This window comes from Trifolium pratense, linkage group LG6 (genome assembly GCF_020283565.1).
Source record: "Trifolium pratense cultivar HEN17-A07 linkage group LG6, ARS_RC_1.1, whole genome shotgun sequence".
NCBI classification, from domain to species: Eukaryota; Viridiplantae; Streptophyta; class Magnoliopsida; order Fabales; family Fabaceae; genus Trifolium; species Trifolium pratense.
Genome location: NC_060064.1, coordinates 39,929,828 through 40,054,467, shown reverse-complemented (window position 1 = coordinate 40,054,467; position 124,640 = coordinate 39,929,828). Strand labels below are relative to the sequence as shown.

General features: G+C 34.9%; 7 protein-coding genes, 1 long non-coding RNA gene and 1 pseudogene across 12 annotated transcripts; 5 read left to right on the top strand and 4 right to left on the bottom strand.

The window, feature by feature from the left end:
• Positions 1 to 7,987: 7,987 nt before the first annotated feature.
• On the bottom strand, positions 7,988 to 18,456 carry LOC123889274 (ALBINO3-like protein 2, chloroplastic). Its single transcript, XM_045938537.1, has 14 exons — positions 18,019 to 18,456; positions 17,804 to 17,910; positions 16,088 to 16,215; positions 14,294 to 14,365; positions 13,664 to 13,765; positions 12,924 to 12,983; positions 12,623 to 12,688; positions 11,086 to 11,133; positions 10,766 to 11,005; positions 10,607 to 10,662; positions 9,582 to 9,699; positions 9,294 to 9,383; positions 8,456 to 8,565; positions 7,988 to 8,363 (listed from the first exon to the last, which is right to left on the bottom strand). Exons 1-14 carry the CDS (start codon positions 18,369 to 18,371, stop codon positions 8,213 to 8,215), a joined length of 1,701 nt encoding a protein of 566 aa, XP_045794493.1. The 5' UTR covers positions 18,372 to 18,456; the 3' UTR covers positions 7,988 to 8,212.
• Positions 18,457 to 21,803: 3,347 nt separating this feature from the next.
• LOC123889364 (probable UDP-arabinopyranose mutase 5) lies at positions 21,804 to 26,054 on the top strand. 2 transcript variants are annotated; one of them, XM_045938666.1, is made up of 3 exons: positions 21,804 to 22,255; positions 23,997 to 24,126; positions 24,762 to 26,054. In XM_045938666.1, the coding sequence occupies exons 1-3, from the start codon at positions 22,142 to 22,144 to the stop codon at positions 25,793 to 25,795; spliced, it is 1,278 nt and encodes a 425-aa protein (XP_045794622.1). In that variant the 5' UTR covers positions 21,804 to 22,141; the 3' UTR covers positions 25,796 to 26,054. The 2 variants fall into 2 exon arrangements, with proteins under 2 accessions (XP_045794622.1, XP_045794621.1); XM_045938665.1 differs by having other exon boundaries at positions 24,617 to 26,054.
• Positions 26,055 to 53,029: 26,975 nt separating this feature from the next.
• LOC123893055 lies at positions 53,030 to 55,110 on the top strand. Its single transcript, XM_045942975.1, has 3 exons — positions 53,030 to 53,216; positions 53,637 to 53,771; positions 54,618 to 55,110. The coding sequence occupies exons 1-3, from the start codon at positions 53,094 to 53,096 to the stop codon at positions 54,909 to 54,911; spliced, it is 552 nt and encodes a 183-aa protein (XP_045798931.1). The 5' UTR covers positions 53,030 to 53,093; the 3' UTR covers positions 54,912 to 55,110.
• Positions 55,111 to 56,491: 1,381 nt separating this feature from the next.
• Positions 56,492 to 63,979, top strand: LOC123888748 (protein LUTEIN DEFICIENT 5, chloroplastic). The gene is made up of 15 exons (XM_045937904.1): positions 56,492 to 57,032; positions 57,192 to 57,390; positions 57,637 to 57,708; positions 57,795 to 57,905; positions 58,304 to 58,495; positions 60,057 to 60,218; positions 60,602 to 60,697; positions 60,782 to 60,883; positions 60,998 to 61,030; positions 61,126 to 61,206; positions 61,314 to 61,396; positions 62,080 to 62,211; positions 62,301 to 62,361; positions 62,516 to 62,581; positions 63,487 to 63,979. The coding sequence occupies exons 1-15, from the start codon at positions 56,518 to 56,520 to the stop codon at positions 63,673 to 63,675; spliced, it is 2,094 nt and encodes a 697-aa protein (XP_045793860.1). The 5' UTR covers positions 56,492 to 56,517; the 3' UTR covers positions 63,676 to 63,979.
• A 4,935-nt stretch (positions 63,980 to 68,914) lies between these two features.
• Positions 68,915 to 73,196, bottom strand: LOC123890167. 2 transcript variants are annotated; one of them, XR_006802740.1, is made up of 5 exons: positions 72,902 to 73,172; positions 71,397 to 71,474; positions 70,801 to 71,232; positions 69,646 to 70,678; positions 68,915 to 69,352 (listed from the first exon to the last, which is right to left on the bottom strand). It is a non-coding gene; the product is annotated as an uncharacterized LOC123890167 (long non-coding RNA). The 2 variants fall into 2 exon arrangements; XR_006802741.1 differs by having other exon boundaries at positions 68,915 to 70,678; positions 72,902 to 73,196.
• A 1,739-nt stretch (positions 73,197 to 74,935) lies between these two features.
• On the bottom strand, positions 74,936 to 84,666 carry LOC123888195 (sterol 3-beta-glucosyltransferase UGT80A2-like). Of its 2 annotated transcripts, XM_045937167.1 has the most exons (14): positions 84,234 to 84,666; positions 83,826 to 84,007; positions 82,937 to 83,179; positions 81,165 to 81,276; positions 80,548 to 80,718; positions 79,160 to 79,223; positions 77,938 to 77,995; positions 77,659 to 77,836; positions 77,269 to 77,399; positions 76,534 to 76,636; positions 76,358 to 76,440; positions 76,221 to 76,268; positions 75,982 to 76,131; positions 74,936 to 75,462 (listed from the first exon to the last, which is right to left on the bottom strand). In XM_045937167.1, exons 1-14 carry the CDS (start codon positions 84,337 to 84,339, stop codon positions 75,286 to 75,288), a joined length of 1,806 nt encoding a protein of 601 aa, XP_045793123.1. In that variant the 5' UTR covers positions 84,340 to 84,666; the 3' UTR covers positions 74,936 to 75,285. The 2 variants fall into 2 exon arrangements, with proteins under 2 accessions (XP_045793123.1, XP_045793124.1); XM_045937168.1 differs by lacking the exons at positions 83,826 to 84,007; positions 84,234 to 84,666 and having other exon boundaries at positions 81,165 to 81,272; positions 82,937 to 83,032.
• Positions 84,667 to 95,814: 11,148 nt separating this feature from the next.
• LOC123888194 lies at positions 95,815 to 102,670 on the top strand. 2 transcript variants are annotated; one of them, XM_045937166.1, is made up of 7 exons: positions 95,815 to 96,429; positions 97,537 to 97,861; positions 98,291 to 99,193; positions 99,856 to 99,905; positions 100,016 to 100,329; positions 100,753 to 100,910; positions 101,246 to 102,670. In XM_045937166.1, exons 2-7 carry the CDS (start codon positions 97,673 to 97,675, stop codon positions 102,497 to 102,499), a joined length of 2,868 nt encoding a protein of 955 aa, XP_045793122.1. In that variant the 5' UTR covers positions 95,815 to 96,429; positions 97,537 to 97,672; the 3' UTR covers positions 102,500 to 102,670. The 2 variants fall into 2 exon arrangements, with proteins under 2 accessions (XP_045793122.1, XP_045793120.1); XM_045937164.1 differs by having other exon boundaries at positions 96,258 to 96,898.
• Positions 102,671 to 105,074: 2,404 nt separating this feature from the next.
• Positions 105,075 to 106,580, bottom strand: LOC123892264 (annotated as a pseudogene).
• A 5,369-nt stretch (positions 106,581 to 111,949) lies between these two features.
• LOC123892263 lies at positions 111,950 to 113,962 on the top strand. The gene has a single exon (XM_045942067.1). It carries the CDS (start codon positions 111,950 to 111,952, stop codon positions 113,960 to 113,962), a length of 2,013 nt encoding a protein of 670 aa, XP_045798023.1.
• Positions 113,963 to 124,640: the final 10,678 nt, after the last annotated feature.

The following is a 124,640-nucleotide window of genomic DNA, read 5'->3' as shown; positions in this document are numbered from 1 at the left end:
AGTCTATGAGACTCACCCCTATTTCCTTTATTTTTTTTCAGATCCGCGAGTGGCAGGATAGACCGTTCTTGATATTTGTAGATTCCAGCAAGTACCCTCTTTTTGGTAGGCCCCTATCTTTAATAGAGGCCGATATTTTGCGACTTCAGTATGATGCAGCTATATTTTGGGTAGAACTTGTTTAGAGGTCTTTAGGTGTATGTAGTACTACAAGTTTGTAACGCTGCTATATGTATAGTCACTATCATGGTGGATATGTTAAATTTAGAATAATTAAGGACCTGCTGTTGGAACATGTTTTGATGTAAATAGATAATGCAGGGATAAAAATGAATATTTTAGGATTGTAAGAAAAACAAAGGAGACTTTGCCAAATTTTTGGTAAATTCTAGAGATGTGAATATATGTGTATTTTTATATTAGGCTTGCCAGACTTAGTTATTTTTCTGTAGCTACGGTTAGTCTGCGCGCCGGTCATGATCTTGAAAGAGGGTCATGACAAAGTTGGTATCAGAGCTCGGTTAGTAGGTCCTATAGCTGCATCATTGGGATTCGCTATAACATTTTATTTGTAAATTGTGAACCCGGACACAAATTACAAACAAGAAGTTATGACTACTCAATAACACACTGAAGTCATATTTTGTTCCTAGTAATTATGTTTTGTGTCTAAGCGCTATTTTTCTTCAGGTTGGAATGCCACCTCGAAGAAGTACAAGAGTTCTTTCTAGGGAGGCAGTTTCTAATGAGGCATCCTCTCAGCCTCGAGAAGAAGCCCCAAGAGGCCGCGGTCGTGTCCGACGCCGTGGACGAGCCGGTGTTATGCCTGAGGTTGAGGTCCCTAGAGCTAGGCGGGGAAACCCGGTTTGCAAAATGTTCAACAAGTGATACAACAAATAGCAAACAGATTTGGTGATCAAGGACAACCACAAGTTGAACAAAATCAAGTGGATTCTGAGCATAGTCAGGAGGTTCTGCAAGACGAGCAGCATCCTGTTCACCCTAGGGTAACTGAAGTTTCGTTAACAAGTTTTGTGAAGATGGACCCTCCAATGTTTAGTGGTTCAGATGTTCATGAGGATCCACAAGTCTTCGTGATGGTGTAAAGGCTTGGGTTGTTCTTCAACTAGGATGGTGGAATTGGCTGCATTTCGTCTTCGTGATGTAGCTAGAGGATGGTATGAAACAATGTTGTTGGCTAGATCAGTCGGATCACCTCCATTGGAGTGGGATGAATATGCTCAGCGGTTCTTGGCTCAATTTCTCCCTCAGAGTGTTTGGGACAGCAGGGCACAAGAGTTTGAGAATCTCGTACAACTTGATCAAATGACAGTAATGGAGTACAATATACAATTTATGCGACTTTCTAGATATGCACCGCATCTCGTTGCTACTGAGCAGTTGCGAGTTCAAAGATTTGTAGATGGTCTGAAAAGTTATTTGTTCAGGGCCATTGCAGGACATGGAGATATGACATATGATCAAGCTTTGAATAGAGCTTTGGCTATTGAGCGGGGTAATAGAGACAGAGGTGGAGCTTCTCGTGATACACGCAAAAGGTCTCATTCTGAAGCATCTCGTAGTGGTCGTGGTGGTTTTTTTGGCGAAAGTTCTAGGAATGATGTTGGTTAGGGTCGTCGGGGCCAACAAGGAGGACGTCAACCACAAACTACTCAAGGTAGCCAAACAGGTAGTTCAACTCACAGGTGGGGCACCACACAACATCAAGTGCCCTTTGTTACGACTCCTAGTGCTTGTGTCACATGCGGGAAGGCTCATATCGGCCCTTGTAGACATGGGTTAGCAGGGTGTTATCGATGTGGTCAGATTGGACAATATGCTAGAGTTTGTCCTACATTATCTACTCAACCTTCAACTAACCAAAGTACTGAAAGACAACCTGGTGGTTCTGGAATGCAAGGACATAACAACTTTCAACGTGGGGGCAGAGGCTCAAGGGGAAGAGGACAAAGTCAGGTTGGTGGAGGACAAGCTCGTGTGTTTGCTTTGACTCGTCAGGATGCTCAGGCATCTAATGTTGTTGTCACGGGTATGCTTTCTATATGTTCTCATGATGCATGTGTTTTGTTTGACCCTGGAGCTACACATTCTTTTGTTTCTCGCCCATTTGCTGCTTGTTTAGGGATTGATCCATCATTGCTAGAAGTGCCTCTGATGGTGGCCACTCCTATTGGTGATTATTTGCTAGCTAAAACAATATATAGATCGTGTAAAGTACTGATAGAAGGTCATTCTTTGCTAGCAGATTTAGTTGAACTTAATATGGTAGATTTCGATGTGATATTAGGCATGGATTGACTATCTTCTAGTCATGCTAATTTGGATTGCTACAACAAGGTGGTAACGTTCAAAATACCCGAGTTACCAACATTTACGTTTCAAGGTGATCAGAACCTATCTTCATGCAACTTAATTTCTGCTATGGTAGCTCAACGGTTGTTGAAAAAGGGTTGTTGTTCATACTTAGCAATGATAAGAGTTGTCAATGACACACCTGTGAAGCTTGAGCATGTTCCCATAGTATGTGAATACCCTGATGTATTTCCTAAAGATTTATCGGGTTTACCACCTGATAGAGAAATAGAGTTCAGCATTGACTTGCTCCCTAACACTCAACCAATATCTATACCCCCGTATAGGATGGCTCCAGCTGAACTTAAGGAGTTGAAAGAGCAATTACAAGACCTTCTTAACAAAGGTTTTATTCGACCCAGTTGTTCTCCTTGGGGTGCACCCGTGTTGTTTGTTAAGAAGAAAGATGGTTCACTCCGATTATGTGTTGATTATCGACAATTAAATAAAGTGACAGTGAAAAATAAATATCATTTACCTCGCATAGATGATTTATTTGATCAGCTCCAAGGATCTCAATGCTTCTCGAAGATAGACTTGCGATCGGGGTACCACCAATTGAAGATCAAAGGTGAAGATATTTCTAAGACAACCTTTCGCACTCGATATGGTCATTATGAGTTTTTGGTCATGTCCTTTGGACTCACTAATGCTCATGCGGCTTTCATGGATATGATGAACCGAATTTTCAAACCGTTCTTGGATCAATTTGTTGTGGTCTTCATTGATGACATCCTAGTGTATTCCAAAAGTAAGGAGGAACATGAGCAACACTTAAGGTTAACTTTGCAAACCCTGAGAGAACATAAACTATATGCAAAGTTTTCAAAATGTGAATTTTGGATAGACAGTGTGGCTTTCTTGGGTCACGTTGTGTCTAAGGATGGGGTAAGTGTGGATCCACAGAAAGTGGAAGCAATTCAGAATTGGCCTAGACCTACATCTGTAACAGAGATTCGTAGTTTTCTTGGTCTTGCGGGATATTATCGTCGGTTCATCAAAGATTTCTCTAAGAATGCAGCTCCTTTAACAAGATTGACACAAAAGCATGTTGTGTTTAAGTGGGATGAATTGTGTGAAAATAGTTTCCAACAGCTAAAGGATCGTTTGACATCTGCGCCAGTTTTATCTTTGCCCTCAAGCGGTGGCGGTTATGTAGTTTATTGTGATGCTTCCAGAATTGGTCTCGGTTGTGTATTGATGCAACATGGAAAGGTGATTGCATATGCTTCAAGACAACTTAAGAGGCATGAACAAAATTATCCTACACATGATCTAGAAATGGCAGCCGTGATCTTTGCTCTTAAAATTTGGAGACAATATTTATATGGCGAGACTTGTGAGATTTACACTGATCATAAAAGCCTTAAGTATATTTTTCAACAGAAGGATTTAAATTTAAGACAGAGGAGGTGGATGGAGCTTTTGAAGGACTATGATTGTACAATTTTGTATCATCCGGGGAAAGCAAATGTGGTTGTTGATGCCTTAAGTAGAAAATCTATGGGAAGCTTTGCACACATAGTTGGAGTTAGAAGGCCAATAGTGAAAGAATTTCATAATCTTGTATCTAGTGGAGTCAAGTTTGAAACCACAAATGCAAAGTCACTTTTAGCACATGTTGAAGTTCGTTCTTCTTTGGTAGACAACATTAAGGAAACTCAGGATAAAGATCCGTATTTGAAAAAGGTTATGGAGAATATCAAATTAGACAAATTTTCTGAATTTAAAATTGACTCTGACGAAATTTTACGTTTGGACACTCGCTTGTGCGTACCTAATATTGAGAATTTAAGGAAGAAAATTTTGGAGGAAGCCCATCATTCTTCTTATACTGTACAGCCAGGTTCTAATAAGATGTATAAAGACCTAAAAGAAATTTATTGGTGGGAAGGAATGAAGAGAGATGTAGCGGAGTTTGTATCTAAATGTTTGATATGCCAACAAGTTAAGGCTGAGCATCAGAAACCTACAGGTTTATTTCAAAAGATTGAGATACCAGAGTGGAAATGGGAAAGGATCACTATGGATTTTGTGACGGGGTTACCTAGAACCTTAAGAGGTTTTGACTCGGCTTGGGTGATTGTGGATCGTTTAACAAAGTCTGCACACTTCTTACCCGTTAAGACTACCTATTCCGCATCTCAATATGCTAAACTTTATGTCGAAAGAATAGTTTCTTTACATGGTGTACCATTGTCTATAATATCTGATCGTGGACCCCAATTCACCGCCCATTTTTGGAGGTCATTTCAGACAGCTTTAGGAACTCGATTGGATTTGAGCACTGCTTTCCACCCTCAGACAGATGGTCAGTCCGAGAGGACAATACAAATTTTGGAAGATATGCTTCGTGCTTGTGTGTTAGACTTGGGAGGAAGTTGGGATCAATACCTTCCTTTGATGGAGTTTGCTTATAATAACAGTTTCCAATCTAGTATTCAGATGGCACCATTTGAAGCCTTATATGGACGACGTTGCAGATCACCTATTGGTTGGTTTGAAGTTGGAGAGTCTAAACTTGAAGGTCCAGATATGGTTCAAGAAGCGATTGAAAAAGTTAAAGTAATACAAGATCGTTTAGTTACGGCTCAAAGTAGACAAAAATCTTATGCGGATAAAAGACGTCGGCCTTTAGAGTTTAGTGTTGGAGAGCATGTGTTCTTACGTGTTTCTCCGATGAAGGGTGTTCTAAGATTTGGCAGGAAGGGAAAGTTAAGCCCCCGATTCATTGGGCCGTTTGAAATTCTCGATAAAGTAGGGAAAGTGGCATACCGTTTAGCCCTTCCACCAGACCTCTCAAGTGTTCATCCTGTTTTTCATGTATCCATGCTTCGGAAGTATGTCCACGACCCTTCTCATGTTATTCAGCATCAAACAGTGCAACTGGATGAAAACCTTAGCTATACCGAACAACCAATAGTTATAGTAGATAGACGTGTGAAACGATTACGTTCTAAGGATGTTGCTTCGGTGAAGGTGGTTTGGTCAGGACCATGTGGTAAAGAGATGACTTGGGAGCCAGAATCAATTATGCGCGAAAAGTATCCCCATTTGTTTGAAGCGCAAGGTTAATACGGTCATAATAATTCGAGGACGAATTATATTAAAGGGGGGAAGATTGAAATGGCTGGTATTATATTTTTTCTAATAATTATTATTATTATAATGATAATGATAAAATAATAGTGGGAAAAAATAAATAAATAAAGAATAGGTGGGCAGATTTTTTACAGGACAATATATATCCTCCTTCATCTTTATCTTATATTTTTTTACCAAAAAGACAATCACAACACACACAAGTCTAGAGCTTTCCTTATTTCTCCTCTCTGTTCCTATCCTCGTCTCCCTCACCTCTCATCTATTCATTCTATCTTTCTTCATTTTCTTACAACCTTTCCCCTAAATTCTATCATATGTTCTACTTGTTATGAACTCAAGCTTGGAAAGAATATTGAGTGAGAAGTGAAAATACCCATTCATGGAGAGTTTGATATTTGGTGTTCCTTGAGGTAAAAATCTATGATTTATGAAATTTAGAGATGATATTTAGCTGGGCTAAGTAGTGAAAAGTAGTATAGATAGTTTAAATCTTAAATTTTCATGGACCCTTTTAAACCCTAAGTCTAACAAATTGGGGGTTTTGTCCAATTCTTGTATTTACCATTATTGTGGTCTCAAATAAGTTTCTTTAAGTGCTGAAATTCTTGTTTGATATTCAGATTCGGTGGAAGTTGCTCCGGTGGCCGTTCCGGAAGGCGTTGCTAGGAACGGAGTTGCCTCTTCATAGTTGTGAGTAGATAATTTACCTTGTGACTAGTTTTCTAAGTTATTTTTATGGGAGAAACAACTTTTTAAGAAGAAAAGCTCATTTCAATCAAGAGTAATTTCACAAATGTATTTATTTTAAAGATTTGGTTTTAGTTTTGTAAAAATAGCAAAAGTTAGTGGCTTTAAGCAAGTTGTTATAATACTGTAAATTTATTTTTAGTACGGAAATAATTTTAAAGTTTATTTGAAAGCTTTATATGTGATACAAAGTTTGTTGTTCGCTGCAACGAAGAGAGAATGCAGCCTATGAACGAAGTGTTCATAGTATATTTTAAGTGTGTATCTGTTCGCCACAACGAAGAGATAATGTGGTATATATGTTTATGAGCGAGAAAGAAAAATATAATTTGATCTTTAAAATGTTTTTAAGTTGCATTATTAGCTAAGAAAGGAATTTTCATTATGTTATAAAAACTGGTTTTGTGCAACGTGAACTATTTCCTTTTTAAAATATTCGTGCGGTTATTGTTTCTCCTTCCTGTTCACTTGGTATCTTATGCTCTCACTGAGCCTATGTGACTCACCCCTATTTCCTTTATTTTTTTTCAGATCCGCGAGTGGCAGGATAGACCGTTCTTGATATTTGTAGATTCCAGCAAGTACCCTCTTTTTGGTAGGCCCCTATCTTTAATAGAGGCCGATATTTTGCGACTTCAGTATGATGCAGCTATATTTTGGGTAGACTTGTTTAGAGGTCTTTAGGTGTATGTAGTACTACAAGTTTGTAACGCTGCTATATGTATAGTCACTATCATGATGGATATGTTAAATTTAGTATAATTAAGGACCTGCTGTTGGAACATGTTTTGATGTAAATAGATAATGCAGGGATAAAAATGAATATTTTAGGATTGTAAGAAAAACAAAGGAGACTTTGCCAAATTTTTGGTAAATTCTAGAGATGTGAATATATGTGTATTTTTATATTAGGCTTGCCAGACTTAGTTATTTTTCTGTAGCTACGGTTAGTATGCGCGCCGGTCATGATCTTGAAAGAGGGTCATGACAACTATGTATGTATGTTCACCTTACACACTCACATGGTACCTATTCACAAGTTAACGACTTTTTCTACAAAACTAACGTAAGGGCCCAAAATGACTTACAGAGATGTCTTTAAAGGACCAATTAAAACTTTTTTTTCTTCTTTAAGAGACTATTGTGAAACCTAAAATGTCTTTAATAACCATTGGATTAATTAAGCCAAAATAAGAACTACCATTTGGCCCATGACACAAGGAGCAACTCACTTGTCTTCTTTGGAGACATACTCTAGTTCAGCTTGTTACCTTATTGTTTTTAACGCTTTGGCTGGTATGGAAGACTTCACCAAGTCTTCCATAGTGCACAAGTTATCGATATTATTATAACGAATACGAATTTTATAAAATCGACTGTTGGATTGAAAGTTTATATCGTTTAGATCATCCATAATTTTTTTAAAAAAAATCGGGAATCATTTGATAGGTTATTGGGACCAATCAAGATTAACAGTATTAAATAAAAATCAATAAACCGTTAATTTTGATGGGTCTCAATAACATCAAATGATTTTCGATTTTTTTTTTAAGAAAAATATGGATGATCTATACGATATAAACTTTCAATCCAACGGTTAGTTTTATAAAATTCGTATTCGTTACAATAATATCAATAACTTGTACACCATGAAAGACTTAAGTAACTTGTGCATAATAACACTCGCCTGTTTTTAAAAGATATCAAAATCGAAATTCATTTTTTCCTTATTTCGAAACCATTCACACTTCACACATTGGGATTTCCCAGAAAAGACGTTAGTTATTTTTAATTGGGGGAGAATCAAATACAAATGATGCCATCACTTCAATATTTAAACAAATAATTGCGTAATGTAGCTGACATCTAAGCTCATTATTCGTCAAAATATAAATTAAATATTGTAAAACAAACATGAAATAAATGAGAAAACTATGTTTAGATATAGAATACAACAAATATATGAACATCGTTGAAATATCTAAAATCAGAGTTCTCTCCTACTACGGGAAAGATCACTAGTCAAATCTTCATCTTGCTCACATTGTTCCAAGAATTTCTTATAACCAGGATTATAAGCAACAACAAGACGCAGATACTTTGCAGCTTCAGCCTTTTGACCACCATCATATAAAGTGCTGTAAACCCAAGAAATCCAATCCCATGAGCAAATTAAAATGAGAAATGGAAAGTTTGAACACTAAATTAAGGTATTTAACTTAAGTTCTACCTAGCAAGTAGCAACAAGCCATCAAAATAATAGCCTTTGCTAGTAGGATCTTCGGGCTCCTCCATATTTGCAACTCTTTCAAAGTAAGCACGTGCTTCGTCATTCTTTCCCTGCCATACAGAAAATTGAAGAAAATAAAAATCAAAGCCAATCCTAAGAAAGAACTAGAAGCCTAATGTTTTGTTAATTGCTCATTAATGCATAACTTTATCAGTAGTCAATATACGATAATCACAATTTTAATTAGAAAATACTTGTGATCATAACAAGTAGGCGTAGTTACATATCTTCCCCCCTAATATTCTTTCTAGGTTTAAATATGCTTTTAGTCCGTGCAAATATGCAGTTTTATTGTTTTACTCCTTGTAAAAATATTTTTTTGTTTTAGTCCTCGGTGTTTTGTTTTAATCCCTGCAAAATGTGTTCCTGTTGAAATTGGTCCCTGTAATCTATCTAGATCAGATACATATTTTGCCATATTGGTATCAAATACGTATCGGACACTAATACTTCTTCATTTCTGAAGCATCTCAACTTCACAGGTCAAAAAGTTAGGCAAGAAGACTTCAATTTTGCTTATTGATGTTAAACTGAAAGTCAGACAACAACTGTTACTTAAACCCAAACCAAGTTCCAAAATCTGTTTTTAAGAGGAATAGAGGTGCAATTTTCATCCAGGCAGGCAACAAGATAATTAGTATTAGGCATTTATGACACATTCGATGAACAAATTGTCTTCTTATCCCCTCCGTCAGATGCATATTCAAGCGTTTTATGGTCATATATCAAAAAACTTGTTCAGACAGAAGTTTGATAAAAATTGAAGTGTGCATTTCACCTGTCGTGCATAGGCAATTCCAGCCCATTGGGATGAAAGAATCAAAAAATCAACCTCTTCTGGATCAGTTGGGTGGCCAGCAAGTAAAAGCTAATGAAAAATCAGTAAACAATTAAAATTAATAGTGCAAACAAAGTGAAATGAGACAATGAATGTCTAGTATAAGTAAAAATGAAAAATAGCAATTCAAAACCATAGCTCACAGAGGAACAAATACCAGACACCACATTACAGATAAAACCAGAATAGCAAATTAAAAACAAAACAGAGGCAGATATAAATTCACACCTTTGATATTGCGCGCTCAAAGTATTCAATAGCTTCATCATTTATTTGCTTCAGCAATAGAACCCGTCCCATCAAAACCAAAGCTCGCAAGTATTCAGGCTCCTTATCCAGTGCTAGTCTGTATATGGGAATTAATAAAGATTTTGCACCATCAATTAGAGATAAAGCTTAAAATTACAATAACACATGGAGTTTCCTTTTCTATTAAAACTAGTTTAAAGACCCGTGCATTCGCACGGGTCATTGACTTTTATTCGATGTTTAAGTTTGTCATTATATTATAGTAGAAAATTTATTTAGAATAAAATATTTAAAAATTTGTTATACAATATTGTTAAAATATAAGTGAAACTATTGTGCTATTTTTTGTAAAACTTATTAAATGGATAAATTTGATTATAATTATCAATGATAAATTATCCAATTTTCTATGTATTTGTAACAAATAATAGTCCCGTGTATATTTTTTAATAAAAATTAGAAATTTGATTAAGGAATATTTAGGATAATTTAGTAAATTTGATAGTAATTAGCTTTATAGTATTATTATTATTAATTGTATATTGTCTATTTTTTTTATGAAAAATATTGTTTATATTTCTATTTCTATATTCCTAATTTTATGCATATTCATCCTATTTTTTCTATAATTTTTTTTATTGACTATTTTATTCTCTTTTTTCTTTTAATAGATTATGGAGTTGATCGTATTAATATTTTTTGTTGCTATTTTTATTAGTATAGATTGTTCTATTTTGTTCCAATCTATAATCTGTTTTGTTTCTATTTTTAAACATATCATCTTTTTTTTTTTTTATGTATTTATCTTATATTCTTTCTATATTTTTTTTATTATTTTTTTTAGTGAAATTACAATGAACGATATAAAACTTGCAACGTGGTTAAAAGTAATAAGGATAAATTTGTAACTTTGATGGTAACCGATTTTAATATATTAGTAGTAGAGTAGTAGATGTAAGCTTAAAAAGGATAATTTACTTTACTAACTAGATAGGATTGCTTACTTTAGTAAAGGTATTGCACTTTCTTTATCATTACTGTTTAGAAATGGGACTGCAAGCTGTAAACAAAATCAAACCATTAATCGGTGATAAATTCTTAGAGCCGATAAGGTTTTAATGACATATCATACATGATGCATGCTCGTGTTCTTATTCACTCACAGTGGTCAGTTCTACAGAGGACATGTTCTCTGTAGGTAATTTATGCCACTTTTCAGGTGAATCCAGAGGGTTCTTTTCAGGAGAAACAGTTGCCTTGGTAGCTACTGTTGTACTATTGTCTTGTATTCCAAGTAAATGGGGTGTTTTAGAAGCACTGATTTCCTCAGAAGCTGCTCTTTGATGATTTTTGTCAAGTAACCCCAACTTTGCAAGGGTAGCAGGATTTCTAAGGGCAAAGTGCTGCAAAGTTTATTGAAGATTTATTATACATAGTAGTTCAAATTTAAAACACTTAATTTGCAAAAAAATTTCTTACTAACCTGAACGAGCGTTAATGTACTATTTGTAATCCAATAAATTTGGCTTCCCTGCAAGAATAAATACAGTAACATAACACACTACAACCTTCAGATTATGGCAATAAGAGATGAAATGGGTTTACCATAAAATAAAGCCTAGACCTAGTTAGTTAGTTGGCACATGCACAAAAGAATGTTGCAGTAAAGTGATCGCTAACTAATCTTCCATTAAAATTATGAGAAACCTATAAGGCTTCAAGTTCCTCATTTTATTTGTCATAGGTATTGATAAGTAATCCTAGACCTAGTTAGTTAGTTAGTAGAAATATGGTTAGGCAAAATAATAAGGCATGTTCCTTATAAATAAGAGGAAAGAGACAAAGAAGGTAGCCTATCAATTTGATAGAGTTGGGACCTTTTGCCATTGGGAACTGAACTCTCTGAACCTGTGCAACACTCTAATTTGTAATATAGGGCCCCTTTTACTTTGTGATTGTGAAAATGTTATCTATTTTCATTTCCTACAATTAGTGTTAATTTTACTTGCTAACAAAGATATACTAAATTTTTTTAAAAAAAAACAAAGATATACTAGACTTGAAGTGAACAATGGTGTGCATTTTTAGGACACAATGAAAATGCCAAAATATTGTTTTCATTATTTTTAAAAATGCATCATATCTAACTAGCCTTTCGTCTTCTTTCCATCACAAATTTTCATTCTATGAGTCTCGCATCTTCTTATTAATAAGTTAAAATGAATACATATGTTAGAAAATAAATTCAGAAAATGTTTTCATAAAGTATGCTCCCCTAGGGAACTTGACCAGGCAAACCTACCCATGCAAGTTCAGAAACTGTGATCACAAACCTCTACCTTTGGTTTCAAGATAGGAGAATGTGCCACGAGACTGAATTGTTGCAGAAATTTTAACTCTATCTAGTATCTATCAACTACTACAATCAAGGTAGATCAAGGTACCTTATTAATCAGATTAGGTGACAAAAGAAGATAGGGTGGGATGGGTAGCTCAACTGGTTGAGCTAAGGGTTAAAGGAGTTGGAGGTTCAGGGTTCGAGTCCTGGCAAGGTGTAAAAAAACTAACATAACAATATACATACTAACAATTTGCCATTTTTAGTCACAAAAAAAAAAAAAATTTGCCATTCAAAACAAAAAAAAAAGTTAGTGACAAAAGAAGATAATCTCTGATGGATTATAAGAAAATTGTAGCTTATATTCAAAAGTAAATTATAGGTTTCCTTAATCTTCTAAACCATGCATCTTCATTCCCCAGTGCAGCAGTGTCTACAGATACCTTACATACCAGCATAATAGGATAGCTCCAAATGTAGTTCTATTCGTAAAATGTGTAGTCAGTTCTGGTTTTTTATTTTTATCTAAGCCGTACGGTTTTCAGAAATCCAGTAGGACTCATCTGAGTATCTGACCATCTCTCATATAGTCTACTACCATAAATTCTCAGAATGCATCGTAAAAATGTCATTTATCCAACTAACATCCTAACAACACAAAATATGTAAGGATAAAAATTACCTGGGGAATACAAAAGCCGATGAAAACTATAGGCAGCGTTAGAAAGTCCAAGTATCGCTTGTAGTACTGCAGTAACAGAAATATTTGTCATTTAATTGTTGAATTACTGCTTTTCAATTACAGAAGCATATACAAGTTGTAATACAACATTCTTAAACACTATTTGTAACTTGTAAACTGAAATAAAGATATTCATATCAAATCAAAGGAAATACAAAATTAAGAAACCGGATCAACTTTGTTTTTGTCCAGGAAAATGAATTCAAAGTAACACATTAGAACTGCAACATGTCATACTCACCACGGATAATAAGTCAAAAAGGTCCTGCGTTCCTTCAATCAAAGGTTTCTTAAAGGTTACCTGATAAATCAAGAACATAAATTAGTACACAACTGACCCATCTATGCCCTTAGCAAAACCAATGAGACAATTAACTTAAAGTACAACTGCACACACCAAACACATCTCAGACAGAAAACAATAAATCCACTCTATTATGCATTATGCATTAAACTAGAATCTGACTATAGCACGTAGAAATCGAATATTATTATACTATATTTGTATATTATTTTATTGTCGGGCTGACCTACTAGGGAGACCACAGACGAGCAATGTAGATTGTTTTATAAATGAGTTAAAAATCAACAAAGTTTGATTTCATCATTATAAGCAGTATAACAGAGGCTGTAAGCAAACAACAGGCATTGGATTGTCTTATACTCTTATTCGAGTAATTACTGGTAATTGATCAATTGCCTTTAGATCCATCAAGTTTGTCAGCTATTTTGGCTCAGTAATCATATTTCTATTATATCAGCTTGCCCCAGATATCTTGTTAAGTTCTTGACTCTCAACTACATCCCAACTTTATCATGGGGGTTAACACAAAGACACAATAATAAATTATGATTCTCCTTTTTTAATAGAATTAAATTGCTTCATATTAAATGAATCCCATTAATTAACGCACATGGGTGTGGGTAAAGAAACAAAAGGTAAATACAGATAATTTAAAGACCTCTCATGTACTCCATTACCTGAACAATAGTGTAGTGCAAACCGGCCATCAGAAAAGGAAAGGTGAACCCTGAATAACCGTGAGAGAAATCTGTTAAATTCTGGAACCATAAAGCACCACCCTGCAATAAATAGCATGTTAGTTAAATCATTCAGCAACAATGGGCATCTGTGTGAATATGGTGCAAGTATATGTTGTTAATACATGACACTCAACAGACAATACTGACACAGCTTCTCCACAGCAATAAAGTTCCCAAATGCTGAATATTCATAGCTTCCATGCTATCTTTTAAGTTTATCGTTCTAATCCAACTAATCAAATTGAGTTAGATCTTCATGTTGGATATCTTATGAAGTGGTTTATTCATTTCATGGAACTACAACCTTGTAAATTATGTTTGCACAATAGGAAGTTAAGAAAAGCACTGACCAGTGTTATTGATTGTGGATGGCGCACCATGGTGGAAAGCAAAAAATATGTCATTTTAAACCTCCATAAAATGCCATGGCGCCGCCATACTTCACAAATTGGCCACGGTGGTTGTAAAAAAATCCGCCACCGCAATCTGCCATGGTGCCGCCATGACAGAAATTTGCCAGCATTGCACAGACATAATAAGAAAAGAGCATTTTAGTTAGAGCCTTACACAATCAAAACCAGGGTGGCCATTTAGTGACATCCTCCGTATGCTAAACATCCACATGAAAAAGCAGGGAACCTGGATTAAAATTAAAAACTCAACCATGATGAAATTTTTCTTAAGTGACTATATGAGTGCGTAGCTTCATTTTTCCATATTTTTGTTTCTCCAGAATGATAAAATCACATTATTGTACAATTTTTTAATATCCATTTCTCAATCACAAATTTTCTACTAGTACGAAGTGTGCTAGAATTCAGTCACAGTGTGTAGTTTATGCAATTATTTGGTGCCCTTGGCTGGCAGAGCACACTTTTTATGTTGTGTTTTTATCTATCCTCTGATGTTCAGCTTATTTTAAAGGTGTTTCCATCTCAGGCATGCAGACAATGGGCAGCTCTGCTGCTGCATTGTCAGTTTTTTTCTATTTGACAGTTCCCATAGCCTTTAGTTTCCCATAGCCTTTTAGTTAGGTATACTTTTAGAGGGATTCACATACTTATCTCTGGCTCACTTTATAAATAACTTTATTTCTATTCCCTATCGTCTCAAATAAAGCCTAACTGAGTAAGATGAATGGAAAATGATTTCTATAGATGCTAAAATTCAACTAATGTTGCAACTCAACTGGTAGAAACAAAATGCATCTACTAAAATGTCTTGAGTTTATGGTGGTAGTTTTTTGGTAGGCAATATGTAAGTGAGTTCTCCCTGAGGTTTACAGCACCGCCTAACCTTGGAATGAGGCCTTTTCCCCTCCACCTAAACTTTCTTTTTACCACAACAAAAACTAATATTCAAACAACGGGGGTTATTGCATTAATTGCAAAAGATGCTCTGTTTAGATCAAATGGACATCTTTGACAGAGGTTTCAGCTTCTAACCAGAATATGGATGCTTCCTTTGATATGCATGGGAGTAAGGAATAGGTTCAAATTTGAAGAGATAACCATCAAAAGCTTGTTGGAAATCTTGAATTCAATGATGGGAGAATTCTTCCAGTTTAAGCTGTCAAGGTATGCTGTAATGTAAGGTAATATATGGTCTCTAGATATGATAAGCAATAATCTAACAACAACGTAACACTAAATTTTTTATAGGCAAAGACAATGCAGCAATGTAAGTTCTGTCAAAGTTGCAAAGGAAGAAATTTTCTACTGAACACTTAAGCTTTATTCAAAAACATATTTTAATCTGGACAAGAGGCTGTTGTCATCTATGACACATGGGCATCTCTATGATTAGGTGTGTTACAATGTTGATCAATGATGTATTAAAGACATTACATTTTAATTACAATATTTTTAGCTTTTTCGATAGTAGATGGATAAATACAGGTCAAATACTATTGTATGTTGTTTTAAAACTTTTTTAATGAAATAACTTGCTCAACTTGATGCACATGTATATATTTTGATTCTCAATTTAGATCTTTTATAAATATGTAGCGGTGTCGGTGTCCTATGTTTTTCACATTAGCAATGTCGACGTGTCCGTGTCCGTGTCAGAGTTTGTTTCATAGGCTGTCATTCCCTTTTCAGATTTTAAACATTATTTAATTTCTATTTGCAAGTACTACAATCTAAGACCATTCATGCTTTTCCTTTTCCTCTTTATTTATATACTACATAACGTGAGACTAGAAAAAATTTTCCTGCTCGTCACAACTGCAGTATACAGGTCTTTCTTGCTGGTTGCTTTTGGCTGTAATGTTAGCTAAGGTGACTAGGGAGGAGAAAAAGGCAAATTCATTGCTCTAGGGTTCATCAGAAATGCTTCCCATGAAGTTAGATATATCACCTGAACCATAAATGGTACCAGCGGCCATGCATATGAAGGGCATCCAACTGCTTTTCTCTTCTCCTCGAAGAATGAAATCTGACGAAAATAACTCTTTCCTGAGAAAGGTGGTGGGAATGGAGGGGGCACTTTGAGAAGTGAAGAAATCAAACAAAAATTAATAATAATTTAAGTATATGAACTAAATATGGAAAAGGAAAGAAAAAACCTTGTACAGAGTACTATAAGAAAGGGGATAACTAATAAGCAAGTATTCACTTTCATTTTCTAACCATAAAAAGGGGGGAAAAATACACTTCAAAGGCAAAGAACAGTCAGATAAAACTCAAAATAAACCAAAACCAAAATCACGAGGCTTGTGTATAGAATGAAACAAAAACAAAATCTACAATGACTGATAGCATAACCGTCACACATAATGGAAGCGAAAGTTAGGATGAATAGAGTGACAAATGACAATGCAACATGAGTGATGAAAACAAAACTGAATAACTGCAATAAGAGCGGAATTAGAAAACTTGGATATAACATAATCAAGCAAATCAATGAAAAACCATATGTATTGAGAACAATCAGGAATATTAAGCTAAAGTAATAATAACATCATTATTATTATAAACAAACAAAAAAAACCCTAATCAGCATTGTGCAATGAAAAAGATATTTATCTATACACTAATCCCTCTGTTTCAAAATGTGTCACTTTAGCCAAAAAAAAAATAAATTGTGTCAAAATAAATGTCTTTTACACTTTTCAAAGTAGAACTATTATCAGTGCTTCTCGGGGCTCCCACCCGGTAAAGCCCAGTTAGGTTGGGCGAGGGGATAGAGAATAAGGATGGAAGCCCCCTTCACTCTACCAGGGACTGGACAAGGTTTAGCTCTGTAAATGTGTAGAGCCGAGTGTAGTGTGGTGTAGTAGTTGACACTTCTAGGCCCCTTCCCGGCTACTGGACCACTCCGGTTCTTCCAATTGTACCCTCTAATTAATTGAGTTGAGTGTACACTAATTTCAAAGCATTACACCAGTACAATAATCAGGAAAATGCTAACTAGTGCCATGTATTTTGACAGCATCATTGCATTTCTTAACCCTAATAAATAGTTAGCTTGACCCTAATAAATAAGGTTAGTTTGGTAAAGTTGTCATGTACTTTGACAGCATCATTGCATTTCTTAACCTAGGTGCAAAAACCTTACACGACACTCATTTTGAAACGAAGAGAGTACATCACGAATTTGAAGAGCCGTATTTATTTTAGCTTCTAATTAAATTTAATAACTCTTAGGCTATGTTTGGTAAAAAATAGCTGATAAGCTTAGTTTATAGAGGATGAGCTTATAGCGAATAAGCTAGCTGATTGAATTTGTAGTGTTTGGTAAAATTAGCGGTTGAATTAGCTTATAAGTATGAAATGACATAAAAAAAATGTTTAATTAATATTTAATTTTTTCAAGTAAGATGATAGGGGTAAAATTGGAAGAAAATATGATAAGCTATAGCTCGTAAGGTGATTGAAATAGCATTTGAAAAATAAACTATAAGCTAGTAAAATAAGCTATAAGCTTACCAAACAGAGCTTTTAGCTTATAAGCTATAACTAGCTTATTGGCCTTCCTAAAGAGAGCCTTAATGTAGTCTAAAAGCTAAATTGATCATGTTACCAAGTGAAAGAAGCAATGAACTAATTCATGTTGAGAACATGATACACTCACATTTAGGTGCAAACTCTGAAATCCTTTTAAGCTTGTGAAGAGTAAAAACAAGAGGAAAAAGAAGAACAATTCTGAGAGCCAAAGTAGACGAAACTATAGTTAACCACCTGAAAATTCAAATATTGAATTAACACCAACATTTAATTCAGAATCGAACAATGATACAAGTGAATAAAGTAGCGTTATCAATAAGAATAAGAGATATTGAAGCTTACCATGGAAATCCAGTAAGATCGTGGAATGAATCGAGCATTGAAATCACCACACGAACGGGGAAAGCAGGGATATCTTCGCCGGCACTGGCGCTGTCAGCGACTGCTTTCAGAATCTCGGAATTATCCGGAGAATCGAGACTGAACGAGTCGGTATCGAAATCGCCATCATTGGAAGAGCTGCTGGAGAAAGCGCGCGTGCGGAACGCGTCGAGAATGGTGGAGGATGGAGAGTGACGTGTGAAAGGAGAGGGAAGTGGGGGAGGGGAATGAGAAGTTAGGGCACGGGGAAGATAGAGGAGTGATGAAGGACGTGAACGGCGGATAAGGGAACGTAGCGCCGCCGAGGTTGCCATCGACGGCGGGAGAAAGCCCAGTCTAAGTTCGGGCGTGTTTTTTTATTAAGTTTTCCTCTTTTCCATATACGTTTTTATCATACATATTATATTATCACATTCACTAGCATTTTATTCTTCTCCTTTTCTAATCCTAGTCGTCGCCACTTTTTCACTTCTTGATTTAGCATCAATTTAGACTTAAAATCATCCCTCCAAATCATTTTTTGGGTGTGGTTTTTTTTTTTGTTTGTTTTTGTGATTTTATCACGTTTGTTTTGATTTTCCCGTCTTAGTGTGAAGTATTGTTGTCTCGTCTTGTGCGGTGTTGATTTGTTTCATATTGAAGGATTCCTATAATGTAATAAACAAGATAGCGGAAAAAAATTTAAAATTTTGAACGATATACACGAGTTGACTGAAAAGTAAAGACCAAATATTGTGATTGAAAATATTTGAGAACCAAAACTTGCCGAAATCTTTTATAAGGATTAAAATGATATTTAACCCTAATTTTTTTAAGAAAATTGTTTGTAAAAAGTCGCTAGATTTTGTCTAATATAGAGAAATTTGGGTAGTATGCATGAGATCCTAAATTCAATCATATTTTTCACTATAAATAACAAAAATATGTTAGATGCACTTTTGGCACCCTATTTTTAAAAAATGAAGTTTTTTCTCGTATTTTATTTTTTTTAAAAAAAAAATCCAACTATTTTGTCACCCAATTTAAAAAATTTATGAGTTTTGGTCACTCATCCCTCTTTAAAATCAATTTTGCTGACACAGTCTTTCATTAAAGACGTGGCATAATGTATGTGGACGAATTTGATATATATGTCGTTATTAATTTATTTTATTCAATAATTATTATTTTATAAAGTCATTTAATTATTAAAATAATCCCACCGTTCTTTTTTATTTCTCGTTTTAGGAAAAAAAATAATTAAGAAAATGTGTTTTTGCACCGTATATTCATATTATATCCTAATTTTAGTCCACAATAATTTTTTCCCACAAACTTTCTCTTTCCAATAAATTTAATACCTACTACTAATATATTAAAATCGATTACAATCAAAACTTTAGGAATCAACACCGTCACAAATCATTTCTCAAATCATTTCTCTTATTCCAAAGCTTGACAACAACTATGGGGTATATGGATTGGACAAATCCAATCGATCCGGCCAAATCCACCAAATCTAATCTAAAACGTAGGTTGGTTTGGGTCATCGAGCGGATATGAATTTCAAAATGAAAAATCCATAAAAAAAATAAAATTGGGTTTCGGGAAAAACCAGACTCGTACCCAAAGAACTCACTGACCCACTATTCTCTCAACTACTCCCCCACTATTTGATACATTATTCCTATGACATAACTATATATAAGACATCATAACATCGGGGAGAGATATGTTTTATATTCATCAACTATGATGCATTGGTAGTCCATTTGAGGGAGAGTACTGGTATCGGGTACGTACCCGTATCAGTATCGGGTAAATACCTGTACCTTAATTTTTGCCCATAAGTGTATGTTAGTTTTTCTAAAAATATCGTCCCCAGTATCAGTACCTGTATCGGGTACCAGTATCGTACTCGCACCTAGGCAACATAGTTCATCAAATACACATATTTCATAAAACAACACCGAAACGAACATTTGGTGTCTACCTCGGAGCTCGAACCCATAACCACAATGTTAAGAACTTTTAAAATAGTGAAAATAAGTTTTTTTTTTTAAGAAAAAAAATATATGATGATGATATTATCATTTTATGATACTAAAAAATAGTGAAAATAGGTTACACTATTTTTTAAGAAAAAAATAATGTTGAGTTATTTTTATGAAAAATTATAATGATTCATCATTTAGTCATTTAATTGTAAAAAAATAAATTGGATAACTCACTCATCAATGCTCCTAACAACAAAAGAAGATAGATAGGAATGCTTTAGATATTTTAAAAAGGATGATGTTAAATGTCACGACATAATATTCCACGAAATTATTTTAAAAAAGTTGAGAGGCGAAATTGTTTTTTTTTTTTTTTTTACGCGGATGAAATTTATTGATGAGTACAAATTTAAAGATAAATTTATTTATTTACTTCGACTAAATGTCTTATGCCAACCATTTTTACAGTGGATTACCTTCATAAACGGTCCACCTTAAATCGGTGCTTAAAATGATAAGAAGTCTTAAAAATTGTCGCCAATATTTTTTTAAAATAAAAAATTACAATTCTCCTAATTTTTACGACTAAAACTATTACATAATTGACAAAAAAAAAAGACAAAACTTAGAAACAGTTCTATACGTACTGTTCTTACTGTTTACCAATTAAAACCCTACACTTGGCTTAATTTATTCCACATCAGATTTTAATTTCAACAAAAATCACGTCGTCACCGTTACCGAAATTTTCAAAACAATCGGCGAGCAAAGCAACAAAGGCGGTGGTGACCTTTGTTCATGTCTATGAGTCTTGACACAACAGTAAAAGATGGAAACAATCGGCGAGTAAAAGATGAATTACACGATGGAAATATGGAAGAATAGTGGAACAGTGGGTTCGCTGGAAAAGTGAGGATAAGGGACTTCAATTTGACTGAGATCTGGGGAATTCCATGCCATTTGGGGATTTTGTTTAAATTCAATTTTGAAGTCAAGAAAAGATAATTGATTAGAAGGATGAGTATTATAATCAAGTTAGCCTGTTATCTTGATTATTTATTTCCTTGATTAATTTTATGTTAATAGTATTTGAGATTGAGTTTTTCTTTATTAATGTGATGATTATTAGCCTTTGTTTTTTATGAGTACCACTACCTGCAACCGAGAGAGAAAGACCAAGCTAATTAACGGAAAATAAGGGTTAAGAGAAAACGTGTGACGTGGAATATATGTTACAGGTGTTGTATTGTAATTGGGTAACAATAAAACAGGATATATGGTACGGCATATAAGTTTTGTCCAAAAAAAAATATAGGTTACATTTTTTCCCCTTGTTTTAATCAAACCAATTACAATTAAGTTATTATTTTAAATTTAACTATTAACGTATGGATTTCGTAAAAAAAGAAAAAACTGTTTTTTTTTACCAAAAAAAAAAATGTTAAGATATAAATGACCATTAATTTAATAAATTATACTTTCAAATAATTATAAAGTACTCATCCACGTGGTTATAGAGTCGATCCATTTTAGAATTATCCTAGATTTTAGATGGTAATTTGATAATTTATGCTCCACTTAGTTGAATGGAAAGAAAGATGAAGAAAAGAAAATTACGAATTTTAACGGTCCAAATTCATCAATTAAAATTCATAATTTTCTTCCAAGTTCATTTATTAAATTCATAATTTTTTTTCCTTATTTCTTCTTTCCGCTCAACCAATCAGTGGAACAAAATATTAAGCCGGTCATGGCACATGCGGGTTAAGCGTGTGAAGAGAAAAAGTGGAACAACATATTATCGGTTTATTCTTTTTGACTGAATTATCGGTTTATTCTTGTCTCCTTACGTATTTCGTAAAAATAAAATCAATTAATACTAGTAACTTTTTGCTTTACTCAAATTGATTAAGTTTTGACAGAACAAGGAGAGGACGGAAACAACACAGAGATTCAAGGATCTTGTTCCCCCTTTTTTCTTCAAGACTAATTCTTTAATCACCATTTTCTGTGTGACAGAGAGAAAATAGCTACCAATTTATTATTTTTTGTTTTGTTTTTTACTTTTTATACAAGCGAGTTTAGTTTTTTAATTAATTAATGAATGAATGAAAACACCGCCATCACTTGTTTCTCTTACCATTGACTCAGCCGTCCTTAATCTCTCCGACATCTCCGATCTCTCTCCCATCCCTGATCACATCCTCCTTGATCTCTTCTTGGTATTCTTTTTATCTCTCCCCTCTCTCTCTCTCTCTTTCTCAAATTTCATAGATACACTTAGTTGCTACTAAGGTTACCCTTTCTCAAATTTATAATTTTTTTTTAATGTAATTTATTGATACCCTTATGCTTCATATCTAGATCTATGATTACTGTTACTGCATCCATATTAGGGTTAATAATCTACTATTTCAATTACTCTTTTAGAATGGTTTTAAGTACTTTATATTGATTCTTCTTGTGATTAATTTGTTGGTAGTGTACAATGTTTCTATTTTTTTATGTTACCAAAATTGTTGCCCCAAATGTGGCTGATGTGACCTCAATTGCGTTAGCAATGCATCTGCAGAAACCATGATCTTGGTGTTAAGAGTCTCACGGTTGCAAGATGACCTGAATATATGTTTATAAAGTGTCTCACCTTACAAGCCGTTTTTGTAAGGTCGAGTTAAGCCCAAATCTCAATTCTAAGATAGTATAAGAGCATCTATATGTTTATAAGTGAGGACAATCCTCACCTTATGCCGGTTTTGTAAGGTTTAGTTAGACCCAACACTCAGGAAAGGGGTGTTTGTTTCAAGTCTAGAAATAATATACCTGGGAATATATGTGTAGATAGATATACCCATGTTTGGTACAAAGTTGGCATAAAATTATTCCTGGGTATGAAGGTTCCTTGGAATAAAATAACTTCCAATAACTTCTCTTATTCCCATGATTTTATTCCCAAGGAAATGGGTGGGAAAGAAAAGTTCCCATGAAAATGGGAATACATTTTAAATAATTGCTTGTAACTTCTCTTTTTCCCATGTTTATCAATAATAATTCCTAGGAATGTAGTTAACATAAGCCAAAACATAATTTTTTTAAAATACCTGGGAATTTTATTCCTATTATTATTTCCTGGGAATATTATTCCTGGGAATAAAATTAACAACCTTGAAACAAACACCCGGTAAGAGTTGGGTCGCAGATCACGGCCGTAGAAAAACATGATGTTGCAGTCTTAGATAGTAGTTGGATTTTTTTTATTTTTTTTTTAATTTTTAAAACCGGGTTGTGTAGCTGCGAGCTCTTTGTTTCTATAGTTTATTTCTTTTGGTATATTGATAGGAATCCGAACTCAAAATAAACAGAAATTTTATTATTAATGGAACAAACAAGAAATATTTTCTGTAAGGCCAGAGTGAAGCTCCTTAGAGATGAGATAATTCTCGTTCTGCCCAACCCAAAATGTTCCTAACCGAAACGATATACTCTTTCTATTTGTATCCTTCATGTAATTGTCGTTCCCCTCTAACAAACTAGCAACATCAGGAAATGTAACCAACTCCCCCCTATTCAGCACATTCCCTGCGCTTAGGTCCAATAGCCGGACCCTAACATATATTGTATTTGAAAATAACCAAGACTTGTGTCAAATAAAATATCAAACAATACTCGTTTATTTTTTTTATGGGTTTCAATCGATAGTTATGTGGTGCCATCTTTTGTGCTTTTTCTCTTGGGCCATCAAATTTTCAATTTTGCTTTTTGCTTTTTGCTTTTCCCTTGTTGCTGTAAACATTTATTTGACCCTATCTGATCACATAAGTAAGGCCTGTTGACAACTTTTCAGCAGCCATAGAATTTGGCCTTGTCATGATTCATAATTTGGAGTTGATATATTGTAGATCTTGTTTCAATCCTTTTTTCTTTTTGTGGTGGTCATTTCATAATTTTTTATTTTTACATGTGCAGAGAATATTGAAAGCCGGAAAGCTGAACGAAAAAGTTCTGAAACTGTTTATTGCAACTGGTAAGGAGGAAGTCATCTCACTTGTTCAGGCACTGAATATCCGACATATTGTGACCCCTGTGCTTCCTACCAGTGAGTTATTTTAAAATTTTATTTTGTATTTATGGAGTAAATAGTCATTTTATTCCTTGAAATTATATGAGTCAGTCAACTTGTCCCTCAAATTTGTGAAATCCCAATTTTTAGTCCCTTAAGTTAAAAAATATCTATTAATTTAGTCTCTGTCAAAATACTTCTTTTGTAAACATTCATCAAAACAAAATAAAATACATACATATTTACTTAAATAGTCTTTTGCTGCATCATAACAAGCATACATGATACATGTATAGAACCTTTAAAATTGTAGGGCAAAATTTGAGATTAAGTTCAAATTTGAGAAAATGACTAAATTGATCGATATTTTTCAATTAAAGGGACTTGCTATTTTGCAAATTTGAGGGTCTATATTGACCAACCTTTACAATTTGTATGACTAAAATACCTATTTACTTTGTGACAATGGTATTTATTCCTGTTGTGACAAACATCTCTTTTCTGACCTTTCTAAATCATCAATCAGGATGTTCTGAGAAATTCTAAGATTGAAACTATTGTCAAAAGTTTGAATCCAGCTCATCAGTTTTAAGTTAAGGAGACCTATCTAGTCTTTCAGTTTGTGAAATATTCTGTATTATATTATATTATACCTCAGAAGATGTCTCAAGTAATTATCAACGACAATGAAGTTGACATTGTGATCGGTGCCCTGCACTCTGACCTCACAAATTTTATGACTGAATGGAAGCCGGTGTTCTCCCGTTTCCACCTGATAATAGTCAAAGATCCTGACCTCAAGGAAGATCTCAAAATTCCTGAAGGATTTAGCGCAGATGTCTATACAAAGTCTGAAATTGAGCGGGTGGTGGGTTCCTCCACTGCCATTCGCTTCTCTGGCTACGCTTGTAGATATTTTGGCTTTCTAGTTTCAAAGAAGAAGTATGTTGTCTGTATTGATGATGATTGTGTTCCAGCAAAAGATGACGCGGGGATTTTAGTGGATGCCGTGGCTCAGCATATTGTGAACCTCAAGACTCCTGCCACCCCTTTCTTCTTTAACACACTATATGATCCATTCCGTAAGGGTGCAGATTTTGTTCGCGGCTACCCATTTAGCCTTCGAAATGGAGTTGATTGTGCTCTGTCGTGTGGACTATGGCTCAATCTGGCAGACCTTGATGCACCAACCCAGGCTCTCAAGCCGTCACAAAGGAATTCCCGATATGTGGATGCAGTTCTGACTGTTCCTGTGAGAGCCATGTTGCCAGTGAGTGGAATCAACATTGCCTTTAACCGAGAATTAGTTGGCCCGGCATTGGTCCCAGCTTTGGTGTTGGCAGGAGAAGGAAAACTCAGGTGGGAAACTGTGGAAGATATATGGTGTGGATTGTGTGTGAAAGCTATATGTGACCACCTATCCCTTGGTGTGAAAAGTGGGTTGCCATATGTTTCCAGAGCCGAAAGAGGCAATGCCATAGAAAGCTTGAAGAAAGAATGGAAAGGGGTGAAATTAATGGAGGAAGTTGTTCCTTTCTTTCAGTCTGTAAGGTTGCCACAATCAGCTACCACAACAGAGGACTGCGTGATCGAGATGGCCAAAGCAGTGAAGGAACAACTCGGGAAGGTTGATCCTATGTTTTCGCAAGCCGCTGCTGCTATGGAAGAGTGGGTCAAGCTCTGGAAGTCAGTTGGATCTGCTTGAAGCTCTTGAACTATTGGTTGCATGGTGCGGATTTCTTTATTTTATTTTAATTAAACTAAGTAACATATGCTTTATATGTAGTCTACTAAGATTACTTTTTACCTACCTGGCTGAGTTAGATTGAAGGAAGAATAAAATAGTACTTATGTGGTTTTGTGATAATTGAATAAATGTTATCTTGACTTACCAATTGGTATTTGAACAAAATTCCACAGTCTGCTAATTTTAGCTCAGCTTCATATGCTAATTTTAGCTCAGCTTCATATGCTAATTTTAGCTCTGCCAATTGCATGTAATTTTCGACCTGTTTTCATCCTTTTGATCTCTTCTTTTGTTTTACATGATGAGGTGAATGATGATTCCGTCTCTTTTGTTTCCATTCAATAAATATCTCGGGTTAAAAAAAAAGGAAATAAATGCTTACCACCAATGACAAGGGAACACTTTTAAGAACATGAAGTGCTTATGCAAACTAGATTCACAATTGTTCTCTATAGCTGCCATTGTTTTAATGTTTATTATTTGTGATTTTGTTTAGAATATCACTATATAAATATAATGCAAATGACATCTTTGGTTTTGATTACATGATGTTCCTTTGTAGCAAGTAGTGGTGGGATGGCATGGAGGTTTGAATCCTTGCCATCTTGTTCGTGTATTTGATATAGGAAGTTTCTAGTGATTGTACTTAAGTTGGTTCCTTCTTATACTCTTCATGCTCTTCGGTTTTACAATATACTTTTTCATCATGGTATTACAAGCTGCAAATACAATTAGAGGAGGCTAACAATGTGGGATTTAGGAGTTGCTTAGAATAGCTTATTTAAAACTTTTATGGCATAAGCATTTTTTTTATTTTTTATTTTTTACATAATGACAGCATGTTTCCCACAGGAAAATATCTAATCCCGAGTCCCACCGGTGGGAAAACTCCAGTCAGATCCACACAAGCATGTTTCCCACCTACCCATCCATACACCAAAACATTTGCTAGACGAAGTGTCGATTTTCCTTCTTGTAGGTCAGTCAAGAAATTCACTGGTGCCTCTTTGTTCACGGAAATTCCGGCACGCCTAAAAATATCAAAAAACACATCTCTGACTAAGTCATGTCTGTGTTTGAAGCTTGGGAGCTCCCTACAATGAACTGCATGTTTACCAAAAGTGTCAAGACACACTTTATGACAAATCGAACAAACTTCATACTTAGAAAATAATAGAATCATTAGGCGGTAAACTTAACTTAAAGCCAAGTTTAAGTCAGACACCTTAAAAATTGTGAAAAGTGCCACGAGTCTACACTAGGGGTGCAAAAATTAAACCAAACCAAATCAATGATCCTACCAATTTAAAATTCAATCTACATTAATTAAATTGGTTCCATTTTTTCTATGTTCAGGTCTAAACCAAATTAAATCAACCAAATTTTTGTACCAAAGAAAAAAAAAATCAACCAAATTCGACGTACAAGTTTAATGCCACTCATAATCAATCGTCCCATACACTACCAGATTATGGAGAAACTCTTCTCTAGGCACATACACAACACATCAAACTTGGGCACAACAAATAACAATAGAACGCATGTCATTTAAATTAAAATATATAAAAAACAAATGAATTATGAGCCCTTTTCTCTCTCCTTCGATTTTTCCTTTTTTTTTTAAATGGCTTTTTCTCTCCTTCGATTGACTCTCTCTCTTCAAACTCACTTCTTCCATTGCCATGCTTCATTGCCTGAATCTCAACAATTTACAATGAATGTTAAAAAATATAGACATTAAGTTCTAAGCAATTATTCACTATATTCCAAAGGTTGGTTGGTTTTATTTAAATTATGAAACTAAAGCTTTAGAGACCCGTAACTCTTGCATCACTACTTACCCATGCTTGAAGACCGTTGCAACTCAGCAAGGATCACAACGTAAACCCATAGTGCCTCCTACCAAGTCCCAAAAATGGATGTATATGAAGGTTTGGGTATGGGTGAATAGTCATGACAACAAGTCCCAGATGAGATCGATCCGCCTCCACAAGTCCGATTAATATTTTTCGGGGGATAAACAACACCAAATTCAACCATCTGCCACAAAGCACGAGCTTTTTGCAGCAGCAGCAACTCCGATGAAATTGCGGCAAAGTAGGGAGGAGGATTTGCGGAAACGATTGACAGAGAAAGAGGCTCATAATCGATATTTTATTTATTTTTTATCTAATTTAATTCAAATGACACGTGTCATATTTTTATTTGTTGTGCCCAAATTTGATGTGTTGTGTACGTGCCTAAAGAAGAGTTTCTCTACTCCTATGTTCCTTTGTAAGTGTCTTTTAACGTCGGATTCAATGTTTCTATTTAACAGTTGGTTTGACATTTTAAGAGTACGATTTGTCACTTATACCCTTTGTCAATTACTCTTATTTTTTTCAATAAAACTAATTATCTTAAAAAGACTCTTCTAAACATACAAAGTGTTGTATTCGTAATATATTTTATTATCTTTTTCATTTATTTCACTTTATATTAGTAATATCTATTTACAAATATATTAAAATCGATTACCAGCAAAGTTACTAATTTATCTTTATTATTTTTAACCACGTTGCAAGTTTTATATCATTCACTGTAATTTCACTAAAAATAATATATATATATATATATATATATATATATATATATATATATATATATATATATATATATATATATATATATATATATATATATAGGGGTTTTCTAACTTAGACCCTAGTTAGGTCTAAGTTAGCAAGGTGCACCTTTTCAATTGGACCAAAATACCCATTCTTTTAATTTTTGAAAGAATAGAGCAACAGGGGCATTTCTGTAATTTTCTGCAATTTTGCCAACCATATACACGCGCCCCACCTTCTTAAACCATTAATAGACGCGGATCCAGTGTCGCGCGCGTACCGAAGGACCATGGTTACAGACCGTTGATTTCCATCAGACAGCCAAGATCTGATCTCATCAAGACTGTCTGATCAATCAGACAGCCCAGATCATCCTGATCCATCAGATTCAAGCGCCTGCGTCACACTGGATTACAACCTGGAGAGAGAAAAATTTGCTTTTTAAAAGTAGGACACGTGTCACACAATGGTTGGCTGGGCGTGATTTTTGTTCATTTTTTACTTTGAACTCAACTATTTCGTTGTAAATTAATTTTTTATTTTTATACCAAAATTCATAATTTTTTTTTCTACAAATAGAGACTTGGTTCGTTTGATTTGGACACCGAAAAAAAAACGCAATTTTTCACTACCTTAATCTCATTTATTGTTTACTAAATACGTTACTTGTGTGTTGTAATTTAACACGCACCACTCAACCAACTCACTGAAACCATTATACCAGGAAAATAGTAGATAATATTCTGGAACTTTTGGTATATTTTATGAAATTTTTGGAGACCTGAAACTATTTTTAGTTAATTAAATGAGATAAAACGGTAATAAAAAACTAATGTTTGCTTCTGAAACCATTTTACTGGTAGAATGGTTGCACATAGTTGTATTCTGAAACCATTTTACTGGTAGAATGGTTTCAATGAGTAATTTATTAATTGTGTTTGCTTCTGAAACCATTTATCTGGTACAATGGTTTCAGAGAGTTGTAATCTGAAACCATTTTGCTGGTAGAATGGTTTCAGTAAGTTGATTATTAGTTATTTGCTTCTGAAACCATTTAGCTTGTAGAATGGTTGCACATAGTTGCATTCTGAAACCATTTTACTGGTAGAATGGTTTCAGTGAGTAATTTATTAATTGTGTTTGCTTCTGAAACCATTTATCTGGTACAATGGTTTCAGAGAGTTGTAATCTGAAACCATTTTGCTGGTAGAATGGTTTCAGTAAGTTGATTATTAGTTATTTGCTTCTGAAACCATTTAGCTTGTAGAATGGTTGCACATAGTTGCATTCTGAAACCATTTTACTGGTAGAATGGTTTCAGTGAGTAATTTATTAATTGTGTTTGCTTCTGAAACCATTTATCTGGTACAATGGTTTCAGAGAGTTGTAATCTGAAACCATTTTGCTGGTAGAATGGTTTCAGTAAGTTGATTATTAGTTATTTGCTTCTGAAACCATTTAGCTTGTAGAATGGTTGCACATAGTTGCATTCTGAAACCATTTTACTGGTAGAATGGTTTCAGTGAGTAATTTATTAATTGTGTTTGCTTCTGAAACCATTTATCTGGTACAATGGTTTCAGAGAGTTGTAATCTGAAACCATTTTGCTGGTAGAATGGTTTCAGTAAGTTGATTATTAGTTATTTGCTTCTGAAACCATTTAGCTTGTAGAATGGTTTCGGAGATTTGCACTCTGAAACCATTTTCCTGGTAGAATGGTTTCAGTGAGTTGATTTAAGGTAGTGAAAAATGAGATTAAGGTAGTGAAAAATTGGGTTTTTTTTTCTGTGTCCAAATCAAACGAACCAAGTCTCTATTTGTAGAGAAAAAAAAATTATGAATTTTGGTATAAAAAATAAAAAATAAAAAATTAATTTACGATGAAATAATCGAGTTTAAAGTATTAAATGAAAAAAATTAACGCAGCCAACCATTGTGTGACACGTGGCCTTATCTTTTCAAAAAGTTTTCTCTCTCCGCCCATCCTTCCACCCACGCGCGCCTGTCGGCGCGTGTGATGCACGCGCGTGATTTTTGTCCACTAACACGCTGCCACGTGTCCTGGGGGGGAAAAAAGAAGTGGGGGGCGCGTGTACTGTTGGGTAAAATTACAGAAATGCCCCTATTGCTCTATTCTTTCAAAAATTAAAAAAATGGTTATTTTTGTCCAACTCAAAAGGTGCACCTTGCTAACTTAGACCCAACTGGGTCTAAGTTAGCAGCCCCCATATATATATATATATATTATAGTTATTTTACACTAGAAAATCGAGGGTTAGTTAGGTAATTTTTATTAAATGTTGTACACTCATTTGCTAATTTACACCCACATAATTATAAATCTATATAACACAAATAAACATATGACAATCTAGGAACAAAAAATAGACAACTTGAGAAACAAACTCAATGCCGTGAGAAAAAAAAAATTTGAACCATCATAATGAAGTAGAATTAGAAACGTGAGCAATCAATGAAGTTGAATTTTTTTAAAAAAATCATTAATTAGTGAGTACTAATATTCCAGGAAGGAAGAAACGTCATTAAACTTAAACATACATACTGGTGATTAAGCAAACAGAAGCAATAACATGTCCAATAGAAACAACGCTATAGCTAGTAATACCAATGGGAAAAAAAACTATGTTACCCACCAACATTGTTATATATATATATATATATATATATATATATATATATATATATATATATATATATATGATGTATCATATGAGAATGACATTCGCCATCAGATTAAAATGGAAAGCTGAGATTAAAACATTTTTGTAAGTATGTCCCGTACACTATCACAAACCCTCAACTTCTTTCTCTTTCTTCTATTCCTTTGTCAAATCTCTCTCTACGCATTGCCGCTGTTGACCTCACAGTCTATGGCCGCCATCTGTTCCGATCATCACTCTTCACTCCCTCTGCCACCCCTTCTGTCTGCTTATCCGTCACTATTCTTCCTGTTTGTGAAATGCATTGGATTTCTTGTACCTCTTATCTCAATTCATTGGATTAAATTCAATTTTATGAAATGAGAATTTATAATATTTGTGCAGGTTTCGAGTTCAATAAGCAAATAAACCATTCCTTTATTCTACAGGTTCCAATTTCATATTTGAAACAAATATTGATGGGAGTGGGAGATGTTAATATCATTATATGTTTAAGATTTGGGATTATTTGGATTTTTGTCATAGCAACAAGATGCAATTTTTTCATAGCCCAAAATTGTGAATCTGAAATGAGAAGGGAGCGATGGTCGGAACGAGATGAAGAACGCAACAGCAGAGGCGGCGAGGCGTTGGGAGAGAGATAGAGATTTGAAAGAGAGAAGTTGAGGGTTTGTGATATTCTACGGGACATACTTACAAAAATATTTTAATCTCAGCTCTCCATTTTAATCTGATGGCTATTAATCATTCTCATACAAGAATGTCATTCTCATATATATATATATATATATATATATATATATATATATATATATATATATATATATGATAAATACAAAAAAAATGATATGCTTAAAAATAAAAACAAAATAGATTATAGATTGGAACAAAACAGAACAACCTATACTCATAAAAATAGCAACAAAACATATTAATACGATTAATTCAATAATCTATTAAAAGAAAAAGAGAATAAAATCTATATTGTTATGAAATATAAGTAATAGTAATAATATATAAGTATAGAGGAGAGAAGAAGAGAAGAGAGAAAAGATAGAGATTGTATTATTCTCATCAAGATGTGTGTTTACATGACAATACAAGTCCTATTTATAGGACAATATAATGGGTCAGTGAAATGAGTCAATGCTTAATGGACATCCACCAAATTATTCATAACACTCCCCCTTGGATGTCCATCGAGGATATGCCTCGTTAAAACCTTACTAGAGAAATCCCATTGGGAAAAAATCCTAGTGAAGGAAAAAGAGTACATCATCCTTTGTGTGTGAACTGCCTCATTAAAAACCTTACCAGGAAAAACCCAGTGGGACAAAACCATGGTTAAGGGAAAAAGAGTGCAGAACATATTTATATCTCCCCCTCATAAAGACAATTATATATGAGACGAAGAAAATCAAATAATCTTATGTAGTTGTAGTAGTTGCTCAAAAGTTTTACTTGAAGTTGACTTTGTAGAGAGACTTGTCTTATCTTCTTTATCATATACTCTTCTCCAAATATGTAGTTTGTGCGACATTATCTTCATGTTGAATCGTTGCAAGAACCCTTTAGAAGAAAACTCACAAATTCTTGTATCTGATGAATCATATACTTCAACCAAATCACATTCTTGATTTATCTTCTATAGTGCTCAACTTTCCTCGTCATTTTGTTTCATGATATTGTTATTGTTGTTTGTTTCATAGATCTCCATGAGTAATTGTACTTCTTCATGTGAACATATAGTTTGTTTGTGATCTATACTTTTACGAGGATTAAACAAATTATCTGCATATCTAAAATAACAATATATATACTTGATGATATATTGACAACAAATAATAGGTCCATAATGTATTTGACCCAAATTGAACTAAAATGTGGTACTTCATGACCAATTAGTTCTTCATCATTTACTTGAACTCTAAAATATTCTTCAAATACTTATTTTGTAAGAAATGACAATATCTCAAGCTTTTAAAAAATTCATTGCCAAATATTTTCTTAAAATGAACAAATTGTCATTTTCATATTTCTCACTTGGAAATATTCAAGCATATATATTGCTCGAGTATATAAGGAGACTTAATCATGTTTATTAAGTCACCTTTCCAATAGTTTGATATATGTGTCTCACGAAAATTAAATCCTTTTGGGATTTTCATATAATTATCAAGTGAGATGATTTTCATGTAATCATCATTATTAAGTGAGCCATTCAAATACATATACTAAACTTAATCAATTATAAAGAAGTTCTGAATTCACTTCAGGTGAATACGCCTCTTGAAAATTAATGATAGACGTTTATCATTATTCTTTAATAATGAGTCAAACTTAAATATTTGTATATTTTATTTTCATCTTCAAGTGTATGGACTGCTGGTCCAACAACCTTTTGCTTTGCAAAGCTGGTTTAATATTGTATCAATTGCGTCTATCTATTTAGTCAATAATTTCATTGTCTATAATCCTTAATAGACTTTGATCTATGATCCTCATTGTCATTTATCACATATATAACGCTTTACTATGTGCAAAAAATATTGTCAACGTTGACTTCATCTTGGTTCCATCATATTTCATCCATGACATAATTTATTGAGATTTCTTTATTTTCATATCTTTCAGGTACCTGATAAGTTCTTCTGGAACTCGAAAAATCAATTATTCATATCCTCTCTTGGTCATCTTTCTTTTTAGCTCATTTTCTTATTTGAGGATTTTCATCTTTGGAACCGATTCGCTTACCACGCTTCAGGGTAGTTAAATTTCATTTGCTTGCCCATCAAGGACATCCATTTTGATTGGAGCATTAGCAGCTGTTTATTAATTTCATAGACTATGCAAATGAATTATCTTTAAAACTTTTGGTTCATACTAATTTGTAAGAGGATCAAGACGAGATAAAAATAATAATAATTTATTTCAAGTGATTCAATTGAACTTTTGGTTCACAATTTCAGCTGCTTATTCTCTCCCCCTAATATTGAGAAAACAAATTCATCATTTGAGAACCAGCCTACAGAGCTAAAAATAAGTCCAATTTTTTTTTTTTGCTCAAGATACTTTATAATATATGAAGATTCATATCAAATACATTTTCCCAATATTCTTTAAGAACCGTTTAAATGCATTATATTGGAGCAATTGCACATACACAACACATCCAAAAATGCTGATATGGGAATCATGTTTATAAACCAAGTTCAAATTGTAAATTATGGGAGAACTTATAATAACTTGTTGGCTTGATGTGAATCAATATCTCACGTACATGTTTGAATGTTCCCAAAATATAAATTAGAAGTTATGATCTCATAAGTATCAGTCATGTGATTACTTTAGACGTCTAAAGAATGGATCTTCTAGTCCATTTTTTGTATGATCATATTCTATTTGATATCGATTTCAATTGACATACGATACTTATCAAATATTTTCTAAGAATTTAGAAAATGAGATCTTAGCAAAACTATTTGAGAAAACAAACTCACAAACTTCTGGTTGTGAGTAAACATACATGTGACCAATTTAGTTGATGCATCAATTCAAGTCACAAAATATCTAAATGGTCCAAAATCTCAAATTATCAATTTCTTTTGGGAATTAGTAACCGATAAAAATTATTAGAATGAAGGAACTTCGGGCCCTTCAATATATATTTATAGTTTTTTTTTTTCGCATCATAATAAATCCGGGATGACCCAACCAGCATTGCCAACAATAAATTTAATATGATTTGTAAACTTCTGGTTTACAATAATTTGTGCTTCAATTGCATTATTATATATAAAAGTGTAGTATAAACTTCTGGTTTATAACTTTTTCATTACACTTAATTTATCCAAAATATGTGTAGTAATATATAGAGATATTCAGCATCTCCCTTATTATTGGGAGAAATTGTTACTATTGTCATTTATGTCCGTTTAAAAATGTTTCATCATATTAGCGAGTGAGTGCCCTTACCGATCATTGGTACATTTATATAAATGAGCTCCAAGCAAACTTCAGGTTGCCACTCGAATTCTTCCTTGCAAATGGAGCCAATAAATTTTGATGACTTTACAAGTCATCTCAAATAGCCACAAATCAACGGCAAACCAATATATAATAATAAAAAAACTCTAATAATAAATCAATGCAAGGATAATTTAATACCCAATTGTCTTAATAATTCCTCAAAATAATAATTTCAATAACAATTTGCAAGTGAGCATTCAAATAACAACTGGACAATATAAAATTTACAAAATATTTACAAATATTTATATAAATAACAGTTGGTGTAATAATTATCGTAAAAAAAACATTTGGTGTAATAATTAACAAAATTGAGCCTAAAATAAATTTCCAAATAGAACACTTTAACAAAATAATTAACATTAGTGTTACAACTTTTAAAGTAAAAGAGAGTTTCTCATATAATATTTTAGGTTCAAATCGTGAGATTATATAGTTTAAAATTATATATGATTCTCAGTTCTCACATTCAATCAACATCAAATATTTAAAAAAATTTCACAAAATAAATTCAAATCCCATAAACCAAGGATATGATATTAATATCTAACAAGTATTCTTGAATTGAATATAAAAAAATATTCTGGGTATAAATTATAATTAAATTAAGGTATAAATTATAATTTTATTTCCAAAAGAAAAAAATATCAATTAAATTGATTTATGAATGAAGAAAAATATTTCCTTAATAAGACACAATTCATACCTTAAGCATTGTAGTAGCTAAATTAATTCATAATAATATGAGGACAAAATTATCGTATAAAATAAAATGAATAAAGTATTAACTCATGCACACCTTTTATTTTAGTAACATTCAAACTTAGTATATGAAAGTAACATGAAACATCACAATTGCCAAATATAATGTAAATAAATAATCCCTTAATTCATGATTTAAAAGGTCAAGTTGATTTCATCTTGCAAAAATCCCAGAAGTAATAGGTAGTATCACAATTACAAAAATTTTGCTAATAGAAATCACAAAAGAAATTAAACGATATGATATTTCAATTGATATTTGAAAATCTGTCAAATCAACTAGTTTTATTTTCAATGCAAATCATTTAATTTCAAATGAATCAATCATAATACTTCCTTAATCGATAATGTAATAAATTGAAAACAATAAAAGAAAGAAATAAAAGGCATTCAATTGTTTTCAATGAGATTGATTGACCAAATTAACATATGAATGACATTTTTTTTTTTTATTAACGGTACATATGAATGTATTAGTAGTGTACTAAATTATTGAATTCACACGGAATAATCTTGAGTTCTTCATGAACTACTCTTTTGAATTCTTCAGGAATTCATAGAGAATAAATTGCCTTAATAGTATGTAAGTTAATTAGTTTCTATCTTTTTTGTTAAAAGTATGACAATTGGTATATGGAAACAAAATCAATTATAAAAATAAAAAAACGATCCATAAGGAATATATTTTTATTTTTTTTTAAAAAAATAAATAAAACATTGATAGTTATATTTGGAAATAGTATTAAATATGAAGATTTGTCATAATTTAGAATTTTTAACGGAAAAATCAATACGGCCATTGACCTTTGTTTTTAAAGTTATATTACTGCAGGTCGTAAAAACAAACGGTGCGATTCATGCTACATGCTTTATGTGAAATTTACTTAGCAATTGAATTTGACAATTTTATCCATTGAGTTCTTCAGGAACTATATAATAAATCACTATCAATTTACAATCCTTCAAGGATGTAGGAATATTGTATTCATCTAGAATTCATTGAAGAGAAAAAAAAGAAGTTGTTTTATTAGTTCTTCAGGAACTATATAACACATAAAAGTATTTTGATGTGCAATCCATTATGGATGCATGGTGATAAATGGTGATATTTCGTAAGTTCTTCAGGAACAAAATTAATTTTTTTCTAAGTTCTTCGGGAACTAAGATTATGAATTCTTCGGGAATTCATGTATTAAATGTCTAAGTTCTTCAGGAACTAAGAATAGGTTCTTTAGGAACCAAGATTATGAATTCTTCGGGAATTCGTGTATTAACTTTCTAGGTTCTTCAGGAACCAAGATTATAAATTCTTAAACATGTTTATGTTCTTTTGGATGATCGAAGTGTCGATGTTTCACCATACAAGTGTCGGTCACGAAACTCAAACAATATCAAACATCCAAAATACATATTATAAATAAATAAATAATTGATCAACAATTTATGTAATATTAATGATCAAAGTGTTATGCTTCACCATACAAATGTCGGATATCATGAAGCGTAAACAACATTGAATCAATTAAATACATAAAGAAATGATGCTTATTTATTTATTTAATTTTAATTATTATTATTTAATCTTTATAAGTATACAAGGTTCAAACGATTCATAATCATATAATAATCAAAAATAAAAACTACTTGTCATTTCATACAAATAGAATAAGAATTGCGTACCTCAGTTGGTAAGCTCGTGCTAATAACGTGTTATGAAATATAAGTAATAGTAGTAATAATATATAAGTATAGAGGAGAGAAGAAGAGAAGAGAGAAAGGATAGAGATTGTATTATTCTCATCAAGGTGTGTGTTTACATGACAATACAAGTCCTATTTATAGGACAATATAATGGGCCAGTGGAATGGGTCAATGCTTAATGGACATCCACCAAATTATTCATAATAGAGAATAAAATCTATATCTATATATAAAGAGGATACAAAAAATTCTGCGTGGACTTTTCATAATATCAACAATACTCTCAGTTAACAAACATGTTTTTTTTAGCAACAAATTTTTTTTTAATTAACAAACTCACTATAATATAAGGTTTTTTTTATACATAAGTTTGCATAACAGACACAGACGCAGACGCTAGTAGTTAATAAAAAAATTATACAAAAAATAAGATGAATATGCATAAAATTAAGAAAAAGAAACCTAACAATATTTTTCATCAACAAAAAACAATATACTATTAACTATTTATAATAATAATAATACAATAAATGTAATTACTAACAAATTTACTAAATTGCGTAAAAAAAAAACTAAATTATCCTAAATATTTATAATCAAATTTCTAATTTTTTTAATTAAAAAATATACACGGGACTATTATTTATGGCGGATACATAATTTATCATTAATAATTAGAATCAAATTTATTCATTTAATAAGTTTTACAAAAAATAGCACAATAATTTCACTTATATTTTAACAATATTATATAACAAATTTTATCCCAAGGGGAACAACGCTTGGCCAGTGCGCATGCCTCTACGCACGAGCTGGATTAGTCGTCCACCTTTGGTGGGTCGGAACCAGTGCGAAAGCCAAAAAAAAAAAAAAAAAAAAAAATATTATATAACAAATTTTTAAATATTTTATCCTAAATAATATAAGAACAAACTTAAATATTGAATAAAAGTCGATGACCCGTATGAATGCAAGAATCTTTAAACTAGTTATTTTAAAAAAAGTGTTGTATTCGTTTAAGTTTTTAATCGTTAAATATTTTTTTCTACTTATTTTAGCTTATGTACTACTTGTATGACAAATTTAGCGTATAGAAAAAAAATTATATATTTTTAAATACGTTTATTAAAATTTTAAAATATCAAATCTTATTGAACCGAACCAACTCAATGAATGAAGTTCTTTGTTTGTTTCATTTAATTTGAATTTTGGAAGAAAATATTATAAAATTGAACTAAACTAACTATTTTTACTTGTTCGGGTATTTCTACACCTAAAATTAAACCAAACCTAGCCTCTATACTCTTGACCAACAATAAATTGATCCAAATAGTAAAAGTCACGAGCAGTGACGGATCCAAAACCCTAGGTTAGGGGGTGCAAATTTTTTAACTTTTACTAATATTTTTAATAAAACATAAATTAAAACATAATCTTGTAATAAAAATGTCGATATTCAAATTATAGTGAGGTCATATGTACAATCATTTACATTAGGGTGAGTTTATCTTTATAAATATCAAGTTTGTACTAAAAAAACTCATCAATCACCATTAGCTTATTGGCAATGTCATTGCATATTAACCCATGAGCATGAGTTCGATTCCACTTGTCGCAACTTTTTCGATTTAAATCAGAATTCTTTAAATAACAACAAGAAAATGATAAATAAAGTCAAGATGAGAGTAATCCAATGAGGGAGGGTGCATTGCAGGGTGCAAGTTGATTTATTTAGGGGGTGCAAAAATAAATAAATCAGAAAAACTAGTTACATTATTAACATTTGAGGGTGTGCAGTAGCCCACCCTGGACTTAACATAGATCCGCCCCTGGTCACGAGTCTCTTAAGAATGTTGTCAGGGCTCCAGTTTTTGTCTAGTCCACATGTGTGGAAAAAGGTCGATCAGAAGAGAAACCACACACCTAACTACCACGGCATGCTTTTGCTTCCCCGTATCATACATAATCCTATCAAAGTTTGTGTAGTAGCTAAGTTATATGTGATTTATCGTAAGTTTTCCAACGTGTGTGTGTGTCTATATATATATATATATATATATATATATATATATATATATATATATAGAGAGAGAGAGAGAGAGAGAGAGAGAGAGAGAGAGAGAGGATCAAATTACACCGGTGTAACATTTGAGTAATGTTACACCGCTCAATAATGCTTCAACGAATACAAATTTTACAAAATCCACCGTTGGATTGAAAGTTTATATCATTTAGATCATCCATGTTCAATTTTACAAAAATATAAAATCGTTTGATATATTATTGAGACCGATCAAGATTAACGCTTTATGTGTTTTTATTGAATACCGTTAAGCTTGATCAATCTCAATAACATATTAAATGATTTTAGATTTTTATAGAATTGAACATAAATGATCTATATGATATAAACTTTCAATCCAACAGTGGATTTTTTAAAATTTGTATTCGTTGAAGCGTTATTGAGCGGTGTAACATTACTCAAATGTTACACCGGTATAATTTGATCCCTTGCCATATATATATTGTTTATTTTTTTGGTATAACTATTATCGTTGAATTTTACATTGAAAATTTTATCAAAACATAATTTAATAATTTTATACGATTGGTTAAATAAAGCTCTAATATAAATTTAATGATAAAAATGAAAATTATAATATAAAAATTGTCGAACAATTTTAAAACAAATTTAATAATTACTCCCTTTTTTGGATTAATAATATAATTTTTTTTGGGTAATCATATAAATACGAAGTATACATGGACTGGGCAATGGGCCTAAAGGCAAAATCAAATTAGCCCAATTAATATAAGAAAGGAAACAGGCCCAAAACAATTAAATTCCAAACGCCCATTTGGCGATACAAGGCCTTGGCGAGGTGGGTAATGACGGATAACGCCCATAAGACGGATTTGCATATGACAATAAAATATCTTCATCCTTCCCTGTCTTAGCGATTAACTTGGGAACGAAGAAACCAACTCCTTGAAACCGCCATGGCTTGGAGATCAAGGTTTTATTCCTACTTTCACGCTGCATCACCGGAAAAGACGCTGAAGACCGGATTTGTAGGAACCCTAGCTTGGAGAAGAAGGCTTTAATGGTCTATAAATAGTTTGATATTTTCATCTGTAAAGGAGATCGAATTCTGACTTATTAAACTCCCAGGGTTGTTGGGATTGAACTGAGTGTAACCACACCATTTGATCAATAATACAAACCCCCTCGTTTTTTACCAGAACATTTTGGCGCCCACCGTGGGGCTGCGGTAAAATCATTTGATCCCAGCCTATCACAGCAACTAGACGAAAAATCAAACATCTTCACATGGCTGGAGAACACGAAAACCACGACAACTCTAACGTTAACACCCTGCAAGCCGCCGTCGTAGAGATTCGGCGCTTACAAACTCAGATTGCGGCCATAGAAGCCGAAAGAACTAATGAGAAAGAGAAAGCGAAGTTGATTTTGGAGGAGGAGGAGGGAGCGGGCGTCATGGACGTACAACCCTTAGCACAGCACCTGTGGGATGCCCAAGTGGTGGAAACAATCAAGGTTCCTCACCTTCCTACCTTCGACGGAAAGACGGATCCAAGGGAGCACCTGATGGCAATTGGGACACAAACTGCCATAATCAATGCTCCGGAACATCTAAAGTGTAAATTACTAGCCGGCACCTTCAAGGATGTCGCCCTGCGTTGGTACATGAACCTTCCAAGAAACTCAATTGAAAGTTATGCTGACTTTCATAAAAAATTTATTCACCAGTTCGCTGGATCGAAACACGTGAAAGTCACATCAACCAGTCTTTTCTCTATCCGCCAAAACCCTGGCGAGTCATTGCGTAATTTCCTCGCCAGATTTAGCGAAGCCACCATCAAAGTCTCAAATCCAAATCAGGAGATGTTTGTGGCAGCCTTCCACAATGGGCTAAGAGCGGGACATTTCAATGAGTCCTTAGCCCAAAAGCCAGCCTCGTCGATGCAAGAGGTAAACAAGAGGGCGGAGTGTTATATTAGGGGCGAAGAAAGTAACGCCGAGAAAAGGCAAAGAGACGTTAAGGAGAAGGAATACGTGGGCCGTGCCACTAGAGCGCCCGAACACCCACGACCGAAATCGGGGGGCCACCAAGGAGACCCATGGCAGAGGCACCATGGGAAGCCCTACCGCCAACCGCCCAGAAGAGAATTCAGGAATCATCCCGCCAATGAAGACTTCACGCCATTAAACGCCTCAAAGGTTTACGTCTTAAATGAGATTCTGGCCACTGGTTTGGCAAACCTTCCCCCAAGAAGAAGCAGTAACATCCCCATGGGGCTGGACGATAACGCCTGGTGCGCATATCACAGGTGTAGAGGTCACTCCACGGAGAAATGCTTCCGCTTAAGAGATTTAATCGAAGAACTAATCAAAAGCGGACACCTTCGCAAATTTATTGACGACGCCGCCCAAGGGCGGGTTGTCGTGCCAAAAGTTCCCCGGCAGGAGCCACGAGACCCTCCTGGGCCAAACAGAGAGCCTCCCAAGGGGAGGATCTCCGTAAATACAATAGCGGGGGGATTCTCAGGCGGGGGCGAATCAAGCTCAGCAAGGAAAAGGTATGTACGCCGAGCCATCTCGGAGATATACCTCGTAAGTCAACCTCAGCCATTAGACGTACCGGATTTGGCATTCACGGCAAAGGATGGTTTGGAGGTAGCACCCCACGACGATGATCCCTTAGTGATACAAGTCCAAATTTTGAACTGTGATGTGAAAAGAGTACTGATAGATTCGGGAAGTTCAGCGGACATTATGTACTGGGAAGCTTTCAAGGCCATGCAATTAGCAGAAGAGCAATTGCAACCATACTCCGGAACCCTGGTTGGGTTCTCTGGCGAACAAGTGGATGTAATGGGTTACGCCTCCCTTCTTACCACGTTTGGAGAAGACAGCAACGCCAAAACTATCAAAGTGCGATATCTGGTAGTTAAAACTCCTTTTACCTCCTATAACATTATTATAGGAAGACCCGCCTTTAACGCATTAGGGGCGGCCATGTCCACTTTATACCTAGCAATAAAATACCCCCTCGAGAATGGGGGAGTAGGAACAGTAAGGGGCGATCAGATTCTCGCCAAGAAGTGCTACGAGTCTAGCTTAAAGATACGACACCGAACTTCCAGCGCAAGCGGAAAATTCAAAAGAAGACAAGCCGCAACTCCAGGCGGCATAAACATGATAGAGAGCGCAGATATGGATCCAAGGGAGGAATTCCAAGATCGAAGGGTAAGCCCTATAGAAGACCTGGAGCAGGTTCAAATTGGCGATTACCCTCACCAGACAACTAGCTTGGGAACAGCGTTGCCCAGCGAGGAGAGGAGACGAATCATCAAAATCCTGAAGGATAACGCTGACCTATTCGCATGGAAACCTTCAGATATGCCAGGGATTGACGAAGGGGTGATAACACATAAACTCTCAATATCACCCAGCACAAAACCAGTTTCCCAAAGAAAAAGGAAGGTGGGAGAAGAAAGACGAGTCGCTATTGCAGAAGAAGTAGAGAAACTAAAGGAAGCAGGATTCATCGAAGAAATAAAATACCCCTCATGGTTGGCAAATGTCGTCATGGTGAAAAAGGCCAACGGGAAGTGGAGAATGTGCGTGGACTTCACAGACTTAAACAAGGCGTGTCCCAAAGATCCATATCCCCTACCTAACATAGACAGGTTAATTGATGGCGCCTCGGGGTGTAAGATGCTGAGTTTTATGGACGCCTACTCCGGATACAATCAAATAAAGATGAACCCCTCCGACGCCCGCCATACAGCCTTTATGTCGAATACCTGCAACTACTTTTACAACGTCATGCCTTTTGGACTGAAGAATGCGGGAGCAACATACCAAAGGTTGATGGACAGGGTTTTCGCTGAGCAAATAGGGAAGAATTTAGAGGTATATATCGACGACATGGTAGTAAAAACTTCCGAGGGAAGTCGCCATGATGATGATCTGTTGGACATCATGGGATCAGTAAGAAAGTACAACATGAGACTAAACCCAGCAAAGTGTTCCTTTGGGGTACAAGCCGGAAAATTCTTAGGGTTTATGCTCACCAGCAGAGGAATAGAGGCTAACCCCGAAAAATGCCAAGCCATCATAGACATGAGGAGCCCTACATCCGTGAAAGAAGTACAAACCTTGACAGGCAGAATAGCCGCACTATCCAGATTCCTATCATGTGCGGGCGAAAAGGGTTTCCACTTCTTCGCATCTCTTAGGAAAAATGAGAGATTTTCTTGGACGCCAGAATGCGAAGAAGCCTTCAAACAACTAAAAGAGTTCCTGGCATCACCGCCCATCTTGACACGCCCATTACCAGGTAACACCCTTTACCTATATCTCGCAGTCTCGGATAGAGCTTTGAGTTCAGCTCTAGTTCAAGAAATAGAGGGCGAAGAAAAACCCATATATTTTGTAAGTAGAACCTTAAGGGGAGCAGAAACAAGGTATCAAAGAATAGAGAGGTTATCTCTCGCGGTAGTTGTCACAGCAAGAAAGTTAAGGCAGTATTTTCAAAGCCACCAGGTAGTTGTTAAAACAGATTACCCTATCAAGAACGTCCTCCGAAAGCCAGACTTGGCAGGAAGGATGGTGGCGTGGTCCGTGGAATTATCGGAATTTGACATCACCTTCTCACCTAGAGGGGCCATTAAGTCACAAAGACTAGCTGATTTTGTATTGGAGATGTCTACTCCGCCAACAACAGAGAAAACGGCGTTTTGGACACTCTCAGTTGACGGGGCCTCCAATGTGCGAGGAAGTGGAGCCGGAATAGTACTGGAAGGACCGGATGGCGTGATGATAGAACAATCACTACGTTTCGCCTTCAAAGCTAGCAACAACCAAGCGGAATACGAGGCTTTGATAGCAGGAATGAAGTTGGCAAGCGATATGGAGGTAAAAGAGCTAAAGGCCATGAGTGATTCCCAGCTGGTAACCAACCAAGTATCAGGGAAGTTTCAAACGAAAGAGCCGCAGTTAATCAAATACGTGGAGAAGGTGCAAAACCTAGCTAAGCATTTCGATTCGTTCGAATTAGTTTACGTTCCCCGCGAACAAAACATGAGAGCAGATCTATTGTCAAAGTTGGCGAGCACCAAAAAACCAGGAAGCCATAGAACTGTTATCCAAGAAACCATAAAAACTCCCAGCATCAACGGGGAAGAGATAATGATGGTAATAGAAGAAGAAGACTGGAGATCGCCCATTATCCGGTACCTCCAAAAGGATGAGCTCCCGAAAGAAAGGGAAAAGGCTTTTAAATTGAGGAAAATGGCGGCATGGTATTCAATGGTAGGGGATAAGCTATATAAGAGAGGATTCGCGTCCCCCCTCCTTTTATGCGTCAGTACTGAAGAAGCCAAGCGCATCATGAATGAAGTACACGAAGGATCATGTGGTAGTCATATCGGTTCAAGAGCATTAGCAGGAAAGATATTGAGAGCAGGATTTTATTGGCCAGATATACATGATGATACCGCCATGTATGTAAGAAACTGTGACAAATGCCAAAGACACGCCAACCTGCATCATGTTCCGGGGGAGCCACTGAAGTCAGTGTTATCCCCTTGGCCCTTTTTCATGTGGGGTGTAGATATCGTTGGCCCATTTCCGGTTGGCTATAAACAAGCGCGATGGATCATCGTCGCCGTAGACTACTTTACAAAATGGATTGAAGCAGAGCCGGTATCCAGCATTTCGGCGGAACAGGTAAAAATCTTTTATTGGAAGAAAATCATCTGCAGATTTGGATTGCCCAAATACATCGTATCCGACAACGGTACACAATTCGCTAGCGAAAAGGTCGTTGAATTCTGTCGAAGCAAGGGAATCAAAAACACCTTTATATCAGTGGAGCATCCACAAGCTAACGGACAAGCAGAGTCAGCAAATAAGGTGATACTAAGAGCCTTAAAAAGAAGGCTAGATAGTAAAGGCGAAGCTTGGGTAGCCCACATCTCACCCATCCTCTGGTCGTATCACACCACTCCCCAATCCTCGACAGGTGAAGCGCCATTTACAATGGTCTATGGTTCGGACGCGATGATCCCGGTGGAAATAAATCCTCCTAGTTGGCGCAGAGAAACCACGACGCAGGAAGAGAACGACAGAGCTCTGGAAGAGAACCTAGACATGATCGAGGAAAGAAGAGAAAGAGCGCATTTCAGGGAATTCGCCATAAAGCAAAGAGCCGCTAGGCGTTATAATACGAGAGTCAAACGAAGGAGTTTTCAAGAAGGCGACCTGGTGCTGAAAAGACCTATGGGAAAGGATAAAGGAGGAAAGTTCGCAGCAAACTGGGAAGGCCCCTTTCGGGTGCAAGAAGCTTTCGAAGGAGGAGCATATCGCCTAGAGACCATGGAAGGAAAAATCCTCCCAAGGACGTGGAACGTAGCAAACCTAAAGTTCTACTATAGCTAATCACGGAGCATCACTTTATCGGTAGAAGAATAAGTAAAACCATTCTCTTCTTTTAGCAATATTTTTAAATGATGTATGAGAACCGTTTTCATAAATAAATAAAAAACAATGAGACACTCTTTTCCCCTGTTTTAACGGGGGTTTTTATCGAGGCTCATTGAATTTCAAAATTCTAGTAGTTTATATCTTCCAGCATATCCCAAATAAAGGTCAACCTGATTAAGTTACGGGCTCTGAACCAACAAAAATGGTTATCTCAAACTTGAGCTCTGAATCTTTACTTAAAGATCAACTCAGATGTGAGCGCTGAACCAAAAACAAGGGTTACAGTGCCTTGGCGTCACCTACGAGTTGGGTACGTCAGAAAAAAAATATTATTAAACAAGGGTTACAGTGCCTTGGCGTCACCTACGAGTTGGGTACGTCAGAAAAAAAATATTATTAAACAAGGGTTACAGTGCCTTGGCGTCACCTACGAGTTGGGTACGTCAGAAAAAAAAAAAAATATTATTAAACAAGGGTTACAGTGCCTTGGCGTCACCTACGAGTTGGGTACGTCAGAAAAAAAAAAAAATATTATTAAACAAGGGTTACAGTGCCTTGGCGTCACCTACGAGTCGGGTACGTCAGAAAAAAAAAAAATATTAGTAAACAAGGGTTACAGTGCCTTGGCGTCACCTACGAGTTGGGTACGTCAGAAAAAAAAAAAATATTATTAAACAAGGGTTACAGTGCCTTGGCGTCACCTACGAGTCGGGTACGTCAGAAAAAAAAAAAAATATTATTAAACAAGGGTTACAGTGCCTTGGCGTCACCTACGAGTCGGGTACGTCAGAAAAAAAAAAAAATATTAGTAAACAAGGGTTACAGTGCCTTGGCGTCACCTACGAGTTGGGTACGTCAGAAAAAAAAAAAAATATTATTAAACAAGGGTTACAGTGCCTTGGCGTCACCTACGAGTCGGGTACGTCAGAAAAAAAAAAAAATATTAGTAAACAAGGGTTACAGTGCCTTGGCGTCACCTACGAGTTGGGTACGTCAGAAAAAAAAAAAATATTATTAAACAAGGGTTACAGTGCCTTGGCGTCACCTACGAGTCGGGTACGTCAGAAAAAAAAAATATATTATTAAACAAGGGTTACAGTGCCTTGGCGTTACCTGTAAGTCTTACGAGTTGGGTACGCCAGAAAAAGATACAGCAAAGAAAGGCGAGATTATCAATACCGCCAGAAGAAGCTTATACACAACCAAAGCAAGGCGATTCATTATAACGCCAAAAGACAACAGGTATAAAGTTATTTTTATTGATTTACAATTATTATAGAAAGTAGAAGATGTCACAGGTGCAAGGACGAAGTTTCCTAGACAAAGACGACAGAAGGCGTTACCTCACAACGTAATGCAAAAAAAAAAAAAAAAAAAAAAATAATTCGTAAAGTTATGAAAAGAAGAAATCAGGCAAATAAAGAACTTTATAAAGGACCCAGCCAAGGGGCAAAATTGTTCAAAGCCACAAAAGGGCATACAAAATAATTACAAAAAGCCACAGAAGGGCAGAAACAAGATCATTACAAAGAGATCATTCATTGAGGAGGAACATAGGGAACGAGCTTGCCGTCAACAATTTGATTCATTGCATCAGCTTCGCCAAGGCGCTTAGCATCGAGATCCGGGAAAAGAAGCTTGACCTGTTCTATAGCAAAAGAAAAGCCCTCGTCATATTGGTTGGCGGCATAGAGCTGAAGCTCTGTGACATCACTCTCCAATCTAACTTTCTCATCAGCTAAGGTCCCAATAGACTGTACCGCTTCATCCTTCTCCTTGGATAGTTTAGAGAGTTTCTCAGCCTGGGCAGCAGCATTCTCCTTGAGCTTAGCCTCCGAAGCGGCATAGCTTTCTTTAACTTTAGACAGCTTTTCTTCATACTCTTTCTTCAGTCTCTCTGTCTCGCCCTCCCTTTCTTCCTTCAACTTTTTAATGTCATCCTCCAGCTTCGCCTTGGTTTCAGAATACCTCTTCTCAATATCAGCGAGGTTATCATCAACCATCTTCACCTTCTGCCTCGCCTCCATAACCTCTTGCTCCTGGCGGTTTGTCAACAGATAATTGAGAAGAGTACCCTTGACTTCATACTCTAAGGCTTTCTTCCTCAGGTCTTCCGTCGAAGTGTTGGTGAAGCGAGTCATGTCACCCACCATGGTTACTCCTCTCTCAATGAACTCCAGAGGATCGAAGGAGCTCCAGGAAAGGGGCGCAGCGGTTTCAGCATCTTGAGAAGGAGGCTGAGAAGAACTGGAAGCCGCACCTTTGCCCTTGTCGGCACCCCCAGCATTTTGAATAGTTTTCTCTATCTTTTGTTTTTTGGGAGGAGGAGGAGCAGCACCCCCGTTTCCCTCCGCTTCAGCAGCTGTCTTTCCAGGGATCTCAACACGGATCCGCCCTTCATGCTTCTTCTTGCTCCGCCCTTCCTTCATTGCAGCTTCCTCCACTTGCAGCTTTTTCAGGGGATCAGTCACCTCGACAACAGGATTGGCTCTTTGCTGGCGAGCTTTAGCCAAGAATGCCAGTCTCTCCTCATTAGAAATAGTCCTCATTCTCTCTGCAAAAGTAAAAAGAGGCAAAGAAATACAAGTTAGTAACGAGGCGAGATCAGCATTAAACAAATAAAAGATACAAATTTATCACTTACGCAAATATTCTTCCAAGGCGCCACTATTACCCTCACATCTAAGAACGTCAGAGGTATCCATAAGGGCATAGGAATCAAGGAAGTTGACGGTCTCTTGCTCAAAGTCGCTCAGAGCCTCAAAGACGGCTCCTTTGATAAGCCTAGGGTTTTTGGTCCAATAGAAAGGAAATAAAGGATCCTCAACCTCATCATACATCAGGTCAGGAAATTTCTCATCATGGCGAACCCGAAGGAAAGAATCTTTGAAGTTTTTGAAATTGGAGGCATATAAGCTTAGGAGACGACGGTTGGGTTGACTACTAAGGGAAACTAGAGATTGAGGTTTTAGGTTCTTTATTTGGTAAAAAGAGAAGAAAACACCAACAGAAGGGTCTAGGTTAAAACCTGAACACATTACCTCGAAAGCTTTTATAAAGGCCCAACTATTAGGATGAAGTTGGGTGGGGGCGACATTAAGAACCCTCAACATCTCAGCCTCGAAAGAGGTGAAAGGCAACCAAATATTGAGGGGCTGGATCACGCCAGTATAAAGATAGAAATAATCTGGCGGGGTAACATTCTGGAGAAACACGAACTCGCCCTCCCTGACGGGCTCGGTTATAATCAAATCTTCACGAAGAAGGGAATCAGAGAGTTTGACAGCTTTCCTAAAGCTCCTCACCATCTCCACACTAGTATACTTTGAAGAAACTTCCATGGTGACTGGAGCGTAGTCGGCAACCACCAGGTCTCGGCAGGGGTTCTTCCGCTTTCCTGTGAAAGAGGAAGGGGAGATTATGACGCAATCACTGTCATTACTACTATCACTACTATCACTATCACTACTACTACTCCCAACATCAAAACCCCATAATTCCGAATAAAACCCCCGGCTATTAAGAACGCCGTTAGCCCTAGTATAGTGGGCTTGAACTTGTTGCGCCCACTCGAGATAACTAGGAGAAGAAATAGGAACTCTCCCACCATCATCCTCATCTAACTCCCTCAAAATGACCATTTGTTCTAAACCTAATTAAAAAATTAGGGTTCCTACTCAAGACAGACCAAATCGGCAAAAAGGAGTAAGGTATGAAAGAAAGAATACCTCAAAGGAATTGACAAAGCTTGGAGAAATAAACTGGAAGCGTCCTAATCGTTGAACAAAGGCTTGCTGGATCGAAGAAGGATATGCGAAAGAGAATGCTGATTTGCGAGAAGAAATAAGTAAAGGGAAAGAAGAAACGGAGATACTACTTATAAAGAGGGAAATCTTTTCGTTTTGGTTGAAGTCCAGAGGTCGAAGTAAGAAGTACCAAGTGCGCCGTCGGATTAAATACGCGTCAAAAAGCGTGTATCCCGAGAATAAGTTTTGGAAGATTTATCGTCAAATAGTTATCACCCTAAAAGGCGAACATGAAGTCGCCTCGAAACACAATGCGCCTCTGGAATGACCACGCCAAAAGTACAAACCTCGCCTTTTTTGAGCATAATATAAGTTAACAGGAAAAACGCTCAAAAAGAGAAAAAATTCAAGATTAAGAAGAAAGCAAAACACAAGAGCAATAAATCCAGCCCTAGACCAAAAATCTTTATTAATTTTGAAAAATAAAGGTACAACGACAGAAAGCAAAATTACAAAGAAAAACTAATCTTAAAAGTCCTATCACTCGGACTCGGAATCTTTTGGCGCAGGCTCAGGGAAAGTCATCTTGGATTCCACGGTGACCCGAGACCCCTCTTCTTCACTAGACGAAGAAGCACGAAGCTCAGGAGGAACGTAGGTCTCCAGAAACGAAACGTAATCCTCATCGCCACTACCAGAATCGGAGGTATCCGAGGAAAGGACGATAACCTCCACCTTTTTGACATCCTTAGACCTTCGGGAGCGAGTGAAGTTGGAAGTAGACACCTCTACCCTTTTCTTCCTTCGCTGAGGCGGGGTGCTTCTGGCAACAGGTTTTTTCGCATTGTTATTTTCCATCTTAAAGATTCAAAACAAGAGGATGAAAATTCGAGTTTTAAGCAGGTGATATTTATAGTCAATATTTAACCTTAACATCGTTATTAACGGTAGTAATAAATGCTTGAGCGGTTGCAACCACCGAGCTTTGACCATCTCGAAAAATGTCACTTTTACGTTTCCAAGGAGTCAAAATTTGACCCATTTTAGTTATTAAAGACTGCAAAGGAAGGCGGTACCAGAAAGGACAGAAGAGCAACACATAAGTAAAGGAAACTGCTTAAGCATTCAAATTCGTACAAAAGAAATACAACGGAAGCAAAGAAACAGAATAAAAATAACAAAGATCCCAAAATCCAGAAGCAAATTACAAATACTAGAAAGAAAAGCACAAAACGGAAAGATGAGCAAACAAAAGACTTCACGGCATGGTGGAACTCCCCAATTCACCAGCATCGGCAACGGCGATACGGTGCATTTCCTCCAATGCCCGTTTCACCCTCTTCGCCTTCACCATATTCTCGTCAATGGGCTTCAGATCCTCTCTCAGCTCGTTCTGCTTGTCTAAAAGGTCCATCAAAGAATGGCGCCTTGAAATCAGCTTAGCAACATCGTCCCTAATCTCGCCTTGGAGAGCCCTCTTCCTCTTCACAAGCGGCTTCATCTCCTTGTTCAGCAGCACCAAACGATCGTCCACTCTCCGCTCCTCGTTGAAGCATATCCCTAAGATTTCCTCCTGCACACCCATGGTCTCTTTCGTGATCTCTATCTGGCTGTCGACAGCTTCGGTAACTTCGGCATGGCATTCTTTGACATTCTCCACAGCAATCACAAAGGATGCACTATCCTTCAACTCTTTCTCTAGACGCAGCACACTGTCAAGAAAATGCTTCTCTTCCTTGGTCAGCCTCCAGCAATAATCGTTCAGCTCTTTGACGAACTCTGAGAATTCGCCAAAATCATCCATCAAGTCCTCCGTGCTTAAGGCCAACATACGCCGGAGCCGCTTAATGACAGGGGAAGCCGGGGATTGACCACATTCGAAAGAAGGATTTTTGGGAGACATAACTCTGAAAGGAAGGCTTAGAGTTCTGCAGGTAAGAAGGGATGAACTGATTATTTCATCAAAGTACCACTTTTATAGACGGAGAGTCTCATCGTGGCAGCAGCAAGAGGGGAAACGGTTAATGAGAGTTGCTCATGAATGTAAGAACGTGCACCAAAGAGTGGGAGAGAAACGCGGTAGATCGCGCGCCAAGAATTTTGGAGGGAAATTCGAATTGTACTTAAGCATTTCATTCCTACGGATTTCATGCTTGGGGGGCTGTGGACTGGGCAATGGGCCTAAAGGCAAAATCAAATTAGCCCAATTAATATAAGAAAGGAAACAGGCCCAAAACAATTAAATTCCAAACGCCCATTTGGCGATACAAGGCCTTGGCGAGGTGGGTAATGACGGATAACGCCCATAAGACGGATTTGCATATGACAATAAAATATCTTCATCCTTCCCTGTCTTAGCGATTAACTTGGGAACGAAGAAACCAACTCCTTGAAACCGCCATGGCTTGGAGATCAAGGTTTTATTCCTACTTTCACGCTGCATCACCGGAAAAGACGCTGAAGACCGGATTTGTAGGAACCCTAGCTTGGAGAAGAAGGCTTTAATGGTCTATAAATAGTTTGATATTTTCATCTGTAAAGGAGATCGAATTCTGACTTATTAAACTCCCAGGGTTGTTGGGATTGAACTGAGTGTAACCACACCATTTGATCAATAATACAAACCCCCTCGTTTTTTACCAGAACAATACACAATTATTTATTAGTGACTAATCTTTTTTTTGAAAAGCATTAGTGACTAATCTCAATTTATAAACTTGTTGATCGTACAAGATGATTTTTTTTTTTTCCTTCTCTCATCAACTAAAATGTTCTCTATCATTTGAAGAAACAAACATATTGGTAATTCCCGTTAAAAAGAAAAGAAAAAACATATTGCTAATTCACTCCTCCTTTAAAATTTAAATCTATATTTGTGCATAGACACACGCCATCAAGAAAAAGATAATGACCGTTTATCATCATTTTTCCAAAAAAGAAAAAGCCGTGAAATTTTAGAGTTTACTTGTGGCATTACCTTAACAAACAACTTACAACTAACTTGTCCTATGATAATGGGTCATAATCACCATTGAGTACGTTGACACTATTATATCTCTTCTTTTCTACCACTTGTGAGCGTGAATTACTCTTTGCACCCGAACAAATCGTGAAGGAGCTCCATATATAAACACACAAAGTGATGAACAATTAATGCAAGAAAAATCATATACAATTTCCCAACAGAGAATTAAAGAAAACTAAATATAAAGCACAATGGCATCATTTATCTCCCTTGTTACCTCCCTCCCAAAATTTGGCCCTGCTGGTGCATCTATTGCAAGGGCTCGTCCTTGGAATTCTAGGGTCTTTGCAGCAGCTACCCCAAGACCCATTCAAGTAAATTATTATTCAAATTTGGGTTTGTGTGTGTGATTATAATTTGAGAAAATTGGAAGAAAAATATTGAATAAAATGCATAAATGTATAAATGTTTGGAATTCAAATTTCCGCATTCAGTAGTTAACACATCTATAACGCACCTTTGTTAGTATATTGAAAAATTATACCCCTATGGTCATTTTTATAAGAAATCGTTAACTTTTTAACTTCATTGGATAATTAATGTATTTGATAGATCGGATACATAGTTATTCAATAAATTTAAAAAATAAATTGTTTCTTATATAAAAAAAATAGGAGAAAATATCTATCAGTAAAATCCATATTATTATGTGCATATATAATTTATATATATATTTTTTTTGATAATTATATAATTTATATTTTCATATAATGTAGTGTGATGAATATATGTAGGTTCCAAAGTCGCATAATGAAGAAGGTTCAATAACTACAGATGGAATCAAACAAGGAGGAGGAGCCACTGACACAGTGAACAACAATTTGAACGAATCAACACATGATAAGGCTTATTCTTCCACTACAGAACATGTAATATAACTTGTGTCAGTATTAATATTACTATATCATCACACACCTGGGTAACAAATACTCTATTCGATATTTCTTATAATAGATACTTCACTTTTTAAATTTATTGAATAATTAATTTATTTAATCTATATTATAGCCAAATACATTAATTATTAAATAAATATTAAGTTCAACTGTATTTTATAAAACATACCAAAGAGAATAAAAAAATTAATATAATTGCCACTTGCTGCCTAATCAGGGGCAGACCCACACACAAGTGAGGGTATGCGGTTGCACCTCCTGAAATTTAAATATTTGCACTAAATATCCTATTTTTTAATATTGTTTTTTTGACTTAATTTCATTCTTTTATTATTATTAATTGAACATAGATCTAAAAATGGAGATTAGAGAGCTCGAACCCATGAGTTTTACCTGCAGGTCCGTGGACTAAAACATAAAACCACCAGGCAAATGTTGTATATATTCTGTTATAAAAATTATACTCCCTTTAATCTTAATTTTAATATAAGAGAAAACTTATTTTTTAATACATTATTAGATTTTACATTAGTTATTCAGTATTGGATTTTATTATTTGTCTCAAAATTTGTGAAAGTTTTACAAATTTTAGTTCTTTTATTGGTAAAAAATAAAAAAAATTATAAACTTAGTGGTTTAAATAAACTAAAAAGTTATTTCACAAAAATATTATATTTATATATTATTATTAATAAAATTAAAAAATTTGCACCCGTGAGCTAGGGTCCCGGATCCGCCACTGCACCTACTTTTACGTAATTGGTATTCTGTCTTTAATTATAAGCAAGAAAAGGTTAAAAAAAGTTGATATTTTTATAGGTGGCGAACAAAACCAAAGAAGCTGCTAATAAGGCATCATCAAAAACACAAAACATAGCAGAGAAAGCAAAACAGACAATGCAAGAGGCATGGGATTCAACTAAGAACAAAGCTAATAGGGCTGCAGACACTGTGCAACAAACTTGGTCAGAGGCAAAATCAGAGGCTGATAATCAATTGTCTGGCCATGGTAGTAAGACTGCTGACACTGTGGTGGAAAAAACTAAAGAATCCGCTGAATATGTCAAAGATAATGCAGAGGCAGTGAAGAAGAACATGAACAAAAAGAACTGATTTATACTATATATATGATAATTTCATATTTACCATTTTAATTAGCCACCCTCCTGTTTTTGTATTTCATTTTGTGATTAATACGGCACCAATTGTATATGGAGAAGATGGATGTTTCTTCCCAGTGCCATAGATGTGAAACAATGTCATTTTGTTTCATTTGTCAATAAACATATGAGTATTTATTTTCTTTTTGCAATGTTTAGTTTTAATACAGGGCAATGCAAATATGCTCAGAGAGAATGTAGAAAGATATTATGGTAGGTGGTAATGACAAATTTGGCCTAAAAAATAAACTAAACATAGGTGACATGACAGTAGGATTTTTGAACCTACAGAAGAATCTAAATTCTTCTTAGGTGGAGGTTATATTTTTGGCTGCACCACTATCAATCAATAGGGGGGCGCCGTGTGGCATTTTTGTCTTTTATTGGGAGGAAACTTTTTAAAACCTACGTGTGGACTCTACCATATGTCTTTTTACAAAAACACTACTGTATTAATATTTAAATTTTAAAACTTCGAATAGTATAAAAATTAACCCAAATCAAAACGACCCTGATTAACCACCATCCTTAGTACTCCCTTCCCTTCGATTCTATATATAAGAAAAAAATTTAATTTCTAGATTCATTATAAAGTTGTTGATGTATCTAGACTATATATAATGTTGTTTAGATATATCAACTTTACAATGAATCTAAAAATTAAATTTTTACTTATATATAGGACCGGAGAGAATAATTACTAATTAATCATCATCTAACTAACCCCACAATAAATTTCTTTATACAATTTTCTATCACTCAACAGATCTTTTCACCATCTTCAACATTGTGTCAAACTCTAAACCCGATAAGTATCTTCTATAAATGACTATGTACTATTCATTACCATTTCTCCACATCTTTCACTTATCGTACATCTTCACACGTGTTTCATTCTTCTTCCAACATGTTTCAATATTCTTTCAGACAAATAGATCTGTTGTTAGGTTATTCCGTCCAATTTTAGATTTTTCGAGTTCCATTTACTTTTCTTGAGGTATTTTATTACAAGTTTATGTTTTATTCAATCGCGTGCGTTATGTCATGTTTCCTTATGTTTTGCAAATCTATTCTTTTTAAACGAGTTGTGGCACAATGTAGATTATGAGAATATTTGTTGGAGTCTGCTGCAAATGGCTTGAACAAGAATAAGATGATGCTAGCACGAGGCTTCTCTTCCATTACCAACAAAATCAATACCATTTGCATGTATAAATGATAACATGTCATGCTAAACTTAAAATTCTTCATTTAATATATTTTGCTTAAAATTCTTTATAAATGATAACATGTCATGCTTAATAAAAGAATAAACCAAAATTTGCTAACATTGTCATAAAAGTACAAGAAAAATATTACAAATAAACTAAAATTTAAAAAAAAAAAAAACTTACCAAACCACACTCTTTCAAATCCCATTTAATCCTTAAAAAAATGTTATTACACCCAAAATAATAAAAAAAAAAAACTTACCAAACCACACTCTTCCAAATCCCATTTAATTATCCTTAAAAAATGTTTTCACAATGCTTGAATGTCCTACTTGCTGGCTTGATTCAATGAACGTGGCTGATTCTCATATGACCAAAACTTTGAAAATGGTATCTATCCAAAAGATTCCAACTCAGAAGCTGACACAAACTCACTTCTATTTATCTCTTTCTCTCTCTCAATTGGATGTTACTTTTGTAATACCAATTTTTGTGCGTTATCTAATAATTTCAATGGCTTCTCATCTTACTCTTCTTCTTCTTCTTCATGCTCCTCCTCCTCCTCCTCCTCTTTCAATTCCCACAAAAACCTTTCATTCCAAATATATTACCATAAAACCACTCAAACCCACTTCAACTTTTCCTTCATCTTCTCCTTTCTTTCAATGTTCCTCAAAAACAACACATAGAGGATCTTGTTCATCATTCATTGCTTATTCATCATCAAATGGTAGAAGCTCTAATGATTCAGTGGATGATGATGCTGGTGCTAAGAGCGTGGAGCAACTTGTTGAACAGAAAAGACGAGCTGAATTGTCTGCTAGAATTGCCTCAGGTGAATTCACTGTCAAACAGGAATCTGGGTATGTATCAATAACATTAAAGTTTGCAAATTTTCATTCTTTCATGGATTTCTTTTCTCTTAATCCAATATTGGTTTAGTATTAGTAATTATTAATTAACATTCCCATTAAAGAAGAGTGATTTTGATTTATTTATATTTGTTTGTGGGTTTGATATAGTTTACCTTCAATATTAAAGAAGAGCTTGTCAAATTTGGGAGTGCCCAATGAGATTCTGGAATTTTTATTTGGCTTGTATCCCAAAATTCCTGAGGCAAAAGGGTCAATTAGTGCCATTCGAAGTGAGGCCTTTTTTATTCCATTGTATGAACTTTACATCACATATGGTGGCATTTTCAGATTGAATTTTGGACCAAAGGTTAGTTAAGTCTTCTTTCTAGGTGAATTTTAGTTAATTTCTCTATGAAAACAAAGACACTCTGCATAAGGTAACTTAAGGGCCCGTTTGGATTGACTTATTTTTGAGCTTATGCAAATAAATAAGTTTTTATGTATTATTCATATGCTATAAAGTATACTTCCCCTGAACTTGAACTTTACTCTGTCAATAATAAAAGGCGCCTTATATGGGATAACTGAGTTTCTTTATTGGTTATATTTGCAGTCGTTTTTGATAGTATCGGATCCGGCTATTGCAAAACACATATTGAAAGACAATGCAAAGGGTTATTCTAAGGTACACAAATCAACAGTCATTGGCACTGTAAATGGTTTTTCTGCTCTGGCACTTATTTCTTATTTTTGTTACTTCTCAATGCGCAGGGCATCTTGGCTGAGATCCTTGATTTTGTAATGGGGAAAGGACTTATCCCAGCTGATGGGGAAATATGGAAAGTTAGACGGCGTACTATAGTCCCAGCATTGCATCTGAAGGTTTCCTACTGTTCTTGGACTGATTTATTTAATGTCACTGTTGAATTGTATCCTAGACAGATTTTTGAGCTGCTAATGTTATGAATTAAAGGGTACCTTTCTAAGGTTAGAAGAATTGTTGCTAATTTATGTAGGTGAGAATGGCTATCCTTACACAAGGAAGAACATACTGAACTGGATTTAATCGAGTTATTTGAGAAATACTTGAAACTTTTAAAAGCTAGGTAGCATTGTTACCTAATGAAGGAACATAGATTCACCAATCAATATTGTTACAATATTTGGATTTATTCATTTTATGGTGTTGAGAGATGCTTGCAACTACTTCACTTATTTTATTAAATCACTCCTGCATCTTTTCTATTGTACTCTTGATTTTTTCTTGATTGTGTTTATAGTTTGTAGCAGCTATGATTGGCCTTTTTGGACAAGCTACAGATAAGCTCTGCAAGAAGCTAGACGCAGCTGCATCTGACGGAGAAGATGTTGAGATGGAGTCACTTTTCTCTCGATTGACGTTGGATATCATTGGCAAAGCAGTGTTCAATTATGATTTTGATAGTTTATCAAATGACACTGGTATAATTGAGGTAAATTTTTTGGAATATTCCTTTACCTAGGCGTATGTAGGTATATAGATATGGAGGCAATCATCAGAAGAACTTTGTTTATTTAAAAATACTTAATACATTTTTTGTCCTTATAGCGAAATAGATGTTGTCCCCATGCACAGCCAATTTCCCGTGGTTCCACTTTCAGTTTTCAAAATATTAAAATATATGAGACCGATTATAATTTGTAGAAGCTTAGGCCCATTTACTTTGTGAAAACATTTTCTAATTTTAACTTGCGATGGCATTTTCATTGTTTCCAAAAAAAGCACACAATCGTTCACTTCAAGAGTTTTTCCACTCCTTGTTAGCAAGTAAAATTAACATAAATTTCAAACAGTGAAAATAGAAAATGCTTTCCCAAAGTAAATAGAACCTTAGGTATTTTGAGTTTCTTTTTGTCATATAAAAAGTCGTTTTTTGTCATGAAATTAAGTATTTTGTGTCTTCCGTGTTGTTGAGATCTATCAAGTGTGAGTAAAAAGTCTCACATTGGTTGGAAGATTTGAGGTTGAACACTTAATAAGTGAGAGGATCCATAAACCTATTGCCTCAAGGTTTTGGGTGAAAGCAGGCCCGGCCATGTGCAGGTGCAAAGTGTGCTGCATCACAGGGCCTCAGGATTGTAGGGGCCTCATATAAATAATAATATATGAGATGAGATACTATAAATGCATGCACAAACCACTTTATTTACGCCTATCATCCACTTCTTGTTAAACAATAAACAACTACATTTGTTTTTATATAGGCTTTAGCATCATCTGATTTCTCATACAGGCGATGTGGGAATAATTAGTATACATGATTTGGAAACTTTAGTCACCACTTGCTCACTGTTTTGCCTTCAACAAATTTCCATTATTCCTCGGTCAACAATCAACTTATTCATAAATTTAAACATAAATTTGTACATTACATATGTCTTAGTTCAGCTAGCTATTTGCATTCCATATGAATAGCAACAACAACATGTAAGTTCCAGCTGGAGTCATACACTTCCCTTTCCTAAGATTATGATATGCTTCATACTATAACACTTCCTTAGAATTTTGATCTGCAACAAGTAACTATAAATACTCTTTTATTTCTAAGTTATTAATAAGATTTGAAACTTTTACAGATTTTTTATGTTATTTACAATTGAATTAAAGAAGGACTTTTTCAAGTTATTGATTAGAATATGGACTTTTTTTTAAAAAAAAATCGTGTCTTTTTTAGTCGGGGTCCATTTTTAATATTAGAGCAGGGTCTCCGATTTGATTGGACCGGCCCTGGGTGAAAGTGTGGTGTCAAAGTCACTTGTACGGTTGCTCAATGCCCAATGTGTTGATCCAACCCAGTGAGATTCCCCCCTCATGACCCAACACGTGTTAATATTATAGACTATTTTCTTGATAAGTTAATGAAAAATTCTGGATTTGCCAGTTAATGACCCAACACACTTTATCGTTGTTCTGGTTTACAATTTATTTTGCTTATTCCAAGTGAAGTTACTATGTACAAGTTTCAAACTGTTGCACTTTATCTAATTAGTCAGGCTGTTTATACCGTACTGAGAGAAGCAGAAGATCGAAGTGTTTCTCCAATTCCAGTCTGGGATCTCCCAATATGGAAAGACATATCCCCGCGTCAAAGGAAGGTTACTGCAGCTCTGAAACTTGTCAACGATACACTTAACAATCTCATAGCAATATGCAAGGTAATTTGCCATTACGGTGACACGAGACTAGCTTATGTTTTTAAAATAGGTTCAAGTAAGATATCTGATACCAGTGCAGCAAGGAACTTCTAAATATCGATATGGTGCTTACATATTTTAACCTGCTACGATTATAAGTTTATATTCGTCATCATGAACTTACAATTTTTGTGCTTTCTCTGACGTCGTCTTCTAAACTTTAATACAGACTCTGATATAAATACTGATTCTACTGATAAATTTAATGCTGTCATTAGCCATCTCTTCATTAAAACACACTTCAGGGATTCATCTTATAACTATTGTGGACCTTCAATACTGCAGTTCTATAAACTTTAAATTGTTAATTCATGTATTTTTTTTTTTCCAATTATCATTTACAGAGAATGGTGGATGAAGAAGAGTTACAGTTTCATGAGGAGTACATGAATGAACAAGATCCAAGTATTCTGCACTTCTTGTTGGCGTCAGGAGATGATGTATGTTAGCTATTTCTCAAATTATTTTAGTTAATATAGAAACTTTTTATAAGTGGAAACTATGAAAGTAATGACTCCTTGTAGGTTACAAGTAAACAACTTCGTGATGACTTAATGACAATGCTAATTGCTGGACATGAAACATCAGCCGCTGTTTTAACTTGGACCTTTTTTCTTCTTTCAAAGGTAATGTGTGGCTAATGTTAAATGTAAATGGGATTAGTGAAAAATTAATTTATATTTTATAATGCAGTTGTGGCGAATTTAATAATATTTTTTTCTTCTTTATATTGGCTGCAGGAGCCAAGTGTCATGTCCAAGCTCCAAGAAGAGGTTTCATGAGATCCTTAGCTTTCCACATTAGTATCAGAGTACCATATTGAATTTTCAGATCACGATAATAGATAATAATATATACATTTTCACAGGTTGACTCTGTACTTGGTGATCGGTTTCCAACTATTGATGACATGAAAAAACTCAAATATACAACTCGAGTGATCAACGAGGTATATAAATTATAAAGAAAAGATGACATACCTCCCTCCCATCATGTTTAAATTGATTATTTTATAGCTGCTCGTGATGGACTTTGCTAAATATATTAATTTTTCAGTCATTGAGGCTTTACCCTCAACCACCTGTGTTAATCCGTCGCTCTCTTGACAATGATGTTCTTGGAGAGTATCCTATAAAAAGGTAATTTCAAAAAATGTTATCTTGGTTAGTTAGTTCAGAACAGTTTGACCGATGTTTCTTGTCTTATTCTATACTCACTGTTTCAAAACGAGTACTATCATTTAAGGTTTTTGCACACGGATTAAGTAATGCAATGATGTTGTCAAAAGATATGACACTTTTACAGTTTACTAAACTAAACTTATTAACTATTGGTCAAAGTGGAATATAATGATTTGGAAGCAGTGTACACAATCTCTAGAGGGCAAAATTGGAAGAAAAAAATTAACCTACATTGAAAAGTGTAAATGACATTCTTTTTGAAACAAAAGATTTTTTCTAAAGCCACACTCATTTTTGAAATGGAGGTAGTAGTTTTTTTATTTATGTTTTGTCTTCAACTTTCTGTTTGATTTGACCAAAAGTGTGAATTTAAAGCTCATGGTTATAGAGTATATTACACTAACCTACCTAAGGTTTGATAAAATTACCTCAAATAAAACATTATTCTGTCAATTTTCAATTTTTATACAAAAAATAGACCCTGTTAAATTTTATCTGCGCACAATACGTGATATAATATCAATTTTTTATAGGTGATATTCTGAGAGTCTTTCTTTCTGATATATGGTGACTTTATTTCATTAATACTGAGAGTCTTTCTTTCTGATATATGGTGACTTTATCTCATTAATTATTTGCAGAGGAGAAGATATCTTCATATCTGTCTGGAACCTGCATCGCAGTCCAACACTGTGGGATGGTGCTGATAAGTTTGATCCTGAAAGATGGCCGTTAGATGGACCTAACCCTAATGAGACGAATCAAAACTTCAAGTATATTACCTCTATTTAGTATTTAGTCAATTTGCATGGTTTATACTTTATAATATGCCTGCAAGTAATTCTGATATTATTTCATTTAGGTATCTTCCATTTGGTGGAGGACCGCGAAAATGTATAGGGGATATGTTTGCTTCATATGAGGTATGTCCATTTAACTGTCGGGCGGTTAAATCTTTTGGTTATTTGCTAATCCGACGAGCTAGTTGGAGAACCATATAACTATATGAGTGGCAAATGCTGTGCACATACTAATTATACTTTTTATTTGTATGCTTTTATGATGCTTATTGTAAAGACTATAGTAGCCCTTGCAATGCTTGTTAGACGGTTCAACTTTCAAATGGCAATTGGAGCTCCACCAGTAAGTTTGTTTGTTACTTTGTTGTGATATTTTCAAAGTTTTTGAAGTCTTTGGATATTATTGTAGAAATTGTTTTTTTGTATAATTATGTTTTTAGTCCCCACAACTTTTGCCAATATTCAGTTTTGGTCCCCAATGTTCTGAAATGTGCTACAAATTGCAACTGGTCGTCGTCATTTTGTTTTAGTCCGTGTAATATAATTTGTTTCTCATTTTAGTCCTTGTCATATATTTATTCTTCGTTTTGTTTTACTCCCTATTCATACAGCAACTAATTAAATATAAATCAAATATTATGTGGATTAAAAAGAAAATTATATTGACTAAAATAAACCAACACAAACCAATTATAGCATATTTTAAGATATTAAGGACAAAAAATATTACTTTGTTTTCTTTAGAGACTAAGACCATACATTAACCGTCCATGAGTCCTAGCTCAACTGACAATGCCGATATTGATATTGCTAGGTTGGACGCCTTCACTCGGGTTTGAACCCGGGACCTCGCAGTGTGTGTGAGTTTCAGTGGTATTTTTGTAACTTCGTCTACAGACCCAAAAAAAACAAACCATACATTAACCTAAACTGGAGGAGACTAAAAACATAATAATTAAATCTTTTTGCAAAGGACAGTGAATGTCTTAAAGTTGGTTGCTTGAACTCCTCTTAATTGCAGTTTAAGGTTAACCGTGTTGAAACAAAAAACTATTTAGTTAAAGAATAACTGTGATTGTGGTGTGGCATTGAACAACAGAAGCACGTTGTTGCAACGCCACCGCAAACACACTTTAATACTACAATGTGCTAATCAGCTGACATTGGTTGGCAAGTGCTGCCAACTTGTTAGTCGTCAAGATTTGGCTAAAGTCCAACTGACCTACCTAACTCGTCTTATATTTACAGGTTGTGATGACTACTGGAGCCACAATTCATACAACACAAGGTTTGAACATGACCGTAACACGCAGAACAAAACCTCCTATTGTGCCCTCGTTACAGATGTCAACATTGGAAGTGGATCCATCCATAAGCATTTCTGATAAAGAGGAAATTGGTCAGAAAGACCAAGTTTATCAGGCTCAAAACTCCTGATTTCTGATAAAGAGGGTAAAACAAAAAAATAGATGTATGTAGAGTTATTTTCTATCTTCCAAGTGAATTCATTATTTAGTAAGGTGAGGGAGCTTTATGTACCCATTCTTTTCTCAAGAGGAAGAGAGTAAAATTTCAAATCCTTCACATCTTCACAATTCTTAGTAAATAGAGTACAATTCACAATTATATATATAAGTTCATGATTAGTAAATCAAGCATATAGAAAAGGCTACACAAAAAATGTAATGCTCTGTCTGCAAATAATTTCTTATTGAAAATAATATATAGTCTTTGTGTTGAAGTTCATAATTTATAATAGAATTGAAACACATAGTCATCGATTACACGCATGATGAGAAATAAAAGTTTCACAACATTATTTATAGTGTGTTTGCTACCACCATGACACATTGAGTTCAATGTGATTCCAGCACCCGTTATTAATCATAACATAGAAACATACTATGCCCGTTCTAAAAATATAAGATCCTTTTGACAAAAGCACAAGAATTAAGAAAAAAAATTAATTTTGCATTAGATTTGTCAATAGTGTAATTATATTTTAAAATTATCTTTGAATTATTAAGTTAGAGAAATGATTGACTTCTATTTCTTTTCATTTAATTAGAGATATTTTTGTGAAAATTTAATTAGTGCACCTTAAATTTTGACAAGGGTCTTGTAAAATGGGACAACAAAATTTTGAAAAAATATCACTAATAGATCATAGATTAATGAGTGTTTTTGAGAAGCAATGCTTCATTGTGTGTGCGCGCACGGGACGGGAGTGCATGTTGTTTTGTACTTTGTGTTGTTTTTTCAGTGTTTGATGTGGAAGTGGAAGTGGAAGTTAAAATATTACTTTAACAGGATGTTGCTCAAGTTGGTTTGTTTGTTGAGAAAGAAATAATACACTTTTTTTTTTTATAAGAACAATAAAACACATTCTTTTTTTTATTAAAAACTATCGTTAATGTATACTATATAGTTTGTGAAACTATTTTGTTTAACTAAAAACTACCTTATCTATCAATTTCTAATAATATATTAAAAACTTAAGTCAGGATCCGTTGACACCAGGTGTCAAAGTAAATTGAAGTTACACATTATAGTGTCTTGAATTGATTTAAAAGTTATTGTGTGCATATATATAGTTACATCATAAGTATATTGGTTTTTGTCCTTGGTAGGTGATGATGTCTAACCTCTTAGAATATCAGGTATATCTACATGTGATTGATTACGAAATTGATATACATATATGTGATAGTTGCCTATTAATATGTTTGTAAATTAGAATTTTTCTATTACTCTGAGTTTTAAAACATCTCTAATCATTTTTTATATTTCTTTTTTAGGTTGGATATTTTTTTAAATATCAACCGGTGTTTTGTTCGATGATTAATTAAACTTTGAGTTGAATCGATAAATATGATTATGACTATTTTTTCATGTGAAGGAGGAGAACTGGATAAAACATACTTTTATTTTTGCTTACGTTGCATCCTTGCTCCTTATAAAGCCTATGAAATGACACATCATGTAAGGATGTGTATTTAACCATAATGACAGTTTGTAAACCATCATTTTTTTTAATTGATATAATGTTTGTAATTAGACAACTTTTCTTTTTCATTTATTATTTTATTAGTCTAATGTTTTAGCTTATTTGTTTCTTATTTTCTTTTTCATTTATTATTTTATATAAGGTAAAAGATTTGTATAAAAAATTGTTGATTAATGGGAATATAATTAATTTTTTTCATGTGAATAAGTTAAAGAGGATAAAAGAGATTTCTATTTATTGATTTTGAAGTGCCTTAAAATTTATATAGATCGAGGGTATATTGATGTTGGAGGCATTCAATTAAAAGAGGACAATCCAAATAATTTAGAAATATAAATATGTGTCTCATTTTTAAATATTATATTGTCTACAATGTGTAGGTGATCTACTTGATCTCGATCAAGAGAAATATAGAAACAAAAACAAAGTAGAAATTAAAATAAGTTTTTTTTTTTGGTAGTTGACACTCAAGTCATGCGGTTCTTATAATTTAATACATGCAAGAAGTATATTGATTCAAGTTGACTTAGAGGTTGTCCAAATATATAATCTTCATGCATTATCGTATAACACTTGCCTAAATCTGGATGGTTCAATATGAATATATATGAATTTTAATAGACGGTCCTATTTTAATCTACGCATGTCATCTTATTCTTACAACCATAAAATGAATCGATGAAAAGAATTGTGCTAAAAACATGTTAGTTTAGAAATTGTGCTAAATACTTTTTCCTCCTACTTAGAATTGTACTAAAAACTTTCTAAATTAAATTAAAAAAAGACAAAAATTATTAAATAAAAATTGTTGATGCTCATTTGTCAAAATAAATTTTAGAAATTATTAAAACCGTAGATGTTAAAATATATTTACATATATTTAGAAAATATAATCACACATATATTTAAACATATTTACACACAACTAAAATTCACCAATAATTCAAAAATTATTAATTTAATTTACATAATAATATAACTTTTTGGATAAATTAAGTACATATTCTAAAAGAATGTTTACGTAACGGTTAAAAATAAAATAGTGGAATATTTATAAGAATAAGATGACATTTTTTTAAGCAAATAAGAAGATGACACATGTTAAATCTTAAATTCATCTATAAGACTTTCTTTACCTTAACCAAATAACTAAACCTAAATTCAAATATATAAAATCTTCGTTCAAACTTATATATTGACAACAACAAATATTCAAGTTTATATAATATAATAAGAAAAATAAAATAAATGTTCAAGAAAGTATTAAATAAGAGGGACAAAAACTAACAATAATTTTGAAGAGACACAAATCTCACCAAGAAAAAGAAAAACAAACCAAAAGCAAAAGGACCAAGCAAAAAAAAAATGTGAACCAAACAATAGACTAAAAAATTGGGACTAATAAAGTTGGAATAAAATTTCACCAAGTGAATAAGTGAGAATAAACTCCAAGAGAACGAGAGATGAGTAAGTAAATAAGCTATTTGGAACCTTAAATTGCATAGAACGTAGTAAGCAAATACGCTATTTGATACATAATTTTCAAAAAATGAGATCACGTGGAACAAATAGTCAAAGTCACCATATATGAATCATATTCTATAATCAAAACTTATTTTAACATGAGCAATATTGTCTACAAGTATAATTAGGTAGGCCTCAAACTCTTATTAAAAATAATAAAATAAGGGATACATCAAAAATAAAAAACAAAGTGACATTTGACTATAAAATTGCAATTCATATAAAGAAAACTAAAATCTTATATGATTACACTAATAAAATAAAAAATGATAAATCCTTTCAAACTTATGAAATATTATAAGAGATCTATTACATTAAAATATAAACAAACTACGATATAAATTAATAAAAAATCTAATATTTCTAAACAACTTTTTTTTTACTCATATACTAATATTAAATATAATCATATTTTAAAATAATATCTATTATTTAACTATATGTGATTATAGTTATCACAATTATTATTTTTTATTTATAAAAATATTTTAATTATATATTTTAATCAAACCCGTGCAACGCACGAGTTTGCTTTATGGAATAAATGTGGTCATTACAGTGTGATGATTGTGGAGCACGTCAATTTGATCGGAAGTTTTCATTCTATTTAAACCATGAATTTGGTATGTTTTGTAAAAAAAAAATGTAGTCTCAACTACATTAGAAATAATTTGAATGTATATGACCTATTCAAAAGTTTAGAAGTTAAAAGTTATAATTTATTTTACGACATCTCTATAAGCGAACTCTAAATTGCTCTTATGTCTCGATTTTGTTGATGTGCCGCCTCTAAAGAGGCTTCATACAATTATATGCAATAATAATGCATAAAATTTTAAATTAGAAAACTTCTCATATTTTCTTATTCTTTTTTGACCAATAATACATGAAGAGGAGTTAAATAAACTATTTTAATATCTATCATTTAACTCTATGATATTATTATATTTATAATAATTATTATTTTTTATTTATAAAAATATTTTAATTATATATTTAATCGAACCCGTGCAACACACGGGTTTACCCGTAGTTAGTATATAAACCAAAAAAATAATAATGCATGAGCACGGGTCTTACACTAGTTAAATACATTAACAACACAACCAAAGAACTAATGAGCACCATATTAACAAAAAGACAAGCATCCAAGAACTTATGACAGCAAAACTGTCGGAACATAAGCAATAGTTATAACTTTTAACTTACAACTCAAGCCAAAAACAAATATATATATTTGCAGTCCAAAATACAGAGAACTACTAAACCTCCTTCAAAGTTCAAATCACTATATCCCCAACACATAAGTCTAAAAGCACTATTGTTTCCACCATAGTTGCATCAGTTACTTAATATAATCCCTAATCCTATTGTATCTAAATTCCAAAGTCAGATTCGTGTTCAAACTAAACTTCTTACCGGCACTTTGGTTTTAGGATTTTAATTGTGTATTTTAGACTTACCATAACATGTAAATTCAAGGTATCATTAGGGATTATATACTGTTGTAAATAAATAGTAAATATTATATTATTAGGAGTAATCTTCTATTAGTAATTTGTATTCGGCTCATGAGCCCATTAGGTTAGAATAGCCTATAAACACATTAGTGATTGTAAATTATTCATAACTTATAATAATATTCAGTTTTCACATGGTATCAGAGCCTCTCCACGATCCGCTGGGCCACCTGTTGTCAGGTTTTCGCTATCGGGCCACCCGCCGTTTATATCCACGCACCAAGCCCAATAGTGTTGGGCGTGAGGGGGTGTGTTAAGAGTCCCACATCGGTTGCGAGATGACCTAAATGTGTGTTTATAAGCAAGATGCAATCCTCACCTTATAAGCCGGTTTTGTAGGGTTGAGTTATTAGGCCCAATACTCAATTCTAAGATATACCACTATATAGTGAGGTGAGGGAATTGTAGGATTATGGAATATTTTACTAGGAACCATTATGGTTAGGCAAAGAAAGTGTGTTCTCTTTCTTTAAGGAGCTTAGCTCTAGGGTAGATTGGAATCACTTCCTTCTACACATTTATCTTTTATTTTGCCATTGTAAGAGCTTTGCTCAATTTTCAATTGATAAACAAATAATTATTGCATTTCCGGGTTCCATCATGCTCTTTTAGCGGTCAATGAAAGTGTGCGTGTGGAGACTTAATGCATAAATATGTTAATATTAAAATGGTTATGTTACATCCATGAAATATCAAATGCATTTCATGTGAAAACAATTTAAAAGTTCAATGATAACCTGAGTGGAAATCAGAGTGGTAATATTTGGAGTCGATGCCAAAAGTGCTTTTATTCATGCTTGTCATAGAAGTAGGTTCGCTAGTTGTTTCCCATTGCAATCATGGTTACGTTAATCCCATCCATCAAAACAGGAAGAGATATAGGCAACGGTGGACTGCTAGATGTTTCTGGTTTTATCAGTCCTCTGATGGATGAGCTTGTGTCACTCCTTTCTCCATCAAGTGACAAAATATCTGTATCTTCAACATTTGAAATAAAATCCTCAATATATCTCTCAGCCTCCTCAGTCAACCGAATAGACATTCTGTTTCTATCATTACTTTTCTGAAAAATAAAATGAAAACAGTGCTTAAAAAACAAAAATGATGCATAAAGGTTTTCCTTTTCCTTCACAATGAAAGACAAAAAATAATAAAAGTTTCATTAGAGAGTAAGAAAATTACAAGGAAACTATTGTCAGAAACTCAGAATACCACATAGACAGAAACTAATGATAAAAGTTTCATTAGAGAGTAAGAAAATTTTCGGTGCGCGAGGAAGTGTTGCAATTATTGTGTGCATGAAAAAGAACATACCAACAGGCAGATTTACATAAAACTAAACCGCATTTAACATACCAACCGCCGAACATACTTCAGTCCTTCTAGCACGCCCCAAAGCTCGGCGACAAAAGAACTGCATAAACCAAGACCCTTTGGCAAAATCCACCCAACCATTCGCCGTCGCAACCTCGAATCACTCCCCCACAACCAGCCGCTTGCTGTTCGTTATATGCACCATTTGTGTTCAATTTTATATAATTTGTCTGAGGTGGACACCAACCTATCAAGTTATTCTTTGAGGCATGAACATACTCACTTAGCAGTTTCAACACCTGCTGTACTGGAAGGTTTGGTCTAACAAAATCATCATCATGAGCCTCCTTATTCCTCCATTACCAAAGGCTATGGCATGCTACTGCGCAGACCTCGCACCAGCCACTTATACCATTCCAAGGAACTGAGTTGTTCAAATTCAAACAAATCCATTCATGTAATTCAACATCCAAGAAAGGCTTCTATAATTATGAGGGATCAAATTTCTCCATAATTCCATTGCTAGTTGACAATCCCTTAAAGCATGAAGGATGGTTTTCCTCAACATCTCCACATAAATGCTGGTTAGCAATCTATTGTGCGCTGTCTGCCATATAAATGTACGAACTCGCTCTGGTACCTTGGCCTTCCAAATCGAACTCCAAATAGAAGGCACAGAAATCCATGATTGACACGATGGTTACCCAGTAGTGTATCTGTCATTCTATTGCTATGGGATAAAATTTTATGCACAATGAGACAACAAGTAACATGACAGAGCAAGGCCACAACATATTTTTATTTGGCTCTTTGATGATCCTCTTCATATCAATTAACTAACCTCAAACTAAGCCATTCAGTTATCCCATATAAATTAAGCTTAGAAAATGTATATCAGATAGCATCAGTTTCATTGTGATTGAAGTCTAATAATATACCTTGAAATCAATTTGGAAAGGTAATTTCAAAGAACATAACATAGGAAGACACCTTTCTTATCGAGGAGAACAGCCAGATGACCATTAAAGATGTCCATATCACATAGCCTTGTATCTTTATCGGGAAGGATGATATTCTGAAAGAAGAACAAACCCAACCGAAATTAGAGACAGCGATAATGATAGCATTCATACACAGATGCACAGGTAAAAGAGAACTCAAATGAGAGAGACGTGTATGGAGCTCATCACACACAACCTGTAATTTAGGTGACTGTATATCTTCAACTCAGCACCTAACAAGGTAATACTCACCGCCAGAACATTTACTATCAGGCAAAGGAGCATTAGTAAGGATATAAAATAGACTGGAGTGATGTTCTACAAAATACTGTACACCAGAAGAACGTTCACATAGTCTTTGTAAACCATCCATTGGATTGGCAGAATCTATAACATAAACCTGTGATATGCATCAAGATAAACATGTCATTAGAAAAGAATTTTTTTTGTATAAATCATAATAGAAGACATATAAGTTCCATCCTCAGATGAAGTCCTTGAGTTTGAATTCACAGTAATGAACTTGCCATCCTTTGTGCTTGTGATGTCCACACAAAACTTGGAATCGCTTTCAGTAAATACCGAGAGATCATTCACAAGATCATATCCTATTTTTCTGCAGAGAACCCTGCCATAATATCATACAAAAGTTAGGATACAATCTTAATGCAACTCTCATTCCCTTCCCTTCTCCAACCCCAAAAAAATCCATAAAACAGGAAATCCAGTTACAATATTTTTCCTGTAAGGTCGCTGATTTTCATCTGATTAAGTATAAAAAAGGGAACTTACATCTCGAGACCAAGCCAAGCTAACAACAACGTCAACTTCTACTTTTGGGTCATTTAGTCCACTTCTAAGGTCTTTAACCTGGAGCACAAATCGTTCACCACCATCGAGGCATTATGAATGAATAAAAATTCATTTCAATATCGCAATAAGGCAACTTTTACATTTGAGTATTCATAATACTTCATTTTATTAGGGTCATCGAGGCATCAATATCACAAGTAAATTCAAGGCATCATTAGGGTTATCGAGGCAACAATGTACCAAGTAAATTCAAGGCATCATTAGGGTCAATGAGGCATCAAAATTAAAAGTAAGCTCAAGACACCAGTAAGACCATCGAGCCATCAATATCCCAAGTAAATTCAAGGCATCAGTAGGGTCAACGAGGCATCAATATCGCAAGTAAATTCAAGGCACCATTTGGGTCATCGAGGCATCAATACCACAAGTAAATTCAAGGCATTTGTAGGGACATCGAGGCATCAGTATTGCAAATAAATTTTCAAAAAATAAATCATTAGGGTAAATGAGGCATCACTATTAAAAGTAAACTCAAGGCACCAGTAGGATCATCAAGGCATCACTAGGGTCATTGAGGCATTAATATTGCAAGTGTCTTAAAGGCATCATTAAGATCATCGAGGCATCAATATCACATCTAAAGTATTCACAATACTTCCGTCACGGTCATCGTGGCATTATGAATGAATAAAAATTCATTTCAATATCGCAATAAGGCAACTTTTACATTTGAGTATTCATAATACTTCATTTTATTAGGGTCATTGAGGCAACAATATAGCAAGTAAATTCAAGGCATCATTAGGGTCATCGAAGCAAAAACATAGCAAGTAAATTGAAGGCATCATTAGGGTCAATGAGGCATCAAAATTAAAAGTAAGCTCAAGGCACCAGTAGGATCATCGAACCATCAATATCGCAAGTAAATTTGTGGCATCAATAGGGTCAACGAGACATCAATATCGCAAGTAAATTCAAGACATCATTAGGGTCATAGAGACATCGATATCACAAGTAAATTCAAGGCATCAGTAGGGTCATCCCATTAGTACCCACAAATAGTTTATGACCAACGACACTGCAAGTGTGACTGTCCCTTGGATTAGGTTCACCGCAAATCAGCAAATACAAAGCTCGATATTGGAAGTAAATTTGAGGCATCGGTATGGTCATCTCGGCATGAATACCACAAGTAATATCCGTTTGGGTCATTTAGGCATCCAATAGTTTGAAAATTTTATGCTATTTATGAGCGACAACTTATAGTCTAGAATGAATTAACATACCTTTTACGTTTAAGGCATCATTTTACATTATTATGAATAAAAGGTACGTAATATTAATTTTAGGGCAATTTACATTAAGAATTTGAGTGATGCCATAACAAACAAATATCAATTAGGGTTTTGAAGAATACGAAAATTGCATAAGGTTGTTGGATAATAAAGAATGCAAAAATTGCGGAATAATTTATAAATGAATACCTTAGAAAACCGATTCAGTTCTCCGTTGCGAGATCGTTTTTGAAGAAACACCAAAACAATCATCGCTATTCGACCCAACTCAAGCGTCGATCTTAACTTTTACCCATTCGCATAATCTTTTGTTACAGAACGCGTCTTTCAAGAATTAATGAATGAATTTGAAACGGGTCATCATGGTGAATTTCAAGAGATTATAGAGAGAGGGAATGTGAAGAATAGGAACGCGTAGTGAAACTGAAACAAACCCAAAGCATCATTCTTTCTTTTATTTTATGAGTGTTGATTCTCTTTCAAATAGTATTATTACTTTCCCTTCTATTCTTTATAGGGTATTTTAACTCAATGTTGGGTCTCGGATCTCTGGTCTCTGCCCAATAGTCTAGACTCTAGAGATTCTCTTTCGATAATACTAGTTTATTTATTTATTTATTTATTATTTATATGTTAAAGCTCTTTTCGTTATAGTTTACTAGCGGGCCAGACAGGCGCGTTCCGCGCCTGCCTGTGTTTAATTTATGTCCAAAAAAAATATTTTATGTTATGATGAATTTGTTAATAAAAGATTTTTATTGCTAAAAAAATAAGGGTATTGTTGGTATTATGAAAAATCGACACCAAAAATATTTGTATTCTCTTTTTATATAGTATAAATATAGTATTAAGTTGGTAATCAATATCATTCATGTATAGACAACTCATTTGCCACTTATTCACATTTTTATGATTTGAATTTATTTTTTATTTTTTTAAATTGATTAGTTAATGGAAGTTGTGAAACTAAGTCAAAGGTAAAATAGGTATATTGAAAAGTCCATCCCAAACTCACCTATCCTTTTTATATATGGGTCATGTTAACATGTGCACAAAATGCACATGTTAAGGTTCTAAATATAGAAAATTGCATTTATTGTTAGAAAAGTATTTAATGCTTAATAAGTTAAATACACATATTTCAATATATTATTTCTACTTTTGTTTCCTTAACATGTGCATTTGGTGCACATGTTAACATTTTTGGTGCACATGTTAACATTTTCCTTTATATATTGTTATAGATTTTAGAAGAAAAAAATCATTTTTTTATAAAAATAATCAGTTTTAATCTCCCCAATAGTCTAGAGATTATCTTTCAATAATATTCATTTATGATTTTTTTTCTCATACCCTTATAATTATCTCTTTACCCAAACAAATAATTTAAAATACCAATTTTAACTCTTTTAAAAAAAAAGTAAGTTTTTTTTTTCCAAACCGGAACGAATTTTAACATTTCCGGTGTACAAAAATTCACGGAAAACATAAGTAGGTGCCTTAACAACATTAAAATCAGTGCGAATGGGAGAAGTGTAGTGGCCAAGGTTGTTGATGAGTGTGACTCCACAAAGGGGTGTGATGAAGATCATGATTATCAACCTCCTTGTCCAAATAACATTGTCGATGCTTCCAAGGCTGTGTGGGAAGCTTTAGGTGTGCCTAAAAATCAATGGGGTGGTCTTGACATTACATGGTCAGGACCTACAACATACTACCCAAACCCCTCATCATTAGACCAATCCTAGTGGCTTTTGTTTGTTGTTATAATCATGTAGTAATGTGTACTTTTGTTTCTCATCTTATAAAAAATACTATGTAAATGTTGTTACCCATGATCATTCTATTGTAAATTAAGAAAATTCAATACATAATAGTCGAAGTTTTAAAATGTGAACTATTTCAACTTATGATATGACTGCAATATTTCAGCTTATGATATGACTGCAATATGAACTGCATCAACTATTGCATAGCACCAGAAAATTTGCATCATAATCTATGTTATAAAATTTTCATAAAACCACAAAATAAGTTATCGCCCTTTCGTCCAAACAAAACAAAGTACCATCACACTTAAAAATCATAACACTAGTATTTTCTTGTTTTCCTCTTCACTTGATAAATTTAGATTGAAATTCAGCGAAAACTGAGTTATAACCATAATTTATCTATTAATAGCCATTGTGCCAAGATTCCATTTCAGTTGAATAAAGCCGGTGATTACAAAATTAATTTAATTAATGTGTGAAGTATGCATGTTTCTTGCCACAAAAGATTCCAATGAAGAATATCAGCAGCTGTATTCTACATACTGGTACTGGATCAAGTTGAGGGATATATGTATATCAATCCTACAAATGTAAGCTAGAAGAAGAAAGTAAACATTATGACTATTGACGGTAAATTGGATATTACTGGACCGATTGAACTATTTCTGGAGAAGCTCAACAAAACCACCAGGACAATTTACATTTCACAATCACTGATATACCAGAACTAGACTGAAGAATAAACAATATTACACAGATGAGTGTGTTGTATGGACAAGCAGCTATTTATCCAGAAGATTTCTAGTGACCAAAGCATCCTCGTATAGAAAACTTTTTATGTACTGGGGCTACTAGCAGGGGCTCGGCCTCAGTATCAGTGTTTTGCTGTGGATAATGTTTATAGAAGGCGTTAACTGCTCCTACCACTCCGTCTTCATTTTTCATGGTGTTAGCAAGTTCAACAGCACGCCTTTTCACCTGCATACAAGCACATAACAATATAGCAAAAGACATTAAACAAATAATAGACAAGACAAAGCCTCTTAAGTTGTCAATGAACGCAGATTGTGGTTGGCATCCACCCCAACACTTGAGAATTAGTAATAGATGTAGCTGCGCTAACTCATGAGCTACTACTACATTAGTTTGGCATACTTAATATGTATTATCTAATATGATCTATTGAAGACCATAAGTGGTGAAATTCATAAAAATTACGTCCATTTGTTCAATACTCTTTTGAAAGAGAGTGCAACTGCAAATTGGTCGATTAGATCATTGTCTCTAAAATGTATTTAGTCACTTTCCAATAGCACTATATAAATCGTTATATTTCAGCTAATAAATGATGCCAGATAAGCATAAGCTATTTTCTGATGCCAGATAAGCATAAGCTATTTTCTAATGCCAGATAGTTGTGCATTGTGAACAAGGCCCGAACACATTGTACAAGCTAATGCTGCATTCACAACACAAACAGCTCTCATCACACATTACCTCTGGATTCAGCATAAAGCGTATGGCATCAACCAGCCTTTCCAACGTAAACTCGCCTACCGGGATGGGCGCAGGACCTACTCCTCTGGCATGCACCCGCTCCCCCCAAAATGGTTGGTCCCCAAAGAATGGTACGATAGTGGTTGGGCACTACAAAATAAAGAAAACATATAACTCAACTGTAAGATACATAGATAACATAACACTAATGTTATAATATTTCACATTGCACTAATTACTTCAGCTCTAAGACCAGCAGCAGTTGTTCCAGCGCCCCCATGATGTACCTGAAAGTGAAACAATCGCAACTATCAACCAAGATCCATTTATAATTTAAAACAACTTTACTTTCCACCAATAAAAAATTAGTAGGTACCACAGCAGTGCATCGTGGAAATAGCCAATCATGCGGACAGTTGTCCAATAAGTACACAGATTTGGATTTATTTAGTTCTGCCACTGAGAAAGAGAAATCACTACATGCTTCACAAACAGAGCAGCAAAAAAATGTAGTATACTGATGGCATGCTCGAAGTAGAAATCAAGACTCACAATTCCCAAGACCACCCCACCCTTTGTTGATGATGCCTCTCTGCCCTGTTTGTTTTAGAGCTTCAACTATAATTCTTGTCATTTTGTCCGGTTCCTGTAGAGGCTGTTTCAAAATTCAAACCAAAAATCACATCAGAATGTGGATGCAAGTTGTAAGGAGTTTAATAACAACATAGGTGTATTTTGATAACCGAGATGATTAAGTTCAGAGTTATGAGTTTTATATAAATTTAGGTTTGTTTGTAGCCCCTCTGTTTCATATTGCTGATCTGGTGAATGCTTATTGAATTGATCTTTCCAGAACTGGAAGAGTTCTTCTTTTTGCTTCTATGGGTGACCCTTTACTATTTTTGTTCCTAAATGTAAATACATTTCTAACTGATACAAATTTCATTCAAGACAGATCTCTTGTATTCGGTGGAATTTGGAAAAACTTATCTTTAAGTTATGGGCACTTCCTAAAACACTTAAGAACAAATGATCTTTCAACTTTCCTTTTCACAGATAATTTTCCAACATAATGATATCAAAATAAGTTAAGGAACATTTGATTCAATGCCAGAGTATGAACCATACCACTATAAATCTGATACATATATTTATTACTGATTAATGATTTTAGGTGGAATAGTTATTGCAAATTATGCATGGAAAATGTATACTTAAACAAACAGTGAATTCCCTGGATTCATCAGTGTGATCAGATGGCTTAAATATGTAGTTAAAGAAACTCACCAGGCTACCAAATCCAACATAGATAGGGTTTTCTCCTTCTTCAAGCCAATCTACTAGCGATTTTGGCGGTTCATAATTTGAACCAAGGTCAAGGAAACAAAATCCAACAATGTCAATGTTGGGTCCCCAATCTGCAGATCAAGAAGTAAAACAGAATCAGATTATCACAACATCGTTCGAAAAGCAGCTCGAGTCCATGACAAACTTGGCCAGAGAAACCGAGTGCATAATCTCGAAAGAAATAGATACTAATGATGTGAGTCATGTGACAGTAGGCATCAAGTATCAACCCTATATTAGAATAACAACTTCTTAAAACTACAACGGCACATCAAGAGAACAACAGTGTGGACTATAATGATAAGAGTACACTATTGATGCGCATCTAACCTTTTGGTTTAGGGACCAAGTTGGGGCTCCAAATATAACCATAGAGCATATCAGGAGGGGAAGTGTAAGATCCACGTAGATAAGTAATAGCTCTTAGCTTCAGTTTCTTCTTCCTAAATTCATTTATCAAATCTCGTATTCCAAGCCAGATTAAAGCATCAACTATTTGATATGAAAGCTGAAAGGTTCGAAACACAAAGAAAATAAAAACTTAGACATGCCATGTGGTAATTAATAGATTAGTTAACTTCAGATTAACAGAAGGATCACTAGACTCACTCTGTATCCAATTGGCTGCCTAACACGGGAAAGAGGATGAGGGAATTCACTAGTAGGCCTGAAATATAGTCAAAAATCATTTTAATCAAAACTTATATAAAAATATCTCCAACAAATGAGCAAAGCTGAGAACCATAATATATCTAAAGTGAATGAATGATTCACTAAACTCAAATAACTCATACAAGAAATTCTTAGAATTTGGGTTTAGCTTAACTCAACCACACAAAGTCGGTTTGTAAGGTGAGAGACATCTCCCACTTATAAATACATTTTAAGGTCATATCATATCCAATGTGAGACTCTCAATACAACACCTCACGGCCAATTGAAGAAGGAGGTTTGGGAATTAGGAATTTGAGGGTGTTTAATGTTGCTCTCTTAGGAAAATGGGATTGGAAAATCAAATTAGAAAGGAGGGATTTATGGTACAGGGCATCGGCAAACAAATATGGGGTGAGTGATGGAACATTAAACATAGGAGGTAGTGGAAGGATATTTGCCAACTAGATTTGAATGGCACGGGGTCATCTAATGCATATTCTGTAAAAGAGGAGTATAAGAGTCTTATGGGCGAAGGCTTGGAATAAGTCGATCCCTTCAGAAGTATCATGTTTGGTATGGAGAGTGTTTCAGAATAGGATTCCAACGAAAGAAAATCTTTTTACGAGAGGAATGATAGGTCAGGGATCTCTTGAGTGTGCCGGAGGGTGTGGGGGTGTAGAAGTGGTATCTCATCTGTTTTTTGAGTGTCCGATTTTTACAGGTGTTTGGGCCTCTATTTGTAATTGGCTTGGGATTTCTACGGCTTTGCAAAAGGAAGGAGTACAACATCCGATTCAGTTTGAGGGGTTGCTCGGCAGTGGCAGGGTATTCTCAATGTGTGTCGTCGTGGTGTGGTTTGCATGTATGTGGAGTGTATGGAAATCAAGAAACGACAAGATCTTTTGCAATAAGGAAATTAGCATAGAAAAAATTGTAGAAGAATGTCTCCAACTTATAAGATGGCCCAGATCTAGGATATTCTCTGATAATGTCTAAGATTTTGGAGTTGACCTAACTCAATCCTACAAAATCAACTTATAAGATGAAGAATGCCTCCAACTTATAAATTCTTTTTAGAGCATATCATTTCCAGTGTGAGACTCTCAACAAAAATATAACTCGGCAAAAATAGAGATAATAAGTGCATAAGTAGCCCATGTCAGAAAACAAGACTTACGTCCACGGCATTGTGAAGAATATGTGCAGCGGAACATTTAGATACTCAGCAACATGAGTATGCCCTGCATAAGTTCGCATACATTAAAATAATTTTTTTAGTCATATAAAAAAAGAAAGAATAAAAAAAACTCTGATTATCAGTTAGTCTTGCAGTCATTTCTATCTGTCAATGAAGGTCCTTTCAACTTGCAATAGCAGTTGAAAGGAGGAAAATCTTGATTAGCCTAAAAATATGTTTCACCATGCTTGAGAAAACGGAGATTTTGAATCAATAATTTGTATGAGTAAGACAAGTTTGCCTATTTTCCTTTCCATCTCTTTCTGCCATGAGTTACTTATCACAGTCACTAAAGCAGACCTATTAGTCCTATTAATTTATTTCCCCTTCTTTGATATGGAGAACCTTGTTATGTTATTGTTATGGAATATAATCAGAAGCACAAAATAAAAAGAGAAAGAACAAGAAGGCACTTGTATTGATTATCACTAAAACACCTACCTCTGCCTTAGCAGGGTAGTGAAAATACAAATTCAAGACCCTAAATAGAGTGACATCTCACGCTTCTACTTGTAAGACAAGAAAAATAAATTACACCACCTCCCTTCCTAAAAAGACCCCATTGTCACAAATCCTACGTAACTTTTGGGCTAAGACACATCTACTGACTAATAGTAACCTTTTTTCTTATCGTAATGAAATGATGCAATCCTTAAAACCATTGTTCATCTAGTTGTTAGCCATCAAATCAAATATCCCAACAAATCAATGTATCCTGAAAATTGCTGCCGCCAACAAAACACTTGCATTCTATGACTTGGATTAGGTCCACGTTGAAGTCAATTGTTCCAAACTCAATTAACATGCAACTCCAGGAATCTTGCTAAAGTCACCGCAGAGAGTTTTCTTGTAAGACCTCCATCAGTTCCACCAGAGGCCAAACTAAATGGGAAAAAGTAGAAGAAAAAAATTCCAGCAATGTTTTTTATTTATTTTTTCTTATGGCTTAGCATATTACAACTACCGAATATAGTTTAAATTTTAGATTGAGATATTCTAAAATTTATGGTGCATTGATGCTTATGCTTAATTGATAATGGTTGATGGTATAAGAGTTATAAAACAAAGGCACAATTTTAAAGACCAATAAGATTACCCACCTTTGAAATTGCACTAACCACTTTATAGAGCATCCAAATCCTTAAACTTTATCAAACTACTTTTGTTGTTGATTAGACTTTTGATCACTATACAATCACTTATCATTTGATAAAATGTCTGATCACATTCTCAGGAATGCGGAAAAATACTTAACTTGCAGAAGTTATTTTATTGTGAAGCAAATCCTGATGAAAATGAAAGAAAAACTGAATTTAAGTAAATCTTACCATATGCTGGAGGGTTTGCAATTATTGCTTCTGCTTTAAATGGTTCATTAGAGTCTGGGTACCGGCTGTTGCATGCAGGAAGCAAAGAGTGAATAATAGACTTGATTTGACTTCTTTGTAAATGTATTTCTGAAGGCCCTGATGGCAAGAAACCTTTATTCTTAACCATATCTGAAGAAAATTATGAATGGAAATGATTATATAAATCATTTGAAAGCATGGAAAGAGAAGAAATATCCTTCATCATTTGATGAGTACATATATTTATATTTGAAAACAGTATTGTAAACATCCCCTCTCCTAAAACATGGCATATATGACAAACTTTGTCTTCTAAACTGACAACCCAACGTGTCTGCAATGAAGTCGGCTAGGGTTTCCAACAATATATATTATTCATCTATATTATGTTTGACTTGAATCATAAGAGAGAACTACATGAGAAATCCTTCTATCGGTCATTGTAGTTAAGTTGACATTTCCAGCTACTAATAGAAAACAGTTCCAGGGGAAAATACTTTGTCTTTAAAGCATTAAAACAAGTTGAATTAGCAAGATCAAGTATTTGATAATAAAAGAAATACTTACACCCGTTCCAAAGAAAAAGAAACACTTACACTCAGCAAGAACTTTGGGATCTCCTCCTAAAGGGTAAAATTCCAAGCCTGCCTTCAAGACAAAATCTTCAAAATTCTTATGAGTAGCAAGCCTAACCCTGTGGCCGTCTGCCTGCAAACAAACTTCACCCTCAATTAGGTTGAATTACATTGGATTAACACCGACTTATGAAGCAAACACTAAGCTTTTCAAGGACAGAATGAAAAATAAAAACGTTAGATTTTAGAAAGCATCATAAGTTTGTAAAGTACTATATCGGCGGCTAAGAAACGAAATTCGAAATCCACCATGAAACACAAGAGAGGTTTACATCATATCATAGAGAAATTAGACGAGTGTAGCTCAATGATCAGCTATGGTTCATATGGGCTGGATGAAAGTCAACTGAAAGGATTACTTCTGGGAGACCAGTTATGTTTTTAGGCTTTTATTTTTTAATATAAATAAGCAAGCTAAAGCAGGGTCATGACTCGAAACATTAAAAGTAGCACACTAGAAAGTATTTGCTAGTGCCAAAATATTTTGCAAACAATCAGCTCGCAAGGTGGCAGCTGCAACCATGGCCATAACCACAATTTAAAACATTTCATTAATATAACCAAGGTTTTTAGTTGCAGACTGCATTACTCTGCGGCCTGCCCTACACAATTGCAAATTGCATAAGCTTGAAAGTGTCAGACATAACTAGAGCTGTCAAAGGGGGCGGCCCGGTCCGGCCTGGAGGGGCCCGGCCCAGTCCGTTAACTTCATGGCCCGGCCCGCTTAGCCCGGCCCGATAAGCAAAAGCCTACATGGCCTAATGGGCCGGCCCACTAATTTTCATAGTATTTTTCTTTTAAGGTAATTCGTATCCCTATATTTTCTCACATAATCTCTCAAACAACAATATCTTCCTCTTTATCCTTATCAAACAAACAAACAAATCTCTAACAAATAATCTCATTCTAATCCAATAAATTTTTTGTCATATTATTATTATTACTACCAAAAAAAATTTCAAGTTTTATATCTTTCATTCATCCATTGTAATTTAAGTAAAAAAAACAAAAATATAGAAAGAATATAAAATAAATACAATAAAAAGATGATAGGCTTAAAATAACCATATTCCAAGTTTTATATCCTTCGTTGTAATTGCACAAAAAAATTAAAAAAAATATAAAAAGATGATATGCTTGAAAATAGGAATAAAATAGATTATAGATAGGAACAAAACACAAATAATAACAATAAAACAAAAAAAAAATAATTATATACGAATTTATGCATAAAAATAGGACCAAAATATAACAATAAAAAAGATTATAAATTTTTTTTAAATAATTTTTTAAATTCTTTAAGAGGCCGGCCCAAAAGCTTGTGGGCCGGCCCATGACGGCCCATGAAAAGCCTAACCCGATAAGGTCCGGCCCGATAAGGCCCGATCCCTTTTTATGAAGCCGACCCGTGTAAAAGGATAGGGCTAATGGGCCGGCCCGATAGCTCGGCCCTTTTTGACAGCTCTAGACACAACCATGACCATAGCCACAACCTTTTATATATAACTTTAGCAAAAAGTAATAAATCATTTATACTATCCTGAACAAAACCAGAGTATAATCAAATACTTCAATTCAAACTCCTATATTTTCATGACCTTGATGCCTTTCTTCCAAAGTAAGACATTAATTATCTCAAGCATGGAGAAAATTAAGGACGAACAACACATATTTTTCTAGTAAATAATCACTGTGTAAATAGTACTACCGAAGAAACCAAGAACAAATAACACCTGCAAACGCTTTCCAATGGCAACAAATGGCTGGACATCTCCCCGTGTGCCAACTATAAGCATTGCAATTTGTTGCGGTCGAATAGGTTGAATATCCTCAATGATCGTTTCGTTGCAAGATTCATCACTAGGATCAAGAACCCCGGTTCCATTTTCGGGAGAGCGAGGTCTAATATTTCCTGGAACATCAATTTCTACAGTACCATCATCCTTAACCATGGAAGCTTTTTTTAGCCATCTCAGCTGCAACATTTGCAAACAATTTTTAATCATTAAAAAATCAAACAAGTATAGAATTTCAGCAACATAAATTACTACATTAGTATCTTGATCCATTTAAAAAAACATCAAGAGATGCAAAAGGCATATATAAAAAAAAATATGATAATGCTAAGCAAGTTAATGTCACTTATATAATCAAGGCAATACAAAGAAAAAACAAATCTTACTTCCCTCACATCAACATTTCTACAACAACCATACTTTATCCCACTAAGTAGGGTCAGCTACATGGATCAAACTAAGCCATAATGTTCTATCATATACCATATTCCAATGCAACTTGTTAATCTCTAAATCTTTCTTTATAGTTTTTCAAGGTCTTCCTCTGCATCTAGTGATTTGACTACCCTCCATCTGATGTTGTCATTTATAATCCTATCTCGCCTAGTCTTACCACACATCTAACGCAACATCCTCATCTGTGCTAAGCTTAATTTATTTTTATATTCATTCTTAACAGCCCAAGACTTTCACATACAACATCGTCGGTCTTAGAGTTGCCAGATAAAATTTTCACAACAACATTTCTACCGGAAAAAGAAAAAAGAGCAAGTTCCTAAAACAACAATAGTATGATATTTTAAGAATACAAGTGATTTAGCCAAACCCTTTTCTTGAAGGGAAGATTCTCATCAAAGAACCTAGTCAACAATCCACTGTTCTTTACAACTTTATCAGCATCTTTCTTACTGTAACCCTGATTTTCCGGTTCAGCTTCAGCTAGAACAGCATCAGCTCCAGATTCTTCCACATTCTGCGACACACTTGATGAATCCCTATCAATACGTCCTGCAAGGCCAATCAACACCAAAAACAAAACATATAATCACATACACTTTCTTTTTCCACTTCAAACTTCTACGATACACTGCACTACACTACTATTATTCAATAATTTCAATTTCTAATTTCAGCATTATAATTATCATAATTATAATCATAATTAGTAGTAATAGTAATATTGTAGCTATTCGCATTGCATGAGAAAATGCGATCTCGGGAAATTAAGCAATACCTGAAGAAGCGCTGTTAATGGAACGATCCTTTGCGTCCAAATAAACTGAAATATCACTGGAAGAAGAGTTTGAACGGTGGAGATTATTATTATTATTATTCGCCATTTTTGGAGAAGGAATGAAAAGTGTTTGGTGAATCTATGAATGGAGTGGTTTGGAAGGAAGTGAAGTGGTTTTGATGATGATGATGATGATGATGAAAAGGAATGGAAAATTAGTTGGAAAGAGTGTGATGATGGTGATTGATAGGGAAGGAATAATAGTTTCTTTTTCAGATTTTTTTTTTTTTTTCGTTCTTTTGCTTTCTCTTTCGCTTTTCCCAGGAAAAAAACAGCAGAGAAGGAGAGAAAGCGTGAGAAAATATACAAGGTAGACACGTGGAAAAAGGTGGAGACGTTTCAAAAGGCCGTTACATTGCACGTCTTCTTCATTCTTCTTCTTTATTTTTTTTGGTAGCTTCTTCATTCTTCTTCTACCTTAACAACTTAACTTAAATATTAAACCCTTTTTTTATTTATTTATTAAAAAACTCATAGCGTCATGGTCATTGTGTCTTCATAAGCAAACTGCAAACCCATTATTATAATTTTTATTTGTATGTTGTTAACCTCTTAGTATTTTTAAGAAGAGGAATGTTATTGGAACAATTTTTTAGATAATTTTTTGGGACAATTTTATTTTTTTTTCTTTTTTGTAACAAAAACTATAAAGTGAGAGGAGTAGAGAGTAAAAATATAACGAGAGTAAGGCCGTAAAAAAGAGAGTTGTTTAAAAAGTTGCTCAAATAATATTAGTGCTTTAAGAAAATTGTTCAAATAAGTTGGAATTCGGTCAAATGATAAATAAAATATTAAAATATAAAATATGATTTATAAGTATAATACATCACCTTAGAAGCAACCAAAATATATTAGTAAAAAAAGGCTTAAATGCAGTTTTGGTCCCCCAAGTTTCACGATTGCTTGATTTTGACCGCTCAGGTTTCAATTGCTTGATTTTAATCCTCTAAGTTTCACAATTACTCGATTTTAGCCCTCCAAGCTTCAATTGCTCCATTTTAACCCCCTTAGTTTACCCACTTTTGCATTTGCTAGCTCCGTTGGATTTTTTGATTAAAAATTGGTTATGTGACATTTTAAAATTAAATATGTATTTAAAAATAAATAAATAAATAAATAAATTACAAATTGTTTTTTAAAAACTAAACTATAAATATTTTTTTTATTATATGTAGTTTATAAAATAATTTTGTCATATAAAAAAGTAAAAAAAAAATTATGAACTATTTTTAAAAAACTTTGTAAACTTTTTTTAAATAAAAAATAATTATTAAACCTTTTACTAAAAAAACAATTTTTAATACTTTCTATAAAAGTAAATATTATTATGTTTTAATTTTTTTAGAATTAAAACATTTTTAAAATTAAAAAAAAATGTCACATAAGTAAATTTTAGTCAAAAAAATCAACGGGGCTAGCAAATGCAAAAGGACATAAACTTGGGGGGTCAAAATCGAGCAATTGAAACCTAAAGGGCTAAAATCGAGCAATTGTGAAATTTAAGGGGTTAAAATCAAGCAATTGAAATGTGGGGGGCCAAAATCAAACAATTGTGAAACTTGGGAGACAAAACTGCATTTAAGCCTAAAAAAAAGTATAAGTAAAATATAGTTTATACGATCGTTTGTTGGTTCAATGGTAATTGATGTTAGATGTGACAGTGTGAACTACGGTTCGATTCCCGCAACTGTGATAGAGAGAGAACTGAAACCACTTAATGTACTCCGAGCCAGGTTAGACGGTAGTCGAATACTGATTGTGAAAATTAAAATATAGTTTATACTTATTTATCACATTCGAGCTTTGAGCTCAAATTTTTCAAAATTATTATTTATCTTAAAGTGAAGTCAATGTTAGGAATAAATTGAAAGTTGATAATAAATAAAAATAAATACAAGTTATAAGACTAGGAAGGCCGGCCAAAGGGAGGTGCAAATAGTTCTCCCTCCAATTTATAAGGGCCTCCAAATTTTAATTACGTGGTATTAACTACATTAAAAACAACGACGAAAATATATAAACTCAAGTCTCATTCTATCATCTTTTGGGAGAATGGTTACACGAAGATTAATTGTTTATCAGATTCGCTTAAGGCAGTTAATCTAATCTGCATTGGGGTCTCCTCATCACCGTTTTGCTTAGGGGTGATCATATCCGAACTAATCCAAAAGTAAAATCGCAATCTGAACCAATCTAAATTGAAACCGCAAAAAACTACATTTAGTTTTAACCGCACGGATCATATTTCTTCTAAACCGCATGGTTTGATTTGGTTTGCGGTTTTTATTTCACAAAACCGAACCAAACCGCAATACTTAACTTAGCTCTATCAACTATTAGCAATCAACCCAAATTGAGTCCATAAAACAATAGGTTGTCAAAACATATCATTTCACGCGATCTAGAACTATATTGTTGGTATTAAAAATAAGTTACGACGTATATGTAATTTATGTATATGCATATTGTATCATTAAACAATAAAATAAATTAAAATTTCCTATGTTTATTTTGTAACAAGTTGAAAATATTGTCATATTTTTTATATCTTGATAAACCGCACAAACCGAACCAATCCTAACCGCATTGGTTTGGTTTGGATGACTTTTTAAAAACCAACCGAACCGCATACATTTTTATCTTGCGGGGATGACTTTTATGCTCAAAATCGGACCAAACCGCACCGCGAACACCCCTAGTTTTGCTAATGAAATTTTGAGCATTCGATAGCTTATTACTTGTGACTGGGAGGTGGTTGTCTCTCATACCCTTCGGGAAGGAAATTCGTGTGCGGGTGTGCTAGCTAGAATGGGGGTTGTTGCGAATACTCCATTGGTTATGACTTCAACGCCTCCAAGAACTTTGGCTAAGCCACTCTTTAAAGATGCTAATGGTGTAATTTTTGACAGGAAATAGTCCCTCCTAGTGTTTGTTTTTTGTTTTTCCTTTTCTCTTCATGTAACCAAAAAAAATACTCTCATTTATCTTATCCACCTACATTTCACTCTTATTTTATAATTTCTATTCTATTATTAATTTGTTGATTAAAAAATGACTATTTTGTATATTAGTTATAAGTATTTTTTTGGCTTAATTGCACATTTGGTCTCTTATTTTTTAAAAGTTTCAAATTGATCATTTACCTTTTCTTCCGTTTAATAAGTTAGTCCATTTCGTCAATTTTTTTACTAACGCCGTTAGATGTGGATAGGTGGCAAATGGAATACGAAATTTGACTTATTGCAAAGGCCAAGTCCGTAGGTAAAAGCCAGTGAAATTTGACTTATAGCAACGGCCATTGTCCGTAGGTAAACGTCAGTTTCATAGACCAACAACAACCAACCTCCTGTCCACATTATTTCCACGTTTATTACGCGAATTTTGATTGTCACCCTTCAAAACCTCTACTTCTCCAGCACTACCTGTCGCCCTCCATTTTCTATCCATATCTTCCTCATGAGTTCGGGTATGCTCCATTTTGCTCGTATCCATTTAATCCATTCCATCCATTGGATGACTGACACGTGTCAAAAAATAATCTAATGGGTGAAATCAAAAGAATTCTATCTGTTACGCACAACACAACTGTTCATCCTTGTGATTCATCTTCACCGTTGCACCTCCTCTTCCTCTCTCACCGGTGCCGGTTCTGCTGCGACTGCAATCGTTGGAGCCGCCGTCTCCCTGTATTTTTTCCCCAACCACTTCTCTGATTTTGTGCTTCATTTTTTTCATCTCATCATTCCCTCTCTGCAACCGTTTTACTTTTACCCTCTCGTTGTTTCGCCGTCTCGTCTACTATCTTCCCTTTGATATATCAAAAGCGACGATATACTTTTCCATCCTCTCCTCTGTCATTACTGTTTCTTTTTTTAGTTTGATTGCTTTGCTCCAAATTTTGATAAATTGACGGCGGCAACGTGGTGAGGTTCGCTCATGACGATGGCTGCGAGGCAAGAGTGAACGTGTGTGGAGAAGAAGTTAGGGAAGACAGACAGGGAACGGCGGCGGAACAGTTATGCTGTGCGTAACAGGGATAGAAGAAGAAAAGACATGGGTTCATTTGATTTAATCCTTTTAATCTTTTAATTTCACCCATTAGATTATTTTTTTGACACATGTCATTCATCCAACGGATGAACTGGATAAAATGGATACAAGCTAAATGGAGTATACCTTGACTCTTTCCTCATTTATTTCAATATTATTGTCACTTAGGGGGTGTTTGTTTCAAGGTTAGGAATAATATTCCTGGGAATATATGGGTTGGAATAAATATACCCATGTTTGTTACAAGGTTGACATGAAATTATTCCTGGATATGAAGTTTCCTTGGAATAAAATAACTTCCAATAACTTCTCTTATTCCCATGATTTTATTCCCAAGGAAATGGGTGGGAAAGAAAAGTTCCCATGAAAATGGGAATACATTTTAAATAACTTCCAATAACTTCTCTTTTACCCACTTTTATCAATAATTCCTAGGAATGTAGTTAATATGAACCAAACATGTTTTTTCTAAAATACCTGGGAATAAAGTTCCCATTATTATTTCCTGGGAATATGATTCCTGGGAGTAAAATTAACAACCTTGAAACAAACGCCCCCTTAAAGTAACAAATCGGGATCCCGTTATTTTTGGAATGGTATTATTGCTCATCGGTACTGCATTAATCTTCACCGGAATATTGTTCCCTTTACCATCCACCGTCGCATGATTTTTTCCTAGGCCAGCTTTTCTACTTTTTCGTTGCTTCTGCACCACACGCCACGGACCATCCCCTCCCCCTTCACTACTGCCTGCTACAATCAATGAATCTTGAGCTATTGTCTTTTGTCCAAAACTCAGAATCCTAATGGACCCCCATTATTAGCTTCAATCAATGAAAACAAAGGCGATGATGACATTTTCACCGACACACTTCTCCAATGTTCCGCGGACGACCCGCCGGAAACTTCTACCTCTGATTCCACGCTTCCAGATTCTAAACCCATCATCTCCCCTGAACCTCAAGATTCACATTCCAATCCACCCTCATCCCCTCCCTCTCCGCCCACCTTACTTCGCCGCCGATCAATTCGTCACGGAACCAAACAATCCTCAGATTCAATCACCGATATCGATTCAATTAATGTCACAGTGGCCACAATATAAAGAAAATAGTTCAACAGCCTCCCGCAAGCTGGAAAGTGGTCACAACACTTCCAGCTTGGGATCACTAATACAAAGGTACATTAATATAAAGAAAATACAATGAAATTTGCCGGAATACATCGGCTAGAAAACAACAACTAGTAGTGCTTAACCACCATAAGGAAAAAACACAACCCATCAAAGCCAACTAAGGGCAGAAGCAAATCAACAAAGCCAATTAAGACACAAAGCTTAACCATCAAGAGCACTCAATCACTCAAGATAAAAGCAAAAAAAGAGAATATCAAAAGAGTCCGATGTCTACAAAGTGAAGCATCAATACTCAAGTTGTGCTAAAGGTAATTAGCTCATCTAAGGACCAACAAATCAAGGAGAAAGATCAAGTAGCATGCTTGATGGCTAAAGAGTAAAGCATCAATACCAATGTTGTGCTCAAGATGAGATAGCACATCAAAAAGAAAACCAACTAACCACTTGACAAGCAAGCAAATTCAAGCTGCTCAAGAGATAGCATAAAAGCAACAAAGCCAATATGGCTAAGCACCTGCCTAAAACAGGGCAACAAAGAGTAGATTAAAGAGTTCAAAACCGATCTTGAATCTTCACAATACGAGAAAAACTAGCGGCAACCACAAAGGATATTCAAATAAGACTAAACTCCAACACTTGTAGGAGGAAAAACATAAGCAGTGAGGTACCAAACAGGACAACAAACCACTAATATGGGACTGTGAAAGAGGAGATAAGCTAAGCATAAGCCAAATCAAAAAATGTCTCCAATCTTCAAATTTCAAACTATCAGCAAGCATAAGCCAAATGCATAAAACTGAGGACAAGCAACCAAGCTGCTACTAGACTTGAACCTTTAGACTCCAAATTGGATAACCATAACAGGCCTAAATACTTGAACCAATTTAATAACTTCCAAGCCATAATCCAAAGTACATGTAGAACCAGCAGCCAAATTCCAATCCAAACTTGACAAACTTTTCAAGTGCTCAAGTAGAACAATATTATTGTACCAAATCTCTATAAACCCTTCTCAACATATGTAGCTTGGCATAAAATTCAGATGACAACTTTTGGAGAAGATGCATTTTAGCAACCAGATTAATAGTAAACTTGGTAACAATGAACTTCCAACTTGAATTTCCATATCACAACAACTAGCTCTATATCATTTAATCTGAACCAGTCTTGGATAAAACTTCACAGAATTGACAATTTGCAGGAAATCATTGATCAATTAATAGTAACTGTTAAAGCACGTGAAAATCAGAACAATTACTAATGTCAAGCTTCCGAAGCACACAATTGTGCATCCAAAATACCAGTGATGTAGAAAATCACAAACAATAAATTGTAACTAATGCCAAAACCAATCTTCAATAAGCAGCTGGAACTATACTTCAAAGAATATTCAAAGCCACTGAATCTTTGATCAAAAGTAAGCTAAAATTGATTAAAAAAAAAACAACCTCTGATGCATATTTGTCTCTAACTTCATTAGAGCTTAAAAAAAATCAATGACAAATTGTATCACAATGCTTCAAGATGAAGACCACTAATCACATACGAGTAGCAAAATCAAAGAATCAAACTATCAAATCATCATCCATTGAAATAATCAAAACTGAATCTTCGGCAAAACTTCAAGAATCGAAAGATACACCACCAAACCGACAAATCAAATAGCCTAACCTTCAACAGAATTTGACGAACAATGTAGACAAACCTCAAGGATTGAAGAGAGCAAAATTCAATTCTGCAATCAGTATCTTCAATGGTGACAATAACACCACTCACAATGAATCCGAAACTCAAGAATCGTCAAATCATATCCACCACAAGATCGAAAAGAATCGCAATCTCACCAATAACTGCCGCCAATGCCGGTGAACTCAAAGAATCAAAGTAACATAATGAAATAACGAACTGCCGCAAGTTTTTAACGAAGAATTATACAAAGAATCATCGAAATTGAGATTCTCATCTTCGTCTCCTTGAATCATTATTGAAAATAACACAGCACCAGAAACATAGTGCAGATGATATGCGATCGGAAGCGGAAATGGAACTCAACTGAAATTCAATCAAAATGAAGTCTCAAACCCTAGAATTTGGGGAAAATGATGAATTAAAATTGCGAATAAAACAAAATTGCAATCAAACACGGAACAAGAATCAAATAGAAGAGAAATCAAGAAGTCAGATCAAGAACATGAATTGGAATCACGAAAAACGCAAAACCGAATTGAAACGGGAAATGAGAAAAGAACTAAAATCGAAAACTGAAAATTGAATCAAGATTGAAGAATATTCTGAAAGGAATTAAGAACCATGGACGGAGAAGAAGATCGAAACTGGAAAATGAAAAATGAGAATGGAAGGAAAAATAAAATCCGAGAGTTGAATTTTATCGGGAAAATTGCAGCGGAATTGTGTGCCTAAGGAGCAATCCATGACTCTGATACCATGTTAGGATTCATGATATCAGAGTAAAAGGAGAGAAAAGTTATAGAAATCGGTAATGAAACTAATAGAATGGATACAAATGAATGTGTCAAAATATAAATGAGTGCAACTTCTATCTTATATACTAACTAGTTAATGTGCCTATACTAACTAGATAATGAGCCTAACTCTATATAGTTCAACAGCCATTGCTATTAGGCAAATTTCACTTGCTTTTACCTATGGACAATTGTTGTTGCTGTAAGTCAAATTTTGTATCCACATCTAACAGCGTTAGTAAAAAATTTGACGAAGATGACTAACTTATTAAACGAAAGAAAAGATAAAGGACCAATTTGAAACTTTTAAAAGATAAGGGACCAACTTAAAACCTAAAATAAAGATAAAAGACCAAATGTGCAATTAAGTCTTTTTTTTTAATGTTATTTATAATTTACCGTAAGAAAACAAAAATGTTATTTATAATTTAAATTGAGAATTATTTTTGAGTGAAATGTCAAATACCCCCTAAAATTGTGAAACATCAATCAAATTGCTATCTGCTGCGTTTATTCCGCATATTTTGATGAGAAAAAGAGATGAAAAATATACATGAGACAAGATAAAGATAATGTTGATGATTGGTGTTTCTTATCTGGTTCTGAATCGGATGACTCAGATTGGTCTATTGTGTGGTTAGAACCTCTTGGTTCTGATCTTGAAAGCAATGATAATGATTATGAGGATGATTCTAGTCAGTGGCAGATCCAGGACCCTGAGTCAGTGGGTGCAAACTTTTTCGTCCTTTAAAATTTTATTTTTTAAAATAATAACACACTTTAGTCTTCAAAAATATTTATGTCGATGCATGTAGTTGAATAATTTGTCTTCCGATTTAATGTTGGAAAGATGATTTTTAAAATTTTTAAGATATTAAATAGATAATTTTTTTTTAAAAGATAATATTTTATTAAATTTGCATACACACAATACCAATGTTAATATGGATACACTATTAAAAACTACTAACATAGCATAGTGGTTGAAGATTTTAGGCGCAAGGTGATATGATTATCAAGTGTTTCTATTCCTTGGTTTGGATTTTGAACATTGGTTTAGATTTAAAAAAAATTACTATTATACACTGTAAGTTAAATTGAAGTAATACTAAACACTTCAAAAAAAAAAAAGTAATACTAAGTAGTACATAAAAAGCTGTGCGTCAGAAAACTATTGAAAGTAGTCGGTGATCTCTGCCAAAAAGCTGGTCAGCGTCAATTGATGGAGGAATTTTGGGGCTTAAGTGCAAAATTTATGGGTGTAAGGTGCAAAACAAATATTTTAGGGTGGTCAGAATATTAAATTACAGGAAACTTAGTGCAAGGTTTGAAAATCCAGGGTGTGCAGGTGCACCCCCCTCACACCACACTGGATCCGCCCCTGATTTTAGTGATGATAGTTTTGCTGTTTTAGTTTATTGTTATTCACCTGATTGCAAAAAAAATTTATAGAGAAGGCAGAGTAAGCTTGTAGAGAGAGAAGGCATAGCAAGCAAGTACGTAATATAAAAAAGGACAACAGAATACATTTGATGAAAATATGAAATTTTACAATATGGGCACACTCATAAATAGTTTCTTCCAAGCCTCTTGAAATTTCAATTTTGCCCTCATAAATAGTTTTTGGAAAATGTTTTCCAAAATTTATATTTTTTCAGAATCTATTTTCTAAAATAGAAAATAGACTTGAATATAGTTTTCAGATCTATTCTTTTTTCATTCACATTCAATTGTTTCGGATTATATTTTCCAAAAGGTTAAGGAAAACATTTTCCAAATATTCATTGCTTTGAAAAATATTTTTCAAAGTGATTTTGGAAAATGTTTTTTGAAATCCATTTATCAGTGATCAAAACCGCAAATTTGTTGTTCTAACCTGATTTTTCATCAGTCTCAAAATTTAGTCAAAATGTTTATCTTACTTATATATAAAGTATAATGATAATCAAAAAAAAATGTTTATCAAACTTTATCTCTATCTTTCGCAAGCTTCTCACATGTTCGTTATTTTGTTTAATTAATCCAGGCTTGCTGCAAAACATCATGCTCGTCTGCAATTGTACATAACTCACATCTATCAACACAATTATATTTTGGATTATGTTTGGATACTGACTAGTGTTAAAAATAGAATAAAAAAATAGTTGAGATTGATGAAAAATCAGATTAGAGAAACAAATTTGTGGTTTTGATCACATATAACATAATTTCGGAAAACATTTTTTAAAATCACTTTGGAAAATATTTTCCAAATCAATTTCGGATTCTGTGTTCCGAAATATTTGCCTTTTTGAAAATCGTTTTCCAAAATAGCTACCTTTTTGGAAAATAGAATCCGAAAACTGTATTGTGAATGAAAAAATAGATTTGAAAAGGGGAAATAGTCATTTTAGAATGTGTAATTCGCTGTCATTTTGGTCCCTCGCTGAGGAAAAACTATAGAATAGTCCCTGAATCTGCATTCCGTTAGTCGGTTTGGTCCCTGCTGTTAAGTTTGGTTGTTAACTCAACAAAAAAGTTGACGTGACATTTTTTTGGACACACGTCAGCTTGCTGAGTTGGCACGAGGGATGGGGAAACAACCATTTTGGTCCCTGAATGTGCAACTCGCTGTCATTATGGTCCCTGACTCAAGAAAAAAAAATACAAAATAGTCTTTGACTCTGCAATCCGTTAGTCACTTTGGTCCATTGCGTTAAAAATTGTTGCCAACTTTATAAAAAAACTGAAGTGACATTTTTTAGAAACACGTGACACGCAGATTTAACATATGTCAATGCATAACTTTATCACTGTCCACATGTCAATGCATACCTTTAATCACTAATAACTTTAATTATCTATTATAAAAAATTATGAAAATTTTATTTTTTGAGAATATTCGTCGAGACAAATTGAACAATATCTTATTTGCTATCATTTGGTTTTTATATATTAATAAAAATTTACGGTCAAAGTAGATTATATGAATAATGTACAGCAATCTAAAACGACAAATAAAAAGGAACGGAGGGGGTAGTATCTAATTTCCCCCATAGAATTTGCACAACAACATAATTTGAAACAAGAAACCAATCGTTAGTTGGTTCAGTGGTGATTATTGCTGAACTTGGTAGGGAGGACCACTGTTCGATCCCTCACAACTGCGATGGGAGGGGCCGGAACCACTTGATGTCAGAACTAACCCCCGAACCAGATTAAACTGGTGGTGAAAGCCAACAAAAAAAATTGAAAGAAGAAGAAGCAAAATGGGTTGTTAGGTAATTTCATGTAATGAAGAAGGTAAAGAAGAATGAGAGGAAGAAGATACATAAATGAAGAAAAAAAGTATGCATAACAACAAAATTTGAAAGAAGAAGAAGCGAAATAAGTTGTTGTTAGATTATTGAATATATGAAGAAGATGAATAAGAATGCGAGGAAGAAGATAAAAAAATGAAGAGAAAATAAAAAGTAATGGCATTTTAGTCCCTGACCACATCATCCATCAGGCTGTCACACAAATCTGTTAAATATGCATGCCACGTGTCGCTAAAAAATGTCACTTCAGTTTTTTTATAAAGTTAGCGACAATTTTTAACATTAGGGACCAAAGTGACTAACGAATTGCAGGGTCAAAGACTACTTTGTATTTTTTCTCGAGTCAGGGACCAAAATGGTTATTTCCCCATTTGAAAATTACATTTAAGTATATTTTGGAAAATAGATTCCGAAAAAGTATAAATTTTAGAAAACGTTTTCCAAAATGATAATTTCAGGGGGCTGAAAGAAATACGGGGGGTTTAAAGAGAAAAATTCCTGTCTTAACCGTCACCTTTATGATATTGTACCAAGATTAGGACCCATTTTGACACAAAGCAAATTTATACCTCAATCTCCTTCAATTACAAAATATCACTTATTCTTACAATTTTTTTTTTCTTTCTTTAAAATGCCACATGATCAAAAAATTTAGGAAAAAAAATTGAGTATTTTTTTTTAAAGTATAAAACCTTTCGGTTCTCAAAAAATTTCATATGAATATTTACACCAGTTCTTTTGAAAACTGAAAGGTTTGATTATGAACACTCACAAGATCTTTTAGAATGAAAGATAGTTTGGGAAGTTCAAATAATTGGAGTGGTGGAAGTATAGGGGGTGTAATGTAAGGTATAATTTTCTCCATGTGGTTAGTGTAATTAAATTAAACAATGGGCCATAAACATTGTTGGGCCTACACTACAACATCTGAGGTAGTGACGTGTACATTATTATTATTATTATTATTGGAGTGAAAACGCAACCAAAAAGAAACGTTTCTGTCAGAGTGTGGCACCTGTTTTTGTTCATGTTGTGTTGTTCTTATTCCTATTAAGTGCAAGCAAAATTTAATTTACAAATAAAAAATAAAAAAATGAAAAACATGAACCAAGTACACTGTACTACGATGTTTCTTGCTCCTCAGTAGAACTTTCAACTTTGGTGTGTTTGTAAGTTCTTCTTTCATCTGCTTTTTCTCACTCTTATAATTTTCATTATTTTTTGGGTTCACTGTATTTTTATTTTATTTTTAATTTATAATTAACTGCATGAAATTAAATTTTGTGAATTTGTTGGGTGCTGTAGAAAATGCTTAAACTGTGATTGTAAAATCAAAACTAATTATTCTTTAGTTGAAATGGAATCATTATCTTGTTAGGTTTATCTGCAAGGAATCTATCTTTTTTGTTTTTGTTTTTGTTTAAAGTAAAAATAAGTATCGGGGTTTGTGTCTGGAATGTTTCTAGCTTCAATTTATGAGTAAAGTTTGTTTCTTTTTTATTTTTCTGTGTTATATTTGGTTTTTTTTCATAAACTCTTGCTGTTTCAAATGGAGCATTTTCTTGCTTGTGCTTTGAGGTGACTAATGGTTTGTTTGGGTTCTTATGGAAAATTGGAATCAATTGCTTATGTTTAATGGTAAATATGGTCATTGTAGAATTTTTTTTGGAATTGCAACTTAAAATTGTTAGGGATTGTCTCTATAAGGAGTTTTATGTTAGAGAATCTCATAAGTGCTACTGCTGATTAAGGTCTTTAAGAATTTGTGATTATAGATTTTGTAAGAATCACTTATAGAGTTTGTAGATGTTGTACCTTATTCAGAAACTTGATCTTATCTATAAGTAGATGCCATTTATTTTAGCTTCTTGAATCTACTTCTTTATCTTGGTAGCAATGATGTTCAATGCCTACATAATTATTCTTATTATATAGATTATAATAAGTGCAAGCTTCCATTTTTGCTTTTGTATATATTAAAAATAAAATCTTCTGTTAATGAAGCTGTTTTAAGAGTTTAAAATCAGGACATTATGCTTCTGTAAATTTTGAATGGAGATTTAATTATTGAAATTGAAATTTGTGTATGGTGAAATTTGTTTACTCTTCTGTTCATATTTGATTTGATGATGCCAATTACAATTCTCAAGAACCCTTTTGAACCAACTTACAAGTTAAATTAGAAGAACAATACAAGAAAGCACTTGCGAGCTATCTTATATTCAATTATTACTTTTAACCGTCTAATTTTTTGGTGTTGATTTTTACATCCACAGGCCCAGGGTAGCTGACGCTGATGCACATTGTGACTTATTTATGTTTGGCCCAGCATTCACTTTTTAATCATTCAATATTGTTTGAAGCGTAGCGTCAAATAGTGAAGGATTTTTATTTCCTTCAAGATAAGTATAAATGACGGGCAACAAGGTAGTAATAACCTACAAAAGAAAGCGGCATTCTCAAAGTAGAAGTTTCATCAGTGGAAATCGTTGCCAAAACTCAGTTGGTGAAGATGCCCGTAATTGTTCTTTATCAAAACTAGTTAAACACGACAACCAAACTGCTGAGAAGACATCAGAAAAACATGAAGAAAAATCAACGGTGAGAATCTAATGCAACTTATGATTTCTTTGATTTGTTTGCATCATCAAGCATGTCCCCTTCCTTCAACTTCATATCTAGCAAGATTTATCTACGCTCTTGTTACTCGGGGCATAAACTAGTAGCTTTGTAGATTGACTAATGTATTTTTACCACTTTTTTTGTTAACAAAATACTATATGTAAGTACATTGGTGTATATTGGAAGTGCCCTATAATACATAGGTACCGGTAGGAGATACGACTAGTACCCAATACCCATGCTTTAGAGGAAGTGACTAGTATAATATTCCTATGACTTTCTAAGCTTCAACTACTATTATGTTGTATTTACTCAACCCACTAGATTGGATTATTTGCTTGTTATATAAATCTCGTGTGAATATATGATAAAGGCACTTATTCATCCATCTGTTTGTATATTTCATAGGATACTAGTGATGGGAAAAAGCCTTGCTCTGGAAGCATCAAACAGACAGATCATTCATCACCGCTTCCCGTTCAAAAGCCAGGTGGGCTCGAAGGAGAGGAGCTTGGAAATTGTGATGAAACTGAGTTGATAATTACTACGAAGGAATCATTAACAAGTCATCCATGTGAGGATAATTCGAAGAAGGATGATGATGAATTAGCCCCAATAAAAGAGGCTTCACAGAATGGTTTTGAATTACCCTCAATAAAAGAGGCTTCACAGAATGGTTGCGACACACAGAAAAATTCTTGTGTAGGTGAGAACTCTGGTACTGAATGTGACAATGGTTCTAATAAAAACAATACTTCCCCCTCAGTTGAAATGAATGCTGCTGAGAATGATATCAATTTAATCAATTCAGAAACATCAATTACCAGAGAATCCAGTGCAGCATTTGGCGATGAACCTCTTGTTTTGAATAAGTCAACGGATAGATTTACTAAGTCACCCTCCAATGATAATTTTGAAAACCAATCTGAACATAAGGTAACACAGACCTCCTTGACCAGTCCGTTAACAACCTATCAATGTTATAAAAGAAGAAAGTGTATGGATGGGACCGATAAGAAAAGTAATTTGTTGCACGAGAAGGAAAACATTCCAGTGCTAACCAAGTGGAGCATGTTTGCAAATGCTAATGCTGATCCCGCTTCTAGTGATGACGAATCATCTTGTGACGAGTGTCCTGCACATAATGTACCAGATCTTAATCAATCAGTGGAGCTTTCGGAAAGAGAGAAGCCACTGGATAAAACTCAAGATGATGCATCTTGTAGAAGCAGTTCTAGGGTTCTTCTATCCGACCTTAATCAATCAGCAGAGCTTTCTGAAAGAGGAGAGCTTGATCAGACTCGAGAAAAAGTATGGCTTCTTGGTGATTCTCTTAAATCTTATGGTTTGTTACTCAATTTTGAATCGTCTATTAATTATGATATGTTAAATGTTTTAAAGAGGATTCTATGATAAATTTTGTATTTTTATTTTGAAAACATTGAAATCTTTTTCCTCATTGCCGATTTATATATGTGTTCGCTGGTAATAAATGCAAAGAAGCGTGATTGTATTTCTTTCCTCTTATATTGGATTTAAATTTTTTAAAAAATATTCTCCACTTTTAAATAGGGTTTCAGCTAAGCCTCTAGGTTTGGTCTAGTGGTGAGGGATTTGGGTAGTATGCTAAAGGTCGTAGGTTCGATCCTCAACTCCATTGTAAACCAAAAAAAAAAAAAAAAAGGGTTTCAGCTCCTTTATTTACCAATTATTGAGCTAGTGTAAATTTTGGAACACGGAGTTTGGACGTAGAGAACCTCATGTTGTCAAAAGAAACATGTTCATTTCTGTTGTAACATTAATGAGCTGTTGGTCTAAGATTCTGAGTATTTGTTATGCATGGATTTATTTGTTTATTTATTTATGTATGGTTGTTTGTTTGTTTTTGAATCTTAAAGGTTCAAATTTAGTGTCTATGATTAATTTGATTACATACCTCATGGGAATCACAGTAGTTTTTGATATTATGACAGGTGAGAAATGCTGACACTACATGTACTAGTGGAGTTGTTTCTGAAACCTGGTAAATACCGTGAAACTCGATAAACCAAGTTTTTACATATTATAAATCTAATAGAAAATGATATTAGTTGTTAATGAAAATATTTGCATATGAATGTATTATTCTAACAGCAAGACACATGTGGGAGAGCAACTGCATTATGGGGAAGACATAATGAAAACTGACACTCAAATGGATGGAACAGAAGTTCCAAGCCAGAGTTCTCTGATACAAAAGGAAGCCGAACATCTCGATAAAGATTGCCAAGGAATCTCTATCAATGTTGATTCTAGAAATCTCTGTCCTGCTTCCACAACTGCTGACCAAGAAGTAGAAGAGTTTCAACCCTTTGCGAAAGAAGCCACTGAAAATGATCTTTCCAATGACATCAAGAAAAGTGGAGAACACGAACCTCAGTTTGACGACCAGTCTGCTAAATCTGCAGGTATTACTGGTCACTTAGAGCCTGTTTGGGATTAGTTTATCTGAGTTTATCTACTGACATAAGCATTTGAGATAACTTATGGAAACAGTTTATAACATGTCCATAAACTGTTTTAGTTTATTTCACATGCTCTCAAAAATAGCTTATGAAACCAGCTTGTAGTTTATATGAAAACAATTTGCCTTTATTTTATCTTTTTTTATAAAAATAGCTTACCATAAGTACTTATATGATGAGTGCTTGTGCTTAAGTGGTTATTTAAGTTGTTTATCGAAATAGGGTCTTAATCTTTAACGTGCAAATGATGAATCTGATGTTTTGTTATGAAGTTGTGATTGGTGATAAATATTTTTCTTTAAAGCTTTTCCATTCATTTTTGCATTTCTTTATAGAGTTCATTTATAGCATTTTCATGTGGTACAGAAGAGCAAACTATTGAAGTGAACCTTGGTGCTGACAAGCATTCCCTTCACTTGGGGATGAAAACTCTTGTAGCCAAATCTGACTCTACAAGCAGTAGATCTGCCACTGCTGAGAATCAAGTTACTCCACTGGAATTTCTAAACTCCGGCAATACAAAGGTACGAAAATATGCTTTTACATCTCTCACTTCAAGGATGATAGTAATCATATTTTAGAAAAAGTAAATTACCATATAGGGAATCCTGTTAAACATTTCCAGATTAGGGGTAATAAACAGAAGTTGGAAACAATGGTCGATGGTTAACCGAAGACCAACTGGATAAGACATTTTTCTCCCGTTGGAAATATGTTTTATGAAGAATTCCTAATTTTTTTTTCCCCTTTACATAAGGGTATTTGTGAATATCAACTATGAGTTCATATTATACGTTGCATCTTCAAGATGACGGCATTGTACATTATTGATATGTTGTTCTCTGTGACTGTCCCTCAGGTGATTTCAGAAGGAAAGACGATCGAAGATGTCTGCTCAAGCATTACTCAATCTCAGTCAGGCGGTTGTATGATGTTAGATGAAAGAATGAATGTTCAACAAACTAAAACTAATCAACCAAAACACGTGCCAACCATTTCTCTTTCTTTGGGTTTGTCTCTACCTGTGGAGCATGAGACTGGAGGTTGTGATTCCAGTAATTGTTTGTCTACATTGCCTTTGTTTAATTTAATGGCTGGAACTAAAGATATTGTCCAAGATGGATTATGTCAGTCTTCGAGGAAACGAAAACCATCGCGTCTCCGGCACAAAGCAGTGCTTGACAACATTGTAAGCAAAGCAAGAGCTTTAAATGAGAGAGGCAAGTTTCAAGAAAATTTCATGCCATACCCTATAATGTGGTCTGAAGAGGAATTGGATTTTCTCTGGATTGGTGTGAGGAGACATGGTAGGGGCAACTGGGATGCTATGCTTAGGGATCCAAGATTGCGGTTTTCACCATTAAGGGCACCATGGGACCTTGCTGAGAGGTGGGAGGAGGAACAATTAAAACTTCTGAAAGATATTAGTGCTCCACAATTCATGCATCCAAATGCAGAAAGAGCCGTGGCGTTGCAAGGAAAATTTTGCTTCTTAGATCCCAAATCAGGTCTTTGGAGACAAAATACAATAGAGGAGACTAATCTATCCCCTGAAGATGTATTTTCTTATAGGGAGAATAACCCCTTGAGGAAATCTCTTGCTAGGTCATTTCTTCTGAGTAACACCGCTGCATGCAGTCCCGCGCCAACTATTCTTTCCGGGAGAACTTCTTACAACAACATTGATAAGTATGAATTAGGATTTTTCAATTCTACAGGAAGCTTGAGTATTTCCAAGGAAAACTCTTATTCAAATGATTATCCATTTAACTGTTCCACTGCAAAGAATAATTTGCCGCACTGGCTCAGAGAAGCAATCAATACTCCTCCAATGTCTGTAGAGCCAAATCTCTCTGCAGATCATAGCTTTGATGCTGCTGGTAAGTCATCCTTTCTGCCTCAAAATCAGTTAAGTGGTTTGAAGACAAATGATATACATATGTCAAATGCTTCTCACTATTCAACCTATTCAAGAAGAAAATATGGGATGCTGAAAATGAATAGGTCTCTGCAACATCATGTCAGCAAACAAGACGACTTGATTGTTATTGATAGCGACACATCTTCCGAGGAGACTATATCGGACGATCACCGTGCTAGCTTGAAGATTTGAAGAATGTATTTTCTGTTAGATGATCATTATTCAAAACATGTAATGAGATGTAGAAATTGTTGTAGGTGAATTTGCATGGTTTCGTAGGTTTACTTATTTGCAAACGTAGGAGCTGTTGTGACTTTATGCCAAATTAATGTTGATTTTATATTTAACTGAATCTTTTCGGGATCTTAAATGGTTGATATTTATTTGACGGAAAATGCTAGGAAGCACGACAAAATGTGTCGTGCAAATCCAACGACATACGTGGCCACCTTATTAAATTATGTCATCAACGTTCTCTCTCTTCACAATCTGAATTCATCGTCGTTCTCTCTCTTCACGAAGCTGTTTCCCGAGCCTTCAATCTTCTCTATTCTCAAATTTCATAGTTCTCTTCCGCACACCACCGAACTCCCTTGCCTGCAACTCCATTGATCGAGGTCCCATCACAACGTCATCGAATGATATTGTCGTCGTGACTCGGGCGACGCCAGTGCAACAATTCAATCCCACAACAAAGCTGCAAATGAATGACCATATGTTTCAATTCGGATTCCCTTTGTGGATAGTGTATCTATGGAATAGATATAGTGGTGGTGTTTGGTACAAAAAGAGAAAAAAGGGTTCTGGGAAGCAATCTTTATCAAACGAAAAGAGGTAATGTTTATATGTCAATGTTTTGACTTTGAGTGCCCGTTTGGTGCGCAGGATAGCATAGTAACAGGATAGGATATAAAACAGGATAAGGATAGGATATGATAACAGCAGGATAACAGTTATACTCAGTTATCATATCCTATGTTTGGTGCACACATGATAACAAACATGATAACTATTATATTTTGTTTTTAATACATACTTGCTCATAATAATATGATAAGATATATAACATATTAATTGACAAAATTACTCTTGTAAAACAATTGTTATTTTTTAAAAATTATTTTGTAATACTTTGAATTTTATAAATAAAAAATATAAATAAGTAATAAAATAATTTTATATAATTTAAAATAAAAATCATGAGAAAATAATCAAGTTTAATTTTTTATATGAATCATGATTAAATAAATAACTCAATAATATATACATGTTAGATAAGCCAAATAAATATATGATATATCTCATACGTAAATAATAAAACTACTATTGCAAAAGAATTATATTTAATTTTTTATAAAATTTAAATTAATATCCCTATTTGTCAATTTTTTAATAATCATTTTACTTTAAAATATTGTAATTTTAGTAAAATTTTGATTTTTTAGAATATATAAATTACAAAATTACCCCTGTGAGAAAATCACATATATATTTAAAAATTAATTATTTTATTATTTATATTTTATTAATTTTATTTTATGTATTTTAAAATATATTTTATAAAATAAATCATTAATTTTTTTTCTTCTTATCCTATCCTGCTGGTAACTCAGCTCAAATTCAGGATAAGAATTATAACTAGAGAGACAGGATAGGATAAGCTTCAGGATTAACTTATCATATCCTGCTGTATCACCAAACACTGGATTGCGGCAGGATATGATACAGTTATCCTATTCTGTCTCTTATCCTGTGCACCAAACGAATAGTTTTAAAATTGAAGCTTATAAGTTATATCATTGGATTAGGTTGGTGCATATACAATAAACAGTTAGTTGTGGCTTGACATTTATGCAGACCCGGATTATTTTAAGCCTTATTTTATACCTTACAAATGTTTGATATTTTTTCCCAATGAAAAAATACACTTTATAGTAAAGTCATCAAGTCTTAGTCATTGTATAACTATTTTTTTCACTTGTTCTTAATTTGAATTGCAGCACATCAATTGAAACATGATCAAAACAAATTTTATGCAGACCCGAATTAACTCAGAAAAAGCCTGCTCTGCACATCGAATCACACCAATGATTGGAGCACCACGCTGCAAAATACCGGAAATAGAGTGTCGATCACCTTGTGAAACAACTCAACAAATCCCACAATTACTTGGATATCGGTAGGCGTGGAAACTTACTTGGATATCGGTAGGGGCGTGGAATGGCAATCGAGTGAAGATGCTATTGCTAAGGGCTATAGTCTTATATTTATTTTAATGCTTCATTAAAAATGTAAACAAAAGCTATCAACTCCAATGTATTTGGTTATCATGCCGTAGATTTAGATCACAGTGATGGAAGGTTACATTGAAAATATGATCATAACTTTGGATTATTATTGTTTAGAAAGCTTGCAATATTATCTGCATCTAATAATCTTTGCACCAAGATTACATAGTTTTGTTGCCCCTGGATAGCAGAGAAACAAAAGATGGCACAATTGCATATTACTACATCGCAAATTATCTGCATCTATCAGTTCATTGTAAATCATACAGAAGTTTTAGAAAACTTGGCATCTGTAAAATTTTATGTAAAGACAAATTTACTTCAAATAAAAAACTAATTGTTGCTGCAATAATAAAAAACAAAGAGTGCTTCAACATCAATAACATTAAAATTTCAAATGTTGATATAAAACAAAGTCAAATAGTTGTTTCAAGTTTGCAAATTAGACATCTTCAACTCTCATCTCCAAAATCAGTGGTTCATTCATGTCCTGATGATGATGGTTTATCATTCATATGGTGTTGTGCCTACAAAAAGAACACATGAATGTAAGAATCGTTAATCTATATTAAAACTTGACTATAAAACTTTAAGAAAATATAATCATCCAATACCTCTAAAAGTTCTGCATAGCCAAGATTATGATTTATGATTTGAGATTGAGTATAATATGGAACCTGTAAAACAAATGTATTGAATCTTTTATTCCAATATAGATTTTAAATGTTCAAATAAAAGTAAAAGAGTGACTGAATCTGCACCTGATTTACTTCAACAAAATATTTTTTATTTGGATTGAAAGGAGCTAAATTTACTTGAATGCTCTCTTGTGTGTCAATCTCATCAATGATTTGAGATGTAGAAAACCTTGCATTTTCTGTTTCTTGAACCGATAGAAACCCCTACCACAAAAAAATAAAATTAGACATCCATGTATTACATTTAACTATAGAAAAAAAACTTGAGAATTTTAAAGGTCACCTCTTCTTGTGTTTGACCACTGTTACTCTTTTTACTGCTATTTTGAGTCTTCTTTTTTGCAAACTTCTTCTTCACAATTTGATCAACTTTAGAAGTCTTCCTTTTTTCGCGAGGTCGTCCTTTTTTTTGTGATACTATAGGATCAAGAATTTTAGTCGCATGATCTTGAACTAATCTCTCTTCTTCTATAATCACAGGAGAGCTTTGTTTACAAGTTAATTCAATTTTCAAATTCTTGATCCAATTCATCACTTTCAATAAATCATCTTCAGTATGTATCCCCATATAAGCAACATCGTAAAAGGCATCACAAGCTTTACTAACACGTTGCAATTCAATATTTTCAGCTAAATGATCAAAACCACATTTAATAAGTGCGTGTCTTCACTAAATATCCTTCCTTCACCTTGACAAAATATAACAAGACGACACCGACTCTGTTTTACCTGTGAGCTGAAGAACACAAAGGATGTGTCTGCATAAAATTCCTTTAAACTCAAATAGACAGCATGCACATTGTATTTCGAAGTCTTTCTCATTGAAAAATACCTTGAACTTTATGTCTTTATTTCTATCATATACTCTTTTACTCTCTATAACCCAAAATATCGAATTCAAACCATCATTTCTCTCAAAGAACGCATTGCAGTACATCAAAGAAGAAATTTATGTTTGAATTTTTCATTGGTAAATGCCTTTTGGAATTGATACTCAAATCCAAAACGACTTATACAAGCAATTGTTGTATTAAATGAATTAAAATCAGTCTTGCTTTCCTTTTCAATTTTATCTTTTAGTGCATTGTCATATTGCTCAACAAATTACTTTAATGTTGTCTTTGAGTTCACATACCCGTCAAAGAATGAATTCATACTTTCACTTCTTTGAGTAGTTGACATTCCAGCCCAAAATGTGTCTCTAACATACACAGGAACCCAACGATGTCGTTCATCAAAAAGCCCTTTCAACCATTCGTTATCATGCAGCTCATAACATGCAATCATATTCCCTCACTTCTCCATGAAATCACTTATGCTCGACGAATCATATACACATCATGCAAAAGTGTTTTGATAGACTCATAATCAGAGAGTCTACCCAATTTTTCCGGAACCTTTTTCATTATATGCCACAAGCACCAACAGTGGCTATAGTGATTTTGGCGCTGTAAAATAAGAGAGAAGTTGCATTTTGATGAAAAATAAAAGGGGAGTTTCTATTTCTGAACCAGTGTGTCGAGATTTGCTATTACAATTAATTGTAAAAATTAAAAATAAAAAAAAAGGAAACTAGTGTGCATATCACGTGGTCGTGCAAGTAGTCGTGCAAAAGTAGTCGTTCCATATAGCATCACTGAAATTCTGAATTCATGAACAAAAACAATATAAATTGTACGATCTCCATACGAATGTTTTGATATACACAGTTTTTTTATTTTTCAAATTAATTAAGTGGCTGTATTTAATCTGAGTTCAGATCCTCTTCATTTTGGGAGGAAATGGCAATCTCGATTTTCACTCATAATAATAAGACACGTGGCAAAGTAAAATATCAATGACAAAAAAAACATTTATTTATTTTCATTAAACCAAAATATTACAGAAAATTTACTAAAAAAAAAATTACAGAGAAAACCAATGGAACCGCTGTGTTATGGATAAGCTTGTTTTGTTCAAATTGATCTCAATCCAACCCAAACAAATTGGAAAAGAAGCACGTAATCGCACAAAATAAGGGTTCATTTGTTACGTATTAAAAAAATAGTGATTTTGATATTGAATAATTTAGAGATAAGTTTTTAGAGATTTTATAGAACAATACTTTGTGTTTGTTTATTGTAATAAAAATCACTTTTTTTTTTAAATAAAATAATACTCCGTACTATATTTAGTTTGTTTGGATGGAACGTGTAAAAATTATTTTTTAATTACAAAATAACTTTCTTCCTTTAACATTTTTAGCTATTTTTTTTTTAATTATTTTTAGCTTCTAATTATTTTATTTTTTGAAAATCTATAACAAAACATATGCAATATTTTTAGAAGTGATTATTTTTATAAAATAAATGATTTTTTTTCAAAAAAATGCTGTAAGAAACTCTGTAAAACTTGTGTAAGATATTTATTTGGCCAGCTTAACAATATACGTGGCACATATTTATTGGTAGATAGGAGGCCATTTTCGTCATTTCTTCGGCTCAACCTACGTATAAATACCACCCCCTCCCTTCTAATACTCATTTAGGGCCTTATTGATATAGATTTTTGTAGTGTTAAATAATTTTGAGTAAAAAAAAATTACAAATAAATTTTTTATAAAAACTTCAAATGAAAATTTGGTTTGTATAGTTATTCTTAAAATGTTATTTTAGGTATTTAATTATTTTATTGAAACATTTTTTGGATATCAAAATTTCGAAAAATCATTTAATTTTGAAGCTATTTCTTTGGGCAAAGATGGAGGAAGAAGAGCAACAGACTGAAGAACCATCGAGGACACTCGCAGAGATGAAGGTTAGAGGAGCAAAGATGGAAGATGAACGATATAGGTTAATTGAAAGGAGAAGAGGAGTTCAATTTTATTGCATGATTGAGCATTTGAGCGTAGAGGGCAAAATTAGAAAAGGGTTTCTAGTCCTATCGGATTTTTTTTTTTTTTGATAACAAGTCCTATCGGATTATTTCTATTCCAGCTTTTTCTCGGGATAGAAAATACAAAGCGGTGTCGGGATAGGATAAATAAGAGGATTTATTTATCTTGTCTAATGGGTGCATCAAACGCAATATATGAGTGGGATAAATTAACAAGTGGATGTACTCTCTCCGTCCCAAAATATAAGCAAAAGTTGGTCAACAAAAGTTAATGTATTTGGTTCAAATCTTTAACCAAATAAAAAAAAATTAACTCATTTTTGTTTATATTTTGGGACGGATGAAGTACATAATTTAATCAAAGTTACAAAACTAACCTTCATTTTACTACTTTTAAATATTAAAGATGGAGGATATTTTGATTCAAATAGAAAAGATTAAATATTAAAGATGAAGGATATTTTGATCCAAATAGAAAAGATGCACCTTATTAATTTTTAAACCTTCATGACCCGTATGATGGGCGGGATAGTAAGACATGATAGGAAAAATTAATCATATCCCACTCATATATTGCGTTTGATGCACCCATTAGACAAGATACATAAATCCTCTTATTTATCCTATCCCGACACCGCTTTGTATTTTCTATCTCGAGAAAAAGCTGGAATAGAAATAATCCGATAGGACTTTTTTTTTTTTTTTTTTTTTTTTTTAAAGTTGATGGTTTATAAGTACCACCAACTTATTTACAAAGAAAATACTACAATTACTGCTGCCAAGGATCGAACCCCTGACCAACAGCCTACACCCGCTCAGTCAGCAAGTGCCAACTGAGCTACCCCACCCACCCCGAAAAAAAAAATCCGATAGACTAGAAACCCTTTTCTAATTTTGCCCTCTACGCTCAAATGCTCAATCTTGCAATAAAATTGAACTCCTCTTCTCCTTTCAATTAACCTATATCGTTCATCTTCCATCTCTGCGAGTGTCCTCGATGGTTCTCCAGTCTGTTGCTCTTCTTCCTCCGTCTTTGCCCAAAGAAGAGGGGGTTCGGTTAAATCATTCGACTCAAAATGTTAAATTTGTCTCACTGAATTAAGTGGTGAAATTAAAACGATGTTTTTGGTGGATTGGTTTTATAGGGTTCTAGCATCGTTTGGGCAATCACGGAAAGAGGCTAAGCTCTTATTCTAACATTTGAGTCTGGCTACTCACGTGTATTCTGAAGAAAATTGGTTATGGCAGGCACTGATGATCAAATGGGTTTCTCAGTAGTAATAGATAGTTTGACATCTCAATTCTATAAAATTTGTTTATGTAATTATGAATTGGAGGAGGTGTTGTTGGTTCGAAATTGCAGAGTATTTAAATTTTTGTTTATAAAAAAAGCTAAAGAAGAATTAATTATGAAAAGAGGTACCAGGTGCCAACAAAATGCACAATAGTTCAAGGCAAAAGACAGGTGTTGTGTTCATGCTCTCATAATTTATTCTACTGGCGAGTGTTATGATAGATGAGGGTGTTTCTGCAAAAGTGTCTCAAGATACATATTTCTTTGTGTGTATGAACTTGATTGGAAAAAATTGTTAATCTTTTATATTATAAGCTTCTATACACAAACAAATTCTAAACCCTAATTTGTTTTCCCCGTTTTTCCTCCATTTTATCTTGCAATTTTTATTAAAAAATAATACAATTTTGTCTTGACTATGATTCGAACGCGCAACCCTCGAACCCGCAACCCTTCAATGCAAGGCAATATTTCCAACCATTATGGTAAATATATAATTATGATTAAAATTATGTGCAATAATTGATAAGCACCATCAATTTTAAAAGTATATCATATCAAAATTATTGTTGACTATATTATTCATCACGAAATATTTTTATGTCTTTCCTGATCAATATTTTTTTTCTACCGGATCATAAATTTAGAGAATAATTATCATGTGAGATTTGGAAAGTTATTATCACGTGTAATTTAGAAAGTTATTATCAAACTCAATTCTGCTAAATCATTTTTTTTTGCAATACAACCAAACACAACCATAGTCATGTCACTAATCACATTCATTATTTTGATTTTAACATTGTAGATTTAATATTAACTAATGATCAATTGATACAATATGCACTAGCAGACCAATTGTGATTTAAATTATGTCCACAAAGTGTTAAGCTCCATCAACTTTCATAGGAAAGATTTCATACGACAATTAAGCACCATCAATTTTCATTGCACAATTTAAACAATTAAAAACCGATAATCTCTTATATTATAAGGTTGCCAACATAAGCTAACCCTAAACCAAATTTTTTCCCCTCTCATTTTCTCTTTCTTTTTATTGCAGCTTTATATTAAAAAAATACAGATTGTCATCGAACCTGCATCCCTTACTTACAATAAAACCTTTCAACCGCTAAAACATGTGCTTCAATTATGAAAAAATTTAGGAATCCTAATATGTTAACCCTGTTTTCAATAAATTTGAACAGCGGAATTAATCACAATTTTTATTTATTTATGGATGTCTACTTAAGTTTATGTTCTTGATTATGTCTTTAATTTTTTTTAACCTTTAATTATCATCAATTTTTTAACCTTTAGTTATCAACAAATTTTTTTTAATAAGTAAACAAAACTATGGGGTTCCAAAATTATTTAAAAATATATAAAATATAAAATAAGCACATAAACAAATATAGAATAATTAGTCCATGAAATTCCCTATACTACTCTTATTGAAAATACTCTTAGAATTTTTGTATTTTATTTTTTATTGTTACATATTACACCTAATTAGACCCATGCACCGCATGGGTCAAAGTTCTAGTTGGGTTATAAGGGTAATTTTGTCATTTATGTCATTTTCAGGTTACACATCAAACATATGATATGATACTCCCTCCGTCCCAAATTGATTGACACAGTTGACTATATTGCACTATTCACACATATTGTTTTGACCATATTTTACTACTAATAAATAAAAATAAATATTAGCATATAAGATGTTGTTAGATTCGTCTCGATGAGTATTTTTAAAATATCAAATTTTTATAATTTTTACTATAATATAATCTATCTATATAATTCCTAAATAGTTCTCATATCACTCATATAACCCTAATCCACGTCAACACTTATATCAAATTAAACCACTCAACAATACCACATCACTCCTCCTTATATTTTATCATTGTTATCTCTATGTATCCTTCATATACCTACATCAATAACATTTATATAGATAACTTTTCAATTTTTTTTGTAAATAATTTTTTTCTCCGTGGAACATCTCACCTTTATGAAACAGCCTACCTATGTAATAGAATTAAAGGATGGAAAAAATACGAAGCTAATGGATCTAACTTTAGAGGGCTTGAAGTAAGTTAAGTGGAATTAAGAATTTTCTATATGTACATGTTGAAATAATTATTTTTGACACACATTAACATCAATTGTATTTTTTTTTAGGAGCACAACATATAAAAGTGAAGAGAAAACAAAATATTTTATGAGAGAGAGAGAGGTAGAGAGAGACTGAGTTGCACCGCCCCTAGGGCAAGCCTAGAGCGGCGGCTTCGGTCATCGCCTTCACCGGAAGTAAGGCACAAACGGGGGGGCACTTCGATGGATAGCGGGGAATGGTCGGAGGTGAGACAACGACGACGGAAAGTGCTTAGACAGGACGATCGAGTGACAGGCAGATCACACCATACCAGATCACGCTACAGGAATCGATCGCGTTCAAAACTCAGACATCATTCTTTTAATGATTCGACATCGCAGTAGCAACCATGGCGCGCGTGACATCGTCCAGGTAGGGAGGAACAAATCGTGTTTCAACTGTGAGTCTGATAGCAGGCATCGCCGACAAGGAAAAGGGATTTATCCTCGTTCATCACACTGTTTTCATCGCTCATTCTCGTCTTTTCGCCATGGCAATCGATCTCGTTCAGCATCTGTAACAGAAAGGCAGCACCTGAAGCTTCGTGAAGGCAGAGGAAGGTCGGTGAGAAGGAATCAGTCGCAGCAGGGAGAGAGAAGGAGGACGGCGAGCTTGAAGAATAGGAGGGGAAGGAGTAATGGCCGAATTAGTGTGCATAGTCAGGATAATCAAGCTGTGTCTGATGTGGGTAGGAATAAGGTGCTGAGCAAACCTAGTGATGGTGGAAAATTGGATTCTGAACTTAAACGGTATGTATCGTTTTATTTTACGAATTTTCCGCCATTACTGTCGAATTTTTTCCTTAGAAAAGGTTTTGAGGTGTGTGGGATGTTGGAGGATGTTTTTGTTTCTAAAAAGACTAATAGATATGGCGAGCCCTATGGTTTTGTTAGATTTTCTAATGTAAAAGACATATCTAAAATGACAAAGGCCTTGAATGCTGTTTGGTTCGGACATTACCGTGTTCGGGCTAGTGTTGCTCTTTTTCATCGTCACAACACGGGGGGTGATAAGAAACCTGCGGTAGAAACGGTTAGTCGGCAAAAGGAAGTGGATGGGACCTTAGAGAAGGTTAGACCCAATGGTGTTACAAAGCATGTTCCACAAGCAGGTGGTGGCGCAAGTACCTCAAAGCCGGGGTTGAAAAAGCAGAGTGGTGAAGCCAATGGCGCTGTGAAGGAGGGATCTGGGCCTTCGGATGGTGTGTGTGTGGGGGACATTGTTATCAAACTTGGGATGGGCCAGCAGCGGGAAGTTAGGAAAAAAGCTCAGAAGTATGGGGAGGACGTGAAGCCCAAGGAGGCGGAGATGCCTAACGATGCTGTGCAGGAGAAAATACGCAGAACCTTTATACGCAACTATCGGACAGAGCCAGAAGATGCGAAGTGGGCTCAATATGGGTTGGTGGCGACAGTCATAAACGGTGAGGTGTCTACTGTGGTGGATAATAGAATTTCTGATGCAGGCTTCAGCAATTTGGTCATTAGTCCTATTGGGGTGGATAAGGTTTTTGTTCGAAGCTCCGAAGGGGTAGATGTTTTGCCTATTGTGAAGGGTGCTAAGGAGATTTTTAGCCTTATTTTCTCGAATTGGATGAGGTGGGGTGAGGACGTGCTACCCTATCGGAGAGGAGCGTGGGTTCGTTTGTATGGTATTCCGCTAAATGCTTGGAATGTTAAGTTTTTTAAGCTCTGTGTGCTTGATTGTGGTAGTTTTTTACGGGCGGATAGTTTCTCCGTGGATAGGGGCAGATTGGACTTCGCCCGGGTCCTAATTGCCACGTCGGATTTAGACATAATCAAAATAGTTGAGACTGTCATGGTGGATGGCTTAACGGTGGATATCAATATAGTGGAAGAATGGGGGTATGCTATGGGGGAGGACACCTGTCTCTTTGTGGATGATAGTGAGTCGGAGGCATCACACTTTGATTTCGAAGAGGGGCACATTGATCTTGAAGAACGACGCAATGTTGACGCAGTGATTGAGAGTATTGCGGAGGGACTGGAAAGAGATGTTTGTGAAGGTTTCCAAGGTCAGAATGATGCGGAGATGATGGCCATGCCAAAATATAACCTTAATGGTGAGGGGGAAGTAGGGAGGAAGTCTGTGCAGGCAACGGAAACCAGTAGCCCAGCTAGTGGTTGTGTGGAATCTTCATTTTGCTCTCCAAAGGAGACTACTGACTTTAGAAGAAGTGGTACTCCTCTTTTGTCCGATGCTCAGGAACGACTCGTTAATCGAAATGCTAAAGTGGAATCTAGGGGTTGTGACAGGACTGTGCTTCGCGGAAAGCGCACAAATTCTTGTCCTCCTGTTTACGTTGGAATTTGGTAAACAACCGCTAGTTTAAGTATTTAAACTCGCGAGATCAACTAGTAAATCTCAGGACAATTTTGTGTTTGTTCGTTTCAAGAAAACTGTTTGAAGGTTCGTTTGAATAGGGAAACGAACACTTAGGAATTAAAATATTTTAAAGCATACACGAGAAACTAATTCGAATCGCCTCGAAGTAGCAGTTTCTCAAGCAAGTATCTGGATTCAGACTTAGAAAAAATTACTGGAAAACAAATTGCATTGCATTGAATGAAAAAACAATTACAAATAAAGATGGTTCACAAAACATACATTTCTCCTTCGAATTCCGTTCGTTCGATCGCTGAGTACTTAGAATTTTTAGAGAGAATATTTGTATATATTTTGTGACCCTTGTTCAGAATGAAAAACTACTATAAATACTACTACTAAGTGGTAACTGTTTCTTGATCATCTGGACGCTCCTTCATTTGCCACGTCGACCACGTTCTCCACTTTCATCTTTCATTCCTTCAGCGCGCGCCAAGATCTTTTGGGCCGTTCGTTGTTTCTTTTTTGGGCTTGGCCCAACTATCTCTCGATTCGATTTTGCGCCTTCGATAGCCTCCTGGTAAAACCAAAACTATACGCATCCTCTACAACTCTCGAAACGCTTTTCTGCTTCGACATAGGGAGTTCTCGACACCAACTTTGAAAGTTTTGTTTTGATAATATAACCTCCAAAATAAATATTGGACCCACCAATTATATTTAATTAATAAATACCAAATTTATGTCCAACAAATTGCCCCCCAAAAATGCCATTTTCGACGGTGTCTATCGAAAGAGGAAGTGGCATTTTTGAAAGTATTAATGGATAACTTTCTTTTCCATTTATCTCTCTTATCGTTTAGGCTGCCATTCAAAACTTTGGATTGGCTCCAAAACTTGTTTTTTCTTTCCACCTGTCCAGGGGTTTGGACACTTGTCAACATAGGAAGTTGAAAAAATTTGCTATTTTCCTCAATCCGTGTGCCTCTATAAATAGCCAGATTCTTCCTTTATTGCGTTTTTCTCCAATTTTTTGCTCTGTCAACTGTTCATCTTCTTCTTCATCTTCTGCGATTCTTTCTTGAATTCTTGCTTCCAAAAGACTTCTTGTCTTCACTTTTCTACTTATCACCCAGTCATCAACTTTCTTTTCACTCGGATTTTCCCCAACCGTTGCAAACAACCTGTGATTCCCAAATTTAACCCTAATCACCATTCTTTCACGTCATCTTTATACATCAATGGCGTCAGATTCAGGTGTCAGAAAATTCCTTCCTTACGCCGGTAAGTGGACCGCCGCCACTCTTTCTTCTTACGATGAGGATGTGGTTCCAGAACCATCGTTGCGTCTGGACTTGCAAAAGTTTTGGGAAAGTCAATTAATCTTTCCTTATTCTGTTGATAACCTTGTGCATGCGTTTGGGGGACCCAAACCAAGTGATAAAAGCCGTAATTCCAAGGTTCTGTCTATCTTTCCTGTTTATAAACCTTGTGCTCCTAGGGTTTTCATTAGTGAACCCTATAATTTTAGCTATATCAAGGCGCCTAACAGAGTGTTTCGATCGGCTCCTTCTTTGAATGACCAATATCTTGGCTGGTTAGACAGGGTACAACGTGATAAGGCTGATATTTGGCAAGCCTGTGGTATTTATGACCTTATTCAGCTCTCTCGGACAGGCCTTAAATACCAGCAAGAGATGATTATTGCTGCTTTACACTTCTTTGAGTCTTCTACCAACACCTTCCACTTCGAATGTGGCATGATGACTCCTACACTGCTGGATGTTGCTGCCATTACTGGCTTATCGCCTCTTGGCGACACTTATGATCCTTGCAAAGCTTCCGACACCATCAAATTTGATTTTCGAAACAAATCTTACTCCAAATACATCGTGGAAAATCGAAAGACTAGCGATGAAGTAAGTGACGATGAACACGTTGCTTTCCTAACCTTATGGCTATCGCAGTATGTCTTCTGCACTCAATCTCTCCAAGTAGCCAAGAAATTCATCCCTATGGCTATTCAACTACATGAATGTCAGCAATTCAATTTTGCTCGACTTGTTCTTGGATGTCTTTATGAATCCATGAGGGATGCTTGTGAACACCTTAAGAGAACAGGCGATGGATCTACCTTTTTGGGTGCTGGCCCTTTTTGGTTGCTGCAACTATGGCTAACTGCCACCTTTCATGCTGAGCTCGACCTTTTCTTACCTGAGCCATACTATGAGGAATCGAGAACACGTCAAATCGAAGGCACAAGGCTGGCGAGGATGGTGCCTAGGGAAAGAGGCCTTGGTTATGATGTAGCCTTCCAACAGTATTTTAATGCTTTTCTCAGCCTGAAGAAGTTTAAGCCTAGCTTTGCTCCTTTTATGGATAGGCCACTTGGTCCTCCTTGGTTTACTCACAGATTTCCTTCTCCACCAGAATTTGAGATGGTAACCAACAACATTTGGAATGCTTACTTGACGCCTACAGTCTTGTCTTGTCGAATTGGCTTGACCTCTGGAGATTTTGGGTTAGTTGGCTACTTCCCAAACCTGGTGTCTCGCCAATTTGGCTTAACTCAAATACTCCCTAAGAGCATATACTTGGAAGAAAGGGAGGTTTGTTTAGGCAAGCATGGCATGACAGAACCACAGTTCCATTCATTCTTGAACCACTTCAATCAGCCTTCTTATGAGCTTACCCCATTCGACTTCGCTCCCTCACATGCCTGCACTAGGGAATTTTTTACTTGGTGGTCTCGACACTATGAAGGACGCCTGGTTGACAAGACTGCCTTACTCACTGCTATCTCTAATGGGTTCGACTCATCTATTTTGAACAAGATTAAGTCGAAATTGAACGCCAGAGGTATTCTTTTAGTTTTACTTTTACTTGCATCATTTTTACCTTGCGTGCTTTTCTCTTATGCGCACTTCTCCAATGCAGGGAGTAAGTCGAAGGCAGGTTCTAGCAATTCTAGCAAACCTCTTCCTCCACCACCTAAGGTTGAACTAAAGGTAGGCCTTTGCCTTTTTTGTGGCTTCTCACACTTTTGTAGGATGTCCATATTAACTTTGATATGCCCTTTCCAGATTGCTTCGCGCAAAAGGTCTCATTCAACTGAAACTCCTTCTGTTTCGAAGAAACAAAGAACTATTCCAGCTACTTGTTCGAGTGCTCCAGATAAGGTATCCATTTAGCTTAAGACTTCTTTTTCTTTTGTCTTGAATGTGAACTTACTGAACTGTGGCCTGTAGGATATTCCTGTCCTTTCGACCATCCCTGAGCAGACTAACACTGCCACTATTCAAGATCTCCCTCATAACGCTGAACCCATTACTGATGAGAAGAAGAAAAAGAAGAAGAAGAAAAAAGAACACCAACCCAACCAAGAAGGTACTCCTGAACACAAGTCCTCTGAGATTGAGGCACAACCTGATACTCTGGCGTCACCTGAGGACCCTCCTTTAGAGCAATCGGAGAGGAAGAAGAAGAAGAAAAAGAAGCACAGAAAGTCTCCTGCTGCAGCCACTGTTGTCGAGGCTTCTGCTACTGCAAAAGAAACAACTTCACAGCCTGAAGCTTCTGCTACCCCTCAAACCCAAGTAAGCCATTCTTATTTCTTGTTACTTCTCCAGCTTTTGGCTGTGTTACTCATTCTTTCATGGTTTTATTTGTTTCAGCCACAAAACTCTGCTCAAGTTATTTCTCAGGATGAGCCTACTCCTAGCAAAGCGGCGGAGGGGGTGGTCGAAGGACCAAGCGATGCACATCCTGAAGATGTTGCAGAAAAAATCCCATCTCCTCAGCCTGTCGGAACGGCCATTCTTGCTGAAACCTCATCACCACCCATAGCTCCTGGCTCGCCCCACCACGCTTTCGAAGATGATACCCTTAAACCTAGCAATGAAGAGGACCAACTCGATCAAAGCTTACCACAACAGAATCCTTCGACAAATCCTGCCCAAGTATTGGCTGATAATGATCCTCCAACTAACTTTCAAGCTGACCCCATTGCTAATACTGAACAAAGGCCAACAGTTGATGGCGAGCACTCCACTACCAATCAACCACAACCAAGTGGGTCGAACCATGAGTCTAGTTCACCCAGTGCTGGCACTTTCGACTCTGAAGATGGGAACTCCTATATTGGTGATTCACTTGGTGAAGAGGGAACTTCCGTGTCGAAGCCATTTCCTACTGTTGTCTTACCGGCTGAACTTGCCAAAGAGCTAAGAGATTTAACCCCGGCAGATGCACTCAACAAGCTTTTATCAAGTCATGGCGCCTCTAGCTCTGCTGTTGGGAACACGGAAGATAAGGAAGATGCACTTGCGCAAGAACAGTTTGAGCACGAAATCAGATTTAGGCGAGAGATCCTTAATGGGGATATGCTGGGCCTGCTTGAACATGATTCTTCTATATATTACAACATCAAAGCCCTTTTTCGCAAGCTGCAGAACCCAAGGACTGACGAAGCCATGTTCCTTCTAGTGACTCAGGCTGAAACCTTTTTAGAACAATTCGTTAGTCAATCTCAGCTCCTAACCAGGACTAGCAGCCTTTTGACATCTCTGCTTGCCACCCAGCAACACCATTTCGAGCAAGCTAATAGTTGCAATGCAGAGGTCACAACTATCAAGGCTGCCTCTGATGAAGCTCTTGAGCAACTTGTGGCTTGTGAGAACAATATTGCTCAATGGCAATCTGAAATCGAAGCGCTAAAGGCAAAGATTCGACAAGAGGAGGCTAAGATGGAAAAGCTAGCTGCAGTGGCTATTGAAGCACAAAAGGTTAAGCTTGATGAGCTAGCACGTGAAGGTATCCAACACTACAGTGATGGTCTAGCTGTCCAGAAGCGAGTTGAGCACCTTGCTAGTGATAAGGAAATGCTACAACGTAAACTGGCGTCCATTCGAACTCAGTATTACCAATTTCAAGCGGCCAATCGAAAGCCTCCTTCAACATCCCAACAACAACCTTGACTTTATAAATTTTCCTTTTAGTCTCAAGTTTTTTTTTCTTTTGGATGTCGTAATTGTAAATCTTTTAACACTAGCAACTGTCAAACAATTTCGTACATGCCTTTTGAATGCATGCCCGTTTTGGCTTTTTAATGCTGCATGTTCATATATTGGCTGAGTATTTTATTCCTTTGTTGTTGTTTGCTTTCCTTCTTTTGGGTCACTCTCCCAAGCCTTATTAATGGCACTTTGTAAGGAATGAAGCGAACATGTTCCCAAAGCAGTCAACATAATTAACTACATGGCTTTGAGCATTAATGCAATGGCATTTCCTATGCAAACTGACCGTGGTTAGTTGTAACTGCCTAGCTATTAACGCGTATTAATCCTTCTATAAATACCCACGCCTTGCAACTCTTTTGTTCAGCACTTTGCACCAATTAACACATCAACACCTCTCCACAAAGAATGGATAACAAGAAAAATCTTCCTTCCTCTTCCCCGGGCTCAAGCACACCACGTCCTCTTGGAAGGGGACGAATCAAGATTCCAGCTTCCAAACCTCCACGCCCTAGAATCCTTCGCCCTAGGCCGGCACCAGCCAAGGTAGTAGAAACCATCATTCTCTCTTCTGATTCTTCAAGCTCTAGTTCAGATGATGAAGATGAGGATTACCTTGAGTTCCTCAGTACCCTAGAACCTGATGAAGAATACCCAGGAACTCCAACTCCTTCTTCTGAGGATGAAGACTCTCAAATCTCAGAACTTTCCAATTCTGATTCAAAGGATGAGGAAACTCGGGTTCAGGGTAAACCTTAAGTGTTTATCTTTCAACATTCAACCATTTCTTGTATTTTCTTGAACATTCTTGAATGATTGGTTGTATTGTTGATTTTGTATGAATAAAAATTGATTCTTGGCATTTTCTTTTACCATCTTGCAAATTTTATCCTTGCGTTATTCATTTTTTATGGTTATTTCTTGCAACATTGGCTTGTATTTCTTTAAATATTTGCCATTCATATTGACTGAACGTCTCTCAGGAGTTAACTCTTCAATCTCATAGGCTCCATTTGACAAAACTTGAGAAATCTTAAATGGTCCTTCCCAATTGGGTGACCATTTTCCAAAGACTCGATCTCGTCTGTCCATGGGGAGGATGACTTTCCAAACTAAGTCTCCTACGTCAAAGAGTTTGGATTTAACCCTTTTGTTATATGCTCTAGCAATTCGTTCTTTTTGTCGAATCAAAGCATCTAACGCCTGCAACCTTTCCTCATCCACGTCTGTTAACTCATCTAACATTATGTTCTCATAGTGATCAGGAGGTAGTTCCCATTGCCTTTGTACTCGAATCGACTGCATCATTATTTCAACAGGTAACACGGCATCGTGACCATATGTTAGTCGAAAAGGTGTCGAACCTGTTGACTCTTTAGGGGAATTCCTACATGCCCATAGGACTTGATCCAAGGTCTTATGCCAATTCTTTGGCTTTTGGGCAACGTGCTTCTTAATTAAACTAATTATAACCTTGTTGGCTGCTTCAACTTGGCCATTTGCTTGAGCATAGTAAGGCGTCGAAGTCATTAGCTTAAAACCCAATTGTTCAGCAAAATCTTGCATCTTTCGACCAACAAACACCGTTCCTTGGTCTGTAGTGATCGTCTCAGGAAGCCCAAACCTATAAATAATATGGTCTTGGATAAAATTGATCACTGTCTCCTGATCCACATTTGTCAGGGCAACAGCCTCTATCCATTTGGTAAAATAATCAATCCCAACTAGTATATAACGTTGGTTCTTGGATGACGCGGGCCTTATTTCACCAATTAAATCTAAAGCCCAGCCTCTAAAAGGCCAAGGTTTGATAATCGAATGCAACTCACTGGCAGGGACGTGTTGTATCCCCGCGTGTTTTTGACACTCTTGACAACCTTTCGCATATTCTATGCAGTCCTTAAGCATGGAAGGCCAATACAAACCCTGTCGAAACAAAAGCCATTTCATCTTGTGGCCTGCTTGATGGGCACCACAGGCTCCACTATGGGCATTTGAAACTGCTACATACGCTTCGTTTTCATTTAGGCATTTCAACAAAACCCCTTCAGGAGTCTTCTTAAATAGTTCATTTCCCATGATTGTGTAATTCAAGGCTCTATACTTAACCTTCCTATCGGCTGTACCTGTTGGATTTTCTATGTATTTAACAATGGGTTGTCTCCAATCCGTGTCAGCCAAATTGTCAATCACAAAGACTTCAGTCATTACTTCATCAAAGTGTGCATCAGCCATTTCGGACTCCCTTTCGCCATTTGGTTCATTTGCCCCCAGCTGATAGGGTATTACCTCACATGAGATTAGTTTTTCTTTAATTTCAACTATCTCATCTAATTTTTTCCCCGTTACCTTATAACCAGAAGCAATTTGGGCTAGGTCATTGGCTTCTTGGTTTTCGATTCGAGGCACGTGTTGAATGTCGCACGAATCAAACCGTTTTAGTAACGAGAAGGCAATGACAAAGTATTTCATCAAATGTTCTTGAATGCATTTGTATTCCTTTGTCAATTGTTTTATTACTAACTCAGAATCTCCTCTGATTTTAACATGTTTTGCCCCCAAGTCCAAAATAATCTTTAGACCTACAATTAAAGCCTCGTACTCGGCTTCATTATTGGAGCATGTTCCATTAATTTTGTACTTAAATTTTGTTGGAATCTTTAAAGGAGAAATGATTAAGATTCCAACTCCTGTACCATGTTTGTGCTTCGAGCCATCGAAGTACAACATCCAAGGTTCATGTTCTACATATGTTATTGAGGTCTCAGCCACCGAGTGGTCAACAAGAAAATCAGCCACTACTTGACCCTTTACAGCCCTCAGGGGTTGGTAAGTCAATGAATATTCAGTTAAAGCTAAAGCCCATTTCCCAATTCGACTATGCAAAATTGGTTTAAACAACATATGCTTAATGATGTCAAAATGAGAATAAACATAAACATGAACTGGTTTGATATATTGCTTAAGTTTGGTACAAGAGAAATACAAACATAGACAAAGCTTTTCAATTGGACTATATCTAGTCTCAGCATCATTCAAGATTCTACTTAGATAGTAAATAGCCTTTTCTACGCCATTTTCATCCTCTTGTGCGAGCATGCTTCCAATAGTCGAATCTGATGCTGCGATGTACAACTTCATTGCTTTGTTTCGAATAGGAGGCATTAAAGTTGGAGGCTTCGACAAGTATGCCTTAATATCATCAAATGCCTTTTGTTGTTCCATTCCCCATTCAAATACATCACCTTTCTTGAGCCTCAGCAGTGGAGAAAAAGGTTGAGCTTTACCACTTAGGTTTGATATAAACCTTCTCAAGAAATTGACCTTTCCTAGCAAAGATTGAAGCTGTTTCTTCGTTCCTGGAGGTTCTGTCTCCATGATAGCCTTTGTCTTATTTTGGTTAATTTCTATGCCCTTCTTATGCACAACAAAGCCAAGGAAATCTCCTGGTTGTTCGAATGAACTTGCATTTGAGCAACCTTTCAATTTCTGCTTTGATCTTTGTCATGATTTCCGGTGCAAACCTCCTTGGAAGCTGCTTTACTGGTTTCTTATCTGGTCGAAGGGGTAGCCTATGCTCCACAAGATTTCTGCTTAACCCAGGCATTTCGTTATAGTCCCATGCAAAGCAGTCTCTGTATTTCTTAAGCAACTCGACCATTTTTTCTCTTAAGGTTGGGTCTATATTGGCACTAATGTAAGTTGGCCTTTTAACAGAGCCATCTCCAATATCAACCTCCTGCAAAGGGTCTTGGGCTTGCATTCTCTGAGTCGAACTATGTGGATCTTTCTCAAAACCCAAAGGCTCATCATCATAGATGCAATCTAACCTTTGCTTTTTCCCATCATTTACTTCACTAGCCTCCAAGGCCAATTCGTCCCTTAAGTCATCGTTGGCTTCGACGGCCATATTTTCTTGAACATTAATGGCCTCAAGAGCCATTTTGATTCTATTCTCGGCTGCGTAAGCCGTAATTCGATCCCATGCTGGGGACTTAATCATCAAACTCATCATGGTTGACCCATCCAGACACTGGTGGGTATGCATCCTCACACAAGGGTTTCTCTATGTCTTCCCTTTCCCAACAAAAGCCATGGGTTGGATGCAACTTAACTGAGTGGTATACATTTTTTGATACCACTTCATTTGGATCGAAGGCAGCATCTTGCTCACCACAAGGAGCAATCGAGGCCAGGTTTTTGTCGAAATTCTGTAAAGTCACAGTGCCTGTCTCTGAAACATATGCACTCTGATCTGCTTCTACGTTCTCGACTAAACCATCTTCTCTCCAGATGATTAATCTTTGGTGCATGGTTGAGGGAACAGCTCCAACACCATGTATCCATTCTCTACCTAATAACAGATTGTAATTAGGTTTGGCAGCTATGACCATAAACAAGGTCTTTCGAACTGTACTACCAACACAAACTTCCAACTGTACTGCCCCCAGGGAATGACCAGTTTTTCCTTCATAGTTGGCCAACACCACATTGTGGGAATGAAGGTCTGTGTCATAGAGACCTAATTTCTTCAACATGAAGTGAGGCATGATGTTCACCACAGCTCCTCCATCCACTAAGACTTTATTGATTCCCACATTATTGACTTTCGCCCTAATGAACAAAGCCTTCAAGTGGTTCTGCATTCCCAGATCTGGTTTTTCGAAGACAGCTTTTTGCTCTTCGACACAACCATTTTGCATAACATAATAACACATTGGCTTATGATCAGCCAAATTGAGGGCTTCGAAGTCCTCTTCCAGCTCATTGACTTCAGTAGGTATATCATATTCCAGTGGCAGAATCGACACCACATTGACCATAACATCAAAATCAGACCCCTCATCCAGGAGATCATCATCCTCCATGTCATCCTCATCTTCTGCCCCTCCTTGGGCATTTTCAGCTATTGGCTCTTCCAATATTATGGAAAGCCTCTCCTTTACTGGCCTCTTGGCCATTTCAACCTTTTCAGCCTTCTGGGTTGCTACAGCCTTGCCCCCAGCCTCTGCCTCTTTTGTTGTCAACTTTTGTTTCCTCTGGAACCTTCGCCACTGAGTGCGGGTCATAGGATTTTTTCCCTTATAGTTATTCCTATAAGAGTATTTGTTGACTTCAGTGGCAGCATTCACTTTTTCCTTCCCAGCTACCACTTTTGAACCCTTGGGTTCAGATACAATGTTCACATTAACATTGCTAGAGCTTCCATTTTCCATCATCCTTCGATTGAAAGTGACGTACTGTCCACTCACCCATTGGTTAACAGGTGCTCTCCCAGATGGTTTGAAAGTGTTTTGGGGGCCTAGCCTTTGCTGGATCGAAAGGCCTTTGGTAATAGGCTTTCCCCAGTTGGCTCCTTTGTAAGGCCAAGCTTTCTGATTTGGCCTAGATTTTGGCCATTTTCTCTTGTTTTCAGCATAAGGTACAACACTTTGAAGGCCTGCAGTAGCCTCTTTGTCGCACACAGCACTGCATCTAGGGCAAAGCATCACTTCAGCATTCTTCAGCTTGCACCTATTTAGGAAGTCCACCAATTCTTCCTCAGCATTGGGGTACACCTCACGTACCCTCTTTTCATACTCCTCTTCAGGCACAGCCTTGATTGGAGCAGCAGCGTCTATCACTTCAACCATGTTGCAGTCATAGACTTCGAC

Bases quoted from the DNA above. Each gene is read 5' to 3' on its own strand.
- LOC123888748 (XM_045937904.1), top strand. From the start codon at position 56,518: ATGAACGTGGCTGATTCTCATATGACCAAAACTTTGAAAATGGTATCT. The intron at 57,033-57,191 runs GTATGTATCAAT...GGTTTGATATAG, and splicing joins ACTGTCAAACAGGAATCTGG to TTTACCTTCAATATTAAAGA. The intron at 61,031-61,125 runs GTTTCATGAGAT...ACATTTTCACAG, and splicing joins TGTCCAAGCTCCAAGAAGAG to GTTGACTCTGTACTTGGTGA.
- LOC123888195 (XM_045937167.1), bottom strand. From the start codon at position 84,339: ATGGCGAATAATAATAATAATAATCTCCACCGTTCAAACTCTTCTTCC. The intron at 80,719-81,164 runs GTAAGTGTTTCT...AATTTTCTTCAG, and splicing joins TCCCAAAGTTCTTGCTGAGT to ATATGGTTAAGAATAAAGGT. The intron at 76,441-76,533 runs GTGAGTCTTGAT...TCTCTTTCTCAG, and splicing joins GTGGGGTGGTCTTGGGAATT to TGGCAGAACTAAATAAATCC.
- LOC123892263 (XM_045942067.1), top strand. From the start codon at position 111,950: ATGATTCGACATCGCAGTAGCAACCATGGCGCGCGTGACATCGTCCAG.
- LOC123893055 (XM_045942975.1), top strand. From the start codon at position 53,094: ATGGCATCATTTATCTCCCTTGTTACCTCCCTCCCAAAATTTGGCCCT. The intron at 53,217-53,636 runs GTAAATTATTAT...GAATATATGTAG, and splicing joins CTACCCCAAGACCCATTCAA to GTTCCAAAGTCGCATAATGA. The intron at 53,772-54,617 runs GTAATATAACTT...ATATTTTTATAG, and splicing joins ATTCTTCCACTACAGAACAT to GTGGCGAACAAAACCAAAGA.
- LOC123888194 (XM_045937166.1), top strand. From the start codon at position 97,673: ATGACGGGCAACAAGGTAGTAATAACCTACAAAAGAAAGCGGCATTCT. The intron at 99,194-99,855 runs GTATGGCTTCTT...ATATTATGACAG, and splicing joins TTGATCAGACTCGAGAAAAA to GTGAGAAATGCTGACACTAC. The intron at 100,911-101,245 runs GTACGAAAATAT...ACTGTCCCTCAG, and splicing joins TAAACTCCGGCAATACAAAG to GTGATTTCAGAAGGAAAGAC.
- LOC123889274 (XM_045938537.1), bottom strand. From the start codon at position 18,371: ATGGCAACCTCGGCGGCGCTACGTTCCCTTATCCGCCGTTCACGTCCT. The intron at 14,366-16,087 runs GTGATATATCTA...ATTTTAATCCAG, and splicing joins TGGTACCATTTATGGTTCAG to GTTCCCTGCTTTTTCATGTG. The intron at 10,663-10,765 runs GTGAGTGAATAA...TTTTGTTTACAG, and splicing joins CCTCTGTAGAACTGACCACT to CTTGCAGTCCCATTTCTAAA.
- LOC123889364 (XM_045938666.1), top strand. From the start codon at position 22,142: ATGAAAACACCGCCATCACTTGTTTCTCTTACCATTGACTCAGCCGTC. The intron at 22,256-23,996 runs GTATTCTTTTTA...TTACATGTGCAG, and splicing joins TCCTCCTTGATCTCTTCTTG to AGAATATTGAAAGCCGGAAA. The intron at 24,127-24,761 runs GTGAGTTATTTT...AGATGTCTCAAG, and splicing joins GACCCCTGTGCTTCCTACCA to TAATTATCAACGACAATGAA.